This window comes from Aquarana catesbeiana, linkage group LG07 (assembly GCF_042186555.1).
Source record: "Aquarana catesbeiana isolate 2022-GZ linkage group LG07, ASM4218655v1, whole genome shotgun sequence".
In the NCBI taxonomy this organism is placed as follows: domain Eukaryota; kingdom Metazoa; phylum Chordata; class Amphibia; order Anura; family Ranidae; genus Aquarana; species Aquarana catesbeiana.
Window position 1 is genome coordinate 6,404,734 of NC_133330.1, and position 124,529 is coordinate 6,529,262.

At 44.4% G+C, this 124,529-nt stretch overlaps 3 long non-coding RNA genes across 3 annotated transcripts; 2 read left to right on the forward strand and 1 right to left on the reverse strand.

Moving 5' to 3' along the window:
- Positions 1–19,811: 19,811 nt before the first annotated feature.
- On the forward strand, positions 19,812–53,766 carry LOC141102346 (uncharacterized). Its single transcript, XR_012235084.1, has 3 exons — positions 19,812–19,946; positions 44,117–44,245; positions 53,494–53,766. It is a non-coding gene; the product is annotated as an uncharacterized lncRNA (long non-coding RNA).
- LOC141102345 (uncharacterized) lies at positions 32,942–33,665 on the reverse strand. The gene is made up of 3 exons (XR_012235083.1): positions 33,555–33,665; positions 33,307–33,412; positions 32,942–33,163 (listed from the first exon to the last, which is right to left on the reverse strand). It is a non-coding gene; the product is annotated as an uncharacterized lncRNA (long non-coding RNA).
- Positions 53,767–60,827: 7,061 nt separating the features above from the next.
- LOC141102634 (uncharacterized) lies at positions 60,828–92,950 on the forward strand. Its single transcript, XR_012235175.1, has 3 exons — positions 60,828–60,977; positions 71,016–71,138; positions 92,675–92,950. It is a non-coding gene; the product is annotated as an uncharacterized lncRNA (long non-coding RNA).
- The last annotated feature ends 31,579 nt before the right edge of the window (positions 92,951–124,529 follow it).

Sequence of the window (124,529 nt, forward strand, 5' to 3'; positions counted from 1 at the left end):
ATGCTGGGGAGGTAAGTGAAGGAAAATATGTCTGAAGGACAAAAAATAATTAGATAAAAATCCAGCATGCATGAGGACAAAGGGGACATTCACAGCATATTACAATCATGGTAATTAGGGAATGAGGAAAGAAATACAATATATTATCAAACATTAAATACAATAAAATGTGACATAAAAGGATAAAAATCTTACCTTCATATACTCCTTCTGCAGGACCTGGATGATGGCAGAACAGGTCTCTGGGATAATGATCCCCAGAGCCTGGGGGGAGATGCCTGTCTAGAACTTCAAGTCCTGCAGGCTTTTCCCCGTTGCAAAGTACCGCAGGGTGGTGACCAGCCTCTGCTCCAGAGTGATGGCTTGCCTCATGCAGGTATCCTGCCTGCTAATATAGGGGGTCAGCAAAGCCAACAAACGGTGAAATACGGGGTTCGTCATCCTGAGAAAGTTCCTGAAATCATCAGAATTATTCTCATGGATCTCACGGAGCAAAGGCATATGACAGAACTGGTCACGCTGGAGCAACCAATTCTTGGTCCATGAACTCCTCCCCACCCTGTTCATGGACTGGACTTGTGTCAAGGTCAGGACCCCAACACCAAGCCCCCGCACAGCACTAACTCTACGAGGAGTACATATACGCAACATGGCTAGAAAACGGTCGGCTGCTCAGAACGAAGTAACAGAACCCACTGAAGAACAGCAAGGCCTGTGAAGAGCGACCTGAAAAACAGTAACGAACGAACAAGAACACAATGACTCAAGTAAGTCACGCGGAACTTGCTTGCAAGCACTGAAGAGCAGATACAAACCCACAAGCACAAACTGAACAGCAGAAAACGATCTGAAAGCCACGAGTCTGAAAAAGCGTGAATCGTCTTTCACCAAACTTTTACTAACACGAGATTAGCAAAAGGAGCCCAAAGGGTGCCGCGCTTGGTTCTGAACTGGCCTTTTCTAGTCTCGTCGTACGTGGTTTACGTCACCGCGTTCTTGGCGATCGGAAATTCGGACAACTTTGTGCAACCGTGTGTACACAAAACAAGTTTAAGTCAACATCCGTCGGAAAAAATCCTAGGATTTTGTTGTCGGAATGTCCGATCAATGTCCGACCGTGTGTACAGGGCATTACAGGTTACCATTTTAGATTTACAGAGAAGGTCTACTGCTAAAATGACTGCCCTCGATCTGACCTTTGTGGTGATACCTCACATGCATGGTGCAATTGCTGTTTACATTTAATGCCAGACCAACGCTTGCGTTCACCTTTGAGAGCAGGGGGGGACAGGGGTGCTTTTATTTTTTTTTTCTCTTTATTATTTTTTTTTCTTTTTTATCTTATTTTTAAAGTGTTCCTTTCATTTTTTATTTTTTTTATCATTTTTATTGTTATGTCAGGGAATGTAAATATCCCCTATGATAGCTATAGGTAGTGACAGGTACTCTTTTTTGAAAAAAATTGGCGTCTATTAGACCCTAGATCTCTCCTCTGCCCTCAAAGCATCTGACCACACCAAGATCAGTGTGATAAAATGCTTTCCCAATTTCACAATGGCGCTGTTTACATCCGGCGAAATCTAAGTCATGAAATGCTCGTAGCTTCCGGTTTCTTAGGCCATAGAGATGATTGGAGCCATTCTGGTCTCTGATCAGCTCTATGGTCAGCTGGCCAAATCACCGGCTGCATTCTCAGGTTCCCTGTTGGGACAGGAGAGCCAGAGAAAAACATGGAAGATGGTGGGAGGGGGGGACATTCCCTCCCGCTGCTTGTAAAAGCAGTCTAGAGGCTAATTAGCTGCTAGATTTGCTTTTACATGAAGTCCGACCGCTGCCTGAAAAGAATTATACCAAGATGATACCTAAACCTGCAGGCATCATTCTGGTATAACCACTCAAAGTCCAGCAACATACCAGTACGTTGCTGGTCCTTGTTGGGCATATATTGAAATCTTTTTTTTCATGCAGCCCGTGGGCTGAACGAAAAAAAGAGATTGATTGGTGGGTATGCCCACCATTAGAATACCTCCCTTCATCCAACCACTTCTAATGATGGGCATACATGCACCATTTATATATGCCGAAGCATCTGCCCCAAAAGTTAGGAGCAAATCGCTCCTCCGCCCCTGCTGCCCCCATGCTTCGGCATATATCACCTCCGACAGCGCTGGAGTCACGGCTTTATGTATCGTGGGAGCAAACGCTGTTGCTGTCAAGATAAATAAATCCGCGCTGCAGCTGAATGGCGTACCTGAAGACAAAAAAATGGTTAACAATAAAACACAGTAAACAGTAAAGTATAAAAAATTGCATACCTGAAAAGCAATAATGATAAAACATAAAAACAATAAAACATTGCAGAATAGAATACAGTAAAAAAGAGAAGAACAATAGGGAGAGAGAATAGAGAGAGAGAACAATAAAACAACAACTATTTTTGTTTTTTTATTTTATTTTTTTTTGTGTTTTTTTTACACTATTTTTGTAACTGTAACTTTTATAATTGTAACCGGTTCCAGGTTCGGGTCTCTCAAAATGCGATGGCATCTTGGCAGACCCTGTGAAAGTGTGCCTAGTCTGTGCAATGCTGTACCCTACGCTAATACTCAACTAGTGTATGGTAGCGTTCAAAACATTCACCAATGCAAAGACCAGGATTGTCAGGACAGGAGGGAAGATAATAGTGGGTGTCAACCCTATATCCGTGCTTTCTGCAGACACGGCATCTTTTTTGTGGGTTCGTTGGGTAGGGGTACTCGGGAGGACATAAAGAAAATGCCTCTCATGCAGCCGACTGCATTTGGTTGGGGATGTGAATGGGGGAAGTACGGGCGCTGCAGAAGTGGTGGGTTCCCAATTAGGATTGGCGAATGCAGCAGGAAGGGCATTATGGGCATGACGGGCCTGTGTTTGTCTTCTTCTTGGTGGCAGCGGGACACTACTTGTGCTTGCCACCTCACCAGCTTGAACTGCACTTATGGGACTCGCCACGTCACCAAGTGTTACTGCAGTGCTGGTTTGACTACGACCGGGGTGTACTAGGCCGCTGGTGCTTGCCAGTTCACCAAAACGCTACCAAAAAAACTGTTAGCGATCGCAGGGATCAGGCCTGACTCTGCGAACGCTGCAGTTATGTGTTTAGTGTTTTGTAAGTGACAGTGATCGATCGATACTGCACTTGGGTGGGCTGGGCTTGGCTGGGTGGAGGGGCAAAACGCAGGTGCTAGCAGGTATCTGGGCTGATCCCGCTAACACTGCATTTTTGGGAACCCTAAACTGCTGGGGACGCTAGTATAGATCTGATCGGATCAGATATTGATCCGTTCAGATACTATACCACTAAGGGAGGTGTATGCTGCGTGCGTGGGTGTTAGCGCTACTCCCACTAACCTGACGCTGCCTGGGGCGACGCAGACCCTATGTGACCCTAAAACCTAACTTATATCACTGACAGGCTAAACCTTTATTAGGTAATAAACGGCGGGTGCCCTGACACTATAAAAAATAAACTAACTAACCAGCGTCACCCGTAACGGTTATACGGTGATCACTGGTGAAAGGGTTAACTAGGGGGCAATTAAGGGGTTAAAAACCTTTTATTAGGTAGTATATAGGGGTTCCTGACGCTAAATGCTGATGGCGAACCTATATATTTACCACCATAACTAGCGTCACCAGTGACACTAATACAGCGATCAGAAAAACGATCGCTTAGTGACACTGGCAACGGGGGGTGATCAAGGGGTTAAAACTTTATTAGGGGGGTTAGGGGGGTATTCTAGACCTAAAGGGGGCCTAACACTATCTGCCCTACCACTTATAACTGTCACAAACTGACACCAATGCAGTAATCAGAAAAAAAAACTGCTATTGGTGTCACTGTGACGGGGGGGGGGGTGAAAAGTGTACTTGGTGTGTTTTACTCTATGTGTTGTGTTGGTGCACTTACTCAGATGTCTTCTCTCCACGGCGCCAGAACAGAAAATACTGAGCCGAGGAGAGATGACATCACTTCCTCTGCCGCTGTTTACTATACAGCAACGGAGGAAGATTCTCATTCGCTGGGAGCGACCGCGAGGGGGTGGTCATGAATGAGTGGTCTCCTCCTCAGCCTGGATTGCTCCCCTAACGATGCCGACCGCCTCGGGCACTGGGGGGGCAGATCACGTACCAGGTATGTGATTTTGCCTGCCCATGCCATTCTGCCGCAGTATATCTGCGTTAGGCAGTCGGCAAGTGGTTAAGGATGCACATTAGTGCTGCATGGTGAGGAGTGAGAAATGTGGGTGGAACTCCACTTTGAGGGACTCATTCTTTCAGCAAATTCTGCATTATACACAGAACCCTCAGCCACAGTTTTTTCATCCAATGCCATCTCTGAGAAATTTTATATTACCAATGACAACCGCCAGGGATGTCCCTTATCTCCTATCATATTTTCTCTGATGATGGAACCCCTGGCGGAGGCTTTTACAAGCCACAGAAATATATCAGGGATCAATGTCGCAGGTCACACTCATAAGATAGGACTTTTCGCAGATGATGTGGTTCTTACACTCACCAACCCGGCTTCTTCCCTGACTAGAGTGCACTCATTATTGCAAGACTATGGAGTGGTGTCATACTATAAACCTAAAAACACCAAACCTTGTATATTGCCTGTAAACGTTTCTATAAAAACAAATAACCCAACTAAAACAACAGTTTCCTTTTCAATGAATGTCTAAATCTATCCCCTACCTGGGAATTAAACTAGCATTCCCAACATCCTCTACATACGAAGCTAATTTTCCAGCCTTATTAGAAACTATTAAAAGCAATGGCGTAGTGTGAGTTGTCAGCACCCGGGGCAAGCAAGTAATTTGCGTCCCCCAACCTGCGGACTTTTAGCTATCCCTGAGTCCCTTCAAATACAATAGTACTGACCACTACACACTACACTGTCCACTACACTGAGAACTACACTGTCCACTACACTACATTGTCCACTACACTGACCACTATACTATACTGTCCACTATACTACACTGACCACTATACTATACTGTCCACTACACTACACTGACCACTATACTGTCCACTACACTACACTGTCCACTATACTACACTGACCACTATACTACACTGTCCACTATACTACACTACACTGTCCACTATACTACACTTCACTGACCACTATACTACACTACACTGACCACTATACTACACTACACTGACCACTATACTACACTACACTGACCACTATACTACACTATACTGACCACCATACTACACTGTCCACTATACTACACTATACTGACCACTATACTACACTACACTGACCACTATACTACACTGACCACTATACCACACTGCACTGACCACTATACTACACTGACCACTATACCACACTGCACTGACCACTATACTACACTGACCACTATACTACACTATACTGACCACCATACTACACTGTCCACTATACTACATTACACTGTCCACTACACTGACCTCCATACTAAACTGCACTATACTGACCACTATACTAACCACTATACTATACTACACTAACCACTATACTGACCACTATACTACACTATCCACTATACTACACTACACTGACCACTATACTACACTGTCCACTATACTATACTGTCCACTACACTGACCACTACACTACACTACAGTGACCACTATATTACACTGTCCACTATACTACACTATACTGACCAGCATACTACCCTGCCCACTATACTACACTGTCCACTACACTACACTGTCCACCATACTACATTATACTGACCACCATACTACATTACACTGTCCACTATACTACACTATACTTACCACCATAGTACACTATACTGACCACCATACTACACTGTCCACTATACTACACTACACTGTCCACTATACTACACTGACCTCCATACTACACTATACTGACCACCATACTACACTGTCCACTATACTACATTACACTGTCCACTACACTGATCTCCATACTAAACTAGACTATACTAACCACTATACTATACTACACTAACCACTATACTAACTTATACTGACCACTATACTACACTGTCCACTATACTACACGACACTATACTGACCACCATACTACACTACACTGACCACTACACTATACTGACCACTATACTACACTACACTGACCAATATGCTACACTACACCGACCACCACACTATACTACACTGTCCACTACACTATACTGACCACTATACTGTCCACTACACTAACCACCATACTGACCACTATACTACACTACACTGACCTCCATACTAAACTACACTATACTGACCACTATGCTAACCACTATACTATACTACACTAACCACTATACTGTCCACTATACTACACTATACTGACCACTATACTACACTGTCCACTATACTACACAACACTATACTGACCACCACACTACACTGCCCCCTACACTATACTGTCCACTACACTGCCCCCCATACTGACCACTACACTACACTGACCTCCATACTAAACTACACTATAATGACCACTATACTAACCTCTATACTATACTACACTGACCACTATACTGACCACTATACTACACTACACTGTCCACTATACTGACCACTATACTACACTACACTGTCCACTATACTGACCACTATACTAACCACTATACTGACCACTATACTACACTATACTGTCCACTATACTGACCACTATACTACACTATACTGACCACTATACTACACTACACTGACCACCATACTACACTGACCACCATACTACACTACACTGTCCACTACACTATACTGACCACTATGCTAACCACTATACTATACTACACTAACCACTATACTGACCACTATACTGACCACTATACTACACTGTCCACTATACTACACGACACTATACTGACCACCATACTACACTGTCCACTATACTGCACTACACTGACCACTATACTACACTATACTGACCACTATACTACACTACACTGACCACTACACTATACTGTCCACTACACTGCCCCCTATACTGACCTCCATACTAAACTACACTATAATGACCACTATACTAACCACTATACTACACTACACTGACCACTATACTACACTATAATGACCACTATACTGACCACTATACTACACTATACTGTCCTGCCTACAGTCTCTCTCTCTTGCCCCCCCCCGGCCAGTAACAAGACTCTCACTCACCTACTTATCCTGACCTGTATCGATCCGTATGAGGAGGAGAAGACAGCGGCAGCTCACATTCTTCTCTCCCCTGCGCTCTGCCTGCTGCCATGTTCAGTGTCCAGTATGGGGGGTCATGTGCGGAGGCGGGACTTCAGGAGCGATCGAGGACAGGCCAGCCCTACGCCTCACATGACCCCCATACGCCCAATCACAGGGCGCCGGACACTTAACATGGCGGCTGGAGCCCAGGGACACAGGAATTTGAAATTAGGAGGAGGCAGCCAGTGGCACATACTGGCGCCCCCCTAAATGTCGCGCCCGGGGCCAATGCACCCCCCACGCTACGCCACTGATTAAAAGTGACCTAAAATATATCTCTTCCTACAAACTTTCCTGGTTAGGTAGAGTAGCAGCCCTAAAGATGCTTATAGACATAAAGGGGAGCTAGCATGCCAGTCATCCGTAACTATTATCTTGCAGCAATACTAGACCACATGAAAGCATGGTTTGAACCAGAATCTGAGAAACTTTGGGTGCAAATTAAAAAGGCCACCTTGAACAATATGGACTTACCGTCCCTACTGCTAGCTTAATTTATGAATATACAATTAAATTGCCCAAATTTTTCCTCCTGTAGCAGCGACTTTATCAGCTTGGGAAAAATTAAACATTCAAGTAGACCCTAAATCGAAATAAGGTCAAGAGGAACTACCTCTTCAGCTTTATGAATACTTGATTCCAAACCTCAGAATCCACCCATGGTTGCAAGACAACATATTGACATAAAAAGAATTACTCTTGAAACAACTGGTACCTCCCTCTTATGCCTTGATCTAAATGCAGCATTTTCATGCCACCCACTCAGATATACATTATGACATACATAAAGACCTATGGCAGTATCTGATGACTAATTATGATAAACCTAAAGGGTTTTCTTGGTTCTATTCCCTTATTCAAAACAAAAATAATTTTGGCAAAACATCCAATATGACTAACTGGGAAAAAGAACATGGATCAGTATACTCCCCTAAAGATTGGCAAGATGCTATGCACTCCTGCTACTGGTATTCCCACTACATTAATCATTGGGACTTAATGCTAAAAATACTTCATAGATCCTACCTTACCCCAGTAAGATTATCTTTAATCTTCCGTTCAGAACCCAACTCCTGTTGGAGACAATGTGGTGCAAAAGGTAGCATTACACATATAATATGGGAATGTAAAAACATACGCAGCTTTTGGTATGTTGTCTTTAACCACTTACCACCCAGGCCATAGAAGAATGATGGCCGGGCAGTGGTTCTGTTATCCTAACTGGGCATCATATGATGTCCAGAAGGATAACATACCGGATAACATGCCGGCGCGTGCCTGCGCAACACATTGCATCTCCGATCATAGTATGGAGCCTCTGACAGAGGCTCCTTTCCACGTGATCAGCTGTGACCAATCACAGCTGATCATTGCGTGAACCAGGAAGTGCTAGTAAATGGCATTCCTCGGTTCACGCTGACAGGGAGAGCCAATCGGTGGCTCTCCCTGACAGAGGGGGGGTCTGTGCTGATAATCAGCACATTGATTATCAGAAGAGCCCTATCAGATGTGCCACCACAGCTGTCAATAAGTGCCCATTAGTTGCCAGTCAGTGACCCATCAGAAACGGATGTCAGTGCCCATATCAGTGCCCATATCAGTTCCAATCAGTGCCCACAGTGCCAATCAGTGGCCAGCAGTTACACCTGTTAGTACCTCATCATCAGTGCCACCTGTCAGTGCCACCTGTCAGTGCTAATCAGTACAGCCTATCAGTGCTGTCTGTCAGTGCCCATCCCAGCCACCTGTCAGTGCCCATCACAGCCACCTGTCAGTGCTCATCAGTGCCACCTATCAGTGCCCATCAGTGCTGCCTATCAGTGCCTATCAGGGCCGCCTATCAGTGCCCATCAGTGCTGCATATCAGTGCTGCCTATTGGTGCCATCTGTGCCACCTTATCAGTGCAAACTCATCAGTGCCACCTCATCAGTGCAAACTCATCAGTGCCACCTCATCAGTGCCGTCTCATCAGTGCCGTCTCATCAGTGCCGTCTCATCAGTGCCGTCTCATCAGTGCCAGTCAGTGAAGGAGAAAACTAAATTTTATAACCGAAACAAAGGAAAAACTTTTTTTTTTTCAAAATGATCAGTCTTTTTTAGTTTGTTTAGGAAAAATTAAAACCCCAGAGGTGATCAAATACCACCAAAATAAAGCTCTATTTGTGGTATAAAAATGATAAAAATTTAGTTTGGGCGCAATTGTCATTCAAATTGCAACAGCGCTGAAAGCTGAAAATTGTCCTGGGTAGGAAGGGGCGAAAGTGCCCGCTATTGAAGTGGTTAAGCTAATTTCCTCAGTAACTGGCCTTATTATTAAACCTACCCCTCATTTAGCTCTACTAAACCTCTCTATTAACAATGTACCAACCCAGTTTAGAAGCATAATAATCCATATACTCATCACTGCTTGATTAATAATAACAGCAAAATGGAAATCTGCTTTAACCCCCAATACTGATGAACTAATACAAAGGGTTAAAACGCAACACTCCTATATTACTAGAATTCTTATAAACAATTACTTAATGAGCAATCCCGTGTTCTGGCACAGTATTATTTGTTTTTGTTTTTACTTTATGCTTTTTCACTGTTATTTTTATAGTAGCTTGCTTAACACAGGTGACAAATATATTTTTGATAACATTTTACAGCTAATCTCTGCCTATCCTCTGCAAGGGTTAGTGGCATCCACATTGCGTGGTAGGATGCGTGTGCCCGCCAAATAAAAGAGATACCCACAGGTGTACTATAAGTTAATAAGCTATACTTCTGTTGCCTAATATGCCATGCAATGCTACTGTTGTAATTTATAATGTTAAACTTTAATAAAAACAAATGAAAAGAAATGCCTAAATAATTAATTATTTAACTAAACACATTAGGTTTTAGTCAACGAAAATGATTTTGCCAAAATTAACACTGGATTTCATGAACTGGTAAGCTAATGCACATAAACATGTACAGAACATCCCATAACAGTTTGTGCCCAAGGCAGACAGAAACAATAGAACAGTGTGTACAACCACCTAACAATAAACACATAATAACCCCACCTCAAGCTATCTAGCAATGGTCTATGAGATGCTTCGACAATATTCCAGCTGTGTGAAAAGTGAAATTATTTATCTTCATATATTTGATGAAGGATATTCAAAAATATTAGTGTTCCAAGTGAAAGAGCCTCTCCATTCTTTCAGTGTCAATTAAGTAGCTGGCCATAATTTTCTCGGTCACCCTGTGCCCCTAATAGACACAGGGTCACTTACACATAAGAGGGGCGTGGGGAGCTGATAGAGGAGTTTCCTTAAGGCTCTGTTTCCACTAGTGCGACTTTTCATGCGACTTGGGACTGAAAAGTCGCATGACAAATTGTTTCCCATGATTTCCAATGAGTACCGTTCATATCTGTGCGACTTCAAGTCGCAGCGACTTCAAAGTAGTCCCTGCACTACTTTGGTCCCACTTTGATGCGACTTGAGGTCCATAGATACAGGCATTGCTTCAAATCGCGGTAAAAAGTCGCGGTAAAATCGCGGTAAAAAATTGCGGCAAATCGCGCGACTTTGGGGACGCACCAGTGGAAACATAGCCTAACTCTCTTAGGTAAGCTGGGTTCCACAGGCCCCCCGCTCAAAGTGACTCCTGTCACATATCTCTTTTTTTGGGCAGGAGACTCACACACGAAGAAGACCCCAGACAGGTTGACTCTGCAGTTAGTCCATAGTACCAGTCCCCCCAATGCACGTACCCACACAGTACCCTAGGCAAGCAAGTTTGACTGTGTGCACCGTGACGATTGCCAGAGACCAGAGAGAGCAGCACTGTGCATTACTGGCCAGCAAGGCCTCCCGAGTCCCAACGAGACTGAGTGGGTCCCGACTCACGAGGCGACCGCCAGGCGCCCAGAGCAGAGCAGACTGTGAGTGTGTACACTGTGTAGTACATTAGAATTACAGCAGGCCTGAGGCCCCCCTCAGACCACTGTCCATTCAGAGCACTGTGTGTGCATTACAGGCCTCCTCTGTGCACTGGAAGTGGCATCCAGGGCACTGTGCATTACAGGCCATCCCTCAGACAACCACCATCCAGCACTGTGCAGCATTACAGGCCTCCTCTGACCACCGGAATCCAGGGCACTGTGCATTACAGGCCATTGCTCAGACCTGTCTGAGACCACCGTCCAAAGCACTCTGCAGCATTACAGGCATGATTTCATAATACCCCTCAGCTGCTTTCCCAGAATTGAAGTATCTCACCAAAATATATATAGAGGGATGTAGTCACTGGGAGGGGAACTGTCAATCATTTTCGCATGGCACAGGGCACCTAAAGGCCTAAGACCGGCCCTAGGAAGAGCCATACATGTAGTATATTATAGAGAGACAACTTGGAGTTGACTGTGTGGGGTGAGAGAGAAAGTAAAATCAGAATAACTTGATTTTTTCCCTCTAATTTAACTTCACAGATACATAAAACCTCCAATGACGGGCCAAGTCAAGCCAGTGCACCACCACAGCAAACTATTTGAACTGCTTTGTTTAAAAATACAAAATTGATTCTAAGAAACAACAGGCCACTGAGGCCAGTGAGAAGGCCATAGTAAAATGGATTGTGTGCATCGGATTATCAGTCAGACTGATCTGCTGCTCTATGCTGCCTGTCTGGGGAGATGCTCTGCCTGTGTCTTCTGCTGCAACCAACCAAGACTAGCTGAAAGCTTTGAAAGAAACTGAAAGACTGGCTGCTTAGATGTGGATGGTGCATCTTCCACTTCCTGTGATCTTGTAAGTGGGGCAATGTATATTCACTCCTCTGCCTTCTTAAGCAGTTCCTGATATTCTCATCCACCACATCAAAAAGGGTTTTCGCAGACAGCAGAAATGACAAAAAACAAGCAGCTGCTGAAAAGCAAAGGCGAGGACATTTTGTCAGTCAAAGAGGGCAGGGACATGGACATTGTGTCATTCTGGAGGGTTTTAGTATGTTCCGCTCCGCAAAAGGCAGCAGTAGGTCATGCAATGATGTGAGCTTTTTCCATTTAACTAAAGAGCAAACTGTGTCCCATCCCATGTTGTTTGCGATTTGGCAGACTGACTTTCAGTTTGATGAGTCTTTCGATCATGTTGAATGTACTAGTAATTTTACCTGACCAGTGTGTGGGGCAGTTATTTTAAAGAGTAGGGCCACAATGCTCCAATATCTTCAGTGTTGCAATAGAATGGAAAACTTGAAGACGTTCACTATTGATCTTGCTTTGTCAAAGATTCTTTTAATACTTGCCTCCATGCACCAGATGAGACCAAACATGGTGTCTGGTCCAAAATCTTATGGGAATAGTTTTACATGAGATACAAATAAAGTGATACAAAATTACAAAGATACACCAGTAGAGCAGATAGCCCTGTGATCATTCATCTCCTATCCATTTGATAGTTGACGGTAGTGTAAAAGAATAATAAAAATGGCTAATCACAGATCATTAATTTTGGACTTAATCTCACAGTCACTTTCTGTCATGAGGGAGTCTTTCTCCCTGGAGCTGGGTGGTTCTTCTGCTGCTGCTGTGGTTGCTGCTGTGGGTACATGTTTAATGTACTGGTAGCAGTGGTGGACTGACCCATCGGGCACTCGGCACTGCCCGAGGGCCTGGGGCCAATAGGGGGACCCATGAGAAGCTCTGTTACACATGCAGCAGTCTACCAGTTGAAGCGGCTGTAATAAAACCGCTCACAGTTGCCCGCCAGCCCCTCCTTCCCTCCCGTCCACCACAGGTGTAAATGTAAATGACATCACCTGGGACAGACGAGAAGAGAAGAGGGGTCGGCGGAGAGCAGTGCACTGGAGCAGTATTATTACAGGCATTGGGTGAGGGTGTGCACTATTTTTTTTTTTACTGGAGTCTATCAACACACCAGGGCCGCCATCGGCAGGGGCTGCCAGTACAAATGTAGGGGACCCGGGCCTAAACAGGACTGCAAGCCCAATGATACTCTCCTGGTCCTTCCCCCCACGGCGTTCCCCCCTCACAGTGTCCCCCTGTGTGTTCTCCCCCCACAGTGTCCCCCTGTGTGCTCTCCCCCTCACAGTGTCCCCCTGTGTGCTTACCCCTCCTCACAGTGTTCCCGTGTGCTCTCCCTCCTCAGTGTCCCCGTGTGCTCTCCCCACCCCAGTGTCCCCATGTGTGCTCTTCCCTCCACAGTGTCCCCCTGTGTCACACTGCATACTTCTCTGTCCCCGGCATCCCTCTCTGTCCCCATCGCACTGCATCCCTCTCTGTCCACTTCGCACTGTGTCCCTCTTTGCCCCCGGCGTCCCTCTCTGTCCCAGTCGCACTGCGTCCCTCTCTGTTCCGTCATACTGCAACTCTCTCTGTCCCCGGCGTTCCTCTCTGTCTTCATTGCACTGTGTCCCTCTCTGTCCCCGGCATCCCTCTCTGTCCTTGTTATGCTGCATCCCTCTCTGTCCTCATCGCAATGCGTCCCTCTCTGTTTTTGGCATCCCTATCTGTCCTCGTCGAACTGCGTCCCTCTCTTATCCTGGCATCCCCCTGTGTACACTCCCCCCCACAGTGTCCCCATGTGTGCTCTACCCCCCACAATGTCCACCTGTGTACTCTCCCCCCCACAGTGTCCCCATGTGTGCTCTTCCTCCCACAGTGCCCCCCTGTGTCCTCCCACTACAGTGTTCCCTTGTGTCACACTGCATCCCTCTCTGTTCCCGGCATCCCTCTCTTTCCCGTCACACTGCGTCCCTCTCTGTCCCCATCGCACTGCCTCCCTCTCTGTCCCCATCACACTCTGTCCATCTCTGTCCCCGGCGTCCCTCTCTGTCTCCGACACACTGCGTCCCTCTCCGTCCCATCACACTGTGATCCTCTCTGTCCCCATCACACTGTGTCCCTCTCTATCCCCGGCATCCCTCTCTGTCCCTGTCGCACTGCTGCCCTCTCTGTCCCCGGCATTCCTCTGTCCTCATCGCACTGCGTCCCTCTCTGTCCTCGTTGCACTGCGTCCCTCTCTGTCCTCGTCGCACTGCGTCCCTCTCTGTCCCCGTCGCACTGCGTCCCTCTCTGTCCCCGTCGCACTGCTCCCCTCTCTGTCCCCGTCGCACTGCTCCCCTCTCTGTCCCCGTCGCACTGCGTCCCTCTCCCGCTACATGAGGACAATTGCTGGTGTTCTGATCCTATTAATACTGCAGGCAGGCAGCTGCAGTATTTACAGTTAGAGTACTGTGTCCTCTGCACAGTGTGCACCTAAAGCTATCTGAAGACAATTGCTGGTGTTCTTCTGATCCTATTAATATCACAGGCAGGCAGCTGCAGTATTTACAGTTAGTGTACTGTGTCCTATGCACAGTGTGCACCTAAAGCTACCTGAAGACAATTGCTGGTGTTCTGATCCTAGCAATACCACAGGCAGGCAGCTGCAGTATTTACAGTTAGTGTACTGCGTCCTCTGCACATTGTGCACCTAAAGCTACCTGAAGACAATTGCTTGTGTTCTCATGCTAATAATACTACAGACAGGCAGTTGATTCTGCTAGCTGCAGTATAATCAATATACCGTATTTATCGGCGTATAACACGCACCGGCGTATAACACGCACCCCAATTTAGGAGGGAATTTTAAGGAAAAAAAAAACTTTTAGGAGGGAAGTTGAAGGGAAAAAAAACTTACATTTAAACGCCCATCATTGCAGCCTTCTCAGTGCAGTCTTGTCAGTGCAGCCTTGTCAGTGCAGCCATGTCAGTGCAGCCATGTCAGTGCAGCCATGTCAGTGCAGCCTTGTCAGTGCAGCCATGTCAGTGCAGCCTTCCCCAGTGCAGCCTTGTCAGTGCAGACTTCCCCAGTGCAGCCTTGTCAGTGCAGCCTTCCCCAGTGCAGCCTTCTCCAGTGCAGACTTCCCCAGTGCAGCCTTGTCAGTGCAGCCTTCCCCAGTGCAGCCTTCTCCAGTGCAGGAAAAATGAAGGCTTACCAGAAGGATTGAACTCATAAGAACATACGTTCAATGAGTCAATCAAGCTTGTAACCCCAACGGGTAATTCATATATGGATTATCCATCTGAGATGACCCGTGGGAAGGTTTGCCATTTACCTTGAGTTCCGTCAGAAGTGTGGACATATACTGAAGCCTTACCACCATCCAATCGCAAGGCTCTTCTCTTTGATTACCCGTTGGGGTTACAAGCTTGATTGACTCATTGAAAGTATGTTCTTATGAGTTCAATCCTTCTGGTAAGCCTTCATTTTTCCTTATGTGGAGGGTTCATCACTCGTTTGCATGTATTATCCACGTGGTGAATAAGGAACTATACATACCTTTGGACTAACACCAGTTCTCTTCAAACCTTTAAAACATCTGAAGAAACATCAGAGACTTTATTTTGTTTATTTTTGTCTATTTTCTTTATCTGTGAAGATTAACATAATTTGCAACTACGGTTGTTTGACATAGACGTTTTTCCTTTATTTTTATTATTTTACTAGCTTTTTAATCCACAGCGCTACACTTGTATATGCACCACATGCTTGACCAGACATATGTTGACCTGCCATGAAGTTCGTTGGCAAGCGTACCTAAATGACCACACCAAAGAACAAATCGGACCTCTCCTTGCTCCTCATCAGCTGGGATCTCCAACCCCACTAGACCTTCAGTCCTCTCTGAAACCTGCACTGAGAGGATTGAAGGTGTAGAATTAGGTGTGTCACAGCCAAGTACTTGCGTGCAATCTGTTGTCGGTACACCAACGTCAGATTGTACCATGCAAATTTCCCTGCCTCAGCTGCTGCACCGCCTAAAGAAGTTCGCTCCCAGCCATCCACATTCCCAGCGATTCAATGCTAGCTTCGCTAAATTGCTAGCACTTCAACTGCTGCCTTTTCAGTTGGTAGAGCCTGCCCCCTTCCGTGAGTTTGTGGAAAATGCGGTTCCTCAGTGGCAGGTACCCAATTGCCACTTTTTCTCACGGAAGGCGATTCTGGCTCTCTACCGGCATGTGGAAGACAATGTCTTGGCCTCGCTGGACAGGACGGTCAGCAGTAAGGTGCATATTACCGCTGACTCATGGTCCAGCAGGCATGGACAGGGACATTACCTATCTTTCACAGCACATTGGGTCACTCTGCTGGCAGCTGGGAAGAATGCAGGGCAAGGTGCAGTAATGTTGGAGGTTGTTCCGCCACCACGCCTCCAAAATGCTACTAATGGTGATTCTGACACACCTCTCTCCTCCACCCCCTCCTCTACTTCTTCCTCCATGGCCTCTTCCTGTGCTTTGTCCTCAGAACCAGTGGTGCTCTGTAGGCGTTCAAGGGCCTACGCAAGTACGCAGGCAAAAAGATGCCATGCGGTGCTTGAGCTGGTGTGCTTGGGAGACAGGAGCCACACTGGGGCAGAGATTCTGTCAGCTCTGTAGGGGCAGGCTCAGAGGTGGTTGACGCCATGCCAGCTTAATCTGGGTATGGTGGTTTGCGACAATGGCACCAACCTCCTCCCACCCTCCGACAGGGACAACTGACCCATGTGCCCTGTTTGGCTCACGTCCTTAACTTGGTGGTGCAGCGGTTCTCGGGCTTACAGGAAGTCCTGAGGCAGGTCAGGAAAGTCTGTGCATTTGGGCCGGTCATATGCCAGTGCTCGGCTGGCTGACCTCCAAAAGGAATTTAACCTGCCCAAGCACCGCCTAATCTGTGACATGCCCACCAGGTGGAACTCAACTTTGGCCATGCTGCAGCGGCTGCACACACAGCAGAGGGCCATCAATGAGTACCTGTGCGACTATGGCACCAGGACAGGGTCGGGGAGCTTGGTTGTTTTTCCCTATGCCAGTGGGCCATGACCAGGGATGCATGCACTGTCCTGTCACCATTTGAGGAGGCCACGAGGATGGTGAGCAGTGACAGTGCATGCATCAGTGACACTGTCCCTCTTGTCCACCTGTTGGAGCATACGCTGCGTGGAATAATGGACAGGGCACTTGAGGCAATACAGAGGCAGGAAGAGAAGGACTTCCTTACCTCTCAAGGCCCCCTTTATCCAGACAGTGTTCCTGCATGCCCGCCGATCACACAGGAAGAGGACTAGGAGAAGGATTGTGTCAGCATGGAGGTGGAGCCTTGCACTCAGCATTAGAAGCAGTCTTTAAGGGATCATTTACAGTCCCAAGAAACACATGGACTTGTATGTGGCTGGGAGGAGGTGGCTGCAGATCATGTCGTCTATAGTGACCCAGAGGACTCCGGACCAAATGCCTCAGCAAACCTATGCTGCATGGCCTCCCTGATCCTGCAAAGCCTGTGTAAGGATCCTTGTATTCGTGGTATCAAGGAGAGGGATTGTTACTAGCTGGCAACCCTCCTTGATCCACGTTACAAGGGTAATATGACAATTTTGTGAAAAAAAAAAAAAAATAATAATTTTTGATTTTGAAAAGAATTGTGGGAAAAAATTACAACTTCAAAAAACCCACCATGCCTCTTACTAAATATGTGGAATGTCTACTTTCCAAAAATGGGTAATTTGGGGGTTATTTATACTTTCCTGGCATGTTAGGGTCTCAAGAAATGTGAAAGGCCATCAGTACTTCAGGTGTGATCAATTTTCAGAGATTGACACCATAGCTTGTGAACTCTGAAACTTTCACACAGACCAAATAATAAACACCGATTTGGGTTATTTTTACCAAAGATATGTAGCAGTATAATTGTTTGCCAAAATTTATGAAGAAAATTACTAAATTTGCAAAATTTATTAACAGAAACTAAGAAAAATGAAATTTTTTACAGAATTTTCAGTCTTTTTTTCTTTTATAGCGCAAAAAAAATACATAAACCAGCAGCGAGTAAATACCACCAAAAGAAAGCTCTATTTGTGTGAAAAAAAAGCACAAAAATGTCATGAGTACAGTGTTCAGTGTTGCATGACTGAGTAATTGTCATTCAAAACGTGAGAGCACTGAAAGCTGCAAATTGGTCTGGTTAGGAAGGGGGTTTAAGTGCCCAGTGGGTAAGTGGTTAATTGACTGTGCAGTGTGTGGATGGGTTTTGGGCTACTTGTTCTCAACAACAGAAAAGAAGCATACACTTATAGCAAGGAATGAAGATGTGACTTAAAAAAGATGTGACTTAACAAAACTTGGTTTTACAGAGAAAAGACTTTATCTAACGGCTAAATCTGTGTCTGTGTAGTTTTTCAAGCCATAAATAATAACATGATATTAGGTTTTTTTTTTTTTACTCCAGAAGTGTATAATGAGTTTTGTAACTCTAGAGAAATGCTAAAATAATGCATTATTTAACTAAACACATTAGATTTTAGTAGACTAAGATGATTTTGCCAAAATCAACAATGGGTTTTATGAACTCGTAAGCGAATCCACATAAACATGTACAGAACATCCCATAACAGTTTGCGCCCGGGGCAGACAAACAATAGAACAATGGGACACATAATAACCCCATCCCCACCGCAAACTATCTAGCAATGGTCTATGAGATACTTCTACAATATTCCAGCTGTGTGAAAAGGGAAATTATTTATCTCATATATTTTATGAGGGATATTGTTCATAAATATTACTGCCCCAAGTGAAAGAGTCTCTCCCCCAATGCCCATAAGCACACAGTACCCTAAACAAATTGTCCGAAACAGAGCATTACTTACCCAACTAACTTCTGACTCTCTCGTAGAACATACCGGCCGCTGGTGAGAGGTGCGGACTGGCTCTTCTCCCTGGAGTCCTTTCAGCTGCTGGAGAGAAGACAGGATTGCTGGGCTCACTCCATCCTGCTCTTGGGGATCTGGGCAGTATGTATAGGAGAGGAGTGTGGGGGATATGACAGTGAGCAAAATGTATTGGAGATGAATGTGGAGGGTTTGACAGTGGGCAATAAGTACAGGAGAGTGGGCAATAAGTACAAGAGAGGAGTGTGGAGGGTATGACAGTGGGCAATATTTAAAGAAGAGGAGTGTGGAGGGTATGGTAGTGGGCAGTTTGTACAAAATATTAGTGTGGAGGGTATGACAGTGGGTGGTATCTACTGTAGTGGAATTTGAGAGGTAGGACAGTGGACATTATGTTAAGGAGAGGAATGTGGAGGGTATGAAAGTGGGCAGTATGTACAAGAGAGAAGTGTGGGGGTTATAACAGGGGACAATATGTACAGGAGAGCAGTTTAGAGGGTATGACGGTGGGTAGTATGTACAGGAGAGGAATGTGGAAGGTATGACAGAGGGCATATCTTCTGCACTTCTCTCCTACAAATATTTCCTCTTGTCATACACTGTGCACTCCTCTAATGCACGGTGTAATTTTCCTAACCTCACCTGTTCTGGAATGGAAACACTTAAACACAACCATGTTCCAGAATACAGAACATTCCTTCTGGAATAATGACCAGTGCCTTCTCCATGCTTCCCTTACTACAGAGGAATCATTGTACTGTCTCAGGAAGTGAACAGATTCTGATTAGCAATATTGATCAAATATTACCAACAGGACCTGAGCAAGAAAAAGAAAAACTAGTTTTGAAATGTGACCAGCAGTGACATAGCTCCGCCCCCCAGTCCTATAAATATAGGGGCCCGGGGCCACTACACAGTTCATAGCAGAGCTTGCAGAACATCATGATGAAAGCTGTGATCACTCTCCTAATCCTGGGGCTCCTCTTCATCCATGGTAAGTAAGAACATTTCCATATTATACATTTTGTCTTACTATCCTAGAGTCCAGTGTATAACAATGCATTGTCCATAGTCCAACATCTATACTAGCAGCACACTGACTTTGTTTTCATCCCAATTTCTTCTGCTGAATATTTGTTACTTTATATTGAAGCTCCTGCCGGGAAGAAATGAAAAGCAGCCCACATTACACAATGTTAGGCACATAGTTAACCCATTGATTGCCGCTCGATGTTACCCCCTTCCAACCAGTGTCATTAGTACAGTGACAGTATACAGTATTAGCATTAATCACTGTATTAGTGTCACTATCGATGTCAGTGTCAGTTAGTGACCCTCCCAGATAGTGTCTGTTAGTGGCAGATCGCCCACCACACTATCATAGTCACACTCTAATTCGCTGATCACCATCATTACAGTATAGCGTCTATAACTGTGTAGAGCTGCACGATTAATCGTTAAAGGATCGAGATTCTACCCCCCCTCCCCTCACAATCTTAACACAGCATATTCCTGATTCAGTGCAGAGAGTTCTCTGCTCAAGCCGACAGCAATCAAAAGAAAAAAGCAGATATCCTGCCAAGTTTATTACAACATCGCTCAGGAGAGATAAAGAGAAATATTGTAACATTTTGTTCTTTTAAAGATCAAAGGAATGAACTTCTGTCTGTAGATGAGGGCAGTTTAACCACCTAAAGACTAAACCCTTTTCTGACACTTGTTGCTTACAAGTTAAAATCAGTATTTTTTGTTAGAAAATTACTTAGAACCACCCCAAACATTATACAGTGGTTATAAAAAGTCTACACACCCCTGTTAAAATGTCAGGTTTCTGTGAAGTAAACAAATTAGACAAAGATAAATCATCTCAGAACTTTTTCCACCTTTAATGTGACCTATAAACTGTAAAACTCAATTGAAAAACAAACTGAAATCTTTTAAGGGGGAAGTAAAAATAAAATACCGTATTTATCCGCGTATAACACGCACTTTTTTCCCCTTAAAATCAGGGGAAAGTCGCAGGTGCGTGTTATACGCCGATCCCCTGCGATCCCGAGCTGTCACAATTTTAAAATCGCCGACCGCGATTTGAAAATGGCGCCGCCGGCGCCGAAATACACAGAGCCGGTCCTCGGCTCTTCTCGGCGGCTCTCGTTTACTTTCGGCTCCACTCGTAGTCCCGAGCGGAGCTATGCGAACCTACTCGGCTAGGTTTGGATAGCTCCGCTCGGGACTACTAGTGGAGCCGAAAGTGAACGAGAGCCACCGGAAAGAGCCGAGGACCGGCTCTGTGTATTTCGGCGCCGGCGGCGCCATTTTCAAATCGCGATCGGCGATTTTAAAGCCCAGGACAGGGGATCGAAGGATGCACTGGGAATGGCTGCACTGACATGGCTGCATTGAGAAGGCTGCAATGATGGGCATTTAAATGTAAGTTTTTTTCCCTTCAACTTCCCTCCAAAAAGTTTTTTTTTCCTTAAAATTCCCTCCTAAATTGGGGTGCGTGTTATACGCCGATAAATACGGTAAATGTAATAAGTGTGCACACCCTCTTATAACTGGGGATGTAGATGTGTTCAGAATTAAGCAATCACATTCAGTCTCATGTTAAATAGGAGTCAGTACACACCGGCCATCATTTAACCACTTCAGCCCCGGAAGGATTTACCCCCTTCCTGACCAGAGCACTTTTTACAATTTGGCACTGCGTCGCTTTAACTGCTAATTGCGCGGTCATGCAATGCTGTAACCAAACGAAATTTGCGTCCTTTTCTTCCCACAAATAGAGCTTTCTTTTGATGGTATTTGATCACCTCTGCCGTTTTTATTTTTTGCGCTATACACGGAAAAAGACCGAAAATTTTGAAAAAAAATGATATTTTCTACTTTTTGTTCTAAAAAAAATCCAATAAACTCAATTTTAGTCATACATTTAGGCCAAAATGTATTTGGCCACATGTCTTTGGTAAAAAAAATGTCAATAAGTGTATATTTATTGGTTTGCGCAAAAGTTATAGCGCCTACAAACTAGGGTACATTTTCTGGAATTTACACAGTCTTTAATTTATGACTGCCTATGTCATTTCTTGAGGTGCTAAAATGACAGGGCAGTACAAAACCCCCACAAATGACCCCATTTTGGAAAGTAGACACCCCAAGGAAATTGCTGAGAGGCATGTTGAGCCCATTGAATATTCATTTTTTTTGTCCCAAGTGATTGAATAATGACAAAAAAAAAAAAAAAAAAAAAAAATTACAAAAAGTTGTCACTAAATGATATATTGCTCACACAGGCCATGGGCCTATGTGGAATTGCACCCCAAAATACATTTAGCTGCTTCTCCTGAGTATGGGGATACCACATGTGTGGGACTTTTTGGGAGCCTAGCCGCATACGGGGCCCCGAAAACCAATCACTGCCTTCAGGATTTCTAAGGGCGTACATTTTTGATTTTACTCCTCACTACCTATCACAGTTTTGAAGGCCATAAAATGCCCAGATGGCACAAACCCCCCCCAAATGACCCCATTTTGGAAAGTAGACACCCCAAGCTATTTGCTGAGAGGCATGTTGAGTCCATGGAATATTTTATATTTTGACACAAGTTGCGGGAAAGTGACAATTTATTTATTTATTTTTTTTTTTTTGCACAAAGTTGTCACTAAATGATATATTGCTCACACAGGTCATGGTCATATGTGGAATTGCACCCCAAAATACATTCTGCTGCTTCTCTTGAGTACGGGGATACCACATGTGTGGGACTTTTTAGGAGCCTAGCCGCGTACGGGACCCCGAAAACCAATCACCGCCTTCAGGATTTCTAAGGGTGTACATTTTTGATTTCACTCTTCACTGCCTATCACAGTTTCGGAGGCCATGGAATGCCCAGGTAGCACAAAACCCCCCCAAATGACCCCATTTTGGAAAGTAGACACCCCAAGCTATTTGCTGAGAGGCATGGTGAGTATTTTGCAGCTCTCATTTGTTTTTGAAAATGAAGAAAGACAAAAAAAAAAATTTTTTTTTTCTTTTTTTAATTTTCAAAACTTTGTGACAAAAAGTGAGGTCTGCAAAATACTCACTATACCTCTCAGCAAATAGCTTGGGGTGTCTACTTTCCAAAATGGGGTCATTTGGGGGGGGGGTTTGTGCCACCTGGGCATTCCATGGCCTCCGAGACTGTGATAGGCAGTGAAGAGTGAAATCAAAAATTTACGCCCTTAGAAAGCCTGAAGGCGGTGCTTGGTTTTCGGGGTCCCATACGTGGCTAGGCTCCCAAAAAGTCTCACACATGTGGTATCCCCGTACTCAGGAGAAGCAACAGAATGTATTTTGGGGTGTAATTTCACATATTCCCATGGCATGTTTGAGCAATATATCATTTAGTGACAACTTTGTGCAAAAAAAAAAAAAAATAATAATAATTTGTCTCTTTCCCGCAACTTGTGTCACAATATAAAATATTCCATGGACTCGACATGCCTCTCAGCAAATAGCTTGGGGTGTCTACTTTCCAAAATGGGGTCATTTGGGGGGGTTTGAACTGTCCTGGCATTTTATGCACAACATTTAGAAGCTTATGTCACACATCACCCACTCTTCTAACCACTTGAAGACAAAGCCCTTTCTGACACTTTTTGATTACATGAAAAAATTATTTTTTTTTGCAAGAAAATTACTTTGAACCCCCACACATTATATATTTTTTTAAAGCAAATGCCCTACAGATTAAAATGGTGGGTGTTTAATTTTTTTTTTTCACACAGTATTTGCGCAGCGATTTTTCAAACGCATTTTTTGGGGAAAAAACACACTTTTTTACATTTTAATGCACTAAAACACACTATATTGCCCAAATGTTTGATGAAATAAAAAAGATGATCTTAGGCCGAGTACATGGATACCAAACATGACATGCTTTACAACTGCGCACAAACGTGCAGTGGCAACAAAATAAATACATTTTTAAAAGCCTTTAAAAGCCTTTACAGGTTACCACTTTAGATTTACAGAGGAGGTCTACTGCTAAAATTACTGCCCTCGATCTGACCGTCGCGGTGATACCTCACATGCATGGTGCAATTGCTGTTTACATTTGACGCCAGACCGACGCTTGCGTTCGCCTTAGCGCGAGAGCAGGGGGGACAGGGGTGCTTTTTTTTTTTTTTTTTTTTCTTTATTATTTTTTTGCTTTTTTATCTTATTTTAAAACTGTTCCTTTCATTTTTTTTTTTTTTTAATCATTTTTATTGTTATCTCAGGGAATGTAAATATCCCCTATGATAGCAATAGGTAGTGACAGGTACTCTTTTTTGAAAAAATTGGGGTCTATTAGACCCTAGATTTCTCCTCTGCCCTCAAAGCATCTGACCACACCAAGATCGGTGTGATAAAATGCTTCCCCAATTTCCCAATGGCGCTATTTACATCCGGCGAAATCTAAGTCATAAAATGCTCGTAGCTTCCGGTTTCTTAGGCCATAGAGATGTTTGGAGCCACTCTGGTCTCTGATCAGGTCTATGGTCAGCTGGCTGAATCACCGGCTGCATTCTCAGGTTCCCTGTTGAGACAGGAGAGCCAGAGAAAAACACGGAAGACGGTGGGGGGGGGGGATTCTCTCCCACTGCTTGTAAAAGCAGTCTAGAGGCTAATTAGCCGCTAGGATTGCTTCTACATGAAAGCCGACCGCTGGCTGAAAAGAATGATACCAAGATGATACCTAAACCTGCAAGCATCATTCTGGTATAACCACTCAAAGTCGTGAATGCTGTACTCAGACAAAAATATGGTTAACAATAAAGCACAGTAAACGGTAAAGTATAAAAAATTGCAGACCTGAAATGCAAACATGATAAAACATAATAACAATAAAACATTGCAGAATAGAATACAGTAAAAAAGAGCAGAACAATAGAGAGAATAGAGAGAGAGAGAATAGAGAGAGAACAATAAAACGACAACTATTATTTTTTATTTTATATTTTTGTTTGTGTTTTTTTTTTTTTTTTTTTACACTTTTTTTGTAACTGTAACTTTTATAACTGTAACCGGTTCCAGGTTCGGGTCTCTCAAAATGCAATGGCATCTTGGGAGACCCTGTGAAAGTGTGTCCTAGTCTGTGCAATGCTGTACCCTACGCTAATACTCAGCTAGTGAATGGTAGCGTTCAAAACATTCACCAATGCAAAGACCAGGATTGTCAGGACAGGAGGGACAATAATAGTGGGTGTCACGCCTATATCCGCGCTTGCTGCAGACACGACATCTTTTTGGGGGGGTTCGTTGGGTAGGGGTACTCGGGAGGACATAAAAATGCCTCTCATGCAGCCGACTGCATTTGGTTGGGGATGTGAATGGGGGAAGTACGGGCGCTGCAGAAGTGGTGGGTTCCCAATTAGGATTGGCGAATGCAGCAGGAAGGGCACTATGGGCATGACGGGCCTGTGTTTGTCTTCTTGGTGGCAGCGGGACACTACTTGTGCTTGCCACCTCACCAGCTTGAACTGCACTTATGGGACTCGCCACGTCACCAAGTGTTACTGCAGTGCTGGTTTGACTACGACCGGGGTGTACTAGGCCGCTGGCGCTTGCCAGTTCACCAAAACGCTACCAAAAAAACTGTTAACGATCGCAGGGATCAGGCCTGACTCTGCGAACGCTGCAGTTATGCATTTAGTGTTTTGTAAGTGACAGTGATCGATCGATACTGCACTTGGGTGGGCTGGGCTGGGCCGGGCGGAGGGGCAAAACGCAGGTGCTAGCAGGTATCTGGGCTGATCCCGCTAACACTGCGTTTTTGGGAACCCTAAACTGCTGGGGACGCCAGTATAGATCTGATCGGATCAGATATTGATCAGTTCAGATACTATACCACTAAGGGAGGTGTACAGTGCGTGCGTGGGTGTTAGCGCTACTGGCACTAACCTGACGCTGCCTGGGGCTGGTGCTTGCCAGTTCACCAAAACGCTACAAAAAAAACTGTTAGCGATCGCAGGGATCAGGCCTGACTCTGCGAACGCTGCAGTTATGCGTTTAGTGTTTTGTAAGTGACAGTGATCGATCGATACTGCACTTGGGTGGGCTGGGCTGGGCCGGGCGGAGGGGTAAAACGCAGTTGCTAGCAGGTATCTGGGTTGATCCCGCTAACACTGCGTTTTTGGGAACCCTAAACTGCTGGGGACGCTAGTATAGATCTGATCGGATCAGATATTGATGCGTTCAGATACTATACCACTAAGGGAGGTGTACGGTGCGTGGGTGTTAGCGGTACTGGCACTAACCTGACGCTGCCTGGGGCTGGTGCTTGCCATTTCACCAAAATGCTACCAAAAAAACTGTTAGCGATCGCAGGGATCAGGCCTGACTCTGCGAATGCTGCAGTTATGCGTTTAGTGTTTTGTAAGTGTCAGTGATCGATCGATACTGCACTTGGGTGGGCTGGGCTGGGCCGGGCGGAGGGGCAAAACGCAGGTGCTAGCAGGTATCTGGGCTGATCCCTCTAACACTGTGTTTTTGGGAACCCTAAACTGCTGGGGACGCCAGTATAGATCTGATCGGATCAGATATTGATGCGATCAGATACTATACCACTAAGGGAGGCGTATGCTGCGTGCGTGGGTGTTAGCGGTACTGGCGCTAATCTGACGCTGCCTGGGGCGACGCATATCACCGCCGGGCGATCAGGGGGCTAAATCTTTATTCGGTAATAAACGGCGGGTTCCCTGACACTATAAAAAATAAACAAACTAACCAGCGTCACCCGTAACGGTTATACAGTGATCAGTGGTGAAAGGGTTAACTAGGGGGCCATCAAGGGGTTAAAACATTTATTAGATAGTATATGGGGGTCCCTGTCGCTATAAAACTCTGACGGCGAACCTAAATATTTACGTCCCTAACTAGCATCACCAGCGACACTAATACAGCGATCAGAAAAATGATCGCTTAGCGACACTGGTGACAGGGGGTGATCAAGGGGTTAAAACTTTATTAGGGGGGGTTAGGGGGGTACCCTAGACCTACAGGGGGCCTAACACTCACTGCCCTGACACTGTAACTGTCACAAACTGACACCAATACAGTAATCAGAAAAAAAAAAAAAAAAAAAAACTGCTGGTGTCAGTTTGTGACAGGGGGGGGGGGGATCGGGGGGCGATCGGGGGGGGGATCGGGGTGTTTAGTGTGCCTGGCATGTTCTACTGTGTGTGTAGTGTTGGTGCACTTACATTGCAGTCTTCTCTCCTCGGCCCGGAACGGAAAATACCGAGCCGAGGAGAGATGACATCACTTCCTCTGCCTCTGTGTACAATACAGAGGCAGGGAAATGATCCCATTGGCTGAGAGCGATCGCGAGGGGGGGGCCACGAATGGATGGCCTCCCCCTCACCTCCGATCGCCGGGGGAGATTTGCCGACCGCCGCAGGCACCGGGGGGGGGTCCGATCGGACCCCCCACCCGCGGGCAGGCAAGGACGTACATATACGTCCTTTTGCCTGCCCGTGCCGCTCTGTCGACGTATATAGTCGTGCGGCGGTCGGCAAGTGGTTAAAGTGCCTCTGATTAACCCCAAATAAAGTTCAGCTGTTCTAGTAGGTCTTTCCTGACATTTTCTTAGTCACATCCTACAGCAAAAGCCACGGTCCTCAGAGAGCTTCCAAAGTCAAACCCGAACATTTTGCCAGCGCATGGCAATTTTTTTTTAGTATACATTATAGTATTGTAAAAGACCTTGGACACCTTTGGGTGCCCCAAGACCAGTAGTAATGTGGCGCGTGTAGCGGTGGACATTGGGCGCGACCAAATTGACAGTAGGAGGCTTAACGGGACATGGTTAAAGTGGCGTTCCACCCAAAAAACAAATAAAAATAAAAAAAACAATTGGAGAAATTTTTTTTTACTCACCTCTTTAATGCCTGTTGCTAGGGGGTCCCTCGTAATCTGCCTCCTTCAGCGCCTGGGCCCCTGATGTCACTTCCCTCGGCACAGGAAGGGAGATCAGCTCTCCCCCTCCCTCTAGGCAATCATCTGGGACATGTGACAGGTCCCAGATGATTGCGCAGCCAGTCACGGCGTGCGGTGCGGCTCACGCATGCGCAGTGGGTGCCCGGCTGTGAAGCCACACCTGGACGCCCACAGTAAAAATGCCGGCGCCGCCGAACGAAGGGAGAGACGAGCGGGGCTTCGATCCCCTGCATTGCTGGACCCTGGGACAGGTAAGTGTCCGATTATTAAGCAGTATTTGTAGCTGCTGACATTTAATTTTAATTTTTTTTTTTAGTGGGAACTCGGCTTTAAGTAAAACAAAAACATTCTTTTCACCATAAAATATGCTTTGATTGCTGTGCCACAAGTAAGAGTCTTACAGACTCAGCACAATCATTTTTGCATTACTTCATGCACAAAAGCTGGTCATCCTGGCACACACCATCAGGCCGGCTGCTGTAAGCTGACCTGTGCATGCGCAGCTCAGCTTACATTCCATGGATTGCTGTGAACAAGCAGGTAGGTGTATTTTATTGGAGAAGAGAAATTGCATGTCTCCTCTGCAATAAAAAAACCCGCCTGCTGGCAGCATGTAATGACAGAACTTTTGTTCCACTTTAAGACACACAAACTTTGGGACAAACTATCATTTATAAAAACACAATACAACATCTACTTTTCTGCACCCCAAAAGATCATTTCCTTTTGTAGGGGGGGAGGGGAGGAAGCATAACATGACATTTAGGGCCGGTTCACACTGCTGTGATGCGGAAACCCTGCAAATCCACTGCGGTTCCCGCATCGCATGTTTCCCGGCCGCAGTTCACACAGCCCTATGAGAACTGCTGGGAGTGTCAGGTAAAAGACACCCCCAAATCACTTCACATATCGCAGTGCGATCTGCAAACTCGGACAGGAATCGGATGAACACCCATGTGATCCGATTCTGCTGCGGACGAAAAAAAAAAAGGGTCCTGTGCGAGTTTGATGGAAATTCAGACATACGATCTTTATGGCTGAAATCGCATGGCACAGAGATCGCATGTCATTATCAATGCAGTGCCAATCACATGCGATCTCTGACATTGCACCAGTGTGAACCGCCCCTTAAGCCGAAAGTCTGCTTTAATATTCAACAAGCTTTATTGCAAGTAGTGCAAACTCACAAAGCCAGGATGTAAGAACAGACCCTCTCCTACTCCTTCAATGTGCTTCTCCCCCGACAGGGGCTTAAGGTGGCCATACACTACACAATCTTATTATACAATCTTTACATCAAATATGCAGGCCCTTACACTAGATCATTCTTGGAAGATGAAAATCTGATTGTACAAGAAGATTGTGTAGTGTATGGTCACCTTCAGTCCTGACCTGTGAGCTGGAAACACTTGGATTACAATTTGTTGGCCTTTGCAGTCAGTTTGCACCTCCAGTAATCCCAGTGACTGTTGTCAGAGTAAAATATGTCCGACCTTTGCCATCAGTAATTAAAAAAAAAAACCTCATTGTTGTAATGAATGTAAATGTCATTGTTGGTGTCAGACCCTCCTCTCCCTGCACTCTTCCATTCCCAAGCTGACCCCATTGATGGGGGTGAAGAGGCTGTATCACTATGGAGTCTGTATACAGAAGGGGGAACGTATCACTGCAATAATGTCACAAAGTTCTACACCTCTGTATACACCATAGCAATACAGATCCCCAGACATTTCCAGCCACCCCTCCCCCCCAATGGCGACCCTAGGGGGGGGCCAGAGGGGGCCCTGACCCCCCCCAAAATTATGCTGTGCCCCACCATGTGCCCCCCCAAAAAAAAAAAAATTTTTTTTTTTTTTTTTTTTTTTTTTACAAAACATCAATGTCTAAGAGGGAGAGAGTCCCCAGTCAGCTCCTGCGGGTGATTCCCCTCCCTCTGCTCGCTGAAACTGCATAATGCGAGCGTTCACACAACCACGGCCGCCCGATCTGCTCCTTCCCCTGCATCCTCATTGGCAGGGAGAAGAGCGAGTTGCAGGAAGGACTCCACCAGGACTCTCAGTTACTGAAAAAACAGATTGCTTTCTCCTGTCCTTAGGACAGGAGGACCAGCCTGTAAATTCCAAGAGATGCCAGACCAGAGCTGTCAATATCAGGGGCAGGACAGCAAGAGGAGGCTGGGGAACCCCACAGTGGCAGAACACCAGGGCCCGGGGGCAAGACAACCTTTGCAACCCTGATAGTTCTCCTACTGCTTTGGATCCTTATATTTTCTTGGTATGCTGGTGACATATATCTCTTGTTTTCTGACACCCTGGGGGACCCCAATACAGTAGGAAGGAAGCTCACTGCAGAACATGTGAAAGGGCCCGTTGTGGGGTCGTAGTAAAGGGCCCCAGGATATATATATATATATATGCATTTTATAGTTGCCCCCCTACTTTTGTCCCTGTCCCCCCATGTGCCCCCCCTAAATTTGAAAGCTGGAGACGCCACTGCTCCCCCCCTTCACATTACACATTTGTAAAACAACACATTGAAACCGACCTGCTGAACCTCCATGCAGACTCTGGTCATTCTCTGCAACATGAACACACGGGGGAGGGGCGTGGCTGAGGGGGCGTGTCCTTCTTTCTTCAGGGAGTACATCCACCAGACACAAGGAGGAGAGTTCAGGGGACCCCTAGAGGCAGTGAGTGGAAATACAGAGCAGCTCCACGGACTCCAGCAATCTTTTACTATTTACGGCCCTGCCGATGGGACCGGAGAGAGGAAGCACGTCCCTGGCTCCACCCCTGGTCCATGTAGAATAATGTGTCCGGGTTTCTTAAAGGTTGAAATCTTGACAGATGATTGAAAAACCGGACTGTCAGGGTGAAAACCGGACAGGTGGCAACCCTAGGCGTGGCGGCGGTAGTGGCGCAGAGTTTTTTGGCTGGGCGGTGGGGTTGTGTGGTTGTGTGGCGGGAGAGGGGGTAAGATCACTTGCTGGTTGCTGCCTGGCTTACCAGTGCCCATCAATGCTGACCCCTAAACTTACCTGCCTGACACACTGACCTACCTACCTGACCTACATACACTGACCTTCCTGACCTACATACACTGACCTACCTGACCTACATACACTGACCTACCTGACATACATACACTGACCTACCTGACATACATACACTGACCTACCTGATATACATACACTGACCTACCTGATATACATACACTGACCTACCTGACATACATACACTGACCTACCTACCTGACATACATACACTGACCTACCTGACATACATACACTGACCTACCTGACATACATACACTGACCTACCTACCTGACATACATACACTGACCTACCTGACATACATACACTGACCTACCTACCTGACATACATACACTGACCTACCTGACATACATACACTGACCTACCTACCTGACATACATACACTGACCTACCTGAAATACATACACTGACCTACCTACCTGACATACACTGACCTACCTGACATACATACACTGACCTACCTGACGTACATACACTGACCTACCTACCTGACATACACTGACCTACCTGACCTACATACACTGACCTACCTGACATACATACACTGACCTACCTGACCTACATGCACTAACCTACCTGACATACATACACTGACCTACCTACCTGACATACATACACGGACCTACCTGACATACATACACTGACCTACCTGACATACATACACTGACCTACCTACCTGACATACATACACTGACCTACCTGACATACACTGACCTACCTGACATACATACACTGACCTACCTGACATACATACACTAACCTACCTGACATACATACACTGACCTACCTGACATACATACACTGACCTACCTGACATACATACACTGACCTACCTGATATACATACACTGACCTACCTGACATACACGGACCTACCCATAGGCGTGCGCAGACTATTGCATTAGGGTGTGCACCTCAAACCAAAGGTATATATATATATACAAATGCATATACACACACACACTCTTATAAATAAATGTTAACAAACATTTTAAAATGTATTAAAACATTTTTAATTTAAACAAACATATTTTTTTAACTTATTAATTAAATAATCTTTTAACATAAACAAAGCTTTTAACTAAATCTCTAAATCAAATAAGCAATTTTAAAAACTGCACGGTAAGTAGGATTTTTTTTAATAGGTGTCATGTTTTATTATCCTGAATTGTATTTACTGCTTTAAATAAGTTTGTTAGAACAAGACATCTCCCCAGCAACAATAGATCTCCCAGCCTGTGGGCATATGGGAAGTGGTTTTATATATATATATATGCACTCTTTTGCTGAGAAGCCAGAGTTCATATAGTTTTAATTGTATATGTAATATATACATATATGTATTGATTTTTACGCAATATATATATATATATAGTGTATAAATATATATATATATATATATATATATATATATATATATATATATATATATATATATATATATATAATTATATTTACACAATTAAAACTATTTGAACCCTGGCTTGTCATATATATAAAAATAAAAAAGAGGCTCTGACAGGAAGTAGTAGTGAGAAAGGTATGTCACATCCCATAATTTGGAAAAGCATAGAAGGATTCCCCTTGGGTGGGATTTTTAAGGCATTACCATAAATAATACAATGTAAGTATAAAAATAATTTTATTCCAAAGATCAAAAAAGTACCAAAGAATACAACATATAAAAATCAAACACAAATAATATTTACAGACAAATGCATCAAGAATAAGAGGTGTGAATTGGAGGATACCACAACATGGCAATAGAAAAGACCAATAATCTGGAATGTGGTAAGTCTCACTGAACCGACGCGTTTCGGAAAATCCTTCATCAAGGTTTACCAAGTGAGAATTACCATCTATGAAATTACAAAATGAGAAACAAAGGAAAAAATTTAGCGACACACCCAGAAATAGGATGATATTCCCCCCACACCCAGTGAAGGTCTACATAAAAATCATACTCACTTTCAAAATGCAAATGTTATAAAGGTATCCAAAACTTAAAATCAACTTCGCTGCGGTCTCCCAGGCCATGTGCACATAACAGTAACCCAATTGTTAGTAATATAGAGTATTGTTGTAGGTGACTAATGTACAGGATGTAATCCCAATAGGTGCTGGAAAACGCCACGTCCAAAGATTTGGCGCGGCGCCTGTGCGCGGGCTGGGGTCCAAAAAAAATCTCCAGACCTAAGACAAAGCATACGACCCCATGAAAGATAATAATTTAACAAGAGTGGACAATAGTAGCAACTGGGATCTGGGAAATCTCGGACCCCAGAATGTGTAAAAAGTATATGCACATATATAGGAACCGGCAACAGGAAACATACCTGTAGACTAGATCCAAAGATGACACCTACAAGTTATAATGTAGGGAAGGGGAAGAGGGCTCAAAATCCATGCGGACAACCATAAGGCTACAAATGGCAAGGGAACCTGATTTAAGGGAAAAGAAAATAAAACTAATAAAAAAAGATGATCCGGCTTCAGTGTTGTAAAGCACAGGAGCCAATAACAATGACTTAAATGGGCTTAAGAGTAGAACCCAGGTAACCCAAATTGTCAGAGATCACTTTACCTTCGTAGCCAAAAGCACAGCATGAGTGAGGCATCCTCCTCAGATCACAGGATCAGAGTGAGTGAGCTAAGTTATTTATATCAGCGGGTTGCGCTAACAGCTGATTGCAACACCGATCAGCTGTGCGCAAGGTGTATTCCCTGAACTCACTCCTCCCACCCCCCAACAGCTGACTAATTGTCAGCCTCGAGTGGTGTATACTCCGCCTGGTCCAATCGCGGACCCCCTGGGCGTGGACCGCGCCACCCCTCCCCTTTTTTGATCCCAGCCCACGCACAGGCGCCGCGCCAAATCTTTGGACGTGGCATTTTCCAGCACCTATTGGGATTACATCCTGTACATTAGTCACCTACAACAATACTCTATATTACCAACAATTGGGTTACTGTTATGTGCACATGGCCTGGGAGACCGCAGCGAAGTTGATTTTATGTTTTGGATACCTTTATAACATTTGCATTTTGAAAGTGAGTATGATTTTTACGTAGACCTTCACTGGGTGTGGGGGGAATATCATCCTATTTCTGGGTGTGTCGCTAATTATTTTCCTTTGTTTCTCATTTTGTAATTTCATAGATGGTAATTCTCACTTGGTAAACCTTGATGAAGGATTTTCCGAAACGCGTTGGTTCAGTGAGACTTACCACATTCCAGATTATTGGTCTTTTCTATTGCCATGTTGTGGTATCCTCCAATTCACACCTCTTATTCTTGTTGCATTTGTCTGTATATATTATTTGTGTTTGATTTTTATATGTTGTATTCTTTGGTACTTTTTTGATCTTTGGAATAAAATTATTTTTATACTTACATTGTATTATTTATGGTAATGCCTTAAAAATCCCACCCAAGGGGAATTCTTCTATCCTTATATATATATATAAGGATACAATGTAAGTATAAAAATAATTTTATTCCAAAGATCAAAAAAGTACCAAAGAATACAACATATAAAAATCAATAAAATCAATATCAATATATATATATATATATATATAGTGACAAGCCAGGGTAAGGTTCATCAATTGTTTGACTAATTCTTTTTTTGTTCGGTGCATCATTTGCCGACCCGCTGTCCTGCTCAGTGCTGTCTCTCTCTCTCACCCACTCACCTCGATCTAGCAGGCTGCCTGAAGCCACTCGCCTGCCACTATCCAGGCTGGTCCACTGCTTCTAAGGGAGAGAAAGGCCGGAGGGGGCGGAGTGCAGATGTAGATCACTCCGCCAGCACCTGTGGGACCTGCAGCCGGAACTATAGAAGCTGCATCGGCAAATGCGGCTCCCGGCCGGGTTACTCCGCGGCTGTGGTCCTTGTTCCCTCCCTGCTCAATCCTCCCACTCACAGCACACAGCTGTTTTTGCCGGTCAGACCCGACCCCAGGCAGTGTTGGTGAGTTACACAGGGACATGTTGCAGGCAGTCAGCACAAAACAAAAGGTGTGAAACACAGACAGAGCACAGGGACGATTAGGGTGTGCCTAGGCACACCCGGCCCACCCCGTGGGCATGCCTATGGACCTACCTGACACATACTGACCTACCTGACATACATACACTAACGGTAGTGACACACACTGACCTACCTGACATACATACACTGACGGTAGTGACACACACTGACCTACCTGACCAGGAGACAGACTTCATGTGTCCTGCAGCAGCAGCTCAGCTCAGCTATGGTGTGCAATGTGCCCATCATCACAGCAGGCAGCCAGAGGTGGAGAGGAGAGCTGCCCGCCCGAGTGCCGATCGGGGATCTCACAGTGTTGTGGCGTGGCGAGGTGGCCACATTGTAATTCCCGCCTTCTGGAGCCTGCAGCGCCTATGATGGATGTCACTTGTCCCATCATTGGACCAGTGGGACGTCCATCATAGATGGTGCAGGCTCCAGAAGGCGGGACCTGCTATGTGACTCGGCTGCGCTCGGGATCAGATCGGTCCCCACTCGTTGACGCTCAGGGCTACTAATACAGTTGTGCATGCCTGAGACCTGCAGCCCCCCCACCCAACGCCACTGGAAGACAGTCATCATCAAGTGGAGAAAATATGGCACAACAGCGACATTACCAAGAACTGGACGTCCCTCCAAAATTAATGAAAAGACGAGAAGAAAACTGGTCAGGGAGGCTGCCAAGAGGCCTACAGCAACATTAAAGGAGCTGCAGGAATATCTGGCAAGTACTGGCTGTGTGGTACATGTGACAACAATCTTCCGTATTCTTCATATGTCTGGGCTATGGGGTAGAGTGGCAAGATGGAAGCCTTTTCTTACGAAGAAAAACATCCAAGCCTGGCTACATTTTGCAAAAACACATCTAAAGCCTCCCAAAAGCATGTTGGAAAATGTAATAATAAAAAAGGGGTAGGTGGGTATCTGCGCTAACTCAAATTATTGAAAACCAGCCAGCACAGTTTATTGATCATCAAACAAAAAATATAAAAAGTCCAAAATGCAGGGCATCAAATTTTCATTAATCATATACCAGTTCTGTCAATGAAGAGATATGGAATATGAAGGACCCTTCACCAGCTTCAGTGTGTATGAAAAAGCACACCACACTAGGGGTGTTGAATTTAATCGCAGCATCGATGCATCGCGATTCGGCCGCCTGTGATTCGACATCGATGCTGCGACCGACATTATCGATTTCGGGGTGACGTCATCTGCATGCCGCGCTGTGCCCTGCCTCTCTGAACGGAGCTGAAAGCAGCCGAAAGGCGCTGTGCACCGCCTCTCCGTACTGAGCGGAACTGAGCTGAGGACGTTGGCCTCTCCGTACTGAGCGGAACTGAGCTGAGGACGTTGGCCACGCCCTCATTTCCTGCCCCCCACTGACGTCATCCCCATCCGTGTCGCTGTGTGTTTAGCTGAATTACTACAGAAGAGACATGTGGAGCACTGGAGCGAGTGTCCCCGACTCCCGGTCTCCAGAGAGTCCTCCTTGACTGTCACATAGGCTGCTGCGGGTCACCTAAGCCAGTGGCCCGCACTTGTCCCCCTCATTACAGGCTGCTGCGGGCAGTGAGAGACCCGAGCTAGCCAGAAGAAAACTGGATGGCCGCGCTTGTCCTCCTCACAGGCTGCAGGAAGAAACCAGTGCATACTGTCATCAACATCATCAGATACTTAAAGACACATATCTGATGCACCATTTTGTACAAATTTTTCAGGAATTATGGTTTATGCATGTCTTATTATGTTAGTGATTGATTCACATCACAATTTTATTGATACCTTTTTTTTGTATGATTTATGGTTTTGCTGATAATTGACCCCACACATGCAGCCATGCATTGCATGTTTGGGGCAGTGATGAAGAAAACCATAAATCATACAAAAAAAAAGTATCAATGAAGTTGTGACAAGAATCAATCAGTAACATAATAAGACATGCATAAACCATAATTCATTAAATGGCATACATTGTCATTTGGGGAACATTATGGTGACATTGTCCATAGTCTCGGACCCTCTCTTGTACCATTGTCCGCAGTCTCTGTCCGTCTCTTGTATCATGTGCGCAATCTCTGACCCTCTCTTGTATCATGTGCGCAATCTCTGACCCTCTCTTGTATCATGTCCACAATCTCTGACCCTCTCTTGTATCATGTCCGCAATCTCTGACCCTCTCTTGTATCATGTGTGCAGTCTCTGACCCTCTCCTGCAACATTTCTGCAGTCTCTGACCATCTCCTGTAACATGTCTGCAGTCTCTGACCATCTCCTGTAACATGTCTGCAGTCTCTGACAATCTCCTGTACTATGTCTGCAGTCTCTGACTATCTCTTGCAACATGTCTGCAGTCTCTGACCATCTCTTGTAGTATGTCTGCAGTCTCTGACCATCCCCTGTATTATGTCTGCAGTCTCTGACCATCTCCTGTACTATGTCTGCAGTCTCTGACCATCTCTTGTATCATATCTGCAGTCTCTGATCATCTCCTGTAGTCATTTGGAGGCAGTCTGGAGCTCCTCTTTAAGTTGTCTGCTGTATCTACACTTAGCTACATGCAGGGAGTGTTGTCTTTTTTTTAAGAATAGATAAAATTTAAAAAATTTTGTTCTTCTGACTGCTTGAATTTTGTGGATGAAAACCGTGCGCAGTAATCGCGATGCATCGCGTTATCGAATTGAATCGTGGCCAGGATAATTGTAATCGAATCAAAACGTGAGGCCAGTGAAGATGCGCACCCCTACACCACACCCAAGTGAATCCAATCTGCTTACCAGAAAGTAATGATAAATAGGCATGTAATCACAAATCTCAAGGGATCAGGGTGTCATACTCCAAATACTGCAGATCGATCACAGGGAATCCAATATCCAGACCACATATAGCCACCAACTCATCAAACTCCAACGCAGGGATGCATATGATATACGCTCACCAATAAGATGTTACCCAAATGGAAAAGATATAAGGTGGCAATAGTGAAGCCTGTAAGATATAAAAACAATGATTTATTGTAGTCCACTTACAATTTAGTAGAAAATTGCAGGCATCATGATGTATAATAGAAAATCTGCGGCTCACAGCATGCTTGCATCGGCCAGTAGGGATGAGCCGAACACCCCCCTGTTCGGTTTGCACCAGAACATGCGAACAGGAAAAAAGTTTGTTCAAACACGCAAACACAGTTAAAGTCTATGGGACACGAACATGAATAATCAAAAGTGCTAATTTTAAAGGCTTATATGCAAGTTATTGTCATAAAAAGTGTTTGGGGACCCGGGTCCTGCCCCAGGGGACATGAATCAATGCAAAAAAAAGTTTTAAAAACGGCCGTTTTTTCAGGAGCAGTGATTTTAATAATGCTTAAAGTCAAACAATCTATCTTCCTTCATCTTCTTCTTCTGGTTCTTCTGGCTCTTCTGGTTCTTCCTCCGGCGTTCTCTTCCAGCATCTCCTCTGCGGCGCCTTCTATCTTCTTCTCCTCGGGCCACTCCGCACCCATGGCATGGGAGGAGGCTCCCACTCTTCTCTTCATCTTCTTCATCTTCTTCATCTTCTTCTCTTCTTCATTTTCTTCTCCGGGCCATTCCGCACCCATGCTGGCATGGAGGGAGGCTCCCGCTGTGTGACGGCGTCTCCTTGTCTGACAGTTCTTAAATAACGGGGGCGGGGTCACCGGGTGGCCCCGCCCCTGTTATTTAAGAACCGTCAGACGAGGAGACGCCGTCACACAGCGGGAGCCTTCCTCCATGCCAGCATGGGTGCGGAACGGCCTGGAGAAGAAAATGAAGAAGAGAAGAAGAAAAGAAGATGAAGAAAATGAAGAAGATGAAGAAGATGAAGAGAAGAGTGGGAGCCTCCCCCCATGCCATGGGTGCGGAGCGGCCCGAGGAGAAGAAGTTAGAAGGCGCCGCAGAGGAGATGCTGGAAGAGAACGCCGGAGGAAGAACCAGAAGAACCAGAAGAAGAAGATGAAGGAAGATAGAAGAAAGAAAAAGCATTTAAATAAAGGAATTGTCAAAAACTGTCTTTTGTCATTTTTAAAATTTTTGACAGTTTTTTAGTGAAATGGTAGGGGTAAGTACCCCCTTACCATTTCACACAGGGGGGGCCGGGATCTGGGGGTCCCCTTGTTAAAGGGGGCTTCCAGATTCCGATAAGCCCCCCGCCTGCCGACCCCCACAACCACCGGCCAGGGTTGTGGGGATGAGGCCCTTGTCCTCATCAAAATGGGGACAAGGTGTTTTGGGGGGCTGAAGGGTCTGGTATGGAATTTAGGGGGACCCCCACGTCATTTTTTTTTTATAATTTTGGTTTGGGGTTCCCCTGTGGGGAATTCCCATGCCGTTTTTATCAATGAACTTCTATGTGTATTGTCGGACTGGCAATGCAATAGCCGCGAGTAGTTTTAAATGGGTTTTTTCCTTCGAAATGTCATTTTGCTGTCAGACTGTTCTAAACACAGGAAACATGTGCCCCTTTACAGGCATACCATAGACACCCCCTAGCTACGAAATTTAAAGGGATATTATACTTTTATTGTTTGACTTTAAGCATTATTAAAATCACTGCTCCTGAAAAAACGGCCGTTGTTAAAACTTTTTTTTTGCATTGATCCATGTCCCCTGGGGCAGGACCCGGGTCCCCAAACACTTTTTATGACAATAAATTGCATATAAGCCTTTAAAATAGACTTTTAAAGGGTGTTCCGCGGCATTCGAATTTGCCGCGAACACCCCAAATTGTTCGCTGTTCGGCGAACATGAATTCGACTCGAACTTGAAGCTCATCCCTATCGGCCAGCCTGACATGTTTCATCCCATAGGATATCATCAGAGGCGTGATCATCAGAGGCGTGATGATATTATCAGAGGCGTGATGATATCCTATGGGATGAAACATGTCAGACTGGCCGATATATATACACACACATACTCTGCATTTAGTGTAGACTGGATATTCAGTGTAGACTCTATATTCAGTCAGTGCAAGCAGTGTAGTATATATACCACAGTGTATTGAAGTGGTTAAGGGGAATCATGCGCCAAAATTTATGGATGGACCTCACGGGACACTTTTTTTTAAATAAAGGAATTGTACAAAACTGTCTCCAGTCATTTTTAGGTGAATGGGTAGGGGTACAATGTAAAGGGGGCTTCCAGATTCCGATAAGCCCCCCGCCCGCAGACCCCCACAACCACGGGCAAGGGTTGTGGGGATGGGGCTGATGGGGACAAGGTGCTTTGGGGGATCCCAAAGCACCCTCCCCATGTTGAGGGCACATGGCCTGGTATGGTTCAGGAGCGCCCCCCCTTTCCTGGCCAGCCATGGCTGCTTGCTCAGATAAGGGTCTGCTATGGATTTTGGGGGGACCCCACGCCATTTATAAAAAAATAAATTAGCATGGCGTTCCCCTTAAAATCTGGGTTTTCCTCACTGCCCAACATCTTTTACTCTTTAATTAATTAATTAATGATCTAAAGGGGGAGGGCACCATCTTATTGCCCGCTCTCTAGGTTATCATATTCCAGGGGGCGGCGAGGGATGCTGGGGATTCCCTTTTCACACCTACAGAAAGATCCCATAGGGGTAGTGTGTGTGTACGTCCCGGGGTACGCCCCTTAGGAAAACACGCTTTAGAATGGTTTCCTGCTCAGGCGGGGGCGGGTTCCCCCCGACGGCTCCAACCTGATTATTCTGACCGGAGCCTTAGAATCTAATTTTATCCCCCGGAAACACTCTACCCTTCACTCAAAGAGTCAGTAAAGTTGATCTCTACCTTCATTCAGTTTTTAGATACCCTCTCTGCCCGCCCTTTTCGCCCAAGGTTAAACTCTTTGAACGGCTTTGGTACAGTAGGGGTGGCAGACTAACTGTTTGGAAGGTTTTGTAGGTAATGCTGGAGTAATCGGTAGCTAGTTCGACAAAGATCCTCTTTTGAATTGTGTTCCATGTAATAAGCTCCAATTGGGTATTTCTTCGCTCCTCTTTACTTTAATATCAGCTTTGTTATTTTATTTCAAACTGTATGCATAACGTTCGCAAGCTATTGTATGTATCTGTCTCAGGAATTCATGGCTTTCTGAATTTACGTAACGTTATATTATCCTTTTTATGTGAAAAACTCAATAAAATACTTTAAAATAAAATCCATACCAGACCTGAAGGGCCTGGCATGGATTTTGGGAGGGACCCCCACGCCACTTTTTTTTTTCATTTTGGCATGGATTTCCCCTTAATATTAATACCAGACCCGAAGGGCCTGGTATGGATTGGGGGAGACCGCACCCCGTTTTTTTTCAATGTTTTTTTCATCTATATTGCTGGGAGCCGACAATACATTACAGCTGCAAGCACTTTTAAACACATGCCGACCACCGCCTGTACATTTACATCAGCAGAATGACACAGCTGCGCAAATGGGCGTACCCGTACGTCCCTTTGAATTTGCTGCTGTGCCATCGTGTGCGCGCGCCTGCAGCGATCTTCGTGAGTAGGATCGCGGGTCCCGCAGACTCAATGTCCACGGGGATACCCGCGATCGTCTCACGGAGAGGAAGAATGGGGCGATGCTAATGTAAATAAGCATTTCCTCATTCTGCCTAGTGATGTCACTGTCACTGATCACAGCTCCCTGTAATCGGGAGCGTTGATTAGTGACGTGTCACTCGTAGCTACACCCCCTAACAGTAACAGTTAGAATCACTCCCTAGGACACACTTAACCCCTTCCTAGCCAGCTAGTGGTTAACCCCTTTACTGTCAGTGTCATTTTTACACTAATCAGTGAAATTTTATAGCACTGATCGCTGTAAAAATGACAATGGTCCCAAAAATGTGTCAAAATTGTCCGATGTGTCCGCCATAATGTCGCAGTCACGATAAAAATCGCAGATCGCTGCAATTACTAGTAAAAAAAAAAATAATATTATAATATGTAGAAGAATACATATCGGCCTAAACTGAGAAAAAAAATGTGTTTTTTTTATATTTTTTGGGGATATTTATTATAGCAAAGTGTAAAAAATAATGCGTTCTTTTTTAAATTGTCGCTTTATTTTTGTTTATAGTGCAAAAAATAAAAGCCGCAGAGGTGATCACATACCACCAAAAGAAAGCTCTATTTAAAGGAAAAAAAGAACGTTAATTTTGTTTGGGAGCCACGTCGCACGACCGCGCAATTGTCAGTTAAAGCGAAGCAGTGCCGAATCGCAAAAAGTGCTCTGGTCTTTGGCCAGCCAAATGGTCCGGGGCTGTAGTGGTTAAATGACATTTTTCCTTTAGAAATGTAATTTTGCTGCAGTGCTGTTATAAACATTGGAAAGATGCGCTACTTTACAGGCAGACTAAGGGGACCCCCGGACACGATATTTAAAGTAATATTTCATTTTTATTGTTTCACTTTAAGCATTTTTAAAATCACTGCTCCTGAAATAACGGTCGTTTTTAAATCATTTTTTTTTGTATTGATCCATGTCCCCCGGGGCAGGACCCGGGTCCCCAAACACTTTTTATGACAATAATTTGCATATAAGCCTTTAAAATGAGCACTTTTGATTTTTCATGTTCGTGTCCCATAGACTTTAATGGTGTTTGCACAAATTTTTTGTTTTTGTTCGCATGTTGTGGTGTGAACCGAACCGGGGGGGGAGGGTTTGTCACACTGTATTTGTGCAGTGGTCTTTCTATTTTTGGAAAAAATAGACATTATTGAAATTTAAAAAACTAAGCAGTAAACTTAGCCCAATTATTTTGCATAATGTGAAAGGTGATGTTACGCGGCGATAATCGTGATCTTTATTCTAAGCAAAAAAATTGTGATTCTCATTTTAGCCAGAATCATGCAGCTCTATAACTGTGTAAATTCCAGTATATACAGTGCCTTGAAAAAGTATTCATACCCCTTTTAAATTTTCCACATTTTGTCATGTTACAACCAAAAACATTAATTAATTTTATTGGGATTTTATGTGATAGACCAACACAAAGTGGCACATAATTGTGAAGTGGAAGGAAAATGATAAATGGTTTTCAGAATGTTTTACAAATAAATATGTGAAAAGTGTGGGGGGGGCATTTGTATGGCGCCCCCCTGAGTCAATACTTTGTAGAACCCCCTTTCTTTGCAATTGCAGATGCAAATCTTTTTTGGGGACGTCTCTACCAGCTTTGCACATCTAGAGAGACAATTTCAAGGGGTATGAATACTTTTTTAAGGCACTGTATCCCATAGTTTGTAGACGATATAACTTTCACACAAACCACTCAATATACACTTATTGTGATTTTTTTTTTTTACCAAAGACATGTAGCAGAATACATTTTGGCCTAAATCTATGAAGAAATTTAAATCTATTGGATTTGTTTTCTAAGAGAGAAAAGAAAATATATATTTTTGTTTTTTAAATGTTCATTCTTTTTTTGTTTTTATCACAAAAAGATGAAAAAAAAAACGGTGGTGATCAAATACCACCAAAAGAAAGCTTTATTTGGGTGAATAATGATATAAATTTAGTTTGGGTACAGTGTTGCATGACCGAGCAATTACCAGCTAGCAAGTAGCGCAGTGCTGAATAGCAAAACATGTCCTATTCATGAAGGGGGTAAAACCTTCCGGAGGTCAAGTGGTTAAATTGCTGGCAAAATGACAGATTGCATTCCTCCATACCAGACCCGTATCATAGATGAGAAAAAAAAGGAAACATTTGACATGGGGTTCCTCCTTGGCCTGGTATGGATTTTAGTGGGGAAGCCCCACACAAAAATCATGGCAAAGTGGGGTCTCCTTCAAAGATCCACACCAGACCCATGCAGACTGGATAGCTAGGAAAGAGAGAGGGGTGATCTCCCCCCAATCATATCTGGACATATGCCCCCAGTGTGGGGAAGGTAGCTTGATATGGGGTACCCTCCTCCCCAGGCAAAACACATCTTCTCTGATGAGGACAATGCGTCTACAAGTTCTCTCCTTCGGGTACCATTAGGTGGAGGTGTTCTATAGTCCTGGGCGGGGCTTGGGATGTCAGTGGATGAGAGGCAGTGTGTTGTCAGTAGAAGAGGTTAGAGGCTCCCTGTCTGTGTGTTGCTAATCTCTATATATCTTCTTCTAGGTGAGGCTCTGCAGTGCTATAAGGGATCCTGTACTGGGAATTTGAGAAATGGATGTAGCCTTCCAGTGCAAAACTGTACAAAGGATCAGGACCGATGCCACATGAGAATAGTGCTTGGCATGTACATGTGTAAGTGTCTTCTATATTATTAGACCCGTGCTTACTACTTTATCATTTAAAGTCACAATCCAAACAACATTTTCTTATAATCCTCCCTCTGGCCTCCCCTTCAGCTTGGCACAGTTGTACCGGCTCCTCTCCTGTAGTAATGGGGTATATGCAGGGCTTTTTTTCTCGGAGAATAGGTGCAGGAACTCCCCCCGTCTGAGTCACCCCTTGTCTCTGCCCCCTACCCACCTCTGACCACCGTCCCTTGATTCCACCCCCTGCCCAACTACCAGTAGTCCCTTTTAGAGAATACAGAACCAAGTATCATTTTGTGGTGCTAAATCATTTGTATGGAACATGTTAATGATAAAAAGAAAAGCAGTAAAATAGATCCCCTGCAGCCAGCATCAATGGACTCCACACCAACAACAATAGATTCCCTGCAGCAACAGTGAACCACCCACAACAAAGTTTTAAAGCCAGTAACAAAATATCCACCCAAGCAACATTAGACGCCCCCCCAGCAGCAACAACAGGTCTCCCAGCAGCCGGCATCAATGGATCCTCCAGCAGCCAGTAAAAATAGACCTCTCCCTCAACAGGAGATCCCTTCCAGCAACATAAGACCCCCCCCAGCAACAATACATTCCCCATGAGCAACAATAAATTCCCCATTAACAATAATAGACCCTGTCACAAAACCAGATCCCCACCAGTGACAATAGATCCCCCAGCAGCCAACATCAATAGACCCTCCAGCACACCCCACACCCCATGCTATTACATACATTCAGTGCTGGAGGTGCCAGAACTGCGCTCAGCTGCGTTTCCGCTGAAAAAAAGCCCTGTGTATATGGTACAATAAGTATTGTGTGTATATAAATGTCTATACAGAACAGCAAAAAGTTCATAGAGTCCAACTGGAGCATTCAGGGTAACTTCCTGCTGATCTCAATGCACCAGATGCAGCACCTCTGAAGGGAATGAAGTTTCTCTATGAAAACAGATAAGAAGAACAGCAGGGCACAATCTGAGTGTAGTATATTAACAGGCTTATTGTGGGGAAAAGACAAATGGCAACTCACATTGTGACAGTTAAATCAGGTTCATCACATAGTAAGGTTGATTTCTCAAAGTTGACGATGCACCCCAAGTGTTCCAGATACTTGACCGTGGTGGACACATTCTGATTTAGGCGAGCTATCAACTGATCTACCAGCAGCAGGTCATCCACATATGCCATCATTGTTATACCCCGGGTCCTTAGCTTTGCCAGGAGTGGGGCTAGCACCTTTGTGAATACCCGAGGTGCAGTAGCCAACCTGAAGGGTAGGGCCACAAATTGGAAATGGTGACTTTCTACCGTGAACCATAGGAACTTTTGGTGAGGGGGAAAAATGGGTACATGTAGATGTCCACTGACACCAGAAATTCTTTCCCCCATAGGGTGGAGACTACTGACTGTATTGACTCCATTCGAAAATCATGGATGTTTAGGAACTGGTTTAGGTCCTTGAGATCCAGTATGGGTCTGACATCCCCATTTGGTTTTGGAACCGTGAAGAGATTTGAATAAAATCCCATACCCTGATCTCCTGTGGGAATCTCTAGGATTACCCCCTGAGACACCACATAGTCTAGTGCCAGAAACAAAGATCCTCTTTTTGTTAGGTCTTTGGGCACGTTTGATTTTGATGGTGGAAACTCCCGAAACTCCAGCTTGTAGACTAGAGATACTATGGAGATGACCCATTTGTCCTGGATCTCCTCCTGCCAAGTCTCTGAAAACTGCAGAAGCCTTCCCCCCACCCGGTCAAGCAGGGGCGCTCTTTCAAAGGGAGGCCTTTGTAGGCTTTTGTCCCCAGGGCTTCTTTGGCCCCTGGGTTTAATCTTGAGGTTTACCTCTAAAACCTGACGGCAGAGGCCATCGCGACTGCCTGGAGGCTGTTGCCCCTGGTCCTGGAGAGGATGAACGTTTAAAAGGAAGGACATTTACTCTTCCTTTTCACTGGTAAAAGGGTACTTTTACCACTTGAAATTTTCTGAATTTAGTTGTCCAAATCCTCCCCGAACAGCCGTTCCCCATGAAAGGGGAACCCAGCCAACAGCCTCTTGCATGGTGACTCGGCTGACCAGTGCTTTAGCCACAGACTTTTGCGCATCTGCACTAGCAAGAGAGCAATGCCTGATGAATAGAGTCGTTAATAGCGTCAACCACAAAACATAAGGCCCTGGGCAGATCAGCCATGTTCTGGGCCTGTTGAGCAGGCACATATCTTATGACAAGTTAGACTCTTATTCTCGCAAGAAATAGCGCCGTCAACCACTGGCACACTCCATTTTTTGGTGAATTTTTCCTCCATAGGATAAAGTAAGGAAAACCTTTTAGGAGGAATAAAATGCTTATCTGGGTGCTCCCAATCAGCATATAAAAGCTGCTCCAATAACGGATGGAGTGGAAAAGCATATAAGGCCTGAGGAGGCCTTAGAGACCCCAAAGAAGGAATTGAGGTTTCGGCCACCTCAGCATAGGGTAACTTATAGGCTGACCAAACCATCTCTGAAAGGGATTGAACCTGTATCCTTTGAGATTGCGAGGCTGAGAAAGGTTCCTCTGAGGAAGAGTCATCAGACTGTCCCTCTTCCTGGCCCTCTGATGGTGACTCGACCAGGGCCGGTGCTACCACTAGGCAGACTAGGCAGCCGCCTAGGGCGCACTTCCGCCTAGGGCGCCCAGCCACTGGGGACCCTCTTCCCTCTCCCTGCAGCCAGCTCAACACAACAGGCAGCCGCTCCTGAGGCCCTCCGTACAGTGTCAGAGGTGCAGCGGTGGCGGGCATGCCGCCTGTGACAGTGCCCCAACTGAATCAAATTGAGGAAGATAAGGAGACATCCCCGGCTGCACTGCGCACCTCTGATCGTCAGCTCTGCCTCTCTGCCCACTGTCGCATGCACCGCCCCCCCCCCCTCTCCCCCCGGTTGCTATCCCTCCTGGACTTGCCTGTCCACCTGAACAATGGCAGGCGTAAGTGGAGACACTGGCGGCGCTCCGGGCTTGGTGACAGTGGCGCCTGCCTGGATTTGAGGCTGGCAGCATTTAAAATTGTTTGTTCCTCGCACTGGCAGCGGTCACGTCCTCAGATGCAGAGAGACTAATATGCAGCTGCAAAGGTGAGCCCCAGTCAGATCCTCATCTGCTGAGTAAAAGTTTTCACTGTTACTGAAATTGCATAATAATGTTTGTAAAAAGTATATACAGATATAGTGTATAATTATCTGCCAATCACTGATTTGTGTGTAGCGAGGGGTCCCCCCCCTCCCTGGTAGGCTGCATTTGATCGGTGCTGGTGAGGCTGAATTTGATTGGTGCTGGTGAGGTTGAATTTGATCAGCGTTGGTGAGGGTGCATTTGATCAGCGTTGGTGAGGGTGCATTTGATCGTTGCTGGTGAGGTTGCATTTGATCGTTGCTGGTGAGGTTGCATTTGATCAGTGCTGGTGAGGTTGTATTTGATTGGTGCTGGTGAGGTTGCATTTGATCAGTGCTGGTAAGGTTGAATTTGATCAGCGTTGGTGAGGGTGCATTTGATCGGTGCTGGTGAGGTTGCATTTGATCAGTGCTGGTGAGGTTGAATTTGATCGGCATTGGTGAGGGTGCATTTGATCGGTGCTGGTGAGGCTGCATTTGAACGTTGCTGGTGAGGTTTCATTTGATCAGTGCTGGTGAGGCTACATTTGATTGGTGCTGGTGAGGTTGCATTTGATCAGTGCTGGTGAGATTGTATTTGATCGGTGCTGGTGAGGCTGCATTTGATCAGTGCTGGTGAGATTGTATTTGATCGGTGCTGGTGAGGCTGCATTTGATCAGTGCTGGTGAGATTGTATTTGATCGGTGCTGGTGAGGCTGCATTTGATCAGTGCTGGTGAGATTGTATTTGATCGGTGCTGGTGAGGCTGCATTTGATCAGTGCTGGTGAGATTGTATTTGATCGGTGCTGGTGAGGCTGCATTTGATCAGTGCTGGTGAGGTTGCATTTGATCAGTGCTGGTGAGGTTGCATTTGATCGGCGCTGGTGAGGTTGCCTGTGATTGATGTTGGTGAGGTTGCCTGTGATTGATGTTGGTGAGGTTGCATTTGATGGGCGCTGTTACTAGGAGTCAGGGGTGAAGCTGGGGGGGCGGCCATTAGGGCCCTGAAGTCTCATAGGGCCCTAATCCTTGCTTAGTAAATATATTTTTCTAGTAATACATCATCTTTTGGGCTATTTCTCCCAGCTGACGCTTTTCTCGTTCCTATTTTGTACCCTCTTCTCCTGAAGAAGTGGAACCCCACAAAACGTGTTGAGCTTTAAGTAAGTGGATGGCGGCACTCCCAAAAATTTACATTTTACAGTACTTTTGACTGATTGTTGTCTCTGTTAACCACTTGCTTACCGGGCACTTTCACCCCCCTTCCTGCCCAGGACAATTTTCAGCTTTCAGTGCTGTCGCACTTTGAATGACAATTGCGCGGTCATAGAACACTGTACACATTCAGATAGAGCTTTCTTTTGGTGGTATTTAATCACCACTGGGTTTGCTAAACAAATAAACAATAAAAACTTTTGAGAACTCCCCCCTTTTTTTAGTTTCTATTATAAAATTTTGCAAATAATTAATTTTTCTCCTTCACTGATGGGCACTGATAGGCGGCACTGATGGGCACTGATAAGTACTGATATGCGCACTGATAGGCAGCATTGATGGGAACTGATGGGAAGCACTGATGGGCACCGATTGGCACTAATGGGGTTGCACTAATAATCAGGACATTGATGATCAGTGCCCTGATTATCTGTGTACATGTCCCTTGTCAGGATTGTCAGTTACTGACTCTCCTCTCCTCACACTGTGACAGCGCATGAGGAAAGTACTGCCGATAACCGCCAAGTCTGTTTACACTGTGATCAGCTGTGATTGGACACAGCTGATTAGTACAGTGACAGTGTATAGCATTCTCACTGGTCACTGTATTACTGTCATTGGTGATTACAGTGGCAGTTAGTCAGTTCCCCCAAGGTCAGTTAGTGTCAGATCGCCCACTGCACTATCGCTGTCCCATTATAAGTTGTTCATTGCTGCCATTAGCAGTGTAAAAAAATACATAAATATTCCAGTATTCCATGGTTTGTAGGTGATATAGATTTCACGCAAATCAATCAATAGACACTTATGGAGATTTTTTTAAATCAAAAACATGTAGCAGAATACACAGAACTTATACGATATGTTTTATAGCAGAAAGTAAAAAGTATTTTATTTCACAAAATGTTTTGTCTTTTGTCATTTGTTTAAAATATAAAAAAATATAAAATATATATACAGTGGGGCAAAAAGTGTTTAGTCACCACCAATTGTACAAGTTCTTAAAAAGAAGAGAGAGTCCTGTAATTGTCATCATAGGTATACCTCAACTATGAGAGACAAAATGTGGAAACAAATCCAGACAATCACATTCTCTGATTTTTGAAAGAATTTATTTGCAAATTATGGTGGAAAATAAGTATTTGGTCTCCTACAAACAAGCAAGATTTCCGTCTCTCCCAGACCTGTATCCATACAGTAGGTGTGCGCAGCCTATTGCATTAGGGTGTGCACCCCAAAGCTCAAATACATATGCATGTGTATATGTACTGATGGTGTCAGTAGGGCAGTGGACTGTGTCAGTAGTTTTATTTTTATTCTTTAAAAATTATTTTATTTTGTAACTTTTTTTTTTGGATGAAATATCAGTGGTCTAAACAGGGGGGAATATGCACCACACAAGGCGATTAGGGTGTGCCCGGGCACACCTGGCACACCCTGTACGCACACCTATGCCTGTATCTTCTTCTTTAAGAGGCTCCTCTGTCCTCCACTCATTACCTGTATTAATGGCACCTGTTTGAACTTGTTATCAGTATAAAAGACACCTGTCCACAACCTCAAACAGTCACACTCCAAACTCCACTATGTTGAAGACCAAAGAGCTGTCGAAGGACACCAGAAACAAAACTGTAGACCTGCACCAGGCTGGGAAGACTGAATCTGCAATAGACAAGCAGCTTGGTGTGAAGAAATCAACTGTGGGAGCAATAATTAGAAAATGGAAGACATACAAGACCACTGATAATCTCCCTCCATCTGGGAGACCACTGATGATCTCCCTGCATTACGGGCTGCCACTGGACTGCACAATTGCTAGATTGCCTCCACACACCCCGGTAACTGCTGGTTCCTCCACCCCTGACATGTTTTCCGGGACCCAGGATGATGGGTGCTGCCAGGTAGAGGGGAGGGAGATCAGAGAACACCCTCCACTGATCTCCACTTCTACCCCTCCCCCCCTCAGGTATAACACTTTCCAGCATGTGACACAAAGAAATAAAATGAATAGAGTGCACTTTATCAATTTTATTTCTTTGAGTCACATGCTGGAAAGTCTTCTACCTGGAAGAGGTTGATTGCTCTGATTGGTCCAATGAATTTGCGCTGGAAGTTTACTCACGGGAACCAACACATTGAACTTTTATATCATTTAGTTCATTCATTTTCTTTATGTTCTGGTTAAACACATGGCGTGTATCAAAAATACGTTTTAGGAGGTTTAATATTAATTTATTAAAGTGCAGTTCCAGTCTACGGGAAAAAAAATGAAAGGTCAGCAGCTACAAACACTATACTGCTGACTTTTTATATAAGGACACTTAGGCCTCATACACACGAGATGATGTTAAACTCGTGTTCAGAGGCAGTTTGACACTTTTTTCAACTGCCCTGAACCCATTCAATGTTATCCTATGTGTCCATGTACACAGTCTCATTTTTAGGCAGTTGCGTTTAACCTCATTTTTCCAGAAGCAAAAAAAGGGTTCAGACGCAAAAGTTTTCCACGTTTCAGACGCCAAACGCGGTTAAACACCGGTACCGCATTTAGCCGCGCTTGCGTTTATAAGTGTTTTTAAAGAAACATTTTATGACCCAACTCTGAGGCCCCATATCTTGGGGCCACTTGGTGCTAGGAACCCCAAATTTGGTTTGCTAACACAGTCGGACTAACACTATAACATATCCAAATTTGAGGTTCCTAACACCAAGTGGCCCTGAGATATGGGGCGCCAAAATCAGGTCAGAAAATGTAATTCTCTGCTCTTCAGACTTCTAGACGCAAACGCGGCAAAACAAGCGTTTCTAAATGCCGGTTTCAGCTTTTAAAAACATGTGTTCAGCAGAGTTTGCACCGATGTCTCGTGTGCATGAGGCCTTACCTGTCCAGGGATCCCTTGATGTCGGCACCCCGGGACGATTAATCCATTGGCTTCAAGTGCAGGCGCCGCCATTCCAAGTAAGGGAAACCTACAGGCTTCACTGCTGGTTTCCTACTGCGCATGCGCAAGTCGTGACGTGCTTTCTGAATGGTCCTGCCATCTTCTGGGACACACACAGGTCCCAGAAGGCGGTGCGGGGAAGGAGGAGGGGCCGGACATGATGTAGATCGCCGTGCAGCAATCTTACCAGGAAGTGAGAGCGGGTACCTGTCAAAACCAGATACCCGCTCCCCCCAAAAAGTGCCAAATGTGGCAGAGGAGGGGGGGGGTGTAAACAAGCAGAGCTTCCCCTTTTGGGTGGAGCTCCACTTTAATATGAGTATTATTATTACATATCATTCCCAGTACACAGGTCATTTTAATTTTCTTTTTCAAATAATCTTCATTTTTGGGTGTATAATTATTTTGTGCGGTTGGGCAGCAGTACTAAAGTATAAATTATTCATTGAAAAAACAAGTAAATATCTGCGCTAACTGAAAAGAAACCAAAAAGCAGCTAGCATAGTTTGTAGATTGCATCAAACATAAGTATAAAAGTCCAAATGCAGCGCTAAAATAAAATAAATGTCCAAATAATGATAATAGTCCATAGAACTCAATCAGCAATAAAAGATGATGTGAAACCTCCACCAAGCTTCAGTGTGTAAAAGGAAAGCACACCACACCCACGTGCTATCAGTCTGCTTACCAGAAAGATATAAAAAATAGGCGATGTACTCATATATTGCAGAGGGTCAGCAGCAAATCCAAATGGCACACTCCATCATGGGCAGGCACAGCATGGAAACAATCAGGTCACCACATATCAGAAAGCTCAGGACTCGTATTAACGATGGACAGGTTGGTGCAGTCATCAGCAGGAACAAACCAGCAAACAGAAAGCAACAAATAGTGAAGCCCGTAAGGTAAAACAGTCCTAGTTTATTGTAGTCTACTTACAGGTATGAAGTAAAAATCATCACAGAAAACAGGAACAATCCGCGGTTCTCAGCGTACTTGCATTGACCAGCCTGACATGTTTCATCCTATGTGGATATCGTCAGAGACGCCTCTGATGATATCCACATAGGGTGAAACATGTCAGGCTGGTCAATGCAAGTACGCTGAGAACCGCGGATTGTTCCTGTTTTCTGTGATGATTTTTACTTCATACCTGTAAGTAGACTACAATAAACTAGGACTGTTTTACCTTACGGGCTTCACTATTTGTTGCTTTCTGTTTGCTGGTTTGTTCCTGCTGATGACTGCACCAACCTGTCCATCGTTAATACGAGTCCTGAGCTTTCTGATATGTGGTGACCTGATTGTTTCCATGCTGTGCCTGCCCATGATGGAGTGTGCCATTTGGATTTGCTGCTGACCCTCTGCAATATATGAGTACATCGCCTATTTTTTATATCTTTCTGGTAAGCAGACTGATAGCACGTGGGTGTGGTGTGCTTTCCTTTTACACACTGAAGCTTGGTGGAGGTTTCACATCATCTTTTATTGCTGATTGAGTTCTATGGACTATTATCATTATTTGGACATTTATTTTATTTTAGCGCTGCATTTGGACTTTTATATAAATTATTCATGCTGGGGGTTGTAGTACTCCAACCTCCTAAGTGCATACTGCAGTTAAAAAGTGCAGCAGGATCAAAATTTGGGCGTTGATGTGTGAAAATACATTGCTATCGTGTGGCCCTCTGGACGTGTCGGGGGGCCGCATTGGAGACCCTCTATTATTTTCAAGTTGATCACCACTGCTTTAACCCCTTAAATCCCAGGACAGCTATAAACATACCTTGGTAGCAAAGGGGTTAAATGATACACGAAATCCCGACTCACCTGACAGAGAATTGTTTCTCTTTGTCGCTATTATTGAATCATTTCCTTTTATTCGTTTCTAATCATCTTTTTATTACATTCTGATGTTTTTCAGATTCAACGTGGCAAACCCTGGGGTGTATGACACGTAAAAAATGTCTGGAACATTTTATTTTTCTTCCTTTCACGTGCTGCGAAGGGGACCTCTGTAACAAGTGATCCGGAGATCCAGAAGAAATGTGATTGGATGGAGGCGGAGCTCACCACACCAATGATGTGATCAATCATTTCATTTCCTGCCTGATATATAAATCTCATCCGATATCCATCAATGTTATATTATCTGATCATCACCTTCATAATAAAAATCATATGCAGTGATATATAAGAGTCGCTCTGTTTATTCCTAATCAATATTCTTATCAGATATCTGTAATCCTGTAAACCGATCGTTTCATTCATTTTATTAATTATTTGATTAAAATCGGCATAAAGTCCAAAACCATCATAAAGTTATAAAATAAATCATTGCCCCCCCAGAAATAAAATACAGAACTCACATCAATACTCATCCTATCTCCAGCATTGTACCCCACAGACCCCAAAGAGGGAATTATCACTTAATGAAGGCGAAATTCACTAGCCAATCATGTGCAAGGAAGTTTTGCTAGCACATGATTGGATGATTGATGTCAGAGTCAGTGAAAAGTCTCTTTCCATATTGGACATTCTCTACTCCTTTATTAAAGTTGTGACCATCCAATGTTATAGACACGTTCCAATCCAGCGATAACTATGCCCCGGTGTTCCGTCAGATTAGGCAACCCGTCAGAATTTGTAATGGAAGTGACGTTCAGTCGTCGCCATCTTGCTACACCCCGCACTCCTCCACAGTGTAGAGTCTTGAATTTCACAAGTAATTTTAATAGTAAGCTGAGCTTATAAAGTGAAGTTCAGTATTTAGAAATCCGTTGGACTGTTTAGATGCTGAATTTTAAAAGCAGCGGAGAGCCTGCCGATCGCACAGGTTTGCTAATCTGACAGAACACCGCTCAAAAATTAACTTCTAAACAGTCTGACGGATTTCTAAATACTGAACTTCACTATATAAGATCAGCTTACTATTAAAATTACTTGTGAAATTCAAGATTCCGGTGGGTGTAACAAGATGTCCGCTTGCCGCCTTTTATCCTTACTGTGGTGGAGTGCGGGGTGTAGCAAGATGGCGACGACGGAACGTCACTTCCATTACAAATTCTGACGGGTTGCCTAATCTGACGAAACACCGGCACCATGACTGCTTTGCTTACTTAATAAAGTGATTTTTCTTACATTGTTACAAAGTTAAAAACATCTGTCATGTGACCAATCATCTCTTCCTCCTGATAGTGGGGGGGCGGGGTTATAGGATACTGTGCAGATACACTGTGTGCCTGTATTCCAGAGTCTGTTCTGCCTGAGGTAAGACGCAGGCTGTGATTGGTCAGAGGGCATAGTGGCTGAACAAACTACCCATTCCAGACATGACAAGGATATGATCTCCATGTATAAATACATAAAGGGTGATATGATCTCCATGTATAAATACATAAGGGGGGATATGACCTGAAGGGCCTGGTATGAAATTTGGGGGGGACCCCCACGCATTTTCTTTTTTAAATTTTGGTTCGGGATTCCCCTTAATATTCATACCAGACCCAAAGGGCCTGGTAATACACTGTGGGGGCACCCCAGGCCGTTTCTTTCAATGACTTTTATGAGTATTGCAGAGACCCGACAATTCATTATAGCTGCCGGCGCTACCGCTAGTACTTTTAAATGACTTTCTTTTCCTTTAGAAATGTCATTTTGCTCTCGGACTGTTGTAAACATGGGAAACATGCGCTACTTTACAGGCATACTATAGAAACCCCCCAGGTACGAAATTTAAAGGAATATTACACTTTTATTGTTTCACTTTAAGCATTATTAAAATCACTGCTCCTGAAAAAACGGCCATTTTTAAAACTTTTTTTGCAGTGATCCATGTCCCCTGGGGCAGGTCCCCAAACACTTTTTATGACAATAACTTGCATATTAACCATTAAAATTAGCACTTTTGATTTCTCCCGTGGCTTTCGAATTTGCCACGAACATCCCAAATTGTTCGCTATTCGGCGAACTGGCGAACAGCCAATGTTCAAGTTGAACTTATGTTCGACCTGAACAAACAGCCCTTCCTTACTCAGCAATACCCAGCCATACCTAGCAATACCTACAAACATCCAGCTATACTCAGCAATATCCAGCCGGACCCAGCCATACTCAGCAATATCCAGCCATACCCAGCCATACTCAGCCATACCCAGCCGTACCCAGCCATACCCAGCCATCCCATCCATACTCAGCCATACCCAGCCATACCCAGCCATCCCATCCATACTCAGCCATACCCAGCCATACTCAGCCATCCCATCCATACTCAGCTATACCCAGCCATACCATCCATACTCAGCCATACCCAGCCATACTCAGCCATCCCATCCATAATCAGCCATACCCAGCCATACTCATTCATGTTCAGTCATCCCATCCATACTCAGCCATCCACATTCATGGCTCAACCATGCTCAGCCATCCCCATCCATGGCTCATCCATCTCCATTCATGCTCATCCATGCCACATCAGTTCTCATCCATGCCACATCCATGCCACTACAGTGCCTCACAAAAGTGTAATAGGTAATAAAATTAGATTTGAAATTTATGCCCCTAGAACATTGGCTGTTCACAAGTTCTCCGAACAGCGAACAATTTGGGCGTGGGGTCCCCCCAAAAATCCATACCAGACCCTTATCAGAGCACGCAACCAGGCAGGCCGCAGGAACAGAGGGGGGGATGAGAGAGCGCCCCCTCTCTTGAACCGTACCAGGCCACATGCCCTCAACATTGGGAGGGTGCTTTGGGGTAGCCCCCCAAAACACCTTGTCCCCATGTTGATGAGGACAAGGGCCTCATCTCCACAACCCTGGCCAGTGGTTGTGGGGGTCTGCGGGCGGGGGGCTTATTGGAATCTGGAAGCCCCCTTTAACAAGGGGACCCCCAGATCCCGCCCCCCCCGTGTGAAATGGTAAGGAGGTACAAAAAAACTGTCAAAAATGTTAAAAATGACAAGAGACAGTTTTTGACAATTCCTTTATTTAAATGCTTCTTCTTTCTTCTATCTTCCTTCATCTTCTTCTTCTTCTGGTTCTTCTGGCTCTTCTGGTTCTTCCTCCGGCGTTCTCGTCCAGCATCTCCTCCACGGCGTCTTCTATCTTCTTCTCCTCGGGCCGCTCCGCACCCATGGCATGGGGGGAGACTCCCGCTTTTCTCTTCATCTTCTTCTTTTCTTCTCTTCTTCTTCATTTTCTTCTCCGGTCCGCTCCGCATCCATGCTGGCATGACGGCGTCTCCTCGTCTGACGGTTCTTAAATAACAGGGGGCGGGGCCACTCGGTGACCCCGCCACCCGTTTTTTAAGAACCGTCAGAAGAGACGCCTCACACAGCGGGAGCCTCCCTCCATGCCAGCATGGATGCGGAGCGGCCCGGAGAAGAAAATGAAGAAGAGAAGAAAAGAAGAAGATGAAGAAGAGGATGAAGAAGAGAAGAAGATGAAGAGGAGAGCGGGAGCCTCCCCCCATGCCACGGGTGCGGAGCGGTCCGAGGAGAAGAAGATAGAAGACGCCGCGGAGGAGATGCTGGACAAGAACGCCGGAGGAAGAACCAGAAGAGCCAGAAGAAGAAGATGAAGGAAGAAAGAAGAAGCATTTAAATAAAGGAATTGTCAAAAACTGTCTCTTGTCATTTTTAACATTTTTAACAGTTTTTTAGTGAAATGGTAGGGGTACTTTTGTACCCCCTTCCCATTTCACACAGGGGGGGGCGGGATCTGGGGGTCCCCTTGTTAAAGGGGGCTTCCAGATTCTGATAAGGCCCCCGCCCACAGACCCCCACAATCACCGGCCAGGGTTGTGGGGATGAGGCCCTTGTCCTCATCAACATGGGGACAAGGTGTTTTGGGGGGCTACCCCAAAGTACCCTCCCAATGTTGGGGGCATGTGGCCCGGTACGGTTCAGGAGGGGGGGCACTCTCTCGTCCCCCCCTCTTTTCCTGCGGCCTGCCAGGTTGCGTGCTCGGATAAGGGTCTGGAATGGATTCTTGGGGGGACCCCACGCCGTTTTTTTTTTTTTTTTGGCGCTGGGTTCCCCTTAAAATCCGTACCAGACCTGAAGGGTCTGGTATGGAATTTAGGGGGACCCCCATGTCATTTTTTTTTAAATTTTGGCCGGGGTTCCCCTTAATATCCATACCAGACCTGAAGGGCCTGGTATGGAATTTAGGGGAACCCACACGTCATTTTTTTTTAAATTTTGGTTCGGGGTTCCCCTGTGGGGAATTCCCATGCCATTTTTATCAATGAACTTTTATGTGTATTGTCGGACCGGCAATGCAATAGCCACGAGTAGTTTTAAATGGCTTTTTTCCTTCGAAATGTCATTTTGCTGTCAGACTGTTCTAAACACAGGAAACATGCGCCCCTTTACAGGCATACTATAGACACCCCCCAGGTACGAAATTTAAAGGGATATTACACTTTTATTGTTTGACTTTAAGCATTATTAAAATCACTGCTCCTGAAAAAACGGCAGTTTTTAAAACTTTTTTTGCATTGATCCATGTCCCCTAGGGCAGGACCCGGGTCCCCAAACACTTTTTATGACAATAACTTGCATATAAGCCTTTAAAATTAGCACTTTTGATTATTCATGTTCGTGTCCCATAGACTTTAACGGCAATCGCGTGTTCGAACTAACTTTTTTCCTGTTCGCATGTTCTGGTGCGAACCGAACGGGGGGGTGTTCGCTCATCCCTAGTGGCCAGGCTGTAGAAAAGTCTCCCATATGTGCTATAACCATACTCAGGAGGAGTAGGATAATCTATTATTGGGTGTAATTTTTGGTATGTACATACTATATGTTAGAAATATTGTATAAATGGACAACTTTGTGTAAAAAAAATAAATGCGTTTTAATTTTCTTTCCACATTTTCCAAAAACTTGTAGAAAAAAAATGACATGTTCAAAAGACTTATTATGCCTCATAGATTATACGATGGGGTGTTTTCTTTCCAAAAGAAATCATTTTTGGGGCGTTTCTATTGTCCTGGTGCTCCAGGGCCCTCAAAAGTGCAAGAGAATTTATGCTCCTAGAACGCCTGATGATACTCTCTGCATGTTGGGCCTCTGTATGTGGTCAGGCTGTGTAAAGGTCTCACACATGTGGTATCGCCATACTCAGGAGGAGTGGTAGAATGTCTTTTGGGGTGTAATTTGTGGTATGTATATGCTGTGTGTGAGAAATGACCTGATAATATGACAATTTTGTGAAAAAAAAAAATAAAAAATAAAAAATTTTGATTTTGGGAGAAAATTACAACTTCAAAAAACTCACCATGCCTCTTACTAAATAAGTTGGAATGTCTACTTTCCAAAAAGGGGTCATTTGGGGGTTATTTATACTTTCCTAGCATGTTAGGGTCTCAAGAAATGAGAAAGGCCATCAGTACTTCAGGTGTGATCAATTTTCAGAGATTGGCACCATAGCTTGTGAACTCTGAAACTTTTGCACAGACCAAATAATATACACCAATTTGGGTTATTTGTACCAAAGATATGTAGCAGTATAAATGTTTGCCAAAATATATGAAGAAAAATTACTAATTAACAAAATTTTATAACAGAAACAGAGAAAAATGCATTTTTTTTACAGAATTTTAAGTCCTTTTTCTTTTATAGCGAAAAAAAAAAAAAAATAAGCCAGCAGCGATTAAATACCACCAAAAGAAAGCTCTATTTGTGTGAAAAAAAGGACACAAATATCATATGGGTACAGTGTTCAGTGGTGCATGACTGAGTAATTGTCATTCAAAATGTGAGAGCACCGAAAGCTGAAAATTGGTCTGGTTAGGAAGGGGTTTAAGTGCCCAGTGGGTAAGTGGTTAATTGACTGTGCAGTGTGTGGATGGGTTTTGGGCTACTTGTTCTCAACAACAGAAATGAAGCATACACTTATAGCAAGGAATGAAGATGTGACTTAAAAAAGATGTGACTTAACAAAACTTGGTTTTACAGAGAAAAGACTTTATCTAACGGCTAAATCTGTGTCTGTGTAGTTTGTTCAAGCCATAAATAATAACATGATATTAGGAGTGTTTTTTTACTCCAGAAGTGTATAATGAGTTTTGAAATTCTAAAGAAATGCTTAAATAATGCATTATTTAACTAAACACATTAGATTTTAGTAGACTAAGATGATTTTGCCAAAATCAACAATGGATTTTATGAACTCGTAAGCGAATCCACATAAACATGTACAGAACATCCCATAACAGTTTGCGCCCGAGGCAGACAAACAATAGAACAATGGGGACACATAATAACCCCATCCTCACCGCAAACTATCTAGCAATGGTCTATGAGATACTTCTACAATATTCCAGCTGTGTGAAAAGTGAAATTATTTATCTCATATATTTTATGAGGGATATTGTTCATAAATATTACTGTCCCAAGTGAAAGAGCCTCTCCCCCAATGCCCATAAGCACACAGTACCCTAAACAAATTGTCCGAAACAGAGCATTACTTACCCAACTAACTTCTGACTCTCTCATAGAACATACCGGCCGCTGGGGAGAGGTGCAGACTGGGTCTTCTCCCTGGAGTCCTTTCAGCTGCTGGAGAGAAGACAGGATTGCTGGGCTCACTCCGTCCTGCTCTTGGGGATCTGGGCAGTATGTATAGGAGAGGAGTGTGGGGGATATGACAGTGAGCAAAATGTATTGGAGATGAGTGTGGAGGGTATGGCAGTGGGCAGTATGTACAGGAGAGGAGTGTGGAGGGTATGGCAGTGGGCAGTATGTACAGGAGAGGAGTGTGGAGGGTATAACAGTGGGCAGTATGTACAGGAGAGGAGTGTGGAAGGTATGACAAAGGGCAGTATATACAAGAGAGGAGTTTTGAGGGTATTAAAGTGGACAGTATGTACAGGAGAGGAGTTTGGAGGGTATGAAAGTGAGCAGTATGTACAGGAGAGAAAGAAGGAAAGGGTATGACAGTGAGCAGTATGCCCACTGTCATACCCTCCACACTCCTCTCCTACACATGTTTCCTCTTGTCATACACTGTGCACTCCTCTAATACACATTGTAATTTTCCTAACCTCACTTGTTCTGGAATGGAAACACTTAAACACAAACATGTTCCAGAATACAGAACATTCCTTCTGGAATAATGACCAGTACCTTCTCCATGCTTCCCTTACTACAGAGGAATCATTGTACTGTCTCAGGAAGTGAACAGATTCTGATTAGCAATATTGATCAAATATTGCCAACAGGACCTGAGCAAGAAAAAGAAAAACAAGTTCTGAAATGTGACCAGCAGTGACATAGCTCCGCCCCCCAGTCCTATAAATATAGGGGCCCGGGGCCACTACACAGTTCATAGCAGAGCTTGCAGAACATCATGATGAAAGCTGTGATCACTCTCCTAATCCTGGGGCTCCTCTTCATCCATGGTAAGTAAGAACATTTCCATATTATACATTTTGTCTTACTATCCTAGAGTCCAGTGTATAACAATGCATTGTCCATAGTCCAACATCTATACTAGCAGCACACTGACTTTGTTTTCATTCCAATTTCTTCTGCTGAATATTTGTTACTTTATATTGAAGCTCCTGCCGGGAAGAAATGAAAAGCAACCCACATTACACAATGTTAGGCACATAGTTAACCCATTGATTGCCGCCAGATGTTACCCTCTTCCAACCCAGTGTCATTAGTACAGTGACAGTATATAGTATTAGCACTGATCACTGTATTAGTGTCACTATCGATGTCAGTGTCAGTTAGTGACCCTCCCAGATAGTGTCTGTTAGTGGCAGATCGCCTACCACACTATCATAGTCACACTCTAATTCGCTGATCACCATCATTACAGTATAGCGTCTATAACTGTGTAGAGCTGCACGATTAATCGTTAAAGAATCGAGATTCTACCCCCCCTCCCCTCACAATCTTAACACAGCATATTCCTGATTCAGTGCAGAGAGTTCTCTGCTCAAGCCGACAGCTGTCAAAAAGAAAAAAAGCAGATATCCTGCCAAGTTTATTACAACATCGCTCAGGCGAGATAAAGAGAAATATTGTAACATTTTGTTCTTTTAAAGATCAAAGGAATGAACTTCTGTCTGTAGATGAGGGCAGTTTAACCACCTAAAGACTAAACCCTTTTCTGACACTTGTTTCTTACAAGTTAAAATCAGTATTTTTTGTTAGAAAATTACTAAGAACCCCCAAACATTATACAGTGGTTATAAAAAGTCTACACACCCTTGTTAAAATGTCAGGTTTCTGTGAAGTAAAAAAATATAGACAAAGATAAATCATCTCAGAACTTTTTCCACCTTTAATGTGACCTATAAACTGTACAACTCAATTGAAAAACAAACTGAAATCTTTTAAGGGGAGAAGTAAAAATAAAAATAAATAAATAATGTGGTTGCATAAGTGTGCACACCCTCTTATAACTGGGGATGTAGATGTGTTCAGAATTAAGCAATCACATTCAATCTCATGTTAAATAGGAGTCAGTACACACCGGTCATCATTTAAAGTGCCTCTGATTAACCCCAAATAAAGTTCAGCTGTTCTAGTAGGTCTTTCCTGACATTTTCTTAGTCACATCCTACAGCAAAAGCCACGGTCCTCAGAGAGCTTCCAAAGTCAAACCCAAACATTTTGCCAGCACATGGCAATTTTTTTTAGTATACATTATAGTATTGTAAAAGACCTTGGACACATTTGGGTGCCCCAAGTCCAGTAGTAATGTGGCGCATGTAGCGGTGGACATTGGGCGCGGCCAAATTGACAGTAGGAGGCTTAACGGGACATGGTTAAAGTGGAGTTCCACCCAAAAAATAAATAAAAATAAAAAAACAATTGGAGAAATTTTTTTTTTTTACTCACCTCTTTAAAGCCTGTTGCTAGGGGGTCCCTCGTAATCTGCCTCCTTCGGCTCCTGACGTCACTTCCCTCAGCGCAGGAAAGGAGATCAGCTCTCCCCCCTCCCTCTAGGCAATTATCTGGGACATGTGACAGGTCCCAGATGATTGCGCAGCCATTCACGGCGTGCGGCGTGGCTCGTGCATGCGCAGTGCGTGCCCGGCTGTGAAGTCACAGCTGAGGGTCCACAGTTAAAATGCCGGCGCCGTCGAGCGGAGGGGGAGACGAGCGGGGCTTCGATCCCCTGCATTGCTGGATCCTGGGACAGGTAAGTGTCCGATTATTAAGCAGTATTTGTAGCTGATGACTTTTAATCTTTTTTTTTTAGTGGGAACTCGGCTTTAAGTAAAACAAAAACATTATATATAAAACACAAAGCGCTGTGATGCTAAATAGCTGATAATTACACATGAAACCAAGTGAGGCTGCTATCAAAAGAGAGTGTTTTCAGAGTCACTTAAAAAGAATAAATAATGATATTTGAAGCGCTTCACAATGTGCATGAAAATGAATATATAAGAATAAATATAAATAGTCAAATAAATCCAGCGGTGAGTAAAAATTCCTATAAAATCCAGCAATCAAAATAGTGTAAAATTATTAAAAATTAGTGACACCAAATGTGTAAAAAATTCACATAAAAAATCCATATAAAAATAAATATATAGGGATGTATTCAGAAGGTTCAATTATACAGGTGTAGAATCCTGATTGGTATAGAGCTTTTGATCACTAGCAAAGCTGTTTAAAAACACTTGCTTAATTAAGGTGCTCATTGATAGTACCAATGTGTTTTTTGCTTCTATTCATAACCAATGTGAGAATCATAAACAGGCAGATAAGAGAAAAAAACCAATCATTGTGCAATAGTTAGGATACCAAGGTACACAGGCAAACTTCAATCCACTCACGTGTGCCTTATAATGATAAGGCATATGCAGGTTTTACTATAGCAGTCAGCCGCCTTAGACAGGAGCAGATTCAGTGCAGTACACTTTTTCAAGGCTCAAGGATCCTTGAAAAAGTCACGTGACTGTGATGTAACGCGTGGAAGGAGCCAAGGAAGCTCTGTGCAGATCAGCAGTTTCACACAGTGTACTTAGTCTCCGCCGGCCGCAGACCCCTAGCGGCGGCAGCAGCGGCGAATCGAAGAACCGGATTTCTCGGGACATTTCCCTGGACACCAGGAATTCGGGAATGGCATCCAAGTCCCGGGAATGTCCCGGGAAATCCGGGACAGTTGGCAAGTATGAGGCTGTATCACTATGGAGTCTGTATACAGAAGGGGGAACGTATCACTGCAATAATGTCACAAAGTTCTACACCTCTGTATACACCATAGCAATACAGATCCCCAGACATTTCCAGCCGCCCCTCCTCCCCCCTTCACATTACACATTTGTAAAACAACACATTGAAACCGACCTGCTGAACCTCCATGCAGACTCTGGTCATTCTCTGCAACGTGAACACACGGGGGAGGGGCGTGGCTGAGGGGGCGTGTCCTTCTTTCTTCAGGGAGTACATCCACCAGACACAAGGAGGAGAGCTCAGGGGACCCCTAGAGGCAGTGAGTGGAAATACAGAGCAGCTCCACGGACTCCAGCAATCTTTTACTATTTATGGCCCTGCCGATGGGACCGGAGAGAGGAAGCACGTCCCTGGCTCCGCCCCTGGTCCATGTAGAATAACGTGTCCGGGTTTCTGATAGGTTGAAATCTGGACAGATGATTGAAAAACCGGACTGTCCGGGTGAAATCCGGACAGGTGGCAACCCTAGGCGCAGCGGCGGTAGTGGCGCAGAGTTTTTTGGCTGGGCGGTGGGGTTGTGTGGCGGGAGAGGGGGTAAGATCACTTGCTGGTTGCTGCCTGGCTTACCAGTGTCCATCAATGCTGACCCCTAAACTCACCTGCCTGGCACACTGACCTACCTACCTGACATACATATACTGACCTACCTGACCTACATACACTGACCTACCTGACCTACATACACTGACCTACCTGACCTACATACACTGACCTACCTGACATACACTGACCTACCTGACATACACTGACCTACCTGACATACATACACTGACCTACCTGACCTACATACACTGACCTACCTGACATACATACACTGACCTACCTGACATACACTGACCTACCTGACATACATACACTGACCTACCTGACATACATATACTGACCTACCTGACCTACATACACTGACCTACCTGACCTACATACACTGACCTACCTGACATACACTGACCTACCTGACCTACATACACTGACCTACCTGACCTACATACACTGACCTACCTGACATACACTGACCTACCTGACATACATACACTGACCTACCTGACATACATACACTGACCTACCTGACATACATACACTGACCTACCTGACATACACTGACCTACCTGACATACATACACTGACCTACCTGACATACATATACTGACCTACCTGACCTACATACACTGACCTACCTGACCTACATACACTGACCTACCTGACCTACATACACTGACCTACCTGACCTACATACACTGACCTACCTGACATACACTGACCTACCTGACATACATACACTGACCTACCTGACCTACATACACTGACCTACCTGACCTACATACACTGACCTACCTGACATACATACACTGACCTACCTGACATACATACACTGACCTACCCATAGGCATGCACAGACTATTGCATTAGGGTGTGCACCTCAAACCAAAGCTCAAACACATGTACATCTGTGTGTGTGTGTATATATATATATATATATATATATATATATATATATATATATATACACACACACACATACACTCTTATAAATAAATGTTAACAAACATTTTAAGATGTATTAAAACATTTTTAATTTAAACAAACATTTTAATCAAATAATCTTTTAACATAAGCTAAGCTTTTAACTAAATCTCTAAATCAAAAAAGCAATTTTAAAAACTGCACGGTAAGTAGGATTTTTTTTACTAAGTGTCATGTTTTATTATCCTGAATTGTATTTACTGCTTTAAATAAATTTGTTAGATCCCCCAAGAACAAGACATCTCCCCAGCAACAATAGATCTCCCAGCCTGTGGGCATATGGGAAGTGGTTATATATATATATGCACTCTTTGAAGGCAGGATTCTTATAGTTTAATTGTATATGTAATATATATATATATATATTACATATACATATATATATATATATATATATATAATATATATATATATATATATATATATATATATTGATTTTTACGCAAAATATATATATATATATATATATATATATATATATATATATATATATATATATATATATATATATTACATATACAATTAAACTATAAGAATCCTGTCTTCTCAGCAAAAGAGTATATATAGTGTATAAATAAATGTGTGTGTATATATATATATATATTTATTATATTTACATAATTAAAACTATTTGAACCCTGGCTTGTCTCATATATATATATATATATATATATATATATATATATATATATATATATATATATATATATATATATATATATATATATATATATATATATATATATAGTGACAAGCCAGGGTAAGGTTCATCATTTGGTTGACTAATTCTTTTTTTGTTCGGTGCATCATTTGCGGACCCGCTGTCCTGCTCAGTGCTGTCTCTCTCTCTCACTCACCTCGATCTAGCAGGCTGCCTGAAGCCACTCGCCTGCCGCTATCCAGGCTAGTCCGCTGCTTCTAAGGGAGAGAAAGGCCAGAGGGGGGGCGGAGTGCAGATGTAGATCACTCCGCTGGCGCCTGCGGGACCTGCAGCTGGAACTATAGAAGCTGCATGGCAAATGCGGCTCCCGGCTGGGTTACTCCACGGCTGTGGTCCTAGTTCCCTCCCTGCTCAATCCTCCCACTCGCAGTACACAGCTGTTTTTGCCAGCCGGACCCGACCCCAGGCAGTGTTGGTGAGTTACACAGGGACATGTTGCAGGCAGTCAGCACAAAACAAAAGGTGTGAAACACAGACAGAGCACAGGGATGATTAGTGTGTGCCTGGGCACACCCGGCCCACCCCGTGGGCATACTTATGGACCTACCTGACACACACTGACCTACCTTCCTGACACACACTGACCTACCTGACCAGGAGACAGACTTCATGTGTCCTGCAACAGCAGCTCAGCTCAGCCATGGTGTGCGGTGTGCCCATCATCACAGCAGGCAGCCAGAGGAGGAGAGGAAAGCCGCCCGCCCAAGCACCGGGCAGGGATCTCACAGTGATGTGGCGTGGCGAGGTGGCCACATTGTAGTTCCTGCCTTCTGCAGACTGCAGCGCCTATGATGGACGTCACTCGTCCCGTCATTGGACCAGTGGGACGTCCATCATAGGTGCTGCAGGCTCCAGAAGGCGGGACCTGCTATGTGACTCTGCTGCACTCGGGATCAGTTCGGTCCCCGCTCGGTGGTGCTCAGGGCTACTAATACAGTTGTGCATGCCTGAGACCCGGGGCTTTTAGGGGACCCATTCGGGCTCCAGCCCCCCTCCCGATGCCAATGGAAGACAGTCATCATCAAGTGGAGAAAATATGGCGCAACGGCGACATTACCAAGAACTGGACGTCCCTCCAAAATTGATGAAAAGACGAGAAGAAAACTGGTCAGGGAGCCTGCCAAGAGGCCTACAGCAACATTAAAGGAGCTGCAGGAATATCTGGCAAGTACTGGCTGTGTGGTACATGTGACAACAATCTTCCGTATTCTTCATATGTCTGGGCTATGGGGTAGAGTGGCAAGATGGAATCCTTTTCTTACAAAGAAAAACATCCAAGCCTGGCTAGATGTTGCAAAAACACATCTAAAGTCTCCCAAAAGCATGTTGGGAAATGTAATAATAAAAAAGGGGTAGGTGGGTATCTGCGCTAACTCAAATTATTGAAAAGCAGCCAGCACAGTTTGTTGATCATCAAACAAAAAATATAAAAAGTCCAAAATGCAGGACTTCAAATTTTCGTTAATCATATAACAGTTCTGTCAATGAAGAGATGGGGAATATGAAGGACCCTTCACCAGCTTCAGTGTGTATGAAAAAGTACACCACACCCAAGTGAATCCAATCTGCTTACCAGAAAGTAATGATAAATAGGCATGTAATCACAAATCTCAAAGGATCAGGGTGTCATACTCCAAATACTGCAGATCGATCACAGGGAATCAAATATCCAGACCACATATAGCCACCTGTACCCATTCACATGGGGGGGAAACCGAGATCTGGGGTTCCCTTATTAAAGGGGGCTTCCAGATTCCGATAAGCCCCCCTCCCGCAGATCCCCACAACCACGGGCAAGGGTTGTGGGGATGAGGCCCTTGTCCCCATCAACATGAGGACAAGGTGCTTTGGGGGCATCCCAAAGCACCCTCCCCATGTTGAGGGCACATGGCCTGGTATGGTTAAGGAGCGCCCCCTCTTTCCTGGCCATCCATGGCTGCTTGCTCAGATAAGGGTCTAGTATTGATTTTGGGGGGCCCCGTGCCATTTATTAAAAAATAAATTAGCATGGCGTTCCCCTTAAAATTCATACCAGACCTGAAGGGCCTGGTATGGATTTTGGGAGGGACCCCCACGCCACTTTTTTTTTTCATTTTGACATGGATTTCCCCTTAATATCCATAGCAGACCCGAAAGGCCTGGTATGGACTGGGGGGGACCGCACCCCGTTTTTTTCACTGTTTTTTATATCTATGTTTCTTTGTAGCCAACAATATATTACAGCCGCGAGCAATTTTAATTGCTTGCCAACCACCGCCTGTACATTTACGTCGACAGAATGGCACGGCTGCGCATATGGGCGTACCCGTATGTCCCCTTGAATTTGCTGCCGTGCCATCACGTGCACGCGCCTGCAGCAAGCTCCGTGAGTAGGATCACAGGTCCCACGGACTCAATGTCCGCGAGGTTACCTGCGATCGTCTAACGGAGAGGAAGAACAAGGAGATGCTAATGTAAACAAGCATTTCCTCATTCTGCCTAGCGACACTGTCACTGATCACAGCTCCCTGTAATCGGGAGCATTGATCAGTGACATGTCACTTGTAGCCACACCCCCTAACAGTAAAAGTTAGAATCACTCCCTAGGACACACTTAACCCCTTCCTAGCCAGCTAGTGGTTAACCCCTTCACTGCCAGTGTCATTTTTACAGTAATCAGTGCAATTTTATAGCACTGATCGCTGTAAAAATGGCAATGGTCCCAAAAATGTGTCAAAATTGTCCGATGTGTCCGCAATAATGTCGCAGTCACGATAAAAATCACAAATTGCCGCCATTACTAGTAAAAAAAAAAATATATTATAATATGTAGAAGAATACATATTGGCCTAAACTGAGGAAAAAAAAGTTTTTTTTTATATTTTTGGGGGATTTTTATAATAGCAAAAAGTAAAAAATAATGCATTTTTTTTCAAAATTGTCGCTCTATTTTTGTTTATAGCGCAAAAAATAAAAGCCGCAGAGGTGATCACATACCACCAAAAGAAAGCTCTATTTAAAGGAAAAAAAGAACGTTAATTTTGTTTGGGAGCCACGTCGCACGACCGCGCAATTGTCAGTTAAAGCGAAGCAGTGCCGAATCGCAAAAAGTGCTCTGGTCTTTGGCCAGCCAAATGGTCCGGGGCTGAAGTGGTTAAATGACATTTTTCCTTTAGAAATGTAATTTTGCTGCGGTACTGTTATAAACATGGGAAAGATGCGCTACTTTACAAGCAGACTAAGGGGACCCCCGGACACGATATTTAAAGTAATATTTCATTTTTATTGTTTCACTTTAAGCATTATTAAAATCACTGCTCCTGAAATAACAGTCATTTTTAAATCTTTTTTTGCATTGATCCATGTCCCCTGGGGCAGGACCCGGGTCCCCAAACACTTTTTATGACAATAATTTGCATATAAGCCTTTAAAATGAGCACTTTTGATTTTTCATGTTCGTGTCCCATAGACTTTAATGGTGTTCGCACAAATTTTTTGTCTGTTCGCATGTTCTGATGTGAACCGAACCGGGGGGGGGGGGGAGGGGGGGTTGTCACACTGTATTTGTGCAGCGGTCTTTCAAATGCAATATTTTTGGAAAAAATACACTTTAATGAATTTAAACAAAACTAAGCAGTAAACTTAGCCCATTTTTTTTTTTTGCACAATGTGAAAGATGATGTTATGCAGCGAAAATTGTGATCTTTATTCTAAGCAAAAAAATTGTGATTCTCATTTTAGCCAGAATCGTGCAGCTCTATAACTGTGTAAATTCCAATATATACAGTGCCTTGAAAAAGTATTCATACCCCTTTTAAAATGTCCACATTTTGTCACGTTACAACCAAAAACATAAATTAATTTTATTGGGATTTTATGTGATAGACCAACACAAAGTGGCACATAATTGTGAAGTGGAAGGAAAATGATAAATGATTTTCAGAATGTTTTACAAATAAATATGTGAAAAGTGTGGGGGGGGGGCATTTGTATGGCGCCCCCCCGGAGTCAATACTTTGTAGAACCCCCTTTCACTGCAATTACAGCTGCAAGTCTTTTTTGGGGATGTCTCTATCAGTTTTTCACATCTAGAGAGAAAACGTCAAGGGGTATGAATACTTTTTTTAAGGCACTGTATCCCATAGTTTGTAGACGATATAACTTTCACACAAACCACTCAATATACACTTATTGTGATTTTTTTTTACCAAATACATGTAGCAGAATACATTTTGGCCTAAATCTATAAAGAAATTTAAATCTATTGGATGTTTTCTAAGAGAGATAAGAAAATATATATTTTTGTTTTTTAAATGTTCATTTGTTTTTATCTCAAAAAGATAAAAAAAAATGGTGGTGATCAAATACCACCAAAAGAAAGCTTTATTTGGGTGAATAATGATATAAATTTAATTTGGGTACAGTGTTGCATGACCGAGCAATTACCGGCTAGCAAGTAGCGCAGTGCTGAATAGCAAAACATGTCCTATTCATGAAGGGGGTAAAACCTTCCAGAGGTCAAGTGGTTAAATTGCTGGCAGAATGACAGATTGCATTCCTCCATACCAGACCCGTATCATAGATGAGAAAAAAAGGAAAAATTTGGCATGGGGTTCCTCCTTGGCCTGGTATGGATTTTAGTGGGGAAGCCCCACACAAAAATCATGGCAAAAAGAGTGGGGTCTCCTTCAAAGATCCACACCAGACCCATGCAGACTGGATAGCTAGGAAAGAGAGGGGGGTGAACATCTCCCCCCAATCATACCTGGTCATATGCCCCCAGTGTGGGGAAGGTAGCTTGCTATGGGGTACCCCCCCCCCCCAGGCAAAACACATTTTTCTCTGATGAGGACAATGCGTCTACAAGTTCTCTCCTTCGGGTATCATTAGGTGGAGGTGTTCTATAGTCCTAGGCGGGGCTTGGGATGTCAGTGGATGAGAGGCAGTGTGTTGTCAGTAGAAGAGGTAGAAGAGCTCCCTGGCTGTGTGTTGCTAATCTCTATATATCTTCTTCTAGGTGAGGCTCTGCAGTGCTATAAGGGATCCTGTACTGGGATAGAAGAATGTTGCCTCCCAGTGCAAAACTGTACAAAGGATCAGGACCGATGCCACAGGAGAAGAGAGTTTGACTTGGCCGAGTGTAAGTGTCTTCTATATTATTAGACCCGTGCTTACTACTTTATCATTTAAAGTCGCAATCCAGACATTTTTTTTATAATCCTCCCTCTGGCCTCCCCTTCAGCCTGGCACAGTTGTACCGGCTCCTTTCCTGTAGTAATGGGGTATATGGAACAATAAGTATTGTGTGTATATAAATGTCTATACAGAATAGCAAAAAGTTCATAGAGTCCAACCGGACCATTCAGGGTAACTTCCTGCTGATCTCAATGCACCAGATGCAGCACCTCTGAAGGGACTGAAGTATCTCTATGAAAACAGATAAGAAGAACAGCAGGGCACAATCTGAGTGTAGTATATTAACAGGTTTATTGTGGGGAAAAGACAAATGGCAACTCAAATTGTGACAGTTAAATCAGGCTCATCACATAGTAAGGGTTTCCAATGGACAGTCTCACAACAACAGAGAACCTCACACCAGGAATGAAACATTGGGTGGATGGATACACCTGCAGAACCAAGAGGACACACCGGGGGGCGCCAAACTAAGTGCAGCATTAAATGTGTCTTGGAGTATATCACGGGACACAGAGCAGCCATAGTAATTACTATGTGGGTTATAGGCCACCTTCAGGTGATGGACACTGGCACACCCAAGACAGGAAGTTGCCTCCCTATATAACCCCTCCCATACCAGGAGTACCTCAGTTTTTGTAGCAAAGCAATATACATATATCCCAATGTAGCGCTGGTAGATTTTTCAATCTACCGCTTATAGGTAAATTTAGTGGGTCATCTGTTCTGTGCATAGTTCAGATTCAATCTAGTGTTAGATTTGCCTCTGTTCCAGCTTGGTTGTGTTGCGTGCAGTTCCACATTGGGCCTGTGGGTGTCGTTGTTATCATGGGCCGGTGTTGGAAAAGCAACAAGCTGAAGTGTATGAGTGCTCTTCTGTCCCGGAGATAACTGGGCGGAGGTGGTCCTCCGAGTTGCATTCAGGGAGAGTGTATTTATGGGACAGACGCCATATTTCGAGGTCTTCTTGCCTCGTGGCCCTCCTGGCCTAGAGGTATGTGTCAGTAGTTATACCTCGTAGCCCTCCGGCTTGGAGGGCTGCGTTGCTGCAGCCGTGCATGTAGGCCCAGAAGTCTGTCTGGGGCCTGCTATAGCTGGGATGGTCCTGTGCTGTCTGTCCTGCGGGAAGAAGCCGGACAATCAGGAAGATCCAGGGGAGGACCCATCTTGGAAGAGACCATGCAAGGCTGGTCTTAAGAAGGGCCTGGTGACTTGGTTGGAGGACATATCCCAAGCTACACTACCGCACAAGTACTGCCGGGTTGGCTTAAAGGTTCTGGTACTGTGTTTGCTGTTCATCAAAATAACTACCACATCCTGTGGCAGAGGATCGTACAGTTTTGTTTCACCCAAGTCTGTGGCAGAGACTTTTGTTCGTGCTGCATACCGGCTGCTAGGTTAGTGAGAGATCTATCCGGGCGGGAAAAGATTTAATCCTAAGCTGAGGATACCTTCATCCTAAAGATTTAAATTCCTTGATGCTACACCAAGAAAAGGTATTTGAACTTCCCTGCAACTCTTCTTCTACCTCTTTACTGCTACTTCTTTCAGTTACTCCCCATGAAAGTATTGGAAAGTACTCGAGTGACTGTTGCCTCCACTGTCTGACAGTAAGCTCAACGGGACCCTAGAACCGGTACTGGTGGAATTACAGGGAAAAGGGTAACGGTAACAGCCCGCTAAAAATCAGCAGCTCCACTGTGAGTTAGTGCTACACCAACAAGAGGGGAGGGACCTCTGTGTCCCGTCATGTACTCCAAGAAAAGGTTTTTACAGGTAAGCTGTTATAAAAATCCTATTTTCCTTATCGTACATCACGGGACACAGAGCAGACATAGTAATTACTATGTGGGATGTCTCAAAGCAATGCTATCTGAGGGGAGGGAGACACAGAAAACACAGGCCACCATCTGACATGAGGACCTATACTGCTGCCCGCAGCACACTGCGCCCAAAGGCAGCATCCTCGTGCCCTTTTACATCCACCCACCTGATAGAATCTAGTGAATGTATGGACCGAAGCCCAAGTTGCAGCCTTGCAGATCTGAGTCATGGATGCTTGGTGATGCACTGCCCAGGAAGCACTTACTGCTCTGGTGGAGTGCACTCTAACTTGAAAGGGTGGAAACCTCCTTTTCAAACCATAAGGCTGGATAATAACTTGCCAAATCCACTTAGAACTAGTAGACTTCGACGCTGCCTGCTCCTTCCTGGGACCTTCTGGCAGCACAAACAATACATCAGATTTCCGTATCTGAGCTGCCGCTTTCAGATAGACTTTGACTGCTCTCACTACATCAAGCGAGTGCAATGACTTTTCCTCAGCAGAACTTGGTTCTGGAAAAAATGAAAGCAGGGTCACATCCTGGTTCAGATTAAACCCTGACACTACCTTAGGAAGAAAGGACGGGTGAGGACGCAACACCACCCTATCCCTGTGAATAATTAAATATGGCTCTTTACAAGAAAAAAGCAGCCAACTGTGATACTCTTCTAGCAAAAGATATAACAACCAGAAAAAAACAATTTACTTGTCAAAAGGACCAAAGGAATTTGGCGTATTGGCTCAAAAGGTTGTTTTTGTAATACTGACAAAACTAGATTCAAATCCCATGGGCACAAGGGAGGTCTAACTGGGGGATTTATACGCATTACCCCTTGTATAAAGGCCCAGATTAGGGAATGTGAAGCATTGAAACAACACTGATAAGGCCGAGATTTGACCCTTGATAGTACTCAAGGCCAGCTTAATTTCTACTCCCAGCTGTAGAAAGGCAAGAATTCTACCTATGACATACTTCTGGGGATACAATCTCTTGGACTCACACCAAGAGACATAAGACCTCCAGACCCTATAGTAAAATGACTCTGGAGGCTGGCTTCCTAACATTAATCAGGGTAGAAACCACCGAACCTGAAAGCCCGCGATTCTTTAGAATATGGGCTTCAATAGCCAAACTGTTAAATTTAGCATTAGTAAGGTAGGATGGAATAGGATGGAATACCATGGTCCCTTCTGGGTGCAGCGGAAGGGACCATGGGTCCCCTACTGCCATTTTTACGATCTCTGCATACCAGGATCTTCTGAGCCACACTGGGGCTACCAGAATTACTGGCTTCCCCTTCTGCTTGATTCTGCGAAGAAGTCGCGGTATCAACTGAACTGGAGAGAATGCATAAATCAGTGAAAACTGATCCCACAGGGCCACTAACGCATCTGTTCCGCATGCAAGTGGGTCCCTTGTTCTTGACACAAAGTTGATTAACTTCTTGTTGAACCTGGACGCTAATAGGTCCACATCCGGGGTGCCCCATCTTTGGCAAATCGTCTGAAAGATATCGGGGTGTAGAGACCATTTCCCTGGAAACAGCTGCTGGTGGCTGTCAGACTTCTACTTACCAGACCGGTGAGTCCACTTGGGCAGAGGGTAGACTCCCTTACATATCCGACTCATAGCCCCTGGAAGAGCAGACAGGAGGCACAAGAGTGCTGAGTGGTATGAGAGCCTGGTGCAGGAGTCTAGATTCCGGAAGAGAGGTGATCTTCAAGCAGCAGGTAGTAATCAGGACAGGAACACTGGCAACAGATGCTGAGCAGGAGTAGAGCAGGCAGGTCAAGGCACAGGCAGGGTTCGACAACAGGCGGGCAGCAGAGGTACAGTAGGAGCAGGCAGGAGCGGAGTCAAATAGGCCGAGGTCAGATACAGGCAGAAGTCAGGAGAATCCAATAGGCAAGCCGGGTCGTAAGGAGATCAGGAACACAGGAACACAGGAAATGCAACGGGAACTATGGCACAGGAGCTGTTGATCAGGCAGCACCGAGCAGAATGTGCAGCAGGCCTAAATAGGCTGATTGGCGCCAAACGCCGTGCACGTGTGTGCGCCGCTGCACACAGGCGCGCACACACCCGCATGCCCCCGAACAACGGCTCACACACCAGCACCCATAGGAATATGCAGACCAGTGCCCACAGGCACACGCGTGCGCATCCGGGCACCATCGTGCACACCAGGGTCAGCCGGAGCATGGACACCAGTGCCCACAGGAGCGCGCGCCAACGCACCCTGGCACCCAACCAGGTAACCAGGTCTCTGACAGTGCCCCCTCCTCAAGGGCAGACCCTGGATGCCCAGTTGAGCTAATTTGGAGGCATGCGAGTCCTTGAATGCTTGTAAGAGTTCTCTGGCATGTAGGTTACTCTTGGGCTCCGATGAGTTGTCTTCTTGACCATATCCTCTCCATTTAATAAGGTATTGGGTTTGATTGCGTCTCCTCCTGCAATCTAGAATTGCTTCCACTTCAAATTCCTCCTTGTTGTTAACTATAATAGGCTTGGGTGGGTCGGTACTGCGGCCAGCAAAGGAATTTGGAGTAACGGGTTTCAGGAGAGACATGTAAAAGACCGGATGCACCTTCAGAGAGTTAGGAGAGTTAGGCAGGTCAAGTTCGTAGGCGATGTCATTAATTTTTCTTTTCACCAAGAAGGGACCCAAAAAAACAGTTTTTTAGAAGGACAGGCCAATTTTAGATTGGCGGTAGACAACCACACTTGGTTGCCAGGTTCCAAAACAAGTTCCAAGCGCCTCTTCCTATCAAACATTTCTTTATAGTATTCCTGGGCCTTGGCCATGGTATCCTGTAGTAGTTTATTGTTAACTGAAAAGAAACCTGAGGTTTCGGAGACTGCAGGAGTGGTACATTCGGGTATTGACCCAGGCAGAAAGGACGGGTGAAAGCCATAGTTGGCGTAGAATGGTGTCTGATTGGTGGACGAATGCAGGGAATTGTTATATGAGAACTCCGCAACAGGGAGCAAGGAGGCCCAATCATCCTGAGAAAAAGCAGAAAAACAACGGATATATTGCTCCAGAGTCTGATTGGTTCTCTCAGTTTGCCCATTCGACTGGGGATGATAAGCTGAGGAAAATGCCAATTCAATTTCCAGGGAGCCACAGAGGGCTTTCCAGAACCTAGAGGTAAACTGGACACCTCGGTCGGATACTATATTCATTGGGACTCCATGCAATCGTATTATTTCTTTAATGAAGATACTAGCTGTCTCCATGGCTGAGGGAGAGCCCTTCATGGGAAGAAAATGGGCCATCTTAGACAGCCTATCTACCACAAAAAAGATGGAGGAAAAGCCTTCTGATGGGGGGAGTTCAACGATGAAGTCCATCGAGATCATACTCCGCGGTCTCTCTGGGACCGGTAGGGGTTTTAATAGGCCCCGTGCTCTTGTCCGGCTGTTCTTGCTTCTGGCGCAAGTATTGCATGATTCAACATAATCCTTACAGTCCTAATGAGATGAGGCCACCAAAAGGTACGCTGTATCAGGTCAGTTGTTTTCCGTGCACCAAAATGTCCGGCCAACTTATGGTCATGGCAAAGTTCCAACACATGTACCCTTAGGTCCTCAGGGACCACAATCTTGTCTTCGTGCCAGAACAGGCCGTCCTTAGCACAAGTCTCAGCAGGTGGGGTTATCCCCATAGAGGCCCGTCTAATTTGGGAGACAAGGTCCTCTTGAAGAAGCAGGAAGTTCCCAGAAGGAAGAATGGTGTCCGGAGGTAGGGTTTTCTCAGAGTCATGAAACATATGGGAGAGCGCGTCTGGCTTGACATTTTTGGATCCGGGTCTGTAGGTAATATGGAACTGGAATCGGGAGAAAAAGAGTGCCCATCTGGCCTACCGAGGTCTTAGTCTCTTACCTGTTCTCAGGTACTCCAAGTTCTTATGGTCCATATAGACCAGACTGGGATGTGCAGCACCCTCCAGTAGATAACGCCACTCCTCCAAAGCCACCTTAATGGCCAGGAGTTCCCGATCCCCCACATCATAATTCCTTTCTGATGATGAAAGTTTGCGTGAGAAGAACCCCACTGGGTACAGAAGAGCTTTGGCGCCTTGCCGTTGGGAGAGCACTGCTCCTACCGCAATTTCAGATGCGTCAACCTTAAAAAAGAAAAGTAGAGCTGGATTAGGGTGTTTGAGGATAGTTGCTGAAGTGAACAGTGCTTTCAGTTCTTCAAATGCCAGCTGTGCTTTAGGAGTCCAGCAGAATCGGGTCCCTTGTCTGGTAAGGTCGATAATAATAATAGTGTCAACTACAAAACATATCCCCTGGGCAGATCAGCCATGCCCTGGGCCTGTTGAGCAGGCACATATCTTATGACCTGCTTCATTTGGTCCTTTAAGGATTGACAAACACCAATTACTGCCACTGCAGGTTGAATCACCGCACCGGCCATAGCAAAGGAAGTTTTAAGCAGAGATTCCAGTCTCTTATCTACTAGATCCCTAAACACCTGGACATTGTCCACTGGACAAGTTAGACTCTTATTCACGCAAGAAATAGCGCCATCAACCGCTGGCACACTCCATTTCTTGGTGAATTTTTCCTCCATAGGATAAAGTAAGGAAAACCTTTTAGGAGGAATAAAATGCTTATCTGGGTGCTCCCAATTAGCATATAAAAGCTGTTACAATAATGGATGGAGTGGAAAAGCATGTAAGGCCTGAGGAGGCCTTAGAGACCCCAAAGAGGGAATTGAGGTTTCGGCCACCTCAGCAGAGGGAAACTTATAGGCCGACCGAACCATCTCTGAAAGGGATTGAACCTGTATCCTTTGAGATTGCAAGGCTGAGAAAGGTTCCTCTGAGACTGTTTCCTCTGAGGAAGAGTCATCAGACTGTCCCTCTTCCTGGCCCTCTGATGGTGACTCGACATCATCTGCCCATTGTCCCCCCATCTGGGGGTCCAAGGTGGTGGAAGGGGACCTCACACACTTTTTTCCCCACCATTCCGGAAAGATTTAGCGATTAAAGAAGCTATCCTCTCTTCTAAGCCAACTAAAGCCGAAGCAAGAACATCCTCATTGACGTATGCAGGGGCTGAGATGTTGTGAGAGTCATCAATACCTGATAGTGCCAATGGTTCATCCTGGCTGGCTGCATCAGGTCTTTCTAGAGAGGAAGGTACTGTGGATGCATGCCCAGGATCCTCAGACCCTGAAAGAAATGCCTTTGCGCCCCCTCTTGTTGCAGCTGCAGCCCCTTTGCAGGAACGCATAGTCCTAAGCACAAATGCAGACGTACTAACACAAATGCATAACCTGCTGAGCCTTAGTCCAGCAATATATATGTATATATGCTCCTATCAATTGCCCAGCCTGATGCTTGAGTAAATGTGTGCCTGAGCCATTACGAATGTGCACTCGGTATCCACGTGCACATCGGCTTGCGTTTTAAACACACCCCCTATTCTCCCCGCTGGGCGATCGTATCTATTGAGATACAAGTGCGCCCCCACGAGATGGCCACGGGGGGGGAGTGAAGGAGGAAGAGGATCTGCTTAAAGGGATCGCTGAACAGATGGCGATCCCCCTCCTAATTCCTTCCAAGGCTTGAGAGTGGGGAGAGGTCAGCTGAGCCATTCAGAGCCGCTATGTCTTAGGCTTTCACCCCCTCTAGTGGCGAAAGATAGGCAAGACAACATTTTACTCAAAACAGGAAGAAATCCACAGGTGTTCCTTAGGATTGTCTTCACTTACCTTATCCCCCACCGCAGGATACTGCTGCAGACCAGACAGACCCAAACTTCACCCATCATGGCGGGCCAAGTCATGACAGACCTTCAGGGACTGGGACCCCACTTACGGGGTCCTCTTTCCTGGACCTGTACAGTACCCTGCCAGAAAACCTTTAGGTATTTGTAGGAAAGACCAAAGTGCTGGATCCCAGGATCCAGCTCTCCAGGGAGAAGCAATTACAGGCATAACCTCGTTCTTCTTCCACGAGGCCCGGGCAACATCCCTTGACCTCTTCAGGGCACTTTGAATGGATCCAGTTTCATAGCTCCTTGATCCAGTAAGGACCCTGTAGCGGAGCTCTCTTTAGCACTTCTTTACCCGTGACCAACACCTAGACACTGGCGAAAAAACTGAGGTAATCCTGGTATGGGAGGGGTTAAATAGGGAGGCAACTTCCTGTCTTGGATGTACCAGTGTCCATCACCTGAAGGTGACCTATAACCCACATAGTAATTATTATGGCTGCTCTGTGTCCCGTGATGTACGATAAAGAAATGAAACTTTTTCTATGTAATCTGTGAGGGGTCATATCATACATCTGGGATGGGGAGCCTCTTCCTACAACTTGCAGCCTGGAAAGTCCAGAGGTCAAGATGGACGCCAGCTTAACCACTTTTCGAACAATCGCTTACCTGGCATCATGCTGGTATCATTTTTTATAGCCAGTGGCCAGCTCTCTTGTGAAAACAATCCTAGCGGCTAACTAGTCGCTGGATTGCTTTTAAAAGCAGCAGGGGGAACATCCCCCCTCCCACCGCCTTCCATGGCTTTACCAGGATCCCCCGTTATACCGGGAGTCCAGATCGACCAGCCAGTGCTTTGATCGTCTTATGTACCTTTGGTAACATTCTATGTTTCATTGAATAAAGCTTTAACCACTTCAGCCCCAGAAGGATTTACCCCCTTCCTGACCAGAGCACTTTTTACAATTTGGCACTGCGTCGCTTTAACTGCTAATTGCGCGGTCATGCAATGCTGTACCCAAACAAAATTTGTGTCTTTTCTTCCCACAAATAGAGCTTTCTTTTGATGGTATTTGATCACCTCTGCCATTTTTATTTTTTGCGATATAAACGGAAAAAGACAGAAAATTTTGAAAAAAAATGATATTTTCTACTTTTTGTTATAAAAAAATCCAATAAACTCAATTTTAGTCATACATTTAGGCCAAAATGTATTCGGCCACATGTCTTTGGTAAAAAAAATGTCAATAAGCGTATATTTATTGGTTTGCGCAAAAGTTATAGCGTCTACAAACTAGGGTACATTTTCTGGAATTTACACAGCTTTTAGTTTATGACTGCCTATGTCATTTCTTGAGGTGCTAAAATGGCAGGGCAGTACAAAACCCCACCAAATGACCCCATTTTGGAAAGTAGACACCCCAAGGAAATTGCTGAGAGGCATGTTGAACCCATTGAATATTATTTTTTTTTGCCCCAAGTGATTGAATAATGACAAAAAAAAAAAAAAATTACAAAAAGTTGTCACTAAATGATATATTGCTCACACAGGCCATGGACATTTGTGGAATTGCACCCCAAAATACATTCAGCTGCTTCTTCTGAGTACAGGGATACCACATGTGTGGGACTTTTTGGGAGCCTAGCCGCATACGGGGCCCCGAAAACCAATCATTGCCTTCAGGATTTCTAAAGGCGTAAATTTTTGATTTCACTCCTCACTACCTATCACAGTTTTGAAGGCCATAAAATGCCAGGACAATTCAACCCCCCCCCCAAATGACCCCATTTTGGAAAGTAGACACCCCAAGCTATTTGCTGAGAGGCATGTTGAGTCCATGGAATATTTTATATTTTGACACAAGTTGCAGGAATGTGACAATTTTTTTTTTTTTGCACAAAGTTGTCACTAAATGATATATTGCTCACACAGGCCATGGGCATATGTGGAATTGCACCCCAAAATACATTTCTGTTTCTCCTGCTGCTGTTTCTCCTGAGTATGGGGATACCACATGTGTGGGACTTTTTGGGAGCCTAGCCGCGTACGGGGCCCCGAAAACCAATCACCGCCTTCAGGATTTCTAAGGGCGTAAATTTTTGATTTCACTCTTCACTGCCTATCACAGTTTTGGAGGCCATGGAATGCCCAGGTGGCACAACCCCCCCCCCATGACCCCATTTTAGAAAGTAGACACCCCAAGCTATCTGCTGAGAGGCATGATGAGTATTTTGCAGCTCTCATTTGTTTTTGAAAATGAAGAAAGACAAGAAAAAAACAATTTTTTTTCTTTTTTCAATTTTCAAAACTTTGTAACAAAAGGTGAGGTCTGCAAAATACCCACAATACCTCTCAGCAAACAGCTTGGGGTGTCTGCTTTCCAAAATAGGGTTATTTGGGGAGTTATTTGTGCCACCTGGGCATTCCATGGCCTCCAAAACTGTGATAGGCAGTGAAGAGTGAAATCAAAAATTTACACCCTTATGCCCCGTACACACGGTCGGATTTTCCGATGGAAAATGTCCGATCGGAGCATGTTGACGGAAATTTCGACCGTGTGTGGGCTCCATCGGACATTTTTCATCGGATTTTCCGGCACACAAAGTTTGAGAGCAGGCTATAAAATTTTCCGAAAACAAAATCCGATCACATCAATTCCGACCGTGTGTGGCCAGTTCCGACACACAAAGTGCCACGCATGCTCAGAAGAAATTCCGAGACGGAACAGCTCGGTCTAGTGAAATTAGCGTTCGCAATGGATACAGCACTTTCGTCGCGGTGCAATGTAAAAAATGGTTTAATACAGCGCACTCTCTTCTTCTTTATAATGTGAGAAGAATGAAGTAGCTTTGCTGCTCATATTCACACAGACTTCTCACAAACTTCTTTTTTTATTATTTATCGGGATTCCCTAAATATATTTTGATTTGTCACATCTGACAAAATTATTTTTGGGTTGTTTTATTTATTTATTTATTTTGAAAGGCAGGTATTTTTTTTTTTTTAGGTTTGTATTTTTTTCAAGGCTGATCTTTGTTTTATTTTATTTTTAGTTTTACTCCAGAATATTTTTGTGTGTGTTTTGTGCGTCAAGTTACCACAACACCATTGATATCTTGTATTATTTAATCTCAAGGAAATTGTTTGGTGTTGGTGTCCCTTGTTAATTTCACATTGTACTTTAGAAATGTACCTGAATCCTCACAAAGTGTCCTTTTTTAAGGAAAAAACACATAGGAGAGTATAATTGAAACAAAAATTCCTTTATTAAGGGCTCAGAACCAAACAAAGAGGGAGGCAACGCTGGAGAAACAGCAGAAATTAGCGAAGCCTTGGACCCCCAGGGCAGACATCAATTCTTGAACATCAAAATTGGTTGCCTGAGGAGTCCATATGTAAGGGAGGGCAGTCTGGTCCAGAAGTCCCAGAGATCTGGAAAGCAGCAGATGACATCTGTGTCCCCAGGCTGTGGTACTACAAGAGGCTGCATCTTTTGCCAGACCAGACTGGACTCAGGGTCATCACTTTCTGGTCTTCTTTCCATGCTTCCTTCCTGGCTGTGGCTCTGCTGTTGGAGATGTGGCAGGAGGAGGAGAAGGACCTGGAGGAGGAGGAGGACTAGTAGGACCTGGAGGAGGAGGGGTAGTAGAACCTGGAGGAGGAGGAGGACCATGTGTGAGGTCACAAATGTGGGTAGCAGATGTTATGGCTCCTCAACCCCTTATTGAGAGCTTCCAACATTAAGGACTCACACATGAGTTGTTGGCCCTCCTCCATCCGCTGCATTTTGCAGGCAATTATGCCAGCAAAGTCCTCCTCCACAGTGTGGGGGGCTCTCAGGGCCTCTGTAGCTTTCCAAAAGAGGCCTATGGCAGCCTCCTCCAGGGTACTCCTCTTCCTGCCACTTTCTCTTTGCAGGTGGAGGGGAGGGACCTGCATATCAGGCAGCCTGCTCGGCCCGGCCACCTCCTGGCTGAGACTTCCCTGTGTATGAAAAAGGACATGGTTTTAGTTTTTGCATCATCAATCACAATCATAAATTAGTACTCCAAACTAACATCTATTTAACATCATTGATTGGACAAGCAGAAATATTTAGAGAAATGCTATACCTGGCTCAAGCTGGGCTCCTCCACATGTTGCTGCCTGGAAGGCCCAGGTTGGGTGTCAGAAGCCTCAGCTGGGGGGGAAGGAAGCGTGGAAGGAAGACTGGAGAGTGATGACCTGGGTTCAGTCTGACCTGCCAGAAAATCCAGCCTGTCATAGTACCACATCCTGGGGACATAGATGTCATCTGCTGCTCCTGATCTTTGGGAAACCTGGACCTTCTTGTGCTCCCTTAGATAAGTGCTCCTCAGGCCACCAATTAGGATCTTCAAATAGGTCATGTCTGCCGTGGGGATCACCTGCTTCACAAATTCCAGCAATTGATCCAGCGCTGCCTTCCTCTTTGTTTGGTTCTTATAATGTGGGTGGATTATCTCCCAAAGACAAGGCAGCTCCCTGAACATATCTATGAAGATTGCCATAAAGTCGGTATCTTTCAAGATATCCATTTTCACTGCAAGACACAACACAAGACAAACCCTAATGTCAGGCAAAACTCTCCTAATCTTGTTACAATATAGGCCTCAATCTAGAAGCAGTATAGGCCCAAGTTTGGCTCTTACCTTTGTTATTACGATCGGCGCCTCCGATTCTCCTTCCTCCGCTCACAGATCGTATGTACTACGCACGCGTGTTACGCTTTATACACACTGCGCATGCATGTAACTCCGCCCGCCCCTGACGTTCTTTCTAGTCTATTCCCCGCCCCTTTTTGTTTGGCGCAGTGGGGGAAGAGCACATGGTGGAGACACAGCAGGTGCGTGCTAATTATAGCAACGAGGAGGAGGAGGAGGAAAGCGCGGATCCAGAAACATCCCAATCCAGAAGGAGAAGATTTAAGGCCTCAAATATGTCCTTTGGGGAGATGTTGGAGATGGTTGACATCCTGAAGAAGGCCGACTATGATGGGAAGTATGGACCTTACCCCAACCTCAATGTCAGAAAGGCCAAGATCATGGCGAAAGTGGTCAAGAGTCTGCACCGGAATTTCGGGGTACGTCGATCGAAAGATCAGCTCAGGAAGCGATGGTCGGACCTGAAATTACGAGAACATGAGCAGTACAGAAAGATCCGGAGAGTGCTGCAAAAAAGTAAGTAGTTGTGCTGTGTTCCGATTCTTTTTGTCTTTATTACGTTCGTGCTGCTCCATGTGCTTTTCTTAAGTGTTGTACAGTTTAAAATGGCAACTTTCATGTTCATGGGTACATTATTCATTCGTATCAAACATTTTTCTTTCGGCCTATAAAACACCATTGTTTTGGCCATATGCATTTGCCCACATTTTTTAGGGCCTACTTGTATGAAAATAATTTGGTTGTGTAGATGGGTTTGTTACTAGAATGAAATGCAAACTAGATTCTGTGTAAGGAGAGGACACTCAGCAGCTGGTTACACATCTGGACGCTTGAGCACTAGTGTGGGACACAAGAACACCCTTTTTATTAGGGGGCCCATACAGGTGCTCCAGTGTATACTACAGGGGTGTCTCCATCTGTGAAGCTTGTACCAAACAGGTAAAGTATTGAAGCTTGACAAAGGACACTCAAAATTCTACATCTTGGAACTCTGCCAAAACAGACAATTGTACCCCACTTCCAAGCAATGTTTCATATTTATAGTTCTGCCATCAAATATCTCTGTGCTAAGTATACCATTTTTTTTTTACATAGGGGAGAAAAGACTCGGAGGACACCCCTCATCCGAGGAGACCAGAGACCCCCCACCTCTGGAAGAAGGGGAAATACCCCCAACCCAAGAAAAGCAGGAGGAGGAAGAAGACGTGGTGGAACTAGTCACCACAACAGGTAAGTGTCTGCGACCACAGGCTCAGGTAAGAGGTGGATGCCGGCATATTTATAATACCTGCTTTTTTGTTTTCTCTCTTTTTAGGTAATCGTGATGTTGTGGATCCTGATCCTTTCACCTCGGAAAGTGCCCAGATCCTGATCGGGGAGATCATGGGGTGTAATGTTGCATTGGAAAGCCTCAAGAAAAACATCAATGATGTTATTCAAAAAAATAAGAACATCATTGATGTTTTGGGGAGAGTTTAAAACCCCTCCAAATCCCTTTGTTTTTTTGTGTGCTACAATGTTAAAAATGTTTTAGCGATTTTTCGAAAAGCCAAATTTTGTAGATGCACACAGTGTGTCAATATGTGCTATCTGCCATCACGGGAGATCAATGGACGCGTTTTGGGGGTGCAACCCCTTCCTCAATAATAAAGTAGCTGAGAGGAAGGGGTTGCTCCCCCAAAACACGTCCCTTGATCCCCCGTGATGGCAGCTAGCACATGTTGACATTCGTAAATTGGTGTGCATCTTCAAAATTTGGCTTTTCCAGGGGTGACTTCACCCCATCTGAACGCACTATCAAACACAGTTCCTAAATACTCATGTCTGATATTGCCTTCAAGTTCTACCAAATGTGAACTTTGTAAGTTCAAGATTTGTGTCTTTCTTGTTGTTTTGAAACATGCGTATTTTATCTTAAATGGACATTTCTATTTTTGATAATGCCACCCCAAAAATTGTTATACAACAAACATGTTGGTTTGTTTTAAAAACCTTTTCTAAATGCACATGTTATTGTGCAGGTATTAAAAAGATTGTTAATCAAGAATGTGTGGATTATTGTCTCAAAGCTACAACACTTTTGTGGTGATCTAATTGCTGCTTTCTGTGACAATGGGTGTTATTTCCTAAGGGCAAATCCACTTTGCACTACAAGTGCAGTTTCAGTGCATTTTCAAGTGCACTTGTAGTGCAAAGTGTCTTTGCCTTTAGTAAATAACATCCAACAGTGCTTTGTAAGGTTACTCAATCACGCCATTTTCAGGACTCAGCACATTGCAGTCAGGGTCAGCTAAAACAAACACAAGCAGTAAATGTCACCAAAGATTTGCTTAATTTTTTTTTTATTTGTTCAAGGTTCCACAAATTGTCTGGCATATTGATGGCCCCCCTACCCGCAAAGAACTCAAGGTATCTTAGCCGGACATCACGGGCACTCAGGGAGGGCAAGCCAGGACGGCCACTTTCAAGCGCCGTCAGGGTTGTTTCATTTATAATTCCGGCCTCAGGCCCAACTGAGCCAGCATAGTTGGCAGAATGTTGCCGTAAAAAGTTATGTAGAACACAGCACGCCAGGATTATATGATTCAGTTTATACTCCGCCATATGGATGGGTGTAAGAAATAGGCGGAACCGGCTGGCCATGATTCCAAATGTGTTCTCCACCACTCTTCTGGCTCTGGCTAGCCGGTAATTAAAAACCCTCTGTTCCGGGTTGAGGGTCCTCATCGGGAATGGCCGCATAAGGTGGTCCCCCAGCGCAAAGGCTTCATCCGCAACAAAGACGAATGGGAGTCCTTCCACATTGTCTTCTGGAGGTGGCAAGTCCAAGCTGCCATTCTGGAGATGCCTGTAAAACTCCGTCTGGGCGATGACTCCACCATCGGACATCCGGCCATTCTTCCCCGTCCACATACAGGAACTCCTAATTAGCCGACACCACCGCCAACATCACAATACTATTGAACCCCTTATAATTATAATAGTATGACCCCGAGTTGGGTGGTGGGACGATGTGGACGTGTTTCCCATCAATTGCCCCTCCGCAGTTAGGAAAAGTAGGAGGCCACAGTCTGCCATTCCTGTGGCGTGGAAGGAAACTGTGGAGGAAAAAATAAATAAATTAGTCTTTTTGCACATTAAAACATGGAAAGCAGATTAGACACAAACATTCTTGGTCAACATCAAGATAACATTTATTAATGGGAATTTTTAAACACCAAAGTATAAGGTACACCTATCATATTCCCCCTCCCCCCCTCTCATGGGCCATTTCTAACATTATAGGGGGGACTCTTGGACAGGTAACCCTCTCCACTTCATTGACAGATGAATGCCTAAATAATGGGTATTACTTTGAACAGCCCCTCCTTAGTTACACTATTGGCAGCCCACTGGACAGGTAAGAAGTGTCATAATACAAAGATATAAATACACACTGTACACATTTGAGCACATTTGGACATTCTGCTATTACCTATCAAGATAATAATAGAATACAAAAACTTGAAACAGTACCATTTGAAAGTATACAGGCAGGCTCTTGCACTTCATGCTTTGGGGAATTCATCCATACATCTGAGCACAAAAGAGATGGGTATAGTGTGTATGGGTTTGGCAAAGTCAGCAGATAGATGATTGAGGATAGATAAAGAATTATTATCAGCTGACTTAGCAGTTGGGGGGAGGGAGGGTTCCAAATGATTTGGGGACACCCCAACAAAAAAGCCTCTGGCACTCTGCCTGAATTTAAACCACAAATCATATTTAAAAACATTTTAGGGGGTGTTTGGGGTAAATCACTACTATGGAGCTGACAAAATACATTGTTAAGTGACTACATGAGGTGAATATAGGGCCTGTAGACCATGCTGGGGAGGTAAGTGAAGGCAAATATGTATGAAGGACAACAAAAATAATTAGATAAAAATCCAGCATGCATGAGGACAAAGGGGACATTCACAGCATAGTACAATCATGGTAATTAGGGAATGAGGAAAGAAATACAATATATTATAAAACATTAAATACAATAAAATGTGATATAAAAGGATAAAAATCTTACCTTCATATACTCCTTCTGCAGGACCTGGATGATGGCAGAACAGGTCTCTGGGATAATGATCCCCAGAGCCTGGGGGGAGATGCCTGTCGGGAACTTGAGGTCCTGCAGGCTTCTCCCCGTCGCCAAGTACCGCAGGGTGGCGATGAGCCTCTGCTCCGGAGTGATGGCTTGCCTCATGCAGGTATCCTGCCTGCTGATATAGGGGGTCAGCGAAGCCAACAAACGTTGAAATACGGGGTCCGTCATCCGGAGAAAGTTCCTGAAATCTTCAGGATTATTCTCATGGATCTCATGGAGCAAAGGCATATGACAGAACTGGTCACGCTGAAGCAACCAATTCTTGGTCCATGAACTCCTCCCCACCCTGTTCATGGACTGGACTTGTGTCAAGGTCAGGACCCCAACACCAAGCCCCCACACAGCACGAACTCTACGAGGAGTACGTATACGCAACATGGCTAGAAAACGGTAGGCTGCTCAGAACGAAGTAACAGAACGCACTGAAGAACAGCAAGGCCTGTGAAGAGCGACCTGAAAAACAGCAACGAACGAACAAGAACACAATGACTAATTAAAGTCACGCGTACCTTGCTTGCACGCACTGAAGAGCAGATACAAACCCACAAGCACAAACTGAACCGCAGAAAACGATCTGAAAGCCACGAGTCTGAAAAAGCGCGAATCGTCTCTCACCAAACTTTTACTAACATGAGATTAGCAAAAGGAGCCCAAAGGGTGCCGCGCTTGGTTCTGAAATAGCCTTTTCTAGTCTCGTCGTACGTGGTTGACGTCACCGCGTTCTTGGCGAATGGAAATTCCGACAACTTTGTGTGACCGTGTGTACGCAAAACAAGTTTGAGCCAACATCTGTCGGAAAAAATCCTAGGATTTTGTTGTCGGAATGTCCGATCCATGTCCGATCGTGTGTACGGGGCATTAGAAAGCCTGAAGGCGGTGCTTGGTTTTCGGTGTCCCGTACGCGGCTAGGCTCCCAGAAAGTCTCACACATGTGGTATCCCCGTACTCAGGAGAAGCAACAGAATGTATTTTGGGGTGTAATTTCACATATGCCCATGGCATGTTTGAGCAATATATCATTTAGTGACAACTTTGTGCAAAAAAAAAAAAATGTGTCTTTTTCCCGCAACTTGTGTCACAATATAAAATATTCCATGGACTCGACATGCCTCTCAGCAAATAGCTTGGGGTGTCTACTTTCCAAAATGGGGTCATTTGGGGGGGTTTGAACTATCCTGGCATTTTATGCACAACATTTAGAAGCTTATGTCACACATCACCCACTCTTCTAACCACTTGAAGAAAAAGCCCTTTCTGACACTTTTTGTTTAGATGAAAAAATTATTTTTTTTGCAAGAAAATTACTTTGAACCCCCAAACATTATATATTTTTTTAAAGCAAATGCCCTGCAGATTAAAATGGTGGGTGTTTCATTTTTTTTTTCACACAGTATTTGCGCAGCGATTTTTCAAACGCATTTTTTGGGGAAAAAACACACTTTTTTAAATTTTAATGCACTAAAACACACTATATTGCCCAAATGTTTGATGAAATAAAAAAGATGATCTTAGGCCGAGTACATGGATACCAAACATGACATGCTTTAAAATTGCACACAAACGTGCAGTGGCGACAAACTAAATACATTTTTAAAAGCCTTTACAGGTTACCACTTTAGATTTACAGAGGAGGTCTACTGCTAAAATTACTGCCCTTGATCTGACCTTAGCAGTAATACCTCACATGCATGGTGCAATTGCTGTTTACATTTGACGCCAGACCGACGCTTGCGTTCACCTTTGCGCGAGAGCAGGGGGGACAGGGGTGCTTTTTGTTACCTTTATTATTTTTTTGCTTTTTTATCTTATTTTTAAACTGTTCCTTTCATTTTTTATTTTTTTTTATCATTTTTATTGTTATGTCAGGGAATGTAAATATTCGCACCGGTCAAGGGTTGTGGGGATGAGACCCTTGTCCCCATCAACATGGGGACATCCTCCCCATGTTGAGGGCATGTGGCCTGGTACGGTTCAGGAGGGGGGGGGCGCTCTCTCGTCCTCCCCTCTTTTTCTGTGGTCTGCCAGGTTGCGTGCTCGGATAAGGGTCTGGTATGCATTTTTGAGGGGACCGCATGCCATTTTTTAAAAAATTTTAGCGCTGGGTTCCCCTTAATATCCATACCAGACCTGAAGGGCCTGGTATGGAATTTAGGGGGACCCCCACGCATTTTTTTTTATTATGGTTCGGGGTTCCCCTGTGGGGAATTCCCATGCCATTTTTATTAATGAACTTTTATGTGTATTGTCGTACCGACAATTCATTAATAGCCGTGAGTAGTTTTAAAGAACTTTTTTTTCTTTGAAATGTCATTTTGCTGACGGGAAACATGCGCCCCTTTACAGGCATACTATAGTCACCCCCCCAGGTATGAAATTTAAAGGAATATTACACTTTTATTGTTTCACTTTAAGCATTATTACAATCACTGATCCCAAAAAAGTATGTTTTAAAACTTTTTTTTTGCAGTGATCCATGTCCCCAGGGGCAGGACCCAGGTCCCCAAACACTTTTTATGACAATAACTTGCATATAAGCCTTTAAAATGAGCAGTTTTGATTATTCATGTTCGTGTCCCATAGACTTTAATGGTGTTTGCGTGTTCGAACAAATTTTTTGCCTGTTCGCAAGTTCTGGTGCAAACCGAACCGGGGGGTGTTCGGCTCATCCCTAGTCCGGATTGCCAGTTACCGACTCTCCTCTCCTCACACTGTGACAGCGCATGAGGAAAGTATGATGATAATCGGCAAGTCTGTTTACACTGTGATCAGCTGTGATTGGACACAGCTGATCACCTGGTAAAGGGCCCCTGTGATTGGCCCTTTACCATGATCTTTGATCGGCTGTGTCCAAAGGACCCAGCAATCACAGAGCGCACCAGATGCGTGCCCCAGGGGGTGTGCGAGGGGCGTGGTTCCAGGAGGACATCCATGGACACCCTGCTGGAACAACAGAGCCACACTGTAGACATCTTTCGACTATAGCACGGTTAGGAAGTGGTTAACAGAGTAAATTTTGGTTGTGGCCACCATCTTATTCTACATATAGGTGCAATATGCTACTGTATTTTGTGTTTAATTGATTTTAGGATTTTAACCTGTATTAATAAAAGTTGTATTTTTATTAACTACTTAGAGACCGCCCGCCTGCCCACAATGTACTGCGGATGGGCAGTTGCTGTAGGCAAAACAACATACCCGAACACCACTACCTACTTCCGAGGTATCATCCGCACGCACCGCCCACCCTGCTCCCACTGTGATTGCACACAGCGGGAACCTGTCAGCAAGTCCCAGCCAATGATTCAGGGCAGCGACCTGCTGATTGGCTGTGTCCAATCACAGCCCAGAGCTCTGTGTTGTTTACCAACACAGAGCTGTAGGAAGGTAGTGAGAGATAGGAGATAGGAAGGGAGTGAGAGATCTCTTAGTAAAAGCAGCACACTGTACACACATTACACATAGTTAGGCACAAATTTAACTCCTTGATCACCCCTAGATGTTAACCCCTTCCCAGCCAGTGTCATTAGTACAGTGACAGTGTATAGCATTATCACTGATCACTGTATTACTGTCATTGATGATTATAGTGGCAGTTAGTCAGTTCCCCCAAGGTCAGTTAGTGTCAGATCGCCCACTGCACTATCGCTGTCCCATTATAAGTTGTTCATTGCTGCCATTAGAAGTGTAAAAAAATACATAAAAATTCCAGTATTCCATGGTTTGTAGGCGATATAGCTTTCACACAAATCAACCAATAGACACTTATTGAGATTTTTTAAAATCAAAAACATGTAGCAGAATACACAGAACTTATTGGATATGTTTTATAGCAGAAAGTAAAAAGTATTTTTTTTTCACAAAATGTTTGGTCTTTTGTAATTTGTTTAAAATATAAAAAAATATAAAATATATATACAGTATAAAAAAATAAAACTCCAGAGGTGATCAAATACCACCAGCCCCACACTTACCCCATCTAGGTGGCGGGCAGCACTTCCTCCAGGCGGCGTCTCCTCCTCCTGGTGCTTCTTGGTGGCTTCCCCTGCGTCTCCTCCCACCTCCTCCTCCTCCTCGGTGGCCAATAGGATCCTCTCAGCCAATCGAGCGACAGGTCTCAGGACTCGCTTCCTGATTGGCCGGGAGGAGAATCAGGAAGACAATAGAGAATATTAATTTGCTATTGTCACACAAGTGGGTGGGCTCGGGGCGCAGTGCTCTGCACCCTTTTTTGAAGTCTATTAGAGCTCTAATCACGTGCTTAAAAAAAAAACCCTATTGGAATCCCTTTGTCTGGCCCCCTGCATGTAGATTAGGGGGTCGGACTCATGGATTAGGGGGGAGGCGCCCCTGCGCCCTGCATTATGAGCTGCCGCTGGACTGCACAATTGCTAGATTGCCTCCACACACCCCGGTAACTGCTGGTTCCTCCACCCCTGACATGTTTTCCGGGACCCAGGATGATGGGTTCTGCCAGGTAGAGGGGAGGGAGATCAGAGAACACCCTCCACTGATCTCCACTTCTACCCCCCCCCTCAGGTATAACACTTTCCAGCATGTGATGCAAAGAAATAAAATAAATAGTGTGCACTTTATCAATTTTATTTCTTTGAGTCACATGCTGGAAAGTCTTCTACCTGGAAGAGGTTGATTGCTCTGATTGGTCCAATGAATTTGCGCTGGAAGTTTACTCACGGGAACCAACACATTGAACTTTTATATCATTTAGTTCATTCATTTTCTTTATGTTTTGGTTAAATACATGGCGTGTATCAAAAATACGTTTTAGGAGATTTAATATTAATTTATTAAAGCGCAGTTCCAGTCTACAGGGAAAAAAAATTAAAAGTCAGCATTTCCCTCTGGTCCCTCTGGGTGTGTCGGGGGCCGCATTGGAGACCCTCTATAATTTTCAAGTTGACCACCACTGCTTTAACCCCTTAAATCCCAGGACAGCTATAAACATACCTTGGTAGCAAAGGGGTTAAATGGTACACGAAATCCCGACTCACCTGACAGAGAATTGTTTCTCTTTGTTGCTATTATTGAATCATTTCCTTTTATTCATTTCTAATCATCTTTTTATTACATTCTGTTGTTTTTCAGATGAAAGATGGACCACCGAGGGGTGTACTACACAGAAACATTGTCTGAAATTACATTTAATTCATCCTCATTTAGTGTGCTGCTCTACAGACCTCTGTAACTTCTGATCCGTAGATCCTGAAGAAATGTGATTGGATGGAGGCGGAGCTCACCACACCAATGATGTGATCAATCATTTCATTTCCTGCCTGATATATAAATCTCATCCGATATCCATCAATGTTATATTATCTGATCATCACCTTCATAATAAAAATCATATGCAGTGATATATAAGAGTCGCTCTGTTTATTCCTAATCAATATTCTTATCAAATATCTGTAATCCTGTAAACCGATCGTTTCATTCATTTTATTAATTATTTGATTAAAATCGGCATAAAGTTATAAAATAAATCATTGCCCCCCAAGGAATTAAATACAGAACTCACATCAATACTCATCCTATCTCCAGCATTGTACCCCACAGACCCCAAAGAGGGAATTATCACTTAATGAAGGCGAAATTCACTAGCCAATCATGTGCAAGGAAGTTTTGCTGGCACATGATTGGATGATTGATGTCAGAGTCAGTGAAAATTCTCTTTCCATATTGGATATTCTCTACTCCTTTATTAAAGTTGTGACCATCCAATGTTATAGACACGATCCAATCCAGCGATAACTATGCCTCGGTGTTCCGTCAGATTAGGCGACCCGTCAGAGTTTGTAAAGGAAGTGACGCTCCGTCGCCGCCATCTTATTACACCCCGCACTCTTCCCGCAGTAACAAGGCGGCAAGCGGACATCTTGTTACACCCACTGGAGTCTTGAATTTCACAAGTAATTTTAATAGCAAGCTGATCTTATATAGTGAAGTTCAGTATTTAGAAACCCGTCGGACGGTTTAGATGCTGAATTTTAAAAGCAGCGGCAAGCCTGCCGATCGCACAGGTTTGCTAATCTGACAGAACACCGCTCAAATATCAACATCTAAACAGTCCAACGGATTTCTAAATACTGAACTTCACCATATAAGATCAGCTTACTATTAAAATTACTTGTGAAATTCAAGACTCCGGTGGGTGTAACAAGATGTCCGCTTGCCGCCTTCTCACTTTATCCTTACTGTGGAGGAGTGCGGGGTGTAGCAAGATGGCGACGACGGAACGTCACTTCCATTACAAATTCTGATGGGTCGCCTAATCGGACGAAACACCGGCACCATGACTGCTTTGCTTACTTAATGAAGTGATTTTTCTTACATTGTTATAAAGTTAAAAACATCTGTCATGTGACCAATCATCTCTTCCTCCTGATAGTGGGGGGGGGCGGAGTTACAGGATACTGTGCAGATACACTGTGTGCCTGTTCTGCCTGAAGTAAAATGCAGGTTGTGATTGGTCAGAGGGCATAGTGGCTGAATAAACTTCCCATTCCAGACATGACATGGATATGATCACCATGTATAAATACATAAGAGGGATATGATCTCCATGTATAAATACATAAGGGGGGGATATTATCACCATGTATAAATACATAAGGGGGGGATATGATCACCATGTATAAATACATAAGGGGGATATAATCTCCATGTATAAAATACATAAGGGGGATATGATCTCCATGTATAAATACATAAGGGGGATATGATCACCATGTATAAGGGGAAAATTGTTATCAAATACTTACTGTAATTTTCCTTTCCTGGCCCACCTCCCGTCAGCACACAACGGGATATACCAAAGCTGATATAGGGCGGGAGAGAACAAACGAAAAGAGACACTGACAATCAAAGAAAGCTGCTAAAGCCAGAAAGAATTGATCTCTCTTGTCCGAAACTTGCTGGTCACATATTAGCTTGTAAGGTTGAATGAAGACACCAGACCTTCAAGCTGGCCCTTACCTATATCTTCCAACCAATCCTGGCATAACTGCCCCAAAGGCTGCCACCCCTCTCGTCAAATAGGCTTGCAATTGTTGCAGAAAATCATACTTTCTGCATGCCAATCACCCTGGTAACCATACCTCCCAACTTTGAGATGAGAATGAGGGACACCTATCAGCAGAAGTATGCAGGCATAGGACACACCCCTCGCCACGCCCCCTTAAAAGGAGATTTTTACACCACTACTATTCCTTTATATTGGCTTTTGAAATTTGCAATTTAGAAACTGGATAAAAAGGTCCAGTGCTGGAAAACACTTTTTGATAGATAAAAAGTGCATTTTATAGACATCTATATAGATCAGACCAAAATGAAGGAGGAATGAGGGAGATTGTTCCAAATCTGGGACAGTCCCTCGAAATCAGGGACAGTTGGGAGATATGCTGGTAACCCAAGAAGGGATGACTCTTGAGGGCCTGATGGCTACATGAAAAGATTGTATGCTTTCCACTTTTGATCAAGTACACTGTTAATATCTCGACCGTGTGTAAGAAAACTGAAGTCTTCCTGCTGTGCACCCAGTGACTCTCGTGTGAAACTTGGAGGGACTACTTCCAAGTTTTTCTGGAAACTGGATACCACTATAATTGAACTTTGGAGATAGACGTGGTGTCCCTATCTCTGGTAAAAGGAACAGAAAAAAAAGACACCAAAAGGCCCTTGCAGGAAAGTGTTGCAATCTTCAGCATCCTTCTGTCTAAAGTAGTTGCTGTCAGGAGAACTAGTTTTATCGTGAGGTACTTCAATGGAAATGAAACCTATAGGAACAACGGGTGGTCTCAGATTCAAGCCCAATTCCCACAGAGGGAACAAGGATTTCCCTCAAGGTCATGTATAGATTGTCATCTGGAAGAAGCATCTGGTCACTGGCTTTTGCATCCATCTGCAGCCTGTGAAAAGATAAAGTAGAGATCTGTACCTTAACTGGAGTTGTATGCCAGACCAACCTCTAGCGCTAACTGTAAAACGTCAAGGATGTTGGCTAGAGCAGGAAACTCAGGAGAGAAAGCTTTCGCTGAGCAAACAAAACAAACCTCTTTCATATCCTCTCCTATGTATTCAGGGCCGATCCTGGCCGGGGTGATTTGTTTGGAGAAGAGGGGCACCGAAGCTGACTGCACACTGGTTGCTCACTTCACTTGCTAGAATCGCCGGCCGGTGTCTAGCTAGCAACCAGTGACGTCAGTTAGGGATGCTGCGGCCACCCCAGCATTCAGAGCACGCCGCGGCCGCCCCAGCATTCTTTGTACGCCGCCTCCGTGGCTAGTAAACAAGCTCCGCCCACCTCTGCCATCTTCAGACATCGTGGCTCAGAGGGAGCGGAGCTGGAGCGGACTCATGTCTGATCTGAAGCTCAGCTGCGGCGCAGCGTCTGCCTTGCTGTGAATCACAGTGATTGGCTCCCTGTCCCTGCACCGCACCAGCGTCCAGTTCAGTCAAGGAACTTGGTTGGAAGTAAGTCTGTGCTGCCCATCAAACACAGCCACTGTTGTGCCCATCAAAAGCTGCCACTGTGCCCAAACACAGAGCACTGTGCCCATCAAAAGCTGCCACTGTGCCATAAAACACAGCCAATGTGCCCATCGAAAGCTGACACTGTGCCCATCAAACACAGCCACTGTGCCATAAAACGCAGCCAATGTGCCCATCAAAAGCTGACACTGTGCCCATCAAACACAGCCACTGTGCCATAAAACGCAGCCACTGTGCCATAAAACGCAGCCACTGTGCCATAAAACACAGCCAATGTGCCATAAAATGTAGCCACTGTGCCCATCAAATGCCCACTGTGCCCATCAAAAGCTGACACTGTGCCCATCAAACACAGCCACTGTACCCATCAAACGCAACCATTGTGCTATCAAACGCAGCCACTGTGCCCATCAAACGCAGCCACTGTGCCTATCAAACACAGCCACTGTGCCCATCAAACGCAGCCATTGTGAAATCTAACGCAGCCATTGTGAAATCAAACGCAGCCACTGTGCCCATCAAACGCCCACTGTGACCATCTAAAGCTGCCACTGTGCCCATCAAACACAGCCACTGTGCCCATCAAAAGCTGCCACTGTGCCCAAACACAGCCACTGTGCCCATCAAAATACAGCCACTGTGCCCAAACACAGCCACTGTGCCCATCAAAAGCTGCCACCGTGCCCATCAAACGCAGCCACTGTGCCCAAATTGTGCCACTATGACAGCCCACTCACCGTCTGCCCGGCACTTACCCTGTTTCGGTGGTGGGGGGTGACGGCGGTGAGCGGTGGGACCTTGCAGCATGTCAGACAGTAGCTCCTGTGTCCTCCATACGTCTCCTCCCCGATAGGCGTCCAATCGTAGCGCTTGTCGTTTCAGCCAATCAGGTGACTGGTAACAGACACACGCACCTGATTGCCTGAGAGGTGGTTCAGTGTTAGGAAAGCGAATATTCATTTGATTTTCTAACACACCTGGGTGAACTGCTTTGCACTCGCAGTTCACCTTTTTTGAAGCCTATTAGAGCCTATGGCTCTAATCAGGTGCTTCAAAAACACCCCCCTCCGCTGTAATTCAGGCACCCGGCGTCCGAAAAGAGGCCAGGTGCCTGAATGGGGGTGGCTACAGCGGCCATGGATAGATTTATGCAATGCATGAATCTATCCATTATACACAGAGGGGGTGGCTGGAGAGAGGGAGCGGCACCTGCATGCTCTTAATGGATGCACCGCCACTGAGGAGCGCTGTATATACTTCTCCTAAAGCGCCCCCGCCATTGAAATCGGCAGCGGTGCTTTGCGGGCACTTTCAACCCATTTTTCGGCTGCTAGCGGGGGTTAAAAGCGCCCCACTAGTGGCTGAAAAGTGGCTAGTGCCTCAGTGTGAAAGTGCCCTAAGTGTTCACAACACAAAAAGGGAGAAACACAGCAACCCGGCCCAAAAGGTGAATCAACAAAAAGGCTTCAAATGAAGACTCCACCCAGGCCAGATCTCCATAATTAAGGCCAATGGTGAAATGCATCAGGGTCCATGGCTTGGGTGGAGTCAGGCTGAAGTCGTCATGTTTACTCACCTCTCGGGCTGAGTTCCTGTGTGGCAGTGCTTTTCCCTTTCTAGTGTGTGCTAAAAAGCCAATGGGTGGGCTCTGTAGCCACCTGTACCCTTCAGTAGGAGTCACCGGAGTTGAAAGTGTTACTAAACCCAGGACCCTATAGAAACATAGCAATTTTATGGTCCTGGGGGTTGCTGTTATTCACAAAATGCAATCACATTTTTTTTTTAAACTTCATCTTTATTTAGAATGCATTAACCAATCCCTCCTTGCTTTTGCTTGGTAGTCTGCCCAGTTGAAAAATACCTTTGCATACAAAGTAGACCCCCGTGCTGGAGGAGGGGTACAGAAGGGGCACGCAGCATGCTTCTAAACCGCAGCAGCTTCAATCATGTATATATACACACATATATATATATAAAAACCATCTTCCAAAATTTGAATTTCTTATAAAATTAATTTGAATAGAAACGATTAGAATAGAGTAGAAGAGAAAAGACTAGAAAAACAATAGAACAGAATAGAATAAAATATATATATTATATTTTATTCTGTTCTGTTCTATTGTTTGTCTAGTCTATTATTTTCTATTCTAATCTTTTCTATTCAAATTCGAATTCATTCTATACGAAATTCCACTTTCAGAAGCCATCTTCCAAAATTTGAATTTCGTATAGAATGAATTCAAATTTGAATAGAAGTTTAGAATAGAATAGAAAAGAATAGCATAGAAAAACAATGAAACAGAATAGAAAAAAATTATATATATATATATATATATATATATATATATATATATATATATATATATATATAAAACATCTTCCAAAATTCGAATTTTATATAGACCGAAATCAAATTTGAATATAAAATATTAGAATAGAATAGAAAATAATAGAAAAGAATAGACTAGAAAAACAATAGAACAGAATAGAAGAAAATATAATATATATTGTTTTTCTAGTCTATTCTTTTCTATTATTTTCCGTTCTAATCTTTTCTATTCAAATTCAAATTCATTCTATACAAAATTCAAACTTCAGAAGCCATGTTCCAAAATTCGAATTTCGTATAGAATGAATTTGAATTTGAATTGAAAAGACTATTGTAGAATATAAAATAATAGAAAAGAAAAGCATGAAAAAACAATAGAAGAGAATAATAAAAAAAAATTATATATATATATATTCTATTGCTTTATTATTTTATATTCTATCTTATTGTTTTTTTTAGAAAAACGTTTTCCTTTTTTTAGAATTCGATTCGAATTTGTCTTCGAATTCGATTCAAATGTTTTCGAATTCGATTTGAATATGTTTTCGAATTAGTTCGTTTTTTTCGGATTCGTTTAAGTTCTTTACTTTTGTAATTTGGAAATTCGGGTGCATCCGAATTTCCGAATAATGAAAAATTCGTCCGAATTTCGATTCGGAACGAAACGGAATGCACATGCCTAACTGATTGTAACACATTTCTTCTGTAAGGTAGGCTCAGACAAAGTGATATCATTCTTTGTGCAAATGTGATTGAAAATGAAAATGTTTTAAAAAATGATTGTGTAGCCCTAGGTGTATGTGTGGCTGTGAGGCTGTCAGTTGTGGTCAGTAATTAGGAGAATTTTGTGGGTAAATAGACTGGGGCATAGGAGTGCAGTGCATAAAGTGACTAGGCCCAACTTCTGACCATAATAACGCTTTTTCACAGTGTGCTATATGAATCTTTGCATGTGTTTTCCTTCCCCATCCAGAATTTTTCCTAGGTTTTTCATCATTTTAATCACACTCCACTTTTTATCAAGCTGACTTTTCAATTGTAACGCCAGGCAGATTATTGATTACTGTATAGGTATTGCTAATGTTTACTGTAAACAGGTTACATATAGTTTAAATGTCAATAGTTTTGAATAGTTTCTGTCAAATTTCACATTGTAAGTAACAATTGCATCTTGTCAGTGCATTTTCTAGGTTTTAAAAAAGTCTTAGGGGTTGGCAACACTGAGTACCGTGTATATATAATTTTATATGAACAGTGTGGCCGTCAGTAATACTGAAATGGGGCGCGGAGCGGCTGTGAATCACTCGGCCCCACCCCCCGGTGCGCCGCGCCATTGGATGTGGTTGACAGCAGCGCGATCCAATGGCTGCGCTGCTTTCAATCCATCCACTCTAGCCAATCAACGGCCAGGCTGAGCAACGAAGAGGATGTCGGGAATGAGCGCGGGACTTTCAAGGGGTCAGGTAAGTAAAACGGGGGGCTGGGGGGGCCGGCATTGTTGGATGTTTTTTCACCTTAATGCATAGGATGCATTAAGGTGAAAAAATGTGAACCTTTACAACCCCTTTAATACAAAAAAGGATTTTGCTCAATTTGCTGCTTGGCATTGAATCAGGGTGGATATAAATCAATGATTTAAAAAAAAAAAATAAAAAAAAGATTTTTTTTTTATTTAAATCGATTTCTTTTATTTTTATCGAGTTTATTTTCATAAAATGCTATTGGAGTAAAAATCGATCTAAAGATAGTTTTCTATTTAAGATACATTAATAATTTAGTTTATTCAGCATGAAATGGAGTTTAGTTATGTAGCATGAGGCTGTATATTCTGCAATATTTACATTTTTGATAAACTCATTTAACCCAGGTTCACACTAAAGCAATGCAGGAACCAGCGCAATTGCAGTGCCAGTTCTCTCATCACATCTCTCCCCCAGAGGGCAGTTCACACTCCCCTCTGCAAACCGCTGCGGGTGTCAATACAATGTTAATGACACCCCCAGATCAGTTCACAGATCGCAGTGCAAACTTTGAATTCGATCCAATTTAAGTGTGGGAAAAATAAAGTCCCTGCACCTTTTTTTGTGCGAATCCAATGCGAGTTCAGCCATACAATCGTATGGCTGAATTTGCATTGCACAGAAATCCCATGTGATCCGCACCATCAATGCGGTGCGAATCACATGCAAAGTCTGTGTTTGCATATGTGTGAGTGAACCCAGGCTCAATGAATCCAAGCTCTGCAAGCTGAGATAACATGCACTGCATTGCTGCATTCACACAAATTCACAGTAACCATGAGATTTTGTTTTGTCATTGTATGCATTGTGCAAATCTGTTATTTGCACTTTAGTGATTGTATTTATTGAAAATGTAAAAAGTACAGAATCAATCTATCTTGCATATTTTGCATCTGTAGTTAGTTATAGATTTTCTGCTACCTCATATTCTGTTCAAAAGTTTAATATTGTTCAGTTCATATTTAAATTCTAAGTTTTTTTTCTGCTACACTATTTGATTTACATGCACTTGACACAGAATTGTTAATTAATAAAACATTTATTTTGACTTTTCAAAGCCGTTAACCAAGTTATTGTCAAAGCAAAGTGGTGGGGCTTACAGATGGAGAGGTGGAGTTGTTGCCATAGAAACATTAGTAAAGGGTAGGAGTTAGTAAGATGACCACGCCCATGTGGGGGTGCCAGAAATATTTCTGCACCCAGGCGCCTGTGACCCTAGGATCGGCCCTGCTTCTGTGGCATTTTGAAAGAAACCGAAAGACTGGCTGTTTAGATGTGGATGGTGCTTCTTCCACTTCCTGTGATTTTTCAATATCCTCCTCTTCTTACACATCATCTATAGAGTCAGACAGATCCTCATCTTGTAAGTGGGGCAATGTGGATTTTCTTACGGCACTGGCATACTCCTCTGCCTTCTTAAGCAGTTCCTGATATTCTCATCCACCACATCAATAAGGGTTTTCACAGACAAAAGGATTACCAAACAACAAGCAGCTGCTGCAAGCACTGGCGAGAACATTTCATCAGTTACTTGGATCTAAGAATGAATGAAGCAAAATGCTGGTTAACATTCTCTATCATTTTCTATGCAATTGTGGCACGGTCTTGGTAGCTAGTGTACTGTTTAAAGTCCTCAAGGTGGCTGAATAGTAGAGCGTAGATCAAAGAGGGCAGGGACATGGACATGGTGTCACTCTGGAGGGGTTTAGTATGTTCCACTCCGCAAAAGGCAGCAGTAGGTCATGCAATGATGTGAGCTTTTTACATTTAACTGGGGAGCAAGCAGTGTTCCAAACCCATGTTGTTTGTGATTTGGTAGACTGACTCTTTCAATTTGATGAGTCTTTCAATCATGTTAAATGTACTAGTAGTATTACTTGACCAGCGTGTGGGGCAGTCATTTAAGAGAGTAAGGCCATAATGCTCCACTACCTTCAGTGTTACAATTGATCTCAGTGTTCACTATTAATCTTGCTTCATCAAAGATTCTTTAACACTTGTCTCCATGCACCAGACAAGATCATACATGGTGTCCGGTCCAACTTCTTATGGGAATAGTTTTACATAAGATACAAATAAAGTGAAAAAATAACAAAGATACACCAGTAGAGCAGATCATCATGTAAAAGAATAATAAAAAAAACTCAGATCATTCATTTTGGACTCATTCTCACAGTCACTTTCGGTCATTGGGGAGTCTTCCTCCCTAGAACTGAGTTGTTCTTCTGCTGCTGCGGCTTGTTTAAATGCTGTTTAAATGCAGCTACCATATTACTCCTATTGTCTGTTATAATGCTTAGGACCGTCCTCCTTGGTATGCCACACAGTGATTTAATTGACTATGCAGTGAGTGGGTGAGTTTTGGGCTACTTGTCCTCAACAACAGAAAAGTAGCATGCACTTATAGCAAAGAATGAAGCTGTGACTTAAAAAAGCAGTATTTTTATAACAAAACTTGGTTTCACAGAGTAAAAACGTTACATTACAGCTAAATCTGTGTCTATGTCGTTTGTTCAAACCATAAATAATAACATGATATTAGGTGTTTTTTTATACTCCAGGAGTGTAAAATGAGTTTTGAAATTCTAGAGAAATGCTTAAACAATGTATTATTTAACTAAACACAATAGATTTTAGTCAACTACAATGATTTTGCCAAAATTAAAACTGGATTTCATGAACTCTTAAGCTAATACACATAAACATGTACAGAACATCCCATAACAGTTTACGCCCAGGGCAGATGCCAGGCAGAAACAATAGAACAAGAGGTACAGCCGCTTAACAATAAACACATAACAACCCCATCCCCACCTCAAACTATCTAGCAATGGTCTATGAGATACAGTGCCTTGAAAAAGTACTCATACCCCTTGAAATTTTCCACATGTTGTCATGTTACAACCAAGAACGTAAATCTATTTTATTGGGATTTTATGTGATAGACCAACAGAAAGTGGCACATAATTGTCAAGTGGAAGGAAAACGATAAAGTGTAGTGTGCATTTGTATGGCGCCCCCCTGAGTCAATACTTTGTGTAACCACCTTTTGCTGCAATTAGAGCTGCAAGTCTTTTTAGGGATGTCTCTACCAGCTTTGCACATCTAGAGAGGGACATTTTTGCCCATTCTTCTTTGCAAAATAGCTCAAGCTCTTTTAGCTTGGATGGAGGGCATCTGTGAACCGCAATGATCAAGTCTTGCCAGTTGCCACAGGTTCTCAATTGAATTCAGTTCTGGCCTTTGACTAGGCCATTCTAACAAATTAATATGCTTTGATCTAAACCATTCCATTGTAGCTCTGACTGTATGTTTAAGGTTGTTGTCCTGCTGGTAAACCTCCACACCAGTTTCAAGTCTTTTGCAGACTCTAATGCCCCATACACACGGTCGGATTTTCCGATGGAAAATGTCCGATCGGAGCGTGTTGTCGGAAATTCCGACCGTGTATGGGCTCCATCGGACATTTTCCATCGGATTTTCCGACACACAAAGTTGGAGAGCAGGAGATAAAATTTCGATCGTGTGTACACAAATCCGACGGACAAAGTGAAACTCATGCTCAGAATAAATAAAGAGATGAAAGCTATTGGCCACTACCCCGTTTATAGTCTCGACGTACGTGTTTTACGCCACCGCGTTCAGAACGATCGGATTTTCTGACAACTTTGTGTGACCGTGTGTATGCAAGACAAGTTTGAGCCAACATCCGTGGAAAAAATCCATGGATTTTGTTGTCGGAATGTCCGAACAAAGTCCGACCATGTGTACGCCCTATAACAGGTTTTCTTCTAATGCCGCGTACACACGACCGGACTTTACGGCAGACTTTGTCCGGCGGACTTTTCAACGGACTTTACGATGGAATTTCTGAATGAATGGACTTGCCTACACATGATCAACCAAAGTCAGACAGATTCGTACGTGATGACCTGCCCTAGCGTCGTTTCTTGTCCGTCGGACTAGCATACAGACGAGCGGACTTTTCGACCGGACTCGAGTCCATCAAAAAGATTTGAAACGTTTCATTTCTAGGTCCATCGAACTTTTGGGGAAAAAAAGTCCACTGGAGCCCACACACGATCGAATTGTCCGACGGACTCCGGTCCATAGGACCAAGTATGCCGTAAAGTCCAGTCGTGTGTATGCGGCATTAGATTGCCCTGTATTTGGCTCCATCCATCTTCCCATCAACTCTGACCAGCTTCCCTGTCCCTGCCAAAGAAAAGCATCCCCCCAACATGCTGCCACCACCATTTTTATGGTGGGGATTCCCCCATGAGATGTTCAAAGCTTGGGATATTTTTTTATAACCTAAAACCTAACCTTAAACTTCTCCACAACTTTATCCCTGACCTGTCTGGTGTGTTCCTTGTAAAAATAAAAAGGAAAAAACTAATGAGTAACACTAAAGCCCTAAACAAATAATATGATCAAAGCAGCAATTCTGTGTGCAACACAAACACCAACAGTAATAAATAATAATAAGAATTGTGCTAATTGGTGAAACATTCATATATGTATGAAATAAATAAATGTAGAAAATAATGAATAAAGTGCCAAAGTGCATCAATCCATAAAAAGTATTGAATAATAATATGTGCAAACTGCCTGTGGCTTATCACCCAGCCTGGGCCTTTCTCCTCGTCTCAGGGTTGCTCCAAGTTTCTGGTGTCACTCGGTAAGTGAACGATAGAGTTTGGCACCAAAGGAAGACCAAAAAGGCTCCACATAGTGTAAAAATATTTTTTTTCTCTTCTCTTTGCTCTGACCTCTCTCACGAGAGAAAATCCTTTTTTCTCTTCTCTTTGCTCTGACCGGAGAGGTCAGAGCAAAGAGAAGAGAAAAAAAGGATTTTTACACTACATGGAGCCTTCTTGGTCTTCTTTTGGTTCCAAACTCCATCGGCACTTTATTCATTCTTTTCTACATTTATTTATTTAATGCATATATGAACTTTTCACCAATTATTATTATTATTTATTACTATTGGTGTGCTCCTTGGCCTTCATGATGCTGTTTGTTCACTAAGGTTCTCTAACAAACCTCTGAGGGCCTTCACAGAAGAGCTATATTTATACTGAGATTAAATTACACACAGGTAGACTCTATTAACTAGTAAGGTGACTTCTGAAGGCAATTGGTTCCACTATTTAGTTAGGGGTATCAGAGTAAAGGGGGCTGAATACAAATGCACGCCACACTTTTCAGATATTTATTTGTAAAAAAAATGAATAATCATTTATCAAGTTCCTACCACTTCACAATTATGTGCCATTTTGTGTTGGTCTATCACATAAAATCCCAGTGAAATACGTTTTTTGTTGTAACATGACAAAATATGGAAAATTTCAAGCAGAAAACTTTTCAAGGCACTGTACTTCTACATATATTTTATGAAAGTCATTGTTCATAAATATTGCTGTCCCAAGTGAATGAGCCTCTCCATTCTTTCAGCGTCAATTAAGTAGTTGTCCATCATTTTCTCAGTCACCCTGTGCCTCTAATAGACCTGGGAGCTGAGAAAGGAGATTCCGGACCTCTCTTAGGTAAGCTGGGTTCCACGTGCCCCCCACCCAAAGTGACTCCCATCACATATCTCTTCTTTTGGCAGGAGACTCACATACGAAGTAGACCCCCGACAGGGTTGACTTTGTAGTTAGTCTGTAGTACCAGTCCCCCAATGCCCATACCCACACAGTACCCTAACCAAATTGTCCCAAACAGAGCATTACTCACCCAGCCAACCTCTGCCTCTCTTGTAGAACATACCCGCCGCTGGAGAGAAGTGAGGACGGCCCTTCTCCCTGGAGTCCTTTCAGCCACTGGAGAAAAAATAGGGTGGCTTGGCTAGCTCCATCCTGCTCTTTGGGTTCTGGGCAGTAAGTATAGAAGAGGAGTGTGGAGGGTATGACAGTGGGCAGGATGTATAGGAAAGAAGTGAGGGGGATACGTCAGTGGGCAAAATGTATAGGAGAGGAGTGTGGAGGGTATGACAGTGGGCACAAAGTATAGGAGAGGAGTGTGGAGGGTATGACGGTGGGTGGCATGTAAAGGAGAGGAGTGTGAGGGTATAAACATGGGCAGTATCTACAGGAGAGGAGTGTAGAGGGTATGAAAATGGGCAGTATGTACAGGAGAGGAGTGTGGAAAGAAAGATTGTGGGCAGTACGTAGAGGAGAGAAGTGAGGAGGGTATGACAGCGGGCGGTATGTACAGGAGAGGAGTGGGAAGGGTATGACAGTGGGCAATGTGTATAGGAGAGGAGTGTGGAGGGTATGGCAGTGGACAGTATGTACAGGAGAGAAGTGTGGAAGTTATGGTGGTGGGCTGCCCCTTCTGTATATATTGACAAACTACCATACCCTCCACACTCCTCTCCTGTACAGATTGCCCACTGTCATACCCTCCACACTCCCCTCCTCTACATACTGCCCACTGTCATTCCCTCCACACTCCTGTCCTGTACAAACTGCCTATTATCATACCCTCCACATTCCTCTCCTTTACATATTGCCCACTGTCATACCCTCCACACTCCCCTCCTGTACACAATGTCTACTGTCATACCCTCCACACTTCTCTCCTGTACAAACTGCCCACTGTCATACCCTCCAAACTCCTCTCCTGTACAAACTGCCCACTGTCATACCCTCCACACTCCTTTCCTGTACATATTGCCCACTATCATACCCTCCACATTCCTCTCCTATACATTGTTCCCACTGCCATACCCTCCACACTCCTCTCCTGTACAAACCTCCCACTGTCATACCATTCACACTCCCCTCCTGTACATATTGCCCACTGTCATACCCTACACACTCCTCTCCTATACATTTTGCTCACTGTCATATCCCCCTTACTCTCCTCTAGGGATGAGCCGAACAACCCCCAGTTTGGTTCGCATGCAGAACATGCAAACGGACTGAAAGTTTGCGCGAACATTCAAACAACGTTAAAGTCTATGGGACTCGAACATGAGAAATCAAGTGTGAATTTTAAAGGCTAATATGCAAGTTATTGTCCTAAAAAGAGTTTGATGTCCCGGGTCCTGCCCCAGAGGACATGTTTTAATGCAAAAGAAAGTTTTAACAATGGACGTTTTTCCGGGAGCAGTGATTTTAATGATGCTTAAAGTGAAAAAATAAAAGTGAAATATTCCTTTAAATATCGTACCTGGGGGGTGTCTATAGTATGACTGTAAAGTGGCGCGTATTTCCCATGTTTAGAACAGTCCCTGCACAAAATTACATTTCTAAAGGAATAAAAGTAATTTAAAACTGCTTGCGGCTGTAATGTAATGTCGGGTCCTGGCAATATGGATGAAAATTATTGAGGCAAACGGCATGGGTAACCCCCCCAGCCCATTACCAGGCCCTTTGGGTCTTGTATGGATATTAAGGGGAACCCCGCACCCAAATTAAAGAAAGAAAAGACGTGGGGCCCCCAGGCCTCCATGTAATTTGGAAGAGGTAAATTTTTTAAGTGTAGCTCCAGCCAAAAAATCTATTTTTAAGCTTTTTGGATAACATGGGGAAGGGTAATCACCCCTGTAACATTTGTTTTGCTGTCTGTGCCCCTGTTCAGAAGATTTCACCTCACTTTCTGTCCCAATGACAATTGGATTTTGAAAATTTGGTGTTTTTAGTGAAACAAGGATTGGTGATAAAGCATCAGTGTAAACACCTTTTTCCTATATTAACTCTTACAGGAGAGAATTTCCCTTCCTAGGGGTAGATTTCCTCTCACTTCCTGTTGTCTCCCTCCGTTTGTAAGTAGGAGTCGTTTGTAAGTCGGATGTTTGAAAGTAGGGGACCGCCTGTATATACTATATGACCTGCCCTATATACTCTGCAGAAATTTGGGCCTTAGGTGTTGGTGGTACCAGAACACTGTAAGCCCTCACAGTTACTCTTGTTGGGCTCTGGAACGGGCCCTGCTGTGAAATATTATATCAAGAATTGTAATTACATGCCCCTGTTGAACAGGGTCAGAAAAATTGGGCCTTTGGTGGTGGTGTGGTGGTGTTGCCACAACATTGTAAGGCCTCACAGTTACTGTTGGTGGGCGCAGGAACGGGCTCTGCTGCGAAATATTACAGCAAAAATTGTAGTTAAATGCCCATGTTAAACGGGGGCAGAAAAATTGGGCTTTAGGCACTGGTGCTGGTGCCCAGAACCAAACATTTTCTTAGAAGCTATCAACATGAACATTGAGGAGGAATAGGATAGTCACTCAGCATAACAGGATAGTCACTCAGCATCAGTATAGGCAGTCTTCAAGGGACTCACATTCATAAAAAAATTAATCGGTTACATCAGGTGCTTAAAAGCTGGTGATCAAAGACTGATACATTTTTATGAAGGTGAGCCAATCAACTGAGTCTGTGGACAGGCGCACTCTATGATTGGTTACAAAGCCTCCAGCAGCACTGAATGTGCGTTCAGATAGAACACTGGATACAGGACAGGCCAGTAGCTCAATTGCATACTGCGCAAGCTCTGGCCAGTGATCCACCCACAAACCCAGTAACCCAGTGGATTTTCTGTTGGAAAGGTCCCCAAGTCTGATCTTGCCCCAAGCTATTCCTGCACCTTGTAAATCAGACGCTGGCGATGGTTGCTGGAACCGATCAGACCTTGGGGCTGCGGACAAAAAAATTGTCTGAACGCATCGGTCAGACGGCCACCTTCTCCACAGCTCCTTCTGTGACTGACCAAAGCCTCAGCAACACGTTGTCTGGGAGGACCAGGAAATTGTAACCTCCCAGGCTCTGGAAACGCACTACACAAATCTTTCTGCAGGGCCTCCCGAAGATGTTTCATCCTCTGCTCCCTCTGCGAAGGCTGGATAAGTTCAGCAACCTTACCCTTGTAATGTGGATCAAGAAGGGTTGCCAGTCAGTACTGATCCCTCTCCTTGATACCACGAATCTGAGGGTCCTTTCGCAGGCTTTGCAGGATCAGGGAGGCCATGCAGCGTAGGTTTGCTGAGGCATTCGGTCCGGAGTCCTCTGGGTCGCAACGGACAACATGATCCACAGCCACCTCCCCTCAGCCACGTACAAGTCCATGGGTTTCTGGGGACTGAAACCGATTCCCTTGAAGACTGCTGCTGATGCTGAGTGCCAGGCTCCACCTCCATGCTGACACAATCCTCCTCCTCCTTCTCCCCTGTGTGATAGGTGTGCCTGTAGGAATACTGTCTGGATAAAGGGGGCCTTGAGAGGTAAGGAAGTCCTCCACTTCCTCCCTCTGTTCTGTCTCAAGTGCCCTGTCCATTATTCCACGCAGCATGTTCTCCAACAGGAATACAAGAGGAACAGTATCACTGATGCATGCACTGTCACTGCTCACCATCCTCATGGCCTCTTTAAATGGTGAAAGGACAGTGCATGCATCCTTGATCATTTGCCACTGGTGTGGCAAAAAAAAGCCAAGCTCCCCTGACCCTGTCCTGGTGCCATACTCGCACAGGTACTCATTGATGGCCCTCTGCTGCATGTGCAGCCGCTGCAGCAATGCGAACATTGAGTTCCATCTGGTGGGCATGTCACAGATGAGGCGGTTCTTGGGCAGGTTGCATTCCTTTTGAATGTCAGCCAGCCGAGCACTGGAATTATATGACTGGCGGAAATGCCCACAGACTTTCCTGGCCTGCCTCAGGAGATCCTGTAAGCCCGGGTACCTGCACAAGAACCGCTGCACCACCAAATTAAGGACGTAAGCCAAACAGGGAACATGGGTGAAGTGTCCCAGTCGGAGGGCGGAGAGGGAGTTGGTGCCATTGTCGCAAACCACCATTCCTGGCTGAAGCTGGCATGGCGTCAACCACCCCTGAACCTGCCCCTGCAGAGCTGCCAGAATCTCTTCCCCAGTGTGGCTCCTGTCCCCTAAGCAGACCAACTCAAGCACCGCATGGCATCTTTTTGCCTGAGTGCTTGTGTAGCCCCTAGAATGCCTACGGAGCACCGTTGGTTCCGAGGACAAATCTGCACAGGAAGAGGCCATATAGGGAGAAGAAGAGGAGGGGGTGGAGGAGAGAGGTGTGGCAAAATCATCACTACCAGCATTTTGGAGGCATGGTGGCAGAACAAGCTATAACATTACTGCACCCTGTCCTGCATCCTTCCCAGCTGCCAGCAGGGTTACCTAGTATGCCGTGAAAGAAAGGTAACATCCCTGTCCATGCCTTCTGGACCATGAGTCAGTGGTAATATGCACCTTACCGCTGACCGCACTGTCCAACGAGGCCAAGACATTGCCTTCCACATGCCGGTAGAGAGCTGGAATGGCCTTCTGAGAAAAAAATGGCATTTGGGAACCTGCCACTGAGGTACCGCACATTCCACAAATTCTCAAAAGGGGGCAGAGTCTACCAGCTGAAAAGGCAGCAGTTGGAGTGCTAGCAATTTAGCCAAACTAGTATTCAGCCGCTGAGCATGTGGATGGCTGGGACCGAATGTCTTTCGCCGGTTTAGCAACTGGGGTAGGGAAATTTGCCTGCTACAATCGGATTTAGGTGTACCGCTAGGAGATTCCCCGCAAGTCCTTGGGACACCTATTTCTACACCTTCATTCCTCTCAGTGCAGGTCTCTGAGAGGACTGAAAGTTTAGTGGGGCCTTGGCAGCCAAACTTCTCTTAGCCTGGGTGACAGAGGATGAGGAGGTTGAGGACGGCTTTGTCATCCACTCTACCAACTCTTCTGCATGTTGTGGCTCAACACGGCCAGCTGCCGAAAAAAAGGACAAGCGTGCCCCACGGCCATGTGCTGAGGATGCACTGTGTCCACGACCAGCACTGTTGGCTTTAGACACAGAGCCTGCTTGCCCTCTTTTAGTGGCCTGTGCTTTTCCTTGGTGGCCTTCCAGACATGCTGTAAAATTGGATTAGCAAAACACAGCCTGAAGTTTACTAGAAAAATTACACCAGGAATGGCCTGCAGTCAGGTATAGGCTTAGATAGACTAGAATGCAGTGGATATATATGTAGGAGACTGTATATATATTTTTATGCACTGCATATCACTGAATCACCTGCCTGCCTGCCTCAAAGTGTAGTTGAAAATGTACACCAGGAATAGTCTGTAGTCAGGTATAGGCTTGGCTAGACTAGAATGCAGTGGATATATATGTAGGTGACAGTATATATATTTTATGCACTGCAGATCACTGAATCACCTGCCTGCCTCCCTGAAAGTGTATTTGAAAATGTACACCAGGAACTACCTGCAGTCAGTTATAGGCTTGGCTAGACTAGAATGCAGTGCATATATATGTAGGAGACAGTATATATATTTTATGCACTGCAGATCACTGAATCACCTGCCTGCCTGCCTAAAAGTGTATTTGAAAACGTACACCAGGAATGGCCTGTAGTTAGGTACAGGCTTGGCTAGACTAGAATGCAGTAGATACACTGTATATGTAGGAGACTGTATATATATATTTTTATGCACTGCAGATCACTAAATCACCTGCCTGAAAGTGTATTTGAAAATGTACACCAGGAACTACCTGCAGTCAGTTATAGGCTTGGCTAGACTAGAATGCAGTGGATATATATATGTAGGAGACTGTATATATATTTTATGCACTGCAGATCACTGAATCACCTGCCTGCCTGCCTGAAAGTGTATTTGAAAACGTACACCAGCAATGGCCTGCAGTCAGACATAGGCTTGGCTAGACTAGAATGCAGTGGATATATATGTAGAAGACAGTATATAAAATTTATGCACTGCAGATCACTTAATAACCTGCCTGAACTGCCTGCCTGAAAGTGTATTTGAATACGTACACCAGGAATGGCCTGCATTGAGATCTAGCTACACAGGATACAGTGTATATATATATATATATATATATATATATATATATATATATATATATATATATATAAAGCCGGGATGTATATACTAAATACACTGCAGCTAACTGAATCAACTGCCTGCCTGAAGTAGATTAGAAACAGCACACCAGGAACGGTCTGCAGTGAGATCTAGCTAAACTGGATACAGTGTATATATATATATATATATATATATCTATATAGATATATATCTATATAGATATATATATATACAAAGCCGGGGTGTATATATATATATACTAAATACACTGCAGCTAACTGAATCAACTGCCTGAGGTAGATTAGAAACAGTACACCAGGAATGGTCTGCAGTGAGATCTAGCTAAACTGGATACAGTGGATATATATATATATATATATATATATATATATATATATATATATATATATATATATACCTGTCTGACTGTATATATATATTAAATACACTGCAGCTAACTGAAGCAACTGCCTGCCTGAAGTATATTAGAGACAGTACAGCAGGAACGGTCTACAGTGAGATCTAGCTAACTGAATAAACTGCCTGCTCAAAGTAAATTAAATGACTCTCTCTCTCTAGAAATGTTATATTACCAATGACAACCGCCAGGGTTGTCCCTTATCTCCTATCATATTTTCTCTGATGATGGAACCCCTGGCGGAGGCTATTACAAGCGACAGAAATATATCAGGGATCAATGTCGCAGGTCACACTCATAAGATAGGATTTTTTGTAGATGATGTGGTTCTTACACTCACCAACCTGGCTTCTTCCCTGACTAGAATTCACTCATTATTGCAAGACTATGGAGCGGTGTCATACTATAAACCTAATAACACCAAGTCTTGTATATTGCCTGTAAACTTTTCTAAAAATAACAAATAGCCCAACTAAAACAGTTCCCTTTTCAATGGATGTCTAAATCTATCCCCTACCTGGGAATTAAACTAGCATTCCCAACATCCTCCACATATGAAGCTAATTTTCCAGCCTTTTTAGAAACTATTAAAAGTGACCTAAACCATATCTCTTCCTACAAACTTTCCTGGTTAGGTAGAGTAGCAGCCCTAAAGATGCTTCTCTTGCCTAAACTCATCTATTACTTTAGAACAATACCCATCTGTTTGCCAGAATCCTTTTTTTAACTTAACAAATAAACTTTTCAGACAGTTTATATGGAAAAAGGGAATGGCTAAAATCTACTCAATAATCCAGAGATATAGACATAAAGGGGGAAATAGCATCCCAGCCATCCGTAACTATTATCTTGCAGCAATACTAGACCAAATGATAGCATGGTTTGAACCAGAATCTGAGAAACTTTGGGTGCAAATTAAAAAGGCCACCTTGAACAATAGGGACTTACCCTCCCTACTGCTAGCTTAATTTATGAATATACAATTGAATTGCCCAAATTTTTCTTCCTGTAGCAGCGACTTTATCAGCTTGGGAAAAATTAAACATTCAAGTAGACCCTAAATTGAAACAACGTCAAGAGGAACTACCTCTTCAGCTATGAATACTTGATTCCAAACCTCAGAATCCACCCATGGTTGCAAGACAACATACTGACATAAAAAGAATTACTCCTGAAACAACTGGTAACTCCCTCTTATTCCTTGATCCAAATGCAGCATTTTCATGCCACCCACCCAGATATACATTATGACATACATAAAGACCTATGGCAGTATCTGATGACTAATTATGATAAACCTAAAGGGTTTTCTTGGTTCTATTACCTTATTCAAAACAAAATACTTTTGGCAAAACATCCAATATGACTAACTGGGAAAAAGAAATTGGATCAGCATACTCCCCTAAAGATTGGCAAGATGCTATGCACTCCTGCTACCGGTATTCCCACTACACTAATCATTGGGACTTAATGCTAAAAATACTTCATAGATCCTATCTTACCCCAGTAGATTATCTTTAATCTTCCGTTTGGAACTCAACTCCTGTTGGAGACAATGTGGTGCAAAAGGTAGTCAGTGTCATCAGTGCCGCCTATCACCGCCTATCAGTGCTGCCTATTGGTGCCCATCTGTGCCACCTTATCAGTGCAACTTCATCAGTGCCACCCCATCAGTGCAACTCATCAGTGCCACCTCATTAGTGCCCATCAGTGCTGCCTCATCAGTGCCTGTCAGTGAAGGAGAAAACAAAATTTTATAACCGAAGTGAAGAAAAACATATTTTTTTCAAAATTATCAGTCTTTTTTAGTTTGTTTAGAAAAAATAAAAACCCCAGAGGTGATCAAATACCACCAAAATAAAGCTCTATTTGTGGTAGGAAAATTATAAAAATTTAGTTTGGGTGCAGTGTTGCATGACCACGCAATTGTCATTCAAATTGCGACAGCGCTGAAAGCTGAAAATTGTCCTGGGCAGGAAGGGGCGAAAGTGCCCGGTATTGAAGTGGTTAAGCTAATTTCCTCAGTAACTGGCCTTATTATTAAACCTACCCTTCATTTAGCTCTACTAAACCTCTCTATTTACAATGTACCAACCCAGTTTAGAAGCACAATAATCCATATATTCATCACTGCTCGATTAACAATAACAGCAAAATGGAAATCTACTTTAACCCCAAATACTGATGAAGTAATACAAAGGGCTAAAATTCAACACTCCTATAAGAGATACTTTGCAATTCAATCTAATAATGTAAAAGCCTTTGATACGCAATGGTCACCCTGGACTACAAGATTCCCAGATAGAGATTAACTCTATTACGAGAATTCTTATAAACAATTACTTAATGAGCAATCCCGTGTTCTGGTACATTATTATTTGTTTTTCTTTTTACTTTATGCTTTTTCACTGTTACTTTTATAGTAGCTTGCTTAACACATACTCTTAACATATATTTTTTTATTATTTATCATACCCTATTTAGACACATTTTCATTCATTTGCATCTTATATCCATTACATTATTAATAAATTATATACCTTAAATTAATAGGTCCAATTAATAATATATATACATATATACAAAAACTACCTCAGTGAGGGCTAATCGGCTATTGCCGTATGGCACTAGATACAGTACTTTTAGAATATTTACTATTAAGGTTCCTAACAAAGTCCTTTCATATACAATGGCAGGTGCCTCGCCCCCCGTCCTCTCACCCGTCCAAGTGTGTGGCCCCTTGTAAGTCCGATGGACTGCAGATGCACCTGTGGGGCACGGAGGGATATGTGTGGTCTCTGGGATCTCTGAGTCTTCATGCTTTTAAACAATCTGGTTCGTGCGGTGCATCTCCACCATATCATCCACTCAATGGTAAATATACCTCCATAGATTTATTTATTTTATTTATTTATTTCAGGTACTTATATAGCGCCATCAATTTACGCAGAGCTTTACATATACATTATACATTCACTTCAGTCCCTACACCCTCAAGGAGCTTACAATCTAAGGTCCCTAACTCACATTCATACATACTAGGGACAATTTAGACAGGATCCAATTAACCTACCAGCATGTCTTTGGAGTGTGGGAGGAAACCGGAGTAACCAGAGGAAACCCACGCAGACACAGGGAGAACATGCAAACTCCAGGCAGGTAGTGTCGTGGTCGGGATTCGAACCAGTGACCCTTCTTACTGCTATGCGAGAGTGCTACCCACTACACCACTGTGCCGCCCAGATACAATGTAATACAGTTATTTATTAACGGAAAATGCTGTGCAAATGTTTTACATATTGAACTAAGGTTTCAAGTTTAAACTCTAACTGTGATATATTTCCCTAGAATCTAAATCCCCCTGAAGAAGACCAATGAGTTGAAATGCATCGGGGTATTCATGTGGATATCAATTTTATGATACGCTATTCATCTGGGGGCCCTTTTGGCCATAGGTGATGTTTTTTGCTGATGTTTGTTACACGTGAACCAGAGTCTGTATTTTACAATAAACTTGTTGCATATTCGAATTCATTCTGAACTTGATTTACTTTATTGTTGTAATAATATTTAATGTATTGCTGCCTAAAAATCCCCCTGGGGAATTTTTGTTTAGTTTTTTTTGTACTACACTTTTGGGCTGTGCAGCCTTGGGTGCTCTCGTATATGTGTTTTCTCCATTGTTTCATTTAGCTCTACTAAACCTCTCTATTAACAATGTACCAACCCAGTTTAGAAGCACAATAATCCATATACTCATCACTGCTCGATTAACAATAACAGCAAAATGGAAATCTACTTTAACCCCCAATACTGATGAAGTAATACAAAGGGTTAAAATTCAACACTCCTATAAGAGATACTTTGCAATTCAATCTAATAACGTAAAAGCCTTTGATACGCAATGGTCACCATGGACTACAAGATTCCTAGATAGTGACTAACTCTATTACGAGAATTCTTATAAACAATTACTTAATGAGCAATCCCGTGTTCTGGTACAGTATTATTTGTTTTTCTTTTTACTTTATTCTTTTTCATTGTTACTTTTATAGTAGCTTGCTTAACACAGGCAATAAATATATTTTTGATAACATTTTACAGCTAATCTGTGCCTATCCTCTGCAAGGGTTAGTGGCATCCACATTGCATGGTAGGATGCGTGTGCCCTCCAAATAAAAGAGATACCCACAGGTGTACTATAAGTTAATAAGCTATACTTCTGTTGCCTAATATTCCATGCAATGCTACTGTTGTAATTTACAATGTTAAACTTTAATAAAATCAAATGAAAAGAAATGCTTAAATAATGCATTATTTAACTAAACACATTAGGTTTTAGTCAACGAAAATGATTTTGCCAAAATTAACACCGGATTTCATGAACTCGTAAGCTAATGCACATAAACATGTACAGAACATCCCATAACAGTTTGTGCCCAAGGCAAACAGAAACAATAGAACAATGTATACAGCCACCTAACAATAAACACATAATAACCCCACCCCCACCTCAAACTATCTAGCAATGGTCTATGAGATGCTTCGACAATATTCCAGCTGTGTGAAAAGTGAAATTATTTATCTTCATATATTTGATGAAACATATTGTTCAAAAATAGTGAAGTGAAAGAGCCTCTCCAATGTTTCAGCGTCAATTAAGTAGCTGGCCATAATTTTCTCGGTCACCCTGTACCCCTAATAGATACAAGGTCACTTGCACATAAGAGGGGTGTGGGGAGCTGAGAAGGAGTTTCCTGACCTCTCTTAGGTAAGCTGGGTTCCACAGGCCCCCCGCCCAAACTGACTCCTGTCACATATCTCTTCTTTTTGGGCAGGAGACTCACACATGAAGAAGACCCCAGACAGGTTGACTCTGCAGTTAGTCCATAGTACCAGTCCCCCAATGCACGTACCCACACAGTACCCTAAGCAAGCAAGTTTGACTGTGTGCACCTTGACGACTGCCAGAGACCAGAGAGAGCAGCACTGTGCATTACTGGCCAGCAAGGCCTCCTGAGTCTCAATGAGACTGAGTATGTCCTGACTCACAAGGCGACCGCCAGGCGCCCAGAGCAGAGCAGACTGTGAGTGTGTACAGTGTGTAGGCCCCCCTCAGACCACCGTCCATTCAGAGCACTGTGTGTGCATTACAGGCCTCCTCTGTGCACTGGAAGTAGCATCCAGGGCACTGTGCATTACAGGCCATCCCTCAGACAACCACCATCCAGCACTGTGCAGCATTACAGGCCTCCTCTGACCACTGGAATCCAGGGCACTGTGCGTTACAGGTCATCTCTCAGACCTGTCTGAGATTACCGCCCAGAGCACTCTGCAGCATTACAGGCATGATTTCACAATATCCCTCAGCTGCTTTCCCAGAATTGAAGTATCTCACCAAAATATATATAGAAGGATGTGGTCACTGGGAGGGGAACTGTCAATCATTTACGCATGGCACAGGGCACCTAAAGGCCTAAGGCAGGCCCTGGGAAGAGCCATACATGTAGTATATTATAGAGAGACAACTTAGAGCTGACTGTGTGGGGTGGGAGAGAAAGTAAAATCAGAATAACTTGATTTTCCCCCCTAATTCAACTCCACAGATACATAAAACCTCCAATGATGGGCCAAGTCAAGCCAGTGCACCACCACAGCAAAATATTTGAACTGCTCTGTTTAAAAATACAAAATTGACTCTAAGGAACAACAGGCCCATCATGAGGCCAGTGAGAAGGCCATAGCAAAATGGATTGTGTGCACCGGATTATCAGTCAGACTGATCTGCTGCTCTATGCTGCCTGTCTGGGGAGATGCTCTGCCTGGGTCTTCTGCTGCATTTTGAAAGAAACCGAAAGACTGCCTGTTTAGATGTGGATGGTGCAGCTTCCACTTCCTGTGATCTTGTAAGTGGGGCAATGTATATTTTCTTACGGTACGGGCATACTCCTCTGCCTTCTTAAGCAGTTCCTGATATTCTCATCCACCACATCAAAAAGGGTTTTCACAGACAGCAGAATTGACATAAAAACAAGCAGCTGCTGAAAGCAAAGGTGAGAACATTTCATCAGTCAAATAGGTCAGGGACATGGTGTCACTCTGGAGGGTTTTAGTATGTTCCGCTCTGCAAAAGGCAGCAGTAGGTCATGCAATGATGTGAGCTTTTTCCATTTAACTAGGGAGCAAGCTGTATCCCATCCCATGTTGTTTGCGATTTGGCAGACCAACTTTCAGCTTGACGAGTCTTTCGATCATGTTGAATGTACTAGTAATTTTACTTGACCAGCGTGTGGGATAGTTATTTTAACGAGTAGGGCCAAAATGCTCCAATCTCTTCAGTGTTGCAATAGAATGGAAAACTTAAAGACATTCACTATTGATCTTGCTTTATCAAAGATTATTTTAACACTTGCCTCCATGCACCAGACGAGACCACACATGGTGTCTGTTCCAACATCTTATGGGAATAGTTTTACATGAGATACAAATAAAGTGAAAAAATACAAAGATACACCAGTAGGGCAGATAACCCTATGATCATTCATCTCCTATCCATTTGATATTTGACTGTAGTGTAAAAGAATAATAAAAATGGCTCATCACAGATCATTAATTTTGGACTTAATCTCACAGTCACTTTCTGTCATGAGGGAGTCTTCCTCCCTGGAGCTGGGTGGTTTTTCTGCTGCTGCTGTGGTTGCTGCTGTGGGTACATGTTTAATGTACTGGTAGCAGGGGTGGACTGACCCATCGGGCACTCGGGCACTGCCCGAGGGCCTGGGGCCAACAGGGGGACCCATGAGAGGCTCTGTAACACCAGTCTACCAGTTGAAGCGGCTGTAATAATACCATTCACAGAGTGTTGCTCCCCGCCAGCCCCTCCTTCCCTCCCATCCACCACAGGTGTAAATGTATATGACATCACCTGGGACAGACGAGAAGAGAGGAGGGGCCGGTGGAGAGCAGCGCACTGGAGCAGTATTATTACAGGCATTGGGTGAGGCCATGGGGGGATGGGCTGCAGTACAAATGTAGGGGGCCCGGGCCTAAGAAGGACTGCAAGCCCCATGATACTCTCCTGGTCCTCCCCCCATGGCGTTCCCCCTTCACAGTGTCCCCCTGTGTGCTCTCCCCCCAACAGTGTCCCCCTGTGTGCTCCCCTCCACAGTGTCCCCGTGTGCTCTCCCCGCAACAGTGTCCCCCTGTGTGCTCTCTCCCTCACAGTGTCCCCCTGTGTTCCCCCCCCACAGTGTCCCCCTGTGTGCTCTCCCCCCTCAGTGTCCCCCTGTGTGCTCTCCCCCTCACAGTGTCCCCCTGTGTTCTCCCCCCCCACAGTGTCCCTCTGTGTGCTCTCCCCCCCGCAGTGTCCCCCTGTGTGCTTCCCCCTCACAGTGTCCCCCTGTGTGCTCTCCCCCTCACAGTGTCCCCCTGTGTGCACTCCCCCCAAAGTGTCCCCATGTGTGCTCTTCCCCCCACAGTGTCCCCCTGTGTGCTCCCACCACAGTGTCCCCCTGTGTCACACTGCATCCCTCTCTGGCCCTGGCATCCCTCTCTGTCCCCGTTGCACTGTGTCCCTCTCTGTCCACATCGCACTGCGTCCCTCTCTGCCCCTGGTGTCTCTCTCTGTCCCGTCGTACTGCGATTCTCTCTGTCTCCGACATTCCTCTCTGTCCTCATCACACTTTGTCCCTCTCTGTCCCTGGCGTCCCTCTTTGTCCCTGTCACACTGCTGCCCTCTCTGTCCCCAGCAATCCTCTCTGTCCTCATCGCACTGCGTCCCTCTCTGTCCTCGTCACACTGCGTCCCTCTCTGTCCTCGCCTTACTGCATCCCTCTCTGTCCCCGGCAAGCCCCATGATACTCTCCTGGTCCTTCCCCCCACGGCGTTCCCCCCCTTACAGTGTCCCACTGTGTGTTCTCACCCCTCACAGTGTCCCCCTGTGTGCTCCCCTCCACAGCTCCCCCTGTGTGCTCTCCCCACCACAGTTTCCCCCTGTATTCTCCCCCCGTGTCACACTGCGTCCCTCTCTGTCCCTGGCATCCCTTTCTGTTCCCGTCGCACTGCGTCCCTCTCTGTCCACATCGCACTGCGTCCCTCTCTGCCCCTGGCGTCCCTCTCTGTCCCTGTCGCACTGCATCCCTCTCTGTCCCGTCGTACTGAGATTCTCTCTGTCCCCGGCGTTCCTCTCTGTCCTCATTGCACTGCGTCCCTCTCTGTCCCCTGCGTCCCTCTCTGTCTCTGTCACACTGCTGCCCTCTCTGTCCCCAGTGTTCCTCTTTGTTCTAATCGCACTGTGTCCCTCTCTGTCCTCGTCACACTGCGTCCCTCTCTGTCCTCGCCTTACTGTATCCCTCCCTGTCCCCGGCATCCCTCTCTGTCCTCATCGCGCTGCGTCCCTCTCTGTCCTCATCGCAATGCGTCCCTCTCTGTCTTTGGCATCCCTATCAGTCCTCATCGAACTGCATCCCTCTCTGATCCCGGCATCCCCCTGTGTGCACTCCCCCCCACTGTGTCCCCATGTGTGCTCTTCCCCCCACAGTGTCCCACTGTGTGCTCCCACCACAGTGTCCCCCTGTGTCAAACTGCATCCCTCTCTGTCCCCAGCATCCCTCTCTGTCCCCGTCACACTGCATCCCTCTCTGTCCCCATCGCACTGCGTCCCTCTCTGTCCCCGTCCAAAGATTCTTTTAACACTTGCCTCCATGCAGCCGACGAGACCACAGGTCCAACATATTATGGGAATAGTTTTACATGAGATACAAATAATGTGGAAAAATAACAAAGATACACCAGTAGAGCAGATCATTCATTTTGGACTCACTTTCTGTCATGGGGGAGTCTTTCTCCCTATAGCTACGTGGTTCATCTGTGGTTGCTGCTGTGGGTACATGTTTAATGTACTGGTAGCAGTGGTGGACTGACCCATCGGCACTTGGGCACTGCCCGAGGGCCTGGGGCCAATAGGGGGCCCTGGGTGGGCGTACTATGACGTAGACCAGAATTGCGCTCCTGTGCGCCCTCTGGGGTGTGCACAAGGGAGTATCCGTGACTGCCGGGAACTCAGGACCGGGCGCATCACAGTAAATGGCCGCAGACAGTGGCTGTTTACCATGTGATTGCTTCATCAAATGATGGAACGATCACTTGTAAACAAACCAGCATCTTGTCTGGTTCCTCTCTCCCCTCTCTGTACCGATCAGTACAGCGTGAGCAGGGAGAAGAGAGATCGGGTGCAGCAGCAATGTGGGCTGGATCTGTAGTGCCCACAGCGCTGCTCTGTGCCCATTGCAGCCTCATCCATCCATCCATGCTCAGCCATCTCAGCAATACTCATCCATCCATCCATGCTCAGCCATCTCAGCAATACTCATCTATCCATGCATGCTCAGTCATCCATACTCAGCAATACTCATCCATCCATTACTGCTCAGCCATCCACACTCAGCAATACTCATCCATCCATCCATGCTCAGCTATCCCATCCACCCTCAATCCATACTCAGCCATACCCAGCAATACCCAGCTATACTCAGCCATACCCAGCCATACCCAGCCATACTCAGCCATACCCAGCCATACTCAGCCATACCCAGCCATACCTGGCAATACCCACCCATACTCAGCCATACCTGGCAATACCCACCCATACTCAGCCATACCCGGCAATACCCACCCATACTCAGCCATACCCAGCCATACCCGGCAATACCCAGCCATACTCAGCCATACCCAGCAATACTCAGCCATGCCCAGCCATACCCAGCCATACCCGGCAATACCCAGCCATACCCGGCAATACCCAGCCATACTCAGCCATACCCAGCAATACTCAGCCATGCCCAGCCATACCCAGCAATACTCAGAAATAGGGATGGGCCGAACACCCCCCTGTTCGGTTCGCAGCAGAACATGTAAAAAGGCAAAATGTTTGTTTGAACACACGAACACCATTAAAGTCTATGGGACACGAACGTGAAAAATCAAAAGTGCTAATTTTACAGATTAATATGCAAGTTATTGTCATAAAAAGTGTTTTGGGACCTGGGTCCTACCCCAGGGGACATGTATCAATGCAAAAAAAAGTTTTTAAAATGGCCATTTTTTCGGGAGCAGTGATTTTAATAATGCTTAAAGTGAAACAATAAAAGTGACATATTCCTTTAAATTCCGTACCTGGGGGGTGTTTATAGTATGCCTGTAAAGTAGCGCATGTTTACTGTGTTTATAACAGTCCGAGAGCAAAATGAAATTTCTGAACGAATCATTTAAAAGTACTAGCGGTAGCGCCAGCAGCTATAATGAATTGTCGGGTCTCTGCAATACTCATAAAAGTAATTGAAAAAAACAGCTTGGGATTCCCCCACAGTGTATTACCAGGCCCTTTGGGTCTGGTATGAATATTAAGGGGAACCCCGAACCAAAATTTTTTTAAAAAATGCATGGGGGTCCCCCCAAATTCCATACCAGGTCCTTCAGGTCTGGTATGGATATTAAGGGGAACCCCGCGCCAAAAGTAAAAAAAATGGCGTGGGGGTCCGCCTAAAAATCCATACCAGACCTTAATCCGAGCACGCAACCTGGCAGGCCGCAGAAAAAGAGGGGGAGACGAGAGAGCACCCCCCTTCCTGAACCGTACCAGGCCACATGCCCTCAACATGGGGAGGATGTCCCCATGTTGATGGGGACAAGGGCCTCATCCCCACAACCCTTGCCCGGTGGTTGTGGGGGTCTGCGGGCGGGGGGGCTTATCGGAATCTGGAAGCCCCCTTTAACAAGGGGACACCCAGATCCCAGCCCCCCTGTGTGAAATGGTAATAGGGTACAAATGTACCCCTACCATTTCACAAAAAAAGTGGCAAAAATGTTAAAAAAGACAAGAGACGGTTTTTGACAATTCCTTTATTAATGTATTCTTCTTTCCCCGCTTCTTCTTCCATCTTCTTTTGGTCTTCATTCGTTTTTCTTCCTCCATCTTGTTTTTCCCTGCTTCTTCCTCTGCTTCTTCCTCCGATCCTCTGCTTCTTCTTTCGGTCTACTCGTCCTTATTTTCCTCCAGCTTCTTCTTCCCCGCTTCCGTTTTCTGGACGATCCGCATCCATGGGAGGTTCCCGCTGTGTGACGCTTCTGTTCTTCTGACAGTTCTTATATAACTGAGGGCTGGGCCATCCAGTGACCCTGCCCCCCTCTGACGCACGGGGACTTCACAGGGATTCCCTGTGGTTTTCCCTGTGGTGTCAGAGGGGGCGGGGTCACCCGTTACGTAACCGGGTGACCCCGCCCCCTCTGACATCACGGGGAAAGCCATAGGGAAGTCCCCGTGAAGGGTCTGGTATGGATTTTGAGGGGGACCCCCACGCCATTTTTTTTTAATTTTGGCGCGGGGTTCCCCTTAATATCCATATCAGACCTGAAGGGCCTGGTAATGTACTGTGGGGGAATCCAAGGCAGTTTCTTTCAATTACTTTTATGAGTATTGCAGAGACCCAACAATTCATTATAGTTGCTGGCGCTACCACTAGTACTTTTAAATTACTTTCTTTTCCTTTAGAAATGTCATTTTGTTCTTGGACTGTATTAAACACGGGAAACATGCGCCACTTTACAGGCATACTATAGAAAACCCCCAGGTACGAAATTTAAAGGAATATTTCACTTTTATTGTTTCACTTTAAGCATTTTTAAAATCACTGCTCCCGAAAAAACGGCCGTTTTTAAAACTTTTTTTTTGCATTGATACATGTCCTCTGGGGCAGGACCCAGGTCCCCAAACCCTTTTTTTGTTAATAGCTTGCATATTAACCTTTAAAATTAGCAATTTTGTTTTCTCCCAGACTTTTAAAGGGTGTTCCGTGGCTTTCGAATTTGCCGCAAACACCCCAAATTGTTCGCTATTCGGCGAACGGGCAAACAGCCAATGTTCGAGTCGAACTCATGTTCGACCCGAACAGACAGCTCATCCTTACTCAGCAATACCCAGCCTTACCCTGCCATACCCAGTCGTACTCAGCCATACCCAGCCATACTCAGCCGTACCCAGCCATACTCAGCCGGACCCAGCCATACTCAGCCAGACCCAGCCATACTCAGCTGGACCCAGCCATACTCGGCCATACCCAGCAATACTCAGCAATACCCAGCGATACTCAGCCATACCCAGACATACCCAGCAATACCTACAAATACCCAGCTATACTCAGCAATATCCAGCCATACCCAGCCATACCCATCCATACTCAGCCATACCCATCCATACTCAGCCATACCCAGCCATACCCAGCCATACCCAGCCATACCCAGTCATATTCAGCCATACTAAGCCGTACCCAGCTGT